The sequence below is a fragment of the Mercenaria mercenaria genome, chromosome 19 (genome assembly GCF_021730395.1).
Source record: "Mercenaria mercenaria strain notata chromosome 19, MADL_Memer_1, whole genome shotgun sequence".
NCBI lineage: Eukaryota > Metazoa > Mollusca > Bivalvia > Venerida > Veneridae > Mercenaria > Mercenaria mercenaria.
The window spans coordinates 29,420,956-29,565,134 of record NC_069379.1 but is presented as its reverse complement, the minus strand read 5'-3'; the positions used below and the strand labels follow the sequence as shown (position 1 = coordinate 29,565,134).

Below are 144,179 nucleotides of genomic sequence, written 5' to 3'. Positions count from 1 at the left end.
TATAATGTTTAAATGCCATCATGTATAAACCTGCATAAACTATTTTCTGCACTTAAAAATCTATGTCCAACATATGTACACTTACTTACCGATAAATGCTAAAATTAATAGAAGTTGATATATTTCGTATCAATTAACGCTTGAATTTTGATTAATATGATATAGACAGACGAAATGCACACTGCAAATAAAAAATCTTCTTATCGTTTTAATACCACGAGAAAAAATGTTTTGTATTGAATAGGATATAGTGATTATTGGATTTCACTCGATTATTTACTCGATTGTTCGTGAGGGAAACTTAAATGTAGAATACCATTAACGACCCTAGCACCTCTTTAAGCATTATACTCAAACATCGAAATTTGACCTCAACTTTTTATGCGTACATTTGTATGTATACACTGATCATTATCTTTAATATTGTCATTGTCTATTCAAACCAAACAGACTACAATAATTGTAATATTTGACGATTAAAAATTCAATAGACGGTATAGCATTACGACATATGTTTTGTCCGCTTGGTGTTAACAGTGTCAATTTGACATTTTTACGTTAATGTTTATTTAATAAGGTAAAACTTAAATCATAATGATTATGGATATATATTATTTTTGTATAAATATCGAGACGTTATATTTTAAATATTTTTATACGTTTATGTTTTTTACTCACCGTTTACTAAAATGTATGATATGACATATATGACATGATTCACGAAAGAGGACTCAGCTTTTCTTTTTCATACATTTCCCCCAAATTCAAAACCAAAATAAAATGTTATTGAAGCGTTTATTGACCTATGAGTATGTCACTGTTTTTATAATTAACCCATTGCCTGATGGCGGCAGATGATTCTACTTTTGTGACCAGTGCAGAAGCCCAGTCTGAACATCCGTGCAGTCTAATCATGGTCTGCACTGTTCGCCATTCAGTCAGTATCTGTTTGGTAAGCACCCCTTGTAACAGGTAATGGTAGGCTACTGACCAAACTGAAAGTTCGTTATAGAAATTTAGCAGAATAAGGGTCTAAACTGATTTTTTTTATCTATTTTAAAAGTGAGTACATTTTAAGTTTGTACTGTAACTCCTCAATTCTTTCAAAATACAAAAATGTATAAGGTTCTTTTTAAATCTCTATTTGAACCTTTAACCTTTACAGTCCGACGATTTTTCTCTCTGTGAAAGAAACACTGATCGTAAAACAGTTTATAAATATGATATTCATCCTAAAAGGAAGACCATTTTCTGTAACAAAACGCTCGATTGACTTTGATTGTTTACATTCTTTGAGAACACATAGAAGAGGACTTTTGAACGTTCTTTTCTTAAATACTGGACAGGAGTTTTCAAATTTTTTCTCGGTGTAGGAAAACTCCATCTTACACTCGAGATGACACTCGTGCATAAGTAAATGCAATATCACGAACTGTATCTATACAGAAGAGCTTGGCAATATCTGGTATTTTATCAATTTAACAAATACAATAAATTGTAGTTTCTTTTTGTTCTTTAAATATTTTTTTCTCGATTTACGAATGAATGACAACTCGTTATGCTGCAGGTGATACAACAAAAACTAGTCTTTGTCGCGGCACGTCATCTTCCAAGACTTTGTCAAAAACACGTTTCTGTGAGAAAAAGAATGACTGTATACGGAACAAATTTATTTCATTTCATTTTAAATTCATTTCTAAATCTGACAGGCAAGAACAAATATTCTTTCCTTGGTTGTAGATGCAACAGAGACGTGTGGGAAATAAACAGTTACACTCGAACCTGATATTCTAATATGCACCTACGACAAAATGAAGGCATCTTATATCTTAACTCGACTATAAATATATTGTGTGCTCATTAAAATACATGTTCAGATGTAAAGAAAATGTGCGGTCGCTTTTTTCCATGTTTTAATTACCGAATGAACATATTTGTTTTCTAATCGGGACAAAGTAGAAACGGAAGTTTTACTATTCTGTTAATTTGTAGTTACCACCGAATCTTTAAACATATTTCCTGTCTGTACTACTTTTTGTCAGTGCAACTGTTTTGCTGCTTATTTTATTAGATGCTCTGAAACATATGAATATCATATTATTTACCTCGTTTCCAATTATCCCTTTGTAATTATGTAACAAATTATGTAATCCAAACAAACAGAAATTACTATTTAAAGCAATTTACATTTAAAGAAAATAAACCTGGTATGTATACCTCGTATATAGATATAGCTTTATCAGATAAGATTGTGTGATTTGATATTGTTATAAATGCGCATTTTGAAAACAAAGGGCCGTTTCTGAATATAATATCTATTATTATAGCAATAACAACAAAGAAATAAGTAACAAGTACAAATGTCATAAGTGACTACTCATTTTAGAAGTAAAAATAACTAAATGCTGATAAAAATAATGGTAAAAACGTTGATAAAAGAAGAACAGACTTTAAAAGGGGTAATTTATAATTATAATGAAACTGACTAGATATCTTTAACAGTATACAGTGTATATGGGAGAATTTTCTAAAACTGATTACGTTCTTGAACGTTTCATAGAAAAGACGTTGTGCAAGTTTGCATACATTCAACGCGTAAGTAACTTAATTGCGTTACAGATGCGCTAAATAAGCGGTCACAATATTCTCCCAACTAGCCAGAAAACGTTACATGTTTTGATAGACTAACACGGTTTATAACATGTGACATAGAAATATCTTTAATACTTTTATGAGCCACAGTGTCATGTTGACAACAAACAGTGTCAAAGAAAACGTAAACGTAGAATAGCAACTGCAAAAGAGCTAAAAGTGTATTGTATCTTCTTTAATTCGAACACCACCATGAAGGTCAGTCGCAGTAAAGTTTTATAGAGACAAAGTACTGGAAGCTGTTACTGTAATATACAAACATACTAAAAAATGAATGCGTGAATAGACTGGTTTGCCTGGTCTCTAGTTTATCCATGACAACGCGGCAGCTAATAATGATGTTTTTGAGTGAATATTAAATTGATCATCCCGCTGATACTTTGTGGATGTTTCATCTTTCTAAAAAAGATAATAGGTAAGGGTAGAATTCTCGGAAGTACAGAGCAACTAAAACATAGTCTCAGAACCACGCATTAGCAAACAGGCCAACAACAAACAGACGCTGTAAAAATGTTAAAGACGGGTTGCTTCAAACATCTAACAAGTATATATTACTTTATATGAAATATAGAAAGAGGGTGAGAAAATGGTAAAATGGTGGGGTGTTGGGGGAGGTGGGGGAATTTGAAGAGGAAAGAAGAACAAGGATGAATTCCAAAGGGAATGCTACAGTCCTTAATCACACTACAACGTAAGCGCAGGCACTCGTGTACCACAATCAAACACATAGCCATACCCAACTAAATAACATAGAAAACAATAGGGCACCGTCTTAGACTCAAAATCACACAAAACGCACTAAGGCTGAAAAGATTAATATGCTGACTAGTCACAAACATCTATAAAATAAAGCACTTGGAAGTTGTATTTTCCAGTTGCTTATGACAATACCAAGAGGAGACTACCCTGTATCGTTCCTCTATCGGATTTTCATCTTCGGAAGCCCGTGAAAGTAAAGATCGACTGGTTTGAACGGATAAACTAAGTTTGAAGTTTGTATTTGTACCATATGTCAGCACGCTTGTCATTATTTACAGATTGTCTCTCATAAATATCCACTCACGAATGTCTTTCCTTTATCATGTATCGTCATGTTCCTCATTTTGTGACATCGATTGCCTATTTCTATAATATGCTTATCATCCACCAGATAACATGTGTATGTTTTAACCAAAGCTTTTTATTTTATATCGAACATCAGCGTAGTTGTTGTGCCTGTTTTTGAAGGTGACCGTTTCGTCTTTAAAATTTAGAATAGACTCTGACGTCAGGTATCTCTCCTCTCGTGGGCTGCTCTCTTCTGTATTTGTTTCGTGGGGTTCGTGCATAGTTGATCTTTTGGCAGATAGGAATGTACATTTAGTATCGAAACGTATTAGTAAATAATAGTAATATTCTATTTAAATGAATAATATCTTAACATTTTAGTAAGTTTAATGGGCATTGAACGTTTTTATATACTTGCAATATACCTCATAATACAATACTTATCCCGAATGTGTACTTGCCTCAAATGGAAAGCTGCATTTAGAAAATTAATGTAATTTGCTTCAAACCAAGGGAAGGAAGAGTGGGTTTAGTCTTTAAAGTCCGAAATACACTAAAATATGCATATTATTATCATGTTGGTCGTATTTAAGTCAGCTACTTCTCATCTCCATGTTATTATGTTTTTTCTATGTTCCCAATGAGCCTCTAGACGAAAACCACTGTCTAGAGAAACAAAGTTTTTTAATGCCAGCCACATTATCCACTTTGACATACTTCCACCTCAGTATGCATTTAAGTGAAATATACCTTTAACTACCTCCTCGTCATGGTCTGATCTGAGCCAGAATGAGTTTCAACAGACAACATCAAGGGCATCGTTCAAATGCAATTCATCTGTATCGATAGCAATAAGTTTAATTTAAAACATATATAAACAGCAATGTATGTATTTTTGCTATATCAGGACTGGAAGGAATTCATCTAAGCGAAATGCACTTAGGGTTGAAATAAATCTTGAACTCAGTAATCTCAAAATACTAGGTATCTCTAAGAAGTCTACAGGGTCCGTTTAACTTTTCATTCATTTGACTGCGTTTAAGTTGAAGTACGTGAGATGTGATTTGTTGTGACTCAATATGACAGTGAATTTCAATGGGTCAAATTTCATTGTAATTATCTTTCAATGTAACAAACCTTAGCAATTTTCATGCCCACAACCGATACTGGCCTACATGATTGCTCAAGGTAATATGAAAAGCACTATATCATTTGATTTAAATATATATGCCATTAATATAAATAAAATTATATGAATATTGTGTTCCACCTGCATGGCTTGATAGACAACACGCAGATCTACGGATCGCGGAATTTTGAGCTCGATGTCCAGGTATGATCTCTGTCACAATTTGAGAAAATATCATTTGTCCTCCACCTCTGATTCATGATTGGGAGTTTAGCAATTTCTTGCGGAAAACAGGTTTGTACTAGTAAAGAATCCAGGAACATTGATAAGATATTAACAGTCCGCCGTAACTTAAATACAGCTGACAAACGACGTTAAACGTATGGTACAACATTTAAATGCAGATACGCACTTCTGAAAATCTTTTTACTTGCGCCCTTTAAGTATTGGTGGATTTGGTCAACACAGCAGTTTGTAAAAAAATATTTTAATCGGATAATGCCCCTTTTTATGTAGTTTCAAAAAATGTATAATTCATAAAAAGGCGTAACTAACTAACTCTTACCCCCTATTTATTCTGGGGCGTCGATTTGGCTTGATAAAAGATATGTAACACCGAAGTCTACGTAAATTTACGGGATAGGGAAGTACAAATCTAGTACATAGACCGATCCAGATAGCAATACAACGAGATATAGACTTTATTTACATGGTACTAGTTAAAGTACAGACTATTCTAATTTGAATGTTTTTCATTATCTAAAATAAACGATAAATAAAGTCTAACTTCTACGGCGGGTTGATACTGATCGTGAACACAGTGTTATAAAGTTTTAAAATACATAGAAAGTGGATACGGCTCAACATGTGAGATATAACAAATATTTTGCAAGGCCTTAAAATCTCTACGCGACTTTTAGACGGTAAATAATATATCTCTCAATGGCTTTATTTACAGTAAGGTTGTTATTTGGAACAAGTGACTTTTGACTTCATCTCAGTGTTGTTATATTTTCTGGTCCTTCGGGATCATTGATTTCAACTCATTTAGATTTGAAGATTGAACACTGCTTAAGCCGGTGCTAGGGGGCGTGGGCAGTGTTGCATTTTCAATTACTGCTCATGAACAGACTCAATCAAACCGAGTCTGCAATTTTCACTGTTTGTATTGTTTTCGGTGCTTCCGGGGGATCTACTTTCCAGATTTTATTTACTTCACAACAGCGGGTGTTAAGTGCTGTGTGGCGGCCGTAAAAAGTCGCCCCGACTTCATCTCAGTGTTGTTATATTTTCTGGTCCTTCGGGATCATTGATTTCAACTCATTTAGATTTGAAGATTGAATACTGCTTAAGCCGGTGCTAGGGGGCGTGGGCAGTGTTGCATTTTCAATTACTGCTGATGAACAGACTCAATCAAACCGAGTCTGCAATTTTCACTGTTTGTATTGTTTTCGGTGCTTCCGGGGGATCTACTTTCCAGATTTTATTTACTTCACAACAGCGGGTGTTAAGTGCTGTGTGGCGGCCGTAAAAAGTCGCCCCGACTTCATCTCAGTGTTGTTATATTTTCTGGTCCTTCGGGATCATTGATTTCAACTCATTTAGATTTGAAGATTGAATACTGCTTAAGCCGGTGCTAGGGGGCGTGGGCAGTGTTGCATTTTCAATTACTGCTCATGAACAGACTCAATCAAACCGAGTCTGCAATTTTCACTGTTTGTATTGTTTTCGGAGCTTCCGGGGGATCTACTTTCCAGATTTTATTTATCAAATGTTTTGACGTCCGTATCAAAATGGCGAATACATTTTCAGATCTGATTAGTTATGGATATGATCACAATGTACCCACCCAAAGAATTTTCGTAATATCATAATAACATTAGCATTATATTTTACATGACATTATAACAAGTATTACAATTATTTTGTTATACTAGCCCATTTTAGGATTTTCTTACTGACTACTTGCTTTTTAAAGTGTCTAAATTCTGCAACATTTTTAAAAAGACTACATGCATAAAAATAAGGCAATACAGATTAACCATGTCTTAATCTAAATAATACAAGTATATGTAGGTCAAAATATAATAATAATAAGTTCAGTGCACATGAACTCTACAACCGAAAAATCACAAGTTGTTTCAAACGTCTGAAGTAAATTCAGTTACAACTTTCAGGTTTGAGTTTAAAATCTTGCAACGCATTTAAGGGGATCGTATTAATTCGTCTTTATACTTCTTTTGTGTGGCAAATATTGAAGGCCTCGGTCGAACTAAACTTAGATTTTGGGTCATTCCTTGTTTCTTGATTTTGGACAAAGTTAAATTTCTGCATTAAAAGAAATTGCTGAAGCACTTAAGTGTTATTAGAGGAAGGCTTTTAATGTTTTACATTAGCCGTAACTAATAGATTTTTTTTCACTATAACCTCTGGCAGTTTTACAAGGTGGAATCAATCTTTCTGCAATTTAATTTTTTTTTTTTACTCTTATTTTCATAAATCAACTTCTGTTTTAAATCTTTTAACTTCAGTTAAATAAAAAAAAAACAATGTCTGTATATGTACAATGTTTTTCATAGGAAAAACTGGACCTCATGTTATTGAGATAATTAGTTGGAATTCGATTATCGAACACAAATATCTCCAAATACAGGTTTTCAAAATCTTTAATTTTTCCCTTGACAAATTTTCAGTAAAATACTTAAGATGCAACTCTTTTGCGACTCCACCTTTATATCTTTGATTACTTTGCTCAAAAATTAAAGGGAAATGTGGGACTATTTTTAGCACTTTGTTCACAATTCTTACCTTTGTTCCCCATAATTTTGTTTGGGAAACACCTGGCGGGTTTATAAATTATATTTACACAGTACTGTATTAGTGAGAATTTAAATACAAAAAATCAACGCTTACACTTCAAAGCTGTTCTTGGCACCGATAGTTTTAAAGGGCGGTCTCCATTTTGAAAATTTATTGTTTGTTTTGTCTTCCTGTTGTAGTTTTAAAGCTATGTTAAACTTTATGTTTTAAGTAAATGTCAACCATTTGCACATTCATACAAACATTGTGCAAAATATCATAGAGTGGGATAACACAATGCTTAAGAAACAGAGATGTTGTGTTTGACGAACGTATATATAAACTTTCACGTTTATTAAGTCGCCAATTAATCAGTTTTCTGGAAGAAAGAGACAGTCGTAAGCTCTTATGGTCTCAGCGGCGGTTAAGCTAAGACCTCTGGTAGGGTAAGAATTATCTTTTAGACTGCCGTACCAGCAGAATTCTAACCATAGCGTTTTCATGACTGAGTAAGACCATACATCATTATATGCGCCGCGCCATGAGAAAACCAACATAGAGGCTTTGCGACCAGCATGGATCAAGACCAGCCTGCGCATCCGCGTTTCTACTCAGGATCCATGCTGTTCGCTTTCAATGTCTATTGCAATAAGAGAAACTGTTAGTGAAACAGCATGTATCCTGACCGCAAAGCCACTACGTTGGTTTTCTATGGGCGGCTTATATTATGAAAGTAATATTTTTATTTTTCCAATGTACTTCTTTATTAGAAATTCTAAAACAAAAGAACGAAGCTAATGTTCCCCTTTTAATAAAATGTAAGCGGGGTAAAATTAATACTATATACGTACGTATCTTTAAAATATAACGGTAAGAACATATTTATATAGCATACGATCATGTATACAGTGGTATGTGAGAGAGGTTTTAACTAAGTTTTATATTTGAACAAAATACAAAGTCGAATGTACTTTTTCATAATTGGAGACATACATACTTCCATTGCAAATATGTAACAATAGTTATGATATGAAGGTACAAGTCTGCTAATGATTCGCAAAGGTCAGGGTTTTAGATGAAAAGTTATGTGAAGTATACTTTTTAAATAGAACATTTTCAGATCTAAGATAAACATATATTTGCTCATTAATTTAAAAGATGTTTACTTTCTGAACTGCACGAATATACAAAATTTCAAATAGGTTTAACCATGTAATATTTTTATCTAAAAATTTGATGGATCAGCTGCTCAACTTGATAGTTTGGTTGATCAATGTCCAGCTCTGCAAACTTTCATCAACTTTTGTTTAGCTTCTTGTGACGTGGAACAGAAACAGAAATATTACCGAAAGGTTTGTCGTAAGAAGGCACATTCTCACTAATTTGCGAAACTGTAGAAAGAAATCTCCTCCTTTCTCTATCATGTTATACAGCAGGTTCTAAGAGGCTCTTCGTTTAATATTTCGCATGGGGAAGTGAAGGTTAAACCATTACACCATAAGGACTTTATCTACAGGAGGTGTACGTACGAAGGGAGAAAACCAGCTGCAATCATCATAGAGTATAGCATGATGTCTATACCGTACAATTTCCTCAGCCAATCCCTTTAAGCAATATCCGCCATCCTCGAATGATTTCCAGTAGCTTGGCCCATTCTCGGTTACTTTAAACTCGACATTAAAAGTACCATCGGACAATCCTGAAGTCGTAAGTATATGGTAATTAAAGGTATGCTTAAACTGAATAAACTTAAACTCAGATCGACTATAAATGCAAGCGTTAGGTACAAGTTTATAGTGTCTTATCACTGATATATGCCCGCTCCTTACTAAAACCCTTTTTCCAGCACCCCACAAACTTTCGGTATTGTCAAGGCCCAGATTTCAAACACATATACGTTTTCATTCGTAAACGGGGTTTAGTGATATAACCTAGAGAAAGTAAAATCGAGTCCATATTACATTTGACAAAGCAGAATCGCCCTTATCTGTATATTGAATGTTTGAACATGAATGGAATAAACGTATTAATATGCATAAAATGCGGACATATTCCGTTTAATGAATTTCAACGAATCAAATACAACAAGAATGAATAAGATATAGGCCAAACAAGACAAAACAATTCCACAAACATAGGGATCGTGTTCATGCGGAGTCGAGTATTATATTTTTCAACAAAATGATATGTTCCATTGAATTTAAACCTCAGATACACAAAGTTAAAAATACAAATTAAAGTAATTAGGGACGCGTAAGTAACTTCGTGAAACTTTGGGAAATATGATAGTGGACAAGTTTTGGCAATCACAAATTACCGTTTGATTATGTTCCCTCCGTATGCGACTTTGTAATCAACCTGTTTAACCTAGAATAAGTGGTAGTTACATTAGTTTCCGAAGAATGCCGACAGATTTAAAGCTTTACACAAACACGTACTTATCGCAAAACATTTGAGACTGCGATTTCGAATCCTCTACCTTAAAATGACACCACGAAAAGCAGGTGGATGTGTACACTATAGTATTAGCATTTTCACACTTTTTCATTACTTGGAAAGGCAAGCATTACACGTAAAAGGAAAGAAATTACACAACAACTGCAACGGGAGAAGCAATAATAAACCGTCCGCAGGTAGACAACTGTGCATTTTCTTAACAAATACACTTTTTAAACTCGAACTGGACACATTATGGAACTGTTTTAGCTAATATATCTGCACTTTCATTATTTATGCCGCGTTCAACACTAAATTATTCTAAATGATTTTAAACAGTGATATCATGTTTGCAACTCGTATGTAAACAGGTGGTTTGAATGCCATCTTTTAAATGTTTTTTTTTAATCAATCAAATAGTGGTGTTACCTATCTGTAAGCAACATCTATAGGCCGCTTCAATAAGCCATGCTTGTTTGTCCTCAGACAGGAATGACGGCATACGCCTAGCTGTTGCTGAAATATATACACATCTTGAATATCCCAAAAAAAATAGATAAGTTTCCCTTATACAAAATGTACTTGCAATTTATTATATAATTAGTCCCGTTGGGTTCTTTGATGAAGATTGTCTGCATTAATTACTGTATATGATCAAAGGCAAACCATACACATTCAGGAAAAATAGTCACATATTTGATATACATGTATGTCCATTAAAAAGTGACATTTTTATTCGGCGGATTATTTTTTTCATCCAAATGATATTACCCGGAAATGGGAGTAGATATTTTTGACAGTATTTTGTTAGGTTAAAAAATGACATATCAGACTGTTCTTTAACGAATACATGTACACATAAAGCTTTTGTAGGACTACTTTTTGTCCTAGAACGCGAATTGATCATTTTCTGTTGTATATAGCGTCATTGACAACAAACAAATGTAACAAATGGGTGTGCGTTAAATCAAATATTTATTCACCAATGAAATAGGGTCGTCTGACCATACCACTGTCTGTGATAAAAGCAGCAATAAGCTTGCTGTCGTATATGATAATGTCAACTACATGCTCAGTTCCGTCGTAATACTCCATTGCCATCATCGAATTACCATGAGTGAGCCCGATTCCAGGAAAGTCCGTATCATTCTGAAGTGAACTCGTTATTTGACAGAATTTCTTTTTTAATTCAACGTTGTTTTCAACAACACAAGCCCCAATTGAACCCGCGCCTTTTATCTAGTTTCAACATTGCGGGAAAACCTAAAGCTTAGAGAAACAAACATGAATAGTTCAAGTAAAAACAAATAGAAAAAAGAAAATTAAAAATTGCAATACAAAGGAAGTACATACTCCTAACAATGCAAGAAAGTACATATTATTAGTACATTTTTTTGTAAGGTCACCTGAATTATCCATCCATTGCATTAAACACCCAAATTTCTCCTAGTTGACATTTGTTCAAATTTGTCTTAAGCAGCTTCCTGCCTTAAATTTCTGCTCATTTTTTAATTATATTTCTATAAACACATCATTAAAATGTAGTCAAAGATTTTTCTACAAACTATCATGTGTAAGACAAAGATCAATTATGTACGAGCTTGGATAAGCTGCGACTGTAAAGTCATAACTCGAAATGTTAGAAGAATATTAGTTTTGTACAAGTAACGAAAATGGGTTGAAATTCATTTTACCTTTCAGGCAAATTTATGGCAGTCCATTCGGGTTGTCAAATGTACGGCCTTTGTTGCATAAATGTCCGTCCGATGCCACTGAGATGAATCTGCGCCGCGCATGCCTAACTTTTAGGTTCTTGATTTCAAATTTGGCTGTCATCGATCCCCTGAAACTTGGACCTGAGAATACATATTTGTAAAGTGCGCAATAATTACGTGAATATATATTAACATAAAACAGGGAAACGTCAGGTAATTGTAGTATAAGACAAAGGAACATTGTTTTATTTGTTTCATTAATCTAAGTCGCAAGTGGATATTATACCCGAAAAGTAAATGTTTTAAAACAGGTATTTCGCAAAGATATACATGCCCGTTCATAAAATTCCTACACAGCTGAATTTCCCAGTCTCCTACGTCGGCAGAGTAATAATCACTTTAAAGGGCATTATCTATTTGCAAACTAAACATGATTTTCATGTAGGTTTTTCTTTAAATGTGTAATAACTTTTAAATATGCACTGATTATCATTAATTTTTGCGCTTTATTGAGCCATATATGCTATATCAGAAAAAACAATGACAAATTCATATAAAATGAAGTACGATATAACTACCTTTAACTCCTTATCCCAATAAAGTACATAGGTCAGTGAAATATATAAGTAAACAGAATGGTCTATTATAAAGAACGAAAACTACAAAGATTGTTTGTTTCCTCGACTTTTAGAAAAAAAAAACTCACAGATATCTTTCCGGCGATGGCATCGAATACTGTTTACAATAGCATTATTCATTGATAGATCTATCGTTTCAGATTTTGGTCAATTTTAAATGATTTATCAATACAACTCACCTTAAGTATTTCACACAACGAGCAGATATTTCTTATGCAGTGTTTATATACGCTGTTTAAATGAATAGAATTTAAACGATATAACGGGTGTGCTACTAAAATACATTTGATTGTAACTCTTAAAGAGTTGATCAAATATCTCTCATTAATGGCCACAGGATAATACATTTTCATGCGTCTACGTCACTTTGAAAAAATTGGAATCTGGTGAACATGAGTTATACATCTTTCATGAAACAAAACTATATTTGGTATTAATAGGGAATGAATAGTCCCGGAAATATTATTGAAAAAGTTTCGGATAAAACAACTCATAAGCTGATGGAAGATGAAATTAAGGAAACATGTATAACCACTCAAAGCTTATATTATTTTGATATTTTAAGTGTTCGAATCACGAGTTTCTTTTAGAAAAGCTATATATGGGGTAGCCATCAAATTGGTTTGTTGTAATTTAAGGATGACTTCCCCAAAAAGGCCTCAATTTCACCAAAAACCGTCATAAAACTTGATAAGGTAACTTGAAAAGTCAAAAAAGATAGAAATAAGGTGCATATTGACAAGTTATATAGCGACATTTCCTTTAGATTACCTCCCCTGATAATTTTGTTTTTTCATAAGTTATCTCCCCTGAAAACTAGAGAAAAAGTAATTTTCTCCTTTTAGATTTGTTTTTGATATTTGTATCAAAATCATATAATGCAGCTTCCTACCGCAAAATTTTCTCGAAACTCAAGCTCAGAGTCTCATAAAACAAAGAAATTACTTTTTTCCTATAGGCATCAATTTAACTCAATACCGATTACCTTCCCCAAAAACTGATAAAATTCGAAAAATCTCTCGGTGAAACGTTTTTTAATTTTTAATGTCTTTAAAGTGACCAATTTTCATTCAAATATTACCATCAAGTTACAGGGTAGAAATATGGCTATTACACCTGCATCCTTAATCTGCACTTGTTGCAGGTACACCGTTTATCCTGAAATAAGGATTAAGTTATATTTTGATTCCATTTAAAGTAAACATTCGTTGATATTAATTTCGGCTGGCTTTAAAAAATGGTAAAAAGTAATTACAAGAGTACTTTCCCGCAATTAAACAGATTTTGTACTCGCATTGTCATTACGGAGAGCTGTGACTTAATTTACTTTTTGAGCTTACCTTTTGTTCCCAACTTTTCATTAATCAGAGCTGCCAAAGGTACACATTCGTCCCAGAAAGAAAGACATCCATCCGCCTTGATTCCTTGGCCATGTATTAAATTGACGATTTTGGCCGCAAAGACGTTGTCGATTTTTATGATCAGAGAAATCGTAGTGGATAAAACGAAGGTACATGATCTTTGGCAATGTGCTGACTATTGCTTCCACAAGAAACCTGGTTATATTTCCAGAGATTTTTTATTTTGAATATATGATAATATGATACAAACTAACAGGAATTGCTTGCCCTCAGTATAGAAAAATTTTAAGAAGACCATTATTCGCACAGAATGATAAAACAAAGCAACACAGACTTCTAGTTGAATGTAGGTAATTTTCTGGAATTGTGTTTTTCCGCGTTTTACTTGCAGATTCGAGAAAAAAATAAAATTTTAAATTCCTTTATATTTAAGATGTTTTTATATATAGTTTGGAAACTTACTAATCATTGTGAATATGAAAAAAGTTCAAGAGTTTACATTGACTGGCATCAGTCATTCAGTTCTTTAAAAAAATCTTTGCATTTAAATATCTTTTCAGCCAATCTTTAAAAAAATGGGCCCAAAAAAGAAAAAAGAACAAATGAGTAAAATAAAAGTGCTTACTCAATGTCATACATAAATTTTTTCGTTAGCAACGAGTTTCTGGGGTTTAGGTATGGACAATGGGCCCTTAGTTAAATTCGAATGGGAGTTCAGTGGTCGTGAAATAACATGAGTGCAAATGTGATTTTTCACTGCCGCATTCTTTTATATTTTTCCCTTGTACAACATGACACATGCTAATGAAGCTCGAAAATTTTGTTAAAAACACCTTTTTTGAGCTTTGCGCTTTGAGAGAAAGGTACAAAACTGGAGTAAAATCCAAAAAAAAACATTATCGTTTTTTTTCACGAACATCAGATTCCAAATTCGTCTTTAAAATGCAAAATTTAACTTAAAAAAGCATAATGCAAAGACTTTAAACATAAATATTAAGTTAAGTTGAATATGATTTCGTTTCAAAACCTCAAACTTCACTATCATATCTATTAAACATTACTGTCAAACATATCTATTTATCATAGATATTATTTTCATTACAGAGGAACACTACCCTGTTTGTCTTGAACACTCGGGTGTGACGTAAATATCAAGTAATATATTTGATTTAAATACTTTTAAAAAATATTGCATAAAGTACAATACATCTTCTTTAAAGTAAAAAGCTATTTATCTATTTTTGGCAGCAAAAACATTTTAAAAAGTATTAGTTAGATACTTTATCTATATGGATATCTGTTCATGTCCATTTTAAAAATACTGTTTAGCAAATTATCATTTAAAAAGATATTTCTTATTGCTTTATTTGCATGACCATAAATCAAAGACAGGTAAACATTAAACAGGTTGGCCTCTCTCCCCACCCCCACATTCCTTCATACTGACCCCGCCCTCTCGCCCCCCCCCCATCTCCCAAGTGGAAAAGATTGAAAACAAAACAACCAGCAGCCATAAAAGTCATCTGAGCCTTTTAATGTATTGAAATAAAAATCAATGTTCTTTTTATACTTTTATCATACAGATAGTCTGATATGGCTATTAACTAATCTGACCTTTGTGAAAAACATTACAAACACATAAGCCACAGCAGCCGGATATTAAAACACACTTGTAATGCGATTTACGTTCCTGCCTTGACTCGTATACCGGTGGTGGGCTTGGTAAGGCTGAAACGAATGACCACTGGGTATATCTTAGGGCATAGCAGCCGAACTTACTAAGGCTTTCAGTATCGTGTGAGGTCCCATTTAAGTTGAGTCCCATGCGGATAAGCTTTTTGAAAGCTCTAAGTAATCACCCAGCACCATATCTCTTAATTTTCATATGCAGCGTATAGAAAACATTTGATCTGTAAATATACGATTTTACTCCGAATTGATACCGCCACCCTGCCCTAACCAGTGCACCGAATCGGCCATGCAACGCCTCAAAATGTAGATCAGAACATTGACTTCAAAGGTATACCTTCAATATCTCAGAGGGACAAACACAAAAGCCACAGCAGCCGTATATTGAAACACACTTGTAATGCAATTTTCGTTCCTGACTTGACCCGTATAACGGTGACGCGCTTTGTTAAGGCTTAAACGAATTGACCTCTGGCGTATATCTTAGGTCATAGAAGCCCGGCTTACTAAGGCTTTCAGCATCGTGTGAGGTCCTCATGTAAGTTGAGTCCTATGCGGATAAGCTTTGTGAAAGCTCTAAGTAATCACCCAGCACCATATCTCTTAATTTTCATATGAAGCGTATAGAAAACATTTGATCTGTAAATATACGATTTTACTCCGAATTGATACCGTCACTCTGCCCTAACCAGTGCACCGAATCGGCCATGTAACCCCTCAAAATGTAGATCTGAACCTTGTCTTCGAAGCTATACCTACAATATTTGAGAGGGACAAACACATAAGCCACAGCAGCCGGATATTAAAACACACTTGTAATGCGATTTTCGTTCCTGCCTTGACCCGTATAACGGTGATGCGCTTTGTTAAGGCTGAAACGAATTGACCTCTGGCGTATATCTTAGGTCATAGAAGCCCGGCTTACTAAGGCTTTCAGTATCGTGTGAGGTCCTCATTTAAGTTGAGTCGTATGCGGATAAGCTTTGTGAAAGCACTAAGTAATCAGCCAACACCATATCTCTTAATTTTCATATGCAGCTTATAGAAAACTTTAGCTCCGTAAATATACGATTTTACTCCGAATTGATACCGTCACCCTGCCCTAACCAGTTCACAATCGGCCATGTAAACTCCTCAAAATGTAGATTTAAACATTGCCTTCAAAGGTATATCTTTAATAATCTGAGAGAGACAAAACACATAAGCCACAGCAGCCGGATATTAAACACACTTGTAAAAGCGATTTTCGTTCCCGCCTTGACTCGTTAATACCGGTGATGCGCTTTGGAAACGCTGAAACGAATGACCACTGGCGATATCTTAGTTCATAGCAGCCCAACTTACTAAGGTTTTCAGTATCGTGTGAGGCCTTATTTACGTTGAGCCCCATGCGGATAAGCTTTGTGAAAGCTTTTAAGTAATCACCCAGCACTATATCTCTTAACTTTCATATGCAGCGTATAGAAAACATTTGCTCTGTAAATATATGATTTTACTCCGAATTGATACCGTCACCCTACCCCAACCACTGCACCGAATTAGCCATGTAACCCCTCAAAATGTAGATCAGAAAATTGACTTCAAAGCTGTACCTTCAATATCTTCGTTACCAAACTAAAGGAAGTGTATCCGAGAGAAAACAGATCCCTCATTTCATGATGGATTTGAATGTAAATAAATATTCTGAGCTTCTGAAAATAGCCAAATTTTATAGATCTGGTGTAAATGAAGAGAAATGGGTAAAACATTCTGGACAATCATGGTTTCTTGTGCAAATGACTGCCTGCGGATTTGTACAAAAAGTAGGCTGGACAGCTTCAATTTGTAGAATACACCATTCATTCTGACAGATGTGAGGAGAAAAGTAGCAGGTCAACAGGTAACTTCAAAGTGACTTTTGTGTTTCTCTCGGGTAGATTTCTAAAGAGAAGGAATTTGCATTTGTCTTCAGAACATTGTGTCATTGAAGCCTTGTATTAATCTTTGGGGCCATGACCGCACGTGGAATGTTCTGTTTCACACTAAATATGAATGTATGTAAGAAAGCCGAAATAATCTGTTAACTGGGCTCCTGATTCGCGTAATGACACCAAGCCCCTACGACTTCAACAAACAAACCAGTCTTATGGCCAGTCTTCGCGTGAGTGGATCGATGCTCTATCTACCATTTTTTAAACTTGGCGAAAATCGCTTTCAAAGTTTAACTCTCGTCTAGTTTCTTTATTTCTAGGCGACAATAATGATAAATATATCTACTTGTTCCTTGCGCTTAGTTCTGTTAGACTGTAAATGTTTTTAAATACATTTCGTTTTTACTTTTCTGCATTTATACATTTTTCACTTTGGAGATTATAGAGAAAATTCGACAAAAATTGAAAAAAATGTTAAAGGTGTATTGCTCTATCGGGAGATAGAGCACTGTGAATTTACAAAATTGGACATAGACCAAGATAATATTTATTACAATTGTATATTGAAAATAGTGCGAGAGCTCTTAAACAGTAATGACAGTCACTGTACTCATTTTGAAAATTAAAGGAGGATTAGATTTGGTTTTAGTATCATCAAAATGACACAATATCATAGGCCATATTGCAACTTTCAAGATTTTCTTAGAGGAGGAGGACCCTAGTTGCATTTTTTTTGTCATGCGCGGATACCTGGGTATATGACTTTCTTTGTGTCAACTGGATGGATTCCTCACATGAAAAAGCGAGGTTTCAAACAGTGGTGAAGGGCAGGTGTTCAAAATCAGAAGATTGGGACTGATTTGCCAATGGTTTTACCATGCTGTCTGTATTGTTCAAGGTTAACTGAACTGCTATGCTATAAACATAATTGGCTATTAAACTAAGCACATTGGTTCTACTTATTTGCAGATGGGTATTCGTAAACAATATCGCAGTATTGTGTTAAACAACAACAAAAAGATTTTGAAATTTAATTACTCAGTAACCACAATAATTATTGTCAGCAATGAACAAAGATCTAAAATATTTTTTAGTCGTAACTATTCTATTTGCCAAGTACAACTAGCTTTTCATTACGCCGAGTAAGATTTTCCGTGTTTTGTTATCAGTTGGCATTAAGTTTGACATAATACTAAGCATTATAACAATACCTAATGACATTGTCTTTGCAACTAAATATTCTCAGTAATAACTGTATTCTTTCATAAAACGACAGTTTTTATATTATGTTTAATTTTTGCATGTAACTGTACTTGTCAGTCATACCAGTTCTCTTTTACACAACACAATCAATGTTATATTCATGTTTCTTTTTAGCTATACGTATTAGGTGGATTGTACGGCGTCCATCGTCCGTCTTCCTGCGTCAACATTGTACTTAAAATTTTTCTCCTCTGAAACTACTGGTTACATTTATACCAAAACTTGGTCAGTAGAATTTTGGGATAGATCTCTATCAAGTTTGATCAAGTGGTTAATCTTGGTCCCATTAAGGTCAGCTACTGTCAGCTAGAGCAAAAAAAAATAGGAAAAACATTTAAGGAACTTCTCATGAACCGCTTGATGGATCTTTATCAAACAAAGTATGTAGCATCATTATAACATCCTCTCCCAAACTGGTTCAGATGGGGACGATTACCTGCCCTTCGTTACCCAACTAAAGGAAATGTATCCGAGAGAAGAGAGATCCCTCATTTCATGATGGATTTGATTGTAAATAGATATTCTGAGCTTCTGAAAATAGCCAAATTTTATAGATCTGGTGTAAATGAAGAGAAAGGGGTAAAACATTCTGGACAATCATGGTTTCTTGTGCAAATGACTGCCTGCGGATTTGTACAAAAAGTAGGCTGGACAGCTTCACTTTGTAGAATACACCATTCATTCTGACAGATGTGAGGAGAAAAGTAGCAGGTCAACAGGTCACTTCAAAGTGACTTTTGTGTTTCTCTCGGGTAGATTTCTAAAGAGAAGGAATTTGCATTTGTCTTCAGAACATTGTGTCATTGAAGCCTTGCATTAATATATTTGTATGTAACCCTATGGGAAATGAATGGTACTTTGGGGCCATCACCGCACGTGGAATGTACTCTTTCACACTAAATATCAATGTATGTAAGAAAGCCGCAACTATCTGTTAACTGGGCTCCTGATTCGCGTAATGACACCAAGCCCCTACGACTTCTACAAACAAACCAGTCTTATGGCCAGTGTGTCATTGTGAACCTAAAGTGACGACCTTGCCACCAGTATATTACATTTGGCATTTGAATACAGACAAGCAATAGTAAAACGAAACATTTAATCAATTTCGTTTATTCGCAGTTCAACATATATGAACTTTAGCTATGATAACATGTAGTAGTTCTATTAAATGTATAGGAAATATGATTTTGATACAAATATAGTCGTTTCAATGAATAGCTATGATAATGAGACAAGGTTTACTCTGAATTGGGGCATTTTATTGAGATTGGCTGTTTAACACTACCTTTGGAATATCGTTACATATTCTTTACTGTCTTTAAGGACTGGACAAATGCAATCTGAACCTGGCAAATATATTTCAAGTTAATTATCTCCATGAACTTTGGAATCATTCCAAATATGTTCTTGATATTAAATAACCATTGGCTGTCCCCAATGTCACGGATCACAGGATCCCTAATAAACGCCGTTTCACCAAATGAAAAGTACTTTGCAGAGTACTATTTACAGGATACAAGCTAATACAAATCTTTATTGTATGCTAACTAATGAAATACTGTACTGTGTTTCATCAGTGAGATATAATCCATATCACCCACTGCTTATCACGCACTATAAATGATACAGCTTTGCCAATATACTTGTGCATTGTGTATAAATTTTAAACAGGATGAAAATTGTAGTCGTTCTTTATAGTATAATTCCGGATTCACCTTTTCACGTTTTACCTTAAGAGAACTTCATAACATTTTTATGCAGCAAGAAATAAAACAAATTGGAACTTTATGTCGTGTGCGTCTTTCTAACGTCACAGCACGTCTGACATCATGTTCTTTTACCCCCATACTGTTTCCCGCGCTGAGATTAAATTTTGTTGCAAAATGCATATCTTATCGTAATTAAGCATAACATAGAAAGAAGGTTTGTTTGTTTTTCGTGAATATGGAATATATCTCATCTCAAAGTGAGAAAATTTTTACATTTTTACTCGCGCTACGCGTTCATCAAAATGTTCAAAACAAACAAATAACCCATATAAAATTATCTATAGAAGCAAATAAGACAGGTGGAATAAGATGTTAGACAAGTAAAGAAAAAGTGAATTGGTCAGTTTGAAAAACACCGTAAAACATAATTCGGTTTTAATTAACAGGCATTCAAGCAGTCAGTGTATCGGCATTTTTAATCTTGTTTTGGACAAATGTCCATAGTTTCGTTGCAGTGTCTGCACAATTATCCCGTTGTAACACATCTGATCTTATCGTTTCTAAAATATATCTTAACATCATATTGCCCTGGTCAAAGTGAGAGGTAACCAGGTAGTTTACGCGGATTTTGGTATCTTATCTTTCATAAAGTCAAAGCAAAACATGTCTGCTATTATATTGCTTTATTGCATTCATTTCTTGCGACTAAAGGGACTTTCATTAATTTCCATTCATATTTTAACAAACATAGGCCGAGAAGTTACATATGTAGCAAGATATAAAAAGAACTTTATTCATTTAAAAAAAATTGCGAAAAATATGTGCATATACGAGAGTATACGGTCCCGTATATGTCTAATATACGAATATCATATAAAAGGTATCTTTCCTGAAAGTATGATCAAAACCTACGCCTTAAACATACGTTTGGACCTTGACAATCCCTAACTTTGAATACTGACATAAACTGTTGAAACGTAAAGACTCTATAGTTCTCATTCAGTTTTATTAACGTTTCGGCCTTAAGGCCTTTATCAAAATGACAAATTCCGAGAATTACTCTACATCATGGCGTCTCATAATATAACCACATATGAAATACAAAACCGGAACTGACGTAACGTTATTAAACGTAACGTCAAATCCCGCTAAAAAGCGATACACATTTATGATGCCCAAGTGCTGTCTTCTGGCCTAATGAAGATATGAGTAAAAAGTAAAATACTTAATGTGCAGAAACACATCAAGCTAGTGAAGTCCCAATGCTATCATGGGAGACAAATTAAAATTATATCCTTATCAATACGTTGGTAGGACAATGAAAGTTTATATACCATAGATATATAACAAACAATAAGCTAAAACAAACAAAGATACTCAAAAAATTTTGCATTCAACCATTAGATCATTACTAAAATGAACAAAATTAAATTTAAAAACGAATAGTTTATCATCAAACGAAATAGAAACTATAAAATATAGGCAAATTTTATGTATAAAGGGAAGTAGATACTAAAAAGAAGTAAAAAAAAAATAAAAAAAATTCTATATTAGTAACGGAACCAGTAAAATATTACAATTATGTATTTGAAACTCACAAAAACGCGTTAAAGGCAGAAAAAAAGGACATAATATATGAAAGAAATATGTTGTAATATGTTGAAATATTATGCTGAAACGTATTTATGCTAAGTATGAATGAACGGATCCATGTGAGAAAAACATGAATGTCCAATTAAAGAATACGGGATTCCCGTATATGGAATGTTCCATATACGGGAATAATGTTTCCGTATACGCCCGTATATTAGGAGTATACGGAATGCGTACACTCCTGTATACGGAACCATTTTCCGCAATGAAAGAAGTCAAAATTTACACTTTAAAAGTTCCTTATTGTTAATTTCTTGATTATCAGTGTTATATTAATAAGGACTCTACTTCACCAATCATGTGCCACAGATTAATGCATATACAGGTAAATCTATCGATATATTCATTTTATCATGCTGAACTTTTGTTACCTCTATTCCATATTTTGCTGCATCCTGCCATATGTTCCTCAGTCTATAACTTCCACCTCCAACCACTATAATGCATTTTCCATTCATCAGGTTACGCTGAGACACCTCGTCAACATTTTCTGACGTAGTCTTATCCCCTTGTTCCACAATGCTGACGACTTCATAGCAAAACTCCTGGTTAGTGTCATTTTCTTCTCCAAATTTTTCCATGTCTGGTTTCGAATCCAGTATAGAATCCAACGTCTTATTTATTCCTACTCGTATGACTTTCTCTTCCGACATTCAAAATCAGTCCCGCTGGAACGACCTATTCGTGAACTGAGAAAGCATATGTATGTATACTATTATTCATAATAAAATATTTTAAGCAGAGTGATCAATTTCTCATTACGAAAATAAGATTTTTTATCTTTGAGTCTATTTTATTCAACTGTATCACAGAAGTTGGTTCATGTTTGTGTCTTTATACAATGTAGTACTTAAGATAGCATGCGCCTCAGTCGATGTTTAAAGGGTTCCGTTTCGACAACATTTTTCAAACGCAATTCATCATATTTCTTATTTAACGCGTATTTTACATTTTTGATATTTCTGTAACCTCTCTCTCAAAAACTAACATAATGATGAAAGCGTAATTTGCTATCGATTTGAGGAAAAAAACTTACGGAGTCCTCGTAATACCATGTTACGTTACCCCTACCTCTAAATTACAGGCTAATTTAATTTAGGTTTTCCACTCATATATCTCTTTTCAAATTTTAGTATCTTAAAGCCTCATTCATTAGAGTTTAAAAAAGGTTATGTTTTCATCTTTTCATTCAAGGTACAAATAAAGAAGCTTTCCGTTCTAGTACACTGCAAAAAAAATGAATTAATGCATAATTATACAGTTATATTTTGGGAAAATTAGACACATCAATTTATCACAAGAGTGAAAATATTCAATATAGCACAAATGAGTTCTGAACTTTATTCATATTCATGAAGAAGGTATTATATGTATTTTAGCTTTGCTTACGATGTGATGATATTCAATATACATGTATTATTAAGTTTCTAATGAATATTTAACTTTAAAATTTAAAAAAGAAAATGGTCCTTTTAGGGTATACATTTTGTACTTTATGCCTGTCTGTCTACAATTAGTAAAATACAGATAATGTGCTGAAATTAATTCTGTTTGACAAAAAATAAATTGTTTATTATTTGCCCTTCAAGATCACTGCAAACGGCTTGGTTATCTATATATTTATTTAACTATTGTTTCATATTATCTGCATTTTCTATGTGAAGAAAGCAAAATGGTCTTTTTAAGCTTTGTTGAGACGAGTATATTACGGATATAGCAATTAGTGGATGTTCCATAATATTATTTTGTTTACGATCAACAGTCAATTTTAAACAGCTTGAGGATCGAAATTCAAATTTTCAAAAAGAAAAAAATGAGCCGCTTTACTCCGGGTCTGAATGGAGCTGAATTCCGATATTCGAGCTTGCATAAGATCCTATTAAGCTAGCGAAGAAAGTGCCACGTCTAAAGACTTGATTATAAATGTGCAAACATAGTAATTTGATTTCACACCAAACTGTTTAAAACCTGTATTTATAGGTTATTAGCTTTGTATCGGGAAATATGCACGAGTTCTTCAGCGAAAATATTGCGCGACTTTAGGAGCGCAATATTCGTCCGCTGAAGAACGAGTGCATATTTCCCGATGCAAAGCTAATAACCTTTTTATTACATACTCATCTACACATGTAAATATAATGTAAGCACCATAAATTTATTCAATAGCCTGAATAGGATTGACAATACTGAACTAAATAGAAGAAAATAGTGCAACAGCACGCACTTAAATACGTCACGCACCCGATATGAAATTCAGGCGTCATTATATGGAAAAATATTGACGTTTCCGGTACCAGTGTAACTTAACGGGGAATAAAAACGAGTATGTAATAATTGATTATATTGATTATCAAATAAAGTGTAATAATAGCGAGCTTCTATCTGATCGTAAATTATACTTGCAAGGTGATTATATATATTTGTTGTCATAATGTGTTTGCTTCGAATACCGTTATAACGTTATAGTATTTAGGTCCCGATTGGTTGACCTATTTATTTCTGGTAAAGACGCGCAACAAATACCAGTACCTAGTTACAAATTGACAGGGACATATATAAGGTCAAGACAATGTCTTCAATGCCTAAATAAATTGTCTTCAATGCCTAAATAAATTATAAAATAAATGTGTCAATATATACTGTACTTGGTGTATTTGGTGACTTTATGCCATACTTTGCTTGTTTCTACAGTGTTTTTTGTGCTATGTTTTTAAAACTATGCTGAAAAAAGACCTAAATTTTCCACCTGTCATCTTGTCTAATAGCTGTATTATACCATCAATATCAGAATGATTTGCTCGAAGTTCAAGTTCAGTTGGGCGGTAAAAGTAGGTCACTAGGTTGTGGTAGATCTTTAATAAAATCTATCGTTGCAAACACTGTAAATGAGCCTTCATAATATTTGTTAAATCCATATGATCATCAATGTTAATATAACGATACATAGGCGAAGAACGGAGTAGACCGAGAATTGCCGAACAGTCTCGACAGTCAATTTACCTGTATATGCACTAAGTCTTGTACAAAAAGACGTCGTTACTATAAAATATCATATATCAACGTGTGGCCGTATCCTTATAAACTTCTGAGAAGTGCACCGGTAAATTGTTTGAAATTTTGACATCTCAAACGCTTATAAAAATATAAATATTGAAATCTTACATATATACACGTACTCATACAAAACCTAATATCTCTTATACACGAAACAAGGGGTTGCAAGTTTTAGCCGCCGGTCCTCCTAACAAAGTTACGACTCTTGAGTCGTCCATATAGATAATAGCAACACAGAATTAAAAATGAGATTTACCAGCTCTACTCTATTTGTGATATTTGCTGGGTTTCTTATGTTAGGAAACAATAAAGTAAAACTATATGGGATATGTGTCTATTATGTGTCTATGCATACAGATGTAACGTTCTTAACACACATCTCTGGATAGCCTAAAACTCTTTGCAAATGATAGTCTTTCAATCTAGCCAAGTTGCTAAATAAATAAACCTCTTCAGAGCAACAGCCTCCGTACAACAAACATACTCCGTTTCCCCGCGATGCTTCACGGAGGATGCCCTTTATTTGAAATCGGAATGTCCGACTACTCTCTTCCATGTAGAATTTGTAATAATGTTTAAAAAGTCAATAATGTTTATTCGAACATGATAACAAAAGGCCTTTCAAATATTCGGAAGTTTTAATAACTTAGGCAAATAATTTTTGGCGCGTTGTGCTATGTTGAAATGAATATTCCTCATTTATCCTTTTCATACATGTATGTGTCGGTTAGGTTCTGTATACCCCAGTATATTTTTCTGAAGACTGAAGACGGCTATTTTTATTTAATAATACTAAGAAAAATCAAACAGTACAGTTTGTCTAAAAAGGGGGTATGCAGTAAACATACTCAATTGCAGTACCTTGTGATTAGGGGCTAGTTGTAGCATTATATAATTTGTACGAAGATATTGATTCGGTGGCCCCGTTTCTTCAGTCGACAGAAAATAAATCATTCTTCATTTTATTAGGTTTGTTTTTGTTCGTGTCAAATTTTATCATTATATGGGTGTTACATGAAATAATATTGAGGGATGTTTTTTATTTAAAACTCAACGTCATATTTGTCGCCTTGATGTCACTTTAACTCCCTGAGGCCGATATCGTAACATATCTGCTGCGGCGAGATAAGAATTACCACCTAACGTCGAAGAACATTTTCTGATCTTATCACAATCTCACGCGCATGCAGTGAATTGAAATCGTGAAGGGAATCATGGGTGATTAAAATAAATTAAGATAAACTTACAAAATCTTCAAAGTTCATATTTTAACTTCGAAATATTCACAATTTTAACGAACCTTCTGCATTGAAAATATTTGAACGTTTCTGGTTCGCTTACTTTTTCACATGTAAAGGCATTGAATTCCAATGAATAGAAATACAATAAGAACATTTACATAATCATACTTAAAATTGACACCCGTTTTTGTGTGAATATCGATCATGGTTAATTTTGATGTATATATGTACACAAACGTTTTGTGACACACGCTGAGACGGTTAAGTTATATTTACATTTACCTTTATAAAATACAAAAACAACGTGACTACATAAACATATGTCACGTTGTTTTAGTATTTTATAAAATATGTTTTGTTGTGTTCATGTTGTTCAGTTTGTATTGTATTCGATATAAGTGTACGAATATTTCAGCCTTCTAAAGCTTAACTTTTTCCGACCATTCATTTAACTGATAATGGAATTTCAACGTTTGAATCATCATCGGACGGAACTAATATGTCAGAAGCTGCATGATAATGAATATTTTCTTTATTTTAAGAAAGATTTTTGGCAGACGACATTATTTTACTCCTTTGAAATACAGTATGAACGAAACACAGTGGATTTCGTCTTTACATGGCCGCATAATTGCAAACACTTATTTTAACAAGGGAACTAATTAGCACTAATTATAAGATCTAAGAAATAATACCCAGTATGCAAAAATAATTTTGCTTTTGCCAAGATTATCAAAAATTAACAAGTACATGTCACAATAAGCATGATCGCGGTGCCGCGACTCTACTCGTCAATCGCCGTCCTGGGGAGTCCTGATAACGCGCGTATAGTCGGATATCGACGCTACGGGGGTAGAAAATATTACGCCTATAGTCGCATTTCGGCCCCAGGGAGTTAACGTAAATAATTATCAACTTCAACTTTCAAATGACATTCACAAATTTTACACCACTTTAAAGACTTTTTGATATGGAAATCTGATGAATAATAAGCAAATCGATACATCAAAAATGCAAAATAGGCATTAAATGAGAAATATGCTTAATTTCATATAAAACAAAACGTCGAAGCCGAACCCTTTAACTTAAACTTAGGCGCATTCCACCTCAAGTCCTCTGTTTGAAATTGATATATACCTTTACAAACGTTATAAATGTCAGATTTTATATTTTCAATTGGACAGAGTCTGATGTTAGTAAGTTCTATAGCGGTCAAATTTAAAAATGTTCTGGCAAGTTGAAGTGAAGACTAAGACATGTACGAGCACCTAGGTGATATCACTCACATACCGTTCCCCTTCTTGATTCCATTTGCAGAAAAATCAAATGTCCAATTTTGCAATATACATAATATACGATATGTGGCACATAAAAGCAACACTTGTTATCAGATATATAATGAATTCAAAATCATCGCATCTTCAAATGAATTAAATGAAACTTAAGGTGCGGAAAATGTTTAGTAATAAACATGACATAAAAAGGTAATAAATATAATCTACCTGAATACATAAAGCGTGACAAGCAAGTGAAAACATGTTGAAAGACAAATTTTAAGGTCGTTGATTTCAAATCACTTACCCGTCACCGATGAGCACTCAAGCCACAAGCAGGGCGTTTGATTTTTCATGTGCGAAAGTCATCCGGCTTGCTTCGGTTCTTTCCAGTTGCTCGCCTGTGATGAAATAATGTACAGGACTGGCACTCTGGGACTTCCTCCACCATCAATAGCTGGAAAGTCATCATATGACCTATTATTACATACAAGGCTATACATTCCGTTAAGTTACAGTGGAACCTGAAAAGTGAATATTATTTCCATTTTGACGTTCCAGTTTAATATCGGGTGCGTGACGTCATTTGTGACGTCAGTTCAATGCATGTCGTCACGTTCAAAAGTTCTTTAGCGACGATATTTTCAGTTTTACACAAGCTTAAGAACAAATTTGTACCATTTATATAATAATTACAATTGTAATATGTGTATGTAATAAAAAGATTATTTGATTTGCATCGAGAAATATGCATTCGTTCAGTTTCGAGGAATAATATCGCGCTCTTAAACTCGCGCAATATTTCCGCTGCAGAACTCGTGCATATTTCTCAATACAAATCTAATATCTCTATGATATGACCTATGATTTTGTCGGTTTGACATTCAATTCATATGAGTATACTGAATACTTATGCAAATTTAAAGATCTGACACTTTATTAACGTAAATAAGGTAATTATCGTAAAAAATAGTTTGAGTTAAAATATGATCATTCCTATTGCATTCTGTGCTTTTGAACTTCTTAAATCTTGGGTCTCCTCTTCGGGCGAGACTACGATCGGAAGTTTGTTCGCAATGTAGTAGCTTCAGCACAGAATCAGATGACCGCAATAACTAAATGCAACGGTAAATGTGTTTGTTAGCATAAGGTCGTCTTCAATTTGTTTAAAATTGCTTATCTGCTATGCGTAAAATCCTTATCTTAATAAAAAAGCACAATTTTGTAAAATTGTTTTCTTCTACTTAATTATTTATTTTAAGGTTGGGTAAATACTTTTTTCTTGACATTTGAAATGAACGATGATGTAGTTCGAAAGTATGTTTTAATTCTGTTTTGATCAACTGACAGGTTTTATAGGAGGCTTGTTTCTTTGCATGCTATATTTGTAAATTACTACCTGGTTGGAAAATAACAACATTTTGATTGTACGAAAATGTGCTTGGTTGACATTATCCAGTTTTATTTCATTTAACGACTTTGTTTATGAAATACATTGATCATAAACTGCCATATGTTTCTAAGTCTATAACTTCCACACCCGATCACGATAATGCGCTTTCCATTCATGAGGGCAAGCTGAGACGCCTCGTCCGTGTTTTTAGACGTAGAAGTAATGCTGCCGACTTTATAGCGAAACTCACAGTTAGTGTCATTTGCTTCTTGTAAATTTTCCATTTCTGGTTTCGAATCCAATATATAGTCCAACGTCTTTGTAATAAATACTCGTAAGGCTTTCTCTTTCGACCCAATTTCTCGAAATTTGAGTTAAGTTTACCCTTCTTCACTTTACAAATTCAGTTCCACTGGAACGACCTACTCGTAAATACAGAAAGCATATGTATGCATACTTATAATCATAATAAAACATTTAAAGCAGATTGATCTTTTTTTTATTAAGAAAATGGTTATTCTATCTTTTCACAGAATGTGGTACATGTGTGTGTGTGTGTGTGTGTGTGTGTGTGTGTGTGTATTTTATATTTCTTAAGATAGAATGCGCCTCAGTCTATGTTCAAGAGGTTCCGTTTCGACATTTTGTTTAAAACAAAATTCATTATATTCCTAATTTAACGCGTACTTTACATTTTTGATATTTCTGTAGCCTCTCTCTCTGCAAGCCTTCAACAACGCCTATTGACGTCATTTTTAATGAACCGGGATTTCGCGTCCGTCAGACTGTTATTGTAAATCGTTCTTTTCAATGAAGAAGTATCGATTTGCTTATTACTCGTCGTATTTTCATATAGCAATGTCTTTAAGTTTGTGTATATCATTTTAAAGGTGACGTCAATATTTACTTTTAAGTGATGTCAGAGCGACAAATATGACGTTCCATTTAGAATAAAATGTTCCAATTAATCTTGTCTCATGTAAAACCCAAACGATAGCGTTTGCCAAAAAATAACATAATGATGAAAGACTAATTTGCTATCGATTTGACGAAAAAACTTACGAAGTCACCGAAATAAAAATATCGTAAAATCATGTTACGTGACCTCTACTTCTATATTACAAGCTAATTAAATTTAGGTTTTCCACTTCTACATCTCTTTTCCAATCTTAGTATCTTAGAGCCTCATTTATGAGTTTCGACAATGATGTGAAACGAGGAATGGTATCCGAGGAAGCGATTTTATCAAAAGAGGTTTTTTTATCTGTATTAATCGCCACTATTGTGCGAAATTATTTCAATGCAGAATGTTTGACATACCTCAATGCGACCACTGTGCTTAACATACGGATCAAATCATTTTTAAATAAGCTTTGAATACAGATTTTCTTTATAATAAAGATAATGTTTTCAATTATTATTCAAAATATATATAAAGAAGTTTTCCGTTCCAGTACACTGGTAAAAATTAATTTATTCTTATACAGTCAAATAAGACTAAATAAAGACCCATCAATTAGCTTAGGATCTTTAGGATCGTAATTTGGGAAAGCTATGAAGTTGAATTCCGATATTCGAGCTAGCATAAGATCCTAAGCTAGTTAGAACAAAGTGTTAAATGTGCACCCATAGTTATTTGATTTCATACAAAACTGTTTAACGCTTAACCTTACGAGAAAAAAAATCAAACAACTCCAAATCATAGAATGAAAGAATTGTTTTCTTAGGAAAGTTGAAACCCCATTGTGATTCCAGTTGGAGAAAGATCTGTGCAATTTTGCACTAAATATAATGTGCTATACATACCGTTCCCTGAGTTGATTCCAATTCACAAAATATGCGTTGCACTTGTTACGAAACACTAAAAGGTGAACTGTGTCTATTAACGTAACACAATGAACAACGTATAGAAAGAATTTGCACCGAAAATCCAGCTTTTGTTTAATTTTTAGCTAAAGATATTAATCAGAGTTCCCCGATTTGATGCACGTTCAAGCAACACTTGTTATCAGATATTTGCTAAAAATCTAAATCATCGCGTCTTTTAAATAAACGTTTCAAACGTATATAATGAGATAAAGGTGCGGAAAAATGTGTAGTAATAAAAGTGACATCAAATAAAAGTAATAGGCATAATTTACCTCAATAAATAAAGCGTGACAATCAAGTCAAAACATTTCGAAAGACAAATTTTAAGGTCGTTAATTTCAAATCACTTACCCGTCACCGATGAGAACTCAAGCCTCACTTGGTGTGTTTTTATGTGAGAAAGTCATCCGGCGTGTTCCGGTTCTTTCCAGTTGCCCGCCTATGATGAAATAATGTACATGGCTGGCACTTTGGGTAGTCCTTCACCATCAATAGTTGGAAAGTCACCATAAGATCTATAATTATGTCGGTTTGACGTTCAATCTATGACAATGACAATGACAAAGTTTTATTCGCTTTAAGGCCTCCGGCCCATGCAAAATATATATACATTTACAAATACGTGCACAAAGTTAGCATTTGTAAAGTCAATCAAATAGACATAATACATTTATATCAGGCAATATCTTTCAAGTACTGGTTAACAATATGTGGTTATAACTCCTGCCTACAAAGTTTTATTTTGTGATGGCATGGTATAAGAATACAGCAACTGTCTTGATAAATTCTACATTTTTAGATGACATAAGCATATTAAATTTGTTAACATTTGGTTGGAGATAATACTTTTGTGGTAAATATGAAACACGTAGATCTGAGTAACAGGTACATTTCAACAAAAGTGGCATTCATCTTCAATACTATTAGCATCACATACTTTACATAGTCTATTTTGTCTTGAAATATTTGCATACCTTCCTTTTTCAATTTCAAGATCATGACTACCCATTCTAAAACTGACATAAATATACCTGAACTTTCTAATATTTAAGACATCTAGATAAGGTTCGAAAACAAAATCACTTTTGTACAATTTATAACTTCTAAGTTTCGGGTTAACACTAACAGTTTCACACCACTCCTGTGTACTGACATCTCTAAGTCAGTTTTAGAACATATTCAAAAAAGAGTTTTCATGTTGTACATTTTGATCATGCCATGCATAACCAAACCCGAAGGTCTGGAACCATGTTTTAACAGAAGTAGCCCAATTTACACACACATATCTGTCATCATGTAACATCATGTTTTAACATTTTTTCTCAAGTCTTTCATCTGGCATTTTTAAAATTTTAAGCCAGTACTTTAAGGCCCTTTTATATGTTTTTTTATATACAATGGATATTTTCACCCAAGATTGCAGGATTTGATGCTTTTTTGTTTGGCACACATAAACCTTTTACATGCATAATACTGAACATGTTCAAGTTCTTCAAATTTGTCCTAGCCCCATACTTCTGATCCATACAATAACTGGGGACAAATTTTGCAGTCAAATATTTTATAGAAAATAGATTTAGGTAATTGACCATGTTTATACAATAAATGTAAAATTGATATCAAAACTCGTTTCCCTTTGACACACAATTCATGAACCATACTATTCATGGACATCTGCTTAGTAAACGTTAATCCAACATAACAAAATCTATTTACAAGTTCTAATTGTGTGTTATTATAAGACCATTTTACATTTCTGGCTAAAATTCCACCAGTTCTGAAAACAGCAATTCTTGTTTTATTTTCATTTACCTTTAACATATATTCATTACATAATCCTGATAGAACATTTAGTTGTTTCTGTAGACCATAAACAGTGTCAGACATTAGTGCTATATCGTCTGCAAACATTAACAGAAATAGTTGCATAGTATCAGGATGTAACTGAATACCCTTTACATCCTTCTCAGACAAACATCTTTCTAATTCGTCTATGAAAAAACAAATAAGAAAAATCAACAACAACACGTGTAGCGTTTGTTCATAGATAATTATTAACTTCCAACGTTTCGGCGTTAAGCCTTCCTCAGGGAAGAATAACAATAAAAACAACAGACGTGACGTCGTTAAACAACGTCGCGTAAAAAAGCGGTAAAATGTATACAAAGTTTAGATCTACATTATTTACAATGTTAAATAAATTAAAAATAACGTTTCTTTAAACGGATTTAACAAACATACCGAGTAAATTGTCGGATAGTGTTTATACAAAATTTCCTATACTTACGTATATAAAAAACAGAAATAGGAAAAAACAACGATATACTCGGCATTACATATCTATATATGTAGATCAATACAATTAGTTGATTGGTCAATTTAATATCAAATAAAACTTTAGAATTTAACCATCTGGATAGAGCGTTTCAATTTATGTATCCACACTGTTTCTTTGCAGAGACGATCAATGTCATTTCTTACAACTCAATAGGCATAAAAAAAGTCCTTTAAGCAATGATCTCGTAAATTGAAATGTGATGCAACCATTGAGGAAAAGTAGGGTCAGTAAAACTATTAATATCAAATCGGTGACTGTTCATGCGTTTTGATACAGGTTGCTTAGTTTGTCCCACATACTGTTTGTCACTTTTTGCAAGTAATCAATAAATTACACAGTTACTTTTACAGTTTACGTTATGGTGTAAACTGTTATGCTTGACCAGTCATTTGACTGGTAAATTCTAAACCTGTTTCGATATTGGTACAATGCGAACATCGGCTACCATTACATCTCTGTGAGAGATAAAGTTTATCACTTTGCTTATTGAACTCTGAACTTATCAAATAGTCTTGTAAATTTTTCGGACGTCTATAGGCAACAACAGGTTTACAGTTCTCATAAATGGATTTAGTTGTAAAGCTTTTTGATAGGTTCAAAATACTCCAGTATTTATTAATAGTGTTACCTATTAATAAGTGTCAGTTTGTGTACACGTGCGTGCGTGTGTGCGCGAGTGTTTCTATTTGTTGCAGGCCTATTGGGCGGTCTTTGTCTCTGGCTGTGTTTGCTGTGCTATTTGATTCCATGAAATTTACACCTACCTTTTACATTTTCCTATATGACGATTATTAAAAAAAGCACAAATCAGTCACGCACGTGTACACAAACTGACAGCGAGGAGAAAACGAACGGAAGTGTGTATATTGGTTATCCCTTGGTTAAAGTTTTCTATAGAAGAAATTACGCATAGAAATGTCTCACAAGAACAAAAATGCCCTGGTGGCAAACTTATGTAGAAACATTCAACAATGCAAGTGAAGCAAGTGTATTAATGTCATGGAAAATATGCAGGAAAACCCTGAAATGTTTAGAAAGTTTAAAATAAGATGATCAATTAAGGTAAACTTGCAATATTTTACAAGTTCGTGTTTGTGTCTCAAAAGAACTATCCAGCTTTTAACAGGGTTTAATGTTGGGAGGAAGACCCCAGGTGCCTCCTTTGGACATAATTTTAGTCATGAACTGGTACTTGAATAAAGCCATGTTTGTTCACAAACCCAGCTTGATGGCTTACTCGTATTAGAAATAGTTATACAAAGATACGCGAGCGGACAATTACTACGTTTACGTTTAGTTTACGTAAACATGCAGTTAACAGTACTATATGCAACAGGTTTAAAACAAGACAAAATCATGATTAGCTAAACAAAGTATAAATATTTATAACTAGTTCAAAAAGTCTAGCCAATGATTTATATTTAATATACATGTATACTAATTGGATGTTTTAGATTTAGAGCATCGCTTCAGGGGTATCATTTTGCGGTAGAGATTCTATTGTGCATATCATGTGAGGAAGCCATCCAGCTGGCTTACGGAAGGTCGGTGGTTCTATGGCCGCCCGTGATGAAACAATGCACAGAGGGGCACCTGAGATCTTCCTCAACCATCGAAGCATGACCTAAATTTGTGTCGGTTCGTCGTCATACCCAACAAATCTATTGTGCATGCAAGTTTCTACGGCATCGACCAGACGCTCGTTTCTACAAACATACTAACATAATACTATGTATGTCCATTACACCTCGATGTATTGGGCATGTCGGAAAATTTGTTAGCACAAAACAGAACACCCGTCTTACTCTGCTGTTCAAATTTCAAATGACATGTGTTTTATTGGTAAATCATGAGAGCAGCAGAACAAAAATTATCAGCCGATGTTGAGAAAGAAAGAAAGAAAAAGGTTACGCTAAATATAACATTCTTGGCGTGATATTGAAATTTGTCTTTATGGTTGCAATTAAATCTGTCAATCTATATCCAAATCTAGATACCAAATTACCATTTGGCAATTTACGCAGTTTGAATTTACGTTTGCAAATATTAGATGTTGTTTACAGTAACTAGGAAAGAAGTTGCGTTTCGCGTGAGAAAACTTAAAATATTTGCAATGTGTGGGTAGATACATTTATTAAAAACCTGTCAAAATTCGAATGCAGAAGGCATGCATTAAATTAAACAAATTTCATAAACGATAACAACAAAGAAAAACTAGTAAATCCTTAATTTGTGCGTTAACGTTCCATTCATTGCCTAATAAGTATGCGATCTTTACATTGAAGAGGATATTAAATAATAAATGATGATAATAACATCTTTGCGCACGGTTCGAATATGCGATTTGTTCACATGTGTAGCAGTTGGGATTAGGTAAGAGTTTATATGCAGTTACACAAACAGACTTATTGTTAGGCCCATTTGGCAATACACAATATGTCTGTGTGGGCAGTTGTACAATAAAATATATCATAGAATGACACAATGCTTCAGTGACGCAAATATTTTGAAACATAACTACATATCTACTGTTACTGTTGATTTAAAGTTGTTTTGTCCTGGAGTGTATTGTATAGAACTTTTCAACATATTAAGTCTGGCATAATTCATTTTGTTGTTTATCGCTGTATCAAAGTAATTCAAGGAAAAATCTGCGAAATTGATATTAAACATATTAAAACCTTAGATAAAATTAGAAATGAATACTAGTACGGGCCAAGTATCGTGCCAGAGCGATCGAGCTATTGAATCACACACTTTCCAAGGTAAAGTTACATAGGGCTGTATACCAAAAATGGTTATATTCCTCAAAGTATCTGGGGCTGCTCCAGTTGCAATTTTAGACATTGTCACGATCCCTGCCAGTAAGCGTAAGCGGTGTGATAAACTATGAATTTAAATGATTATCTTATATATGTAATATGTTATATGTAGTACAAATGTGAAAAACAAAATATATTAACGCTGGAAGATAGCAAAAGAACGCATTTCTTGCCGAACATCTGTCAACATTTTCAAGGGGAGGCCCGAAAACCCAATCCGCCGGGAGATGGAGACCCCCTCCCCCACCTACCACACATTCGCAGCATTTCTGCTTGGTTCGTAGCTGTTCATATGGCGTACAGTTCAAAATAGTCTAGGTACGCCCCTGGATGCGCAGCCTTATCATGATCTGCACTGCTCGCAAAAGCAGATTCAGTCGTGCGCATTATGATAAGGGTTGAGATAGTGAATCCGTTAAAATAGATTTCCGTGAAATTACTTAATCTGGTATGATAATTCCGATTTCGCAGGTTATCACTAAAGATGATGCAATTATAAAGTTTTCTGTATCAGACGGGGAATGCCGAAAATGACATACGAGAAATAAATAATCACACTGAAGTTGCCGATTGTCAATACGGGTTCGCAATCTCCTGAAAGCATGCGCAGTGAAATAGGTTATTGTTCGACTTTGTGTCCGTTTCGAGAAATTTGATGATATTGTTTTGCACATGCAAGGGCATAAATTTGAAATGTCATTTACCTAAATTATGTACAAATCGTTAAATGTTTTGAGTTGAAATTTCCATCGCTTTCATTACTTTTTTATCAACGTTCTTTTTCGGTCGTTTACGTGACATTTTCAGCAACACTTGTGATATTATTTTTCATTACACTACATCAAACGGAATAAATTTGATACATTATTAGCGTAAATAAAGTATTTATTGTAAAAAAAAATATTTTGTGTTGAAATATAAATATTTCCATTGCATTCATCGCTTTTTTTACTTCTTGTGTCGTGGTTCTTCTCATCGCGCGAGACTACGATCGGAAAGTTGTTCACAACTAACTATTGTAAATGTAGTAGCTTCAGCACAGAACCAGATGACCACAATAATTAAATGCAACGGTAAATGTGTTTGTTAGCGTAAGGTTGACCTTAGTTTGACAATGTTTAGAATTGCTTATCTGCTATGCGTAAAATGCTCTAGAATAATACTTATCTATTAGTAAATAAAAAAGTACAAATTGGTATATTTGTTGTCTTCTATTGTGTATTGTAAGGTTGGCTAAATACTTTTCCATGACATTTGAAATGAAATATCATGCCGTTCCAAACTTTTTTTTTTATTTTTGCTGTGATTAATTTTATAAGAGGCTCGCTTCTTTGTTTGCTTTATTGTACGAAAAAGTGCTTGGTTGACACTTTCTAGTTTTATTTCATTTAACGACTTTAGTTTATGAGATACATCGATCATAAAATGTCGATGAGTAATAGTGAACATTTGGAACTACCCGACTGAATAATTGTGTTGGTTTTGGATGACGTGAAAACTTTTAAACATTATTGCATGTAATTATATTTCATGGAACAATTGTTACATTATCTTAGATAATGTATACACTATATTTGATCTTTTTTTCTTTCTTCTACTATTGTTTTATCAAGTGTTTTTATAAAGATATATTTTAAAAGCTTTTTAATAACAGTATTTTGTCTAATTTAACCTATGCTTAGACCAATATGCTGTTGATAAGTTTTCACAATTTCAAACAAAAAATCAAATTATGCTATCATATATAAATTTGCCCATTTTACGACTTGAACCCATCTTTTGAAATTCTGATAAGTCGAAATATCTTTGTAAAGACTCCGTTGATGTAAGAAATGTACTATCAGTAATTTGTAAAATTTTTGGAAAATAGCAAATGGCGGGTTAGATTTTTGGTTCAGAATAGATTTATTACTCAGTAGCTCAGACATTTATAAGAGCCTGCCAATGCGAAACGCAGATGGATATGTCAGAATAAAGACGACAAATATGAACAATTATGCATCAGTACCAGGCGCACATTAGACGTCAGAAATGACACCAAGCAACAGAACTGGCTTTAATTTTATTTAATAGTACTTTACATTATTTTTGCTTCACGCTGAGTATTAAAAGCACAAATGTTATCCTACACACCCTCTTAATTCTATCAACGGAGCTTTCAATAAACCTCAGTGGTAAATTTGTTCTATGTTATCAGTGATGCTTATGTAAAAACGTGACACATGCGTAGGTTCATGTTCAGAACAAGGAACCTAAAGAAGTCAGTTTATCAGAATGGAACAGGTGTAGAATTATAGACAAAATTGACATTCATATTACTGAAAATGTGTCTTTGATATAAGACATACAATTCATATACTGTGAAATCGTTAATATTCGTGGGGAACTAATTATCGTGGACTTCGTTGTTGAGTCAATCCACGAAATTTAATCCCAACGAACAAGTAAAATTTCCATTCATTTTATGTTTAAAAGTTGAAATCCACAAATTTATATCCCTACGAAATTGCCATTTAGACTAAAAACCACGAAAGTTCATGTCCACGAAATTAAATGATTTTACAGTATCAGCAAAATAGTATGTTTCGGAAACCAATAGGTCGTTTAATTCTTTCAGTTTGTGACAGTTCATATTCGACAACACAATCTCACTGATATCTACTTAATTCTGTTGTTGTGTTTACCAGTATTTCTATACATAATTTGTGAGTTTTCGTTTTATATCTTCGCCATAATAAGTAAGCCTTTTCTTTTCGCGCAAATGTTTAATATCACCTGTGAGATGTTCTGCGTCAGGTTTTCAAGTTTAAATATGCAGTCGGTTATTGCCAACATTTCCGTTTTTATTAAATGCGCCATAACGTTTGGATTAAAAGCATCCAATTTATTTACTATATTGCATACCTCATCCGTTTTATCTACAAACATCGGACCGCTAGGATCAAGAATATGGAATGCACTCCATGATCAACAATAAGCGGAATATAAGTATAAAAGTAAAGTGATATGTTTGCAATAAATATAGACTTTGCATTTAGATTAGAGCAAAGCATAATCAAATGTCAGAAATCTTTGATAACATGAATACTTTAATAGCACTCAGATATTTATCGTAATTTATTTAATCGTAATTTATTGTAATTTATCGATTAAGAATATACTAATGAATAACAATGTTAAGCTTTAGTATTTGGTATTTTTAATGTTTATTACCTTTAAATTTTTAAATTTTAATATTTTATAATATAAAGTTTTATTTACCTCGTACGAAATGTCCAGTTGAATATTAAATCTGCTCAAATGTACAAATTGTATGAAACAAAATTTGTATTTGTTACGCTCCAGGTCTTAAACAGAAATAATGAGGAAGTGAAAATAACTCGTCGTTATGTATTGAAATGGAACATTGTAACTATACACATACTTTTGTCTAATTTCGTAACTTGATACTAATTAAACAAAAAGATCCTTGCACTAAAATTTTATTCTTACAGAGCTCTCTCTCTCTCTCTCTCTCTCTCTCTCTCTCTCTCTCTCTCTCTACAAAAAAAGGAATAAAACATTGTTTCCTTTTTCAGACTTTTTAAAATTATCTACGTTTTGCTTATTATAATATTAATAACAAAATTGAAGGCGTTTATAACACAAATACTAAATAATGCTTCTAAATTCCATGTTAATCATTAATACAATATGGCTAGACACTGCTTTTGTTTTTCCACAGGTTTACATTATATACAATTACTCTATATTACCCCCAAACCATGGTTTTGCAATAAATCAATATATCAGCCACCAAACATTTTTGTTTTATATAGGCGTATTTAATCCATTTGTTTTTTCATTTTTCTTCTAATGAATTCAGTATAGAACTACCATCTAGCACAAATCTTTCCAAATTGACAATAACATTTTAAAGCATATAGTAAAACACTTGTAAAATATTTAAAATTTCACATAAAACATTGTATTGCTTGATTTTTGACAACATTTTAAACCTTTATATCAAATTACAACAGATAGATAGATAGACAGATAATTCTTTTATTACAGTGACATTTGTACAACATGATAAATACAACAGTAAAATATAACTATTTTACAGTACAACAGGCCCAATGTGCCTATAAGTCACTATTTTATAAATCAAATTAATTTCGACATGGAAAAAAATAATCTGTAGATGGCTGGTTCCAACATTGGAAAAGTTTTTGACTAAAATGTTAGCTAACAATATTCATATTCATCTGAATGTAAACGATTTTCTAAGGTCGAATGCACATGAAAGGAACTTAGCCGTTTTCCGTGGACAGTCAACTAATAATGTTTTTATCAAATCAACATCTGAAAAAGAGTTTCGCTCTAAGTCTGAGATAATCCTATGAAATGTTCGTTGCCTTAAATCATTGTATAAGTCACACCTTAAGAGGAAATGTTTTTCATCTTCAGTCTCATTTTGTACAGTATTTGCATAATCTATTATTAAGGTCTTCGCCAACAAAACGGCCAGTTTCCACTCTAAGAGCTAGAACTCCGCAACGGAACTGTACCATGACTGAGAGTTCTCTTCTGGATAAATTAAGTTTAACATAAGTTTCTGTTTCGTAATTATGTTTGAACAATATATAGGTTCTCAGTTTCGGCGAATAATTCAGTTTTTGCGGCCACTCGTCAGCATAAAAACTAAATAATCTTCGTTTTGCCTCGGAAATATCAACTTGGGATTTATTTTCAAAACTTTCAGTAAAACTGATATGTTCGAAAACTTGCCGAATTTCTGAGTACAAGTTACTATTCATATCAACATTGTCATAATCAAAACTAAAAACCTTTTTGGAATTCTTGTCTCATCAGCTGCAAGTAGTCTATTCCATAGTTTCAGCATATTTAGCCAACGTCTCTGTGTAGAAGGTAACCAGCCTATATCTCCGTTAATTACTAGAATCACTGTCCAAATTAGAAACGGAAAATCTTTTTTTCTGTTTTGGTCCAAAATGTATTTCAGCGGTCAAAATAAAGGCATGTGCGTAACAAAATATGACATTTTGTGTAGTCTGTACGAATTTGATCACCGAAATGTTCACTTAAACTATTCAAGCACCAGCATGTAGGATTTCATCGGGAATTCCCGACCAAATATTTCGATTCGATGTTTTGCATTTTTCAGTCGTTATTCATACGGAAATGTTCACTTAAACTATTCAAGTACCAGCATGTAGGATTTCATCGGGAATTCCCGACCAAATATTTCGATTCCATGTTTTCCATTTTCAAACGTTATTCATAATTGTGGTGTAGTGAACAGCAACCATGTACTCTGAATTTCAGGAGAAGAAATTAAGTTGCTTGATTTTTAAACAAACAAAGAACGACAAAGTAGGGTGTTACTGTGAGCTTTATTATTGCCTTAAACTAACTACAACCCAAACTAGTATTACTTATATAACTAATATGCGTAGCGCACCAATATACATATGATGTGAATTCATTAACTATATAATTATTAACCAAATAATTATAGCATAACCAAACCCATGAAACACTACACATATGGTAATTATTTAAGTAATAATTCATAACAAAGCATGGGGAAAGTATATGAACAAAATTACTTCAATTAACATAACATTATAAAATACACGTGACCCTCCGATAATAGAATATAATATACATGTGATGATCAATACAAAGTATCGTTTAATTCACAGAAAAGATGTACAAAAGAGAATAGGTAAGGATAGATTTATCGGAAACCCAGAACACCAGAATCACAGCCTCGGTGCGTAGGCCAACAAAAGAGAAGCTATAACGAAAAATTAAACCTAACAGAAAATGCCAATTAAGGGAGGATAAGGAAGATTTTTTTTACGATCAAATTCCAAGCGCTAACTCGTAAAACATAAACTGGTCTAAAAGGTCAGAAAATCTCAAGGCTCCCTAGAAAAGTCACGTGACAGCCAAGAAGGCGCTGCAAAGGGGTGCCGCTGTCTGATTGTCTAAAGGAAATTAAGGAACTTAATTCTATGAAAAATTCTATGCACATGATCCTGAATGCACCATGCATAACCAAAAGAAACAGAAAAGGCATTTTGCTGAATTTGGCGGCCTAACAGCTTGAATATAGAAGCCGGCATGGCGGCATTGCATAATCGCGCATGTATTGTAAAATAATGATTTAGAATATACGATAAATATACAAAACAGAAATATCCTTTTCGCAACCTTAACGTACTAAAACGTATTAGCGTATGATGGCCCCTTCACAGTTCCGTAGAAACAACATTTATTACACGAAACTTTTTTGAAAATATTTTTGAAATGTCTAGGTCTGCAGCTCTCAAATACGGTTATATTTTACATCTGAGGCATATACTGACACTCTCAGACAACATCAAAAATGACATTTTGAGCGATTTGATGAAGTTCCAAAAGTATCAATACACGGACACCTGTGGGATTTCTGTTTATCCAGAGCTCAAATATTTTTTCATAGATTAAAAGCTGACATGCTGCACTAAAGCCCAGGTTATGTCAATTCGTAATAAAGTGCTGAAAATTGACTTCTCAATAGCAAAAAGAAAAAAAAAAAAACACACACACACACAAAAGAGAAATTCACGCGCTGACTATCTACGAATCGAAATGTGGCTTTCGTTTTCAAGTTTAGCATTTCTACTTTCATTTTATTTACTTCCGGAAATAGCTGAAGGTCCAGTTATGTCATTTTCTTTGTTGTCAAAAACACACATATACCTGGCGAGATTGCATAAATATGTACTGGCCAGCCTAAGGATATAGCTTATTGTGGCTTGTACAATGTACATCACCCGCAATGCATACATAGCATATTTACAAGTGCCAGCTATCACATAATCAATGACTATGCATTTCAATAGGTAACTCAATAACAGTAAACAGTTGAGGTTGAACAGTATAAAACTATTAAGTAATAGAATTCAGAATAGAGTTTATCTTACACAGTGTATTTTACAGTATAATGCTAATCTATCAAGTTCCATCTTTTTTTCAAATAGTATTAAATCCAAGAATTTAAACAAACTTGGTCTAGTAAAGTAGTAAAGTGTATGACTATTTACTTCTTAATAGTATCACAAATCCATTAAATAATAAACGGTTTAGGTCTTTCCCAAACTGATACATTGACTAAGGATTAAAACTCTAAAACTCAGCAAATACAAAACCAAGCACACGAAACACTGTGTTCTGTGTCAGTGTAAGGTATAAAAAGAAACAAATAGTAAATAGATCAACGGGGCACTTCAAATTAACTCGCAACTGTCATATAAAATGCCGAACGAGCGCTAATGCAGGTTTTTAATATGAAACATGCACGCTTCACATTCGAATCAACTACCGAATAATAAATTCACAAACATTATTTATCAATTAGATTTTAAAGCAAAACTTTGTAAATCATAGTTTCCAAACTACCAAAGAAATTAACTTGCCGGGAAAAGCTAGTCAGATCACAAAAACTGGAATAAAGAATGAACCTCATAAGCAGACGGTTTAGACATTAAAGCCTATTATTTGCCAGGAATATGTAGTTTTAACGCTGAATATATTAAATAAAAAGGTGTACTTTTATTTAAACAATTTAAACTTAATCAAATGTTTGTGTGTTCAAGATATAACTAGTATAAATCTTTGCAATGTGTACATGTGGTGTGTACAGTCAAGCCTTTGTTAAAGACCGGCTTTGAATAGAGACCACCTGGCTCTAAGAACACGTTTTAGCTGTCCTAAGGGTGTTTTTTAAAGACAGGTTTGGCTTATATAAACACACTGGCTGGAAACCTCTGTTTTCCTGTTTCGTGATAAATTTTGCCGATATTTGATGCTCTGTATCTTGTATCAAAAGCTTACTTATTGCCAATTGCTTTTCATTAAAAGCAGACCGACAGAAAGGTATTTAATATTTTGTCGAGGTAAACACTAGTTTTTTGTCATACCATTGAAACATATATACATTAAGATGTTGTTATTTGATTTGATACAAACAACGTAAAAATTAAGCATGTTGTGGTGTAACAGTTACTAAGGTTTACCCTAACTGAGTACCAGAATGATACTAAAGCTCTGCCTCAAAGTGTGCTGTATTTAAGGAAAACTGTCTATCGGATGACTAAAATGTTTTTCTCGGAGCACACACGCAAATGACCATTAGAAAATAAACATGTCATAATTCCTATTTAGTCAGCTTGTCAAACAATTAGTAACTGAACAAAAACAACAATCATGACGTGGACAGAGGGTAGTTAACCTGGGCGAGATATCATGACCTGTCCCTTTCTCATATGACCAAGTGCTGAAATTATATTAAGTAGCATTCCGAAATTCTTCTGTGTGTGACTTATAACTTGACCATGTTGACCGGAAAACGAGATGAATAATGCTTATCTAATAAGTAAAATGAATTCTTAAAGTCATTATACGACAATGTTTGAATACAATTATTATTCTTTCATGAAACATAAATTGTTATCAAGACGAGTTTTGTACATTTTACAACTATACACGGTAGTTTGTTTGTTCGTTTGGGTTTAAACGCCGCTTTTCAACAGTATTTCAGTCATATAACGGGGGACACACAGAACTGTTATTAAGATGCGTAGATCTAAAGTTTAACACTATTTACAATAACAGTGTTCTCAGTATGAATGCATTATAAATAATTTCTGATAATTTTCTAATAATAACCTGTCTACATGTACCACTAGTTCAGTAAATTATGACACATTTGGCCTTCGTTAATGATATGATTTAAACCGTTTTTTTATAGTTCAATGGACATACGAAAAATATATTTGTTTTAAGTGAGTTGGTTTAAGCTGCCAGACAACATAGTATTGTTTTATGGTAGGTTAATGCAGGATCACTATGCTATTTAAGCGCGTCCGTGTCAAAAGTGTAAAAACACAGTGCTTTACGCGTACGGAATACTGTTATAATATATTTATGTAATTGGGTTTGATCTTTTCAGTAGGAATGTCGGAGATTTAATGTAAGACAAAAACTATGGGGTACTACGAATACTAAAAAAGCTTTAACTAATTGGTGCAGCGCGCCAAAACATTCATGCTAATTCAACATATGTAAAATTACTAAACACATAATCTCAAATATCTAAAAGGACGAAATACATTGACATATGTTCATTAAGTAAGAACATAACATTTTTTGGTAAGAAAACATGCGAAAATGTAAAAATTACACATCGATATAAAATACATATGTCCCTCCAGAAATAATAATATACATGTAATCAACAATATAAAAGTACCGTTCAATCACTAGAGTATTTAACAATCTAATTGCAAGGCCTGTTGCATACAGTTAACAATTTTGATAATAGGAAAACAAGTAAAATATATACACGAGAAAATAGTTAATTTAATTAGTAAGACAACGGTTCGTGCTTTAAACTGTATTACATAACGATACTAATACGCGCGTTAGCTGTTCAATATCCTGTTATATGTTTTAATACAAATAGAACAATCTAAAGGTAAATCAGAGATTAGATTTCTAATGTTCTATTTAAATGAGTTCTGAAACAGAAATATTACGTGGAAATGGTATTTTGAATACATTTAGTTTTAGAAATAGCTACAACATTTGCAGAATGATTTACTTTCGTTCCTTTCAAATGTAGACATTTATAATTAATAAGGCAAATTACTATATAAATGGTGCAAGAGATTTTGTATTCAGTTTCTGTTATATAGAAGTTTACAATACAGCATCTAAAACAACACAATAATATCAATCCAATGAATCAGATATGAACAAAACGCAAAATTGCATACATGCCACAATTACGGATCATAATATATGTTCATGATGGTCCATAAATTAAAACAAACAGTGTTTTACTTAGAGTAAAGTAAGCTGTTACACGTTTGATCGTATAGTCCCTTTCCGTCGCCGCCAATAAATTTGTGTCTCTGTTGATTTTCTCACAAAAATTAGGTATCATATAACTTAAGTCAATTTCAAGTTCATCTTTCTTGTTAAGCTTTCGCAATGCAAACTTTATATTGAAACCGCATCCAACTGGCCTTTTTGAAAATTCCATTTACCATTATCAGCAAGAATTCAAATACACACCCTTTTCTTTGTCCATTCAATCACAGCAACCTGGAAAACATTTATCAAAAACATCATGTGCACGCTGAATGATTCATATATAGAATTCAATATACATGTATCTTCTTATACAGGATACAGTCAAAATTAATTTCAGGGTGACCAACCCACGTGACTTTTGGATATCGAACACGAGAGAAAACGTCTCGATTCAGGTAATATTTTTGCCTATATTTTCCTTATTACTTGACGGATTTTTATAAGATAAACAGCGTCGAAGACACCAAAATTTGTGCTTTCTTCCGCACAAAGCCTCTGTCGTCAGTTTTCTGTACTTTCCTCAAACACTTCGCCCAACTGCTTTTTCGTGGAAAAACTGTGTAGATAACGTACACACTGTTATTCCAAAACGATCAGTTTTTTCAAGATTAACAAACTTCAGTAGAAATCTATAGCAGAAATATTATAGCGCATGATTTAATTTAACCGTATATAATAAAACCTACAAGATTGGATGAAACACTAGTTGTTTAATGAGAAATCTTGCGAATTGGATATCGTACACACATGTTTTATGTATGGATATCGTTCACACTGTACAGCATCTATAATAACGTCTGTGCGTTGACATTTGATTATTTGCATTTAACAACAATGTGAAAAACATTAACCTTACAGTTTCAGTTCAGTGTCATTTCCCATATTAAAGCTGAATATTGATTTAATGAAAAAAATTAAGAAAATGCTAGAAATTTGTTCAAATTTCAATTTCCTATCTCTTTGATAACTTTCTTCTTCCAGCACGATGACTCGAAAGAAGCCTCATCTAAGAAAGAGAAAAAAAAAGTTCAGAGAAAGAAATGGAGTCAACTTCTTCCAAAAGTGTTGGACAGTCTTGCTGAGGAAGGATTAGACGAGATGCTTTTAGAATTATTTCGAAAGATTTCCATTATCAAATACAATGTATAGCGTTTTTGCTCTGGATTTCATAGCTGTGAAAGTACCAGTATTATGCGTTACTCGGAGGATAAAAAAAGTTCTGGAAATTCGGATATAGAACATTTGGAGGCAGATTCATTCATTTTATGTCTGAGTACAAAAGCTCTGAACAAATTGTGAGTGAGAAAGCTCAAAAAAGGACTCTGTGCTCCTAGCGAGGCGGATATTAATTTCACTGTACCTAGTTTGGACAATGTCCGAAAATTTAATCCTTATAGTATGCTTGAAGACGACGATTTCTTTCCCAATAAAACCAGGTGTATTTCTCGACGCAATTAATCTTTGTCTGAAGCAATGGAAGGAAAATATTGCTGTTTAACATTCGATGGCCAAAAGCTGCATCAAGGATTAACGAAATTAAATAACCAAGTGTATGTAATTAGTTATGTGAGCTCAGATTGGTACAGGAGTGTGAAAATGTATATTTGGTAGATACAATAAGAATAGTTTATACATCACAATGCAAAACCTTTATATCATACAATGTACATACATGTATATGTTTATGCACTGATTCCCATTAAAAAGACAAGACAGTGTATTCAATATTTTGATTTGTTTATTCCATTAATATGTTTTATTGGTATTATCAAAGTGACGAAATACAATCACAGCAATAAATCACAGTACAGTTAAGTAAAAATCACAGTTCATCAAACTAAAGCTAACCCAAAATATGATTCGTACCCATTTTCGGACAAAAGTTTGACTGTTTAAAACTTGCTTAAATACAGTAAAATTCAGTGTAGTCATCAAAGATATTGTCTTAAATGTAAGTAAGTAAAACATTGGAGATAATTCACAAAAATGAAGATAATTCAAAGAAGTGAAGGACGTATTGCCCAGCAATACGAAACAGCAATACGAAATCTCCTACTGGAAGGTAACTACTTATCTCAACTATAGCATAACCTTTATCAATGATATACTAGAACATGCAATATTGTACTATATACATGATATGTTAAAGCAGACATCGTTTGGATTAAACTTTGCATATATAAAAAGATACAGTTGTTTATTGCTTATAACATCTACAAATATGAAAAAGCTTTTAATTTCAACTTAATCAAATTCCATGCAAATATGAGAAAATGAAACTTAGAAAAGCAACATATTTAACGGAAGTACTTCTGAAAAAAAGAATTTCAAAGAAAAAAAAACCGCACCAACAATATTTGAATTCGGCCCATATGACACATGCGATTCTGTTAAAAATATTTTCAAGACTGGATAGGGAAAGATCAGTTTTGAATTTGACCTTCAAGTGTGACCTTGACCTTTGAGATAGGGTTTGGGTGTTCTTCATTACAAGTTGTCCTATTATTGTAAACATGTGTGCTACGTAATATTAAAGTCCCTCAATGGATGACAGAGAAATGGACCCGACAGGGGAAAAACCCTATTGACCTTTGACCTCAAAGTGTGACTTTGACATTTGAACTAGGGACCTGGCTTTGCGCATGACAAATTGTCTGATTATCGAAGTAATACTGTAATTCCTTAATGGATGACAGAGGTCTGGACCGGATACTAAACAGACCCTGTTCATGCAATGTTTACTTTTGACTACCAATTGTGACCTTGACCTATAAGCTAGGGGTAGGAACGTTATGCTTGACGAATTGTCTCATTATCGGATACGAAACAAACTCTGTTCATGCAATATTTAAACGTATGACCTACGTGACACATTGTCTCATTATGAAAAACTTTTTGCCAAATTGTATTAAATGACAGACCGGACCGGACAATATATTGAGGACGGACGGAATTACAGAATGACATACAGACGGAAAAGCGCAATCCTACAGTCCCCGAAAATGGTTTTCGACCAGTAGAGGGCTAAAATGCTCGGGATAGATATAGTTTGGAAATCTAGTAACATTTGAAAAATATATTACTTTGCTATTTTGCAAACTGATATCAACAATAATCAGTCAATGTCAAGTTTTTAATATATTATAATGATGGCAGTTAAAACGTTATCTGCCTTCTAACCGATTCACGGAAACTTGTATTACGGAATACAATAATCAAATATAAATGTTAAAACATCACTTGTGTTTTTTCTTTATGTGTCGACTGAGACTGCTGCTTACGATACCTGCAAGTCAGGTTGTACCTACTACATCTATGTACCCTCAACTCGTTGTGCTTTGATATATGGTCTTCAAGTTTACTGTTATCCTTCTCGGTAAAACCACATATGTCACATCTTGTCACAAAAGCTTTTCCACAATCTATACACAAATGTGATTTAACCTCTCCGTCAACATTGCATTCATGTCTCTTCAGGTTTGCTTTCAAAAAAGGCGATTACCCACATTATATGTAAGGCGCACTGTTATTGTGTCTCTTTTCGTGCTGTTGTAGTGCTTCAGCACTCTTTAGGGATTTCCCAAGTCGAACAGATATAACATTTTTCGCACTCATTTCTGAAAAAGATGCAGATTCATAAATTGTATATTAATGTTGGCCAGATGTTTTTTTTTTTTTTTTTGTTTGTTTTTGCTTTTTTTTTCAGGAAAGCACACAAAGTTCAGAAAAAGTGTTTAGATATCCGCCTTGTGTGATTCTTAACTTTGGAAATTTATACCTTAAAGACCATTTTATCACTATACACAATCATGCTGAGTAGGAAATACTTTTTGAAATGTTCAATGCATCTTGTTTGGAAGTACATTTCTACTTACATGGTCAGTTTCGTACAGAATATATTTCTCACACTTACACTGTCATTATGATTATGATTACTTTGTATGTAGATATATTCATTTAGGAAGTAAGGGTGTTGAACGTGTTACAAAATATGCTCTTTACAAACAAATTGCAAAATGAAAGGAACAATAGAACTGCCAACATTACGAAAACACGGCTATATTTCAATATTGATGTTCACTACTTGGAGTACGTAGAATAAATATGTTAATCACACGAGTAGCCTGAACCCATGAAAATACATAATTCTGAATAAAAAGCTTGATATTTTATACAAATATGACAACAGACGGTCGAAGTACATGTAAAATAAGACCCACATTCTTGTTCAAAAGAGAACAAACAATATTTATAATAATTGCATCTTCAATTTATTACTTTTGTTGTACCTTTTTTTATGAATAGAAAAGATATGTGAGGCATTATTACCTAAAATAGAATTCACCGAAACAGTGATATTAAAGTTTTTTACTTGAACATAAAACTTAGAAAAATCAATGTAATTCTTACATTATCCTGGTTAGTTCATGAAATCAGTGTGAACGATATCATACACAATATATGTGTGTACGATATCCAGTTCGCAAGATTTCTCATTAAACAACTAGTGTTTCATCCAATCTTGTAGGTTTTATTATATACGGTTAAATTAAATCATGCGCTATAATATTTCTGCTATAGATTTCTACTGAAGTTTGTTGATCTTGAAAAAACTGATCGTTTTGGAAGAAAGTGTGTACGTTATCTACACAGTTTTTCCACGAAAAAGCAGTTGGGCGAAGTGTTTGAGAAAAGAACAGAGAACTGACGGCAGAGGCTTTGTGCGGAAGAAAGCACTCATTTTGGTGTCTTCGACGCTGTTTATCTTATAAAAATCCGTCAAGTAATAAGGAAAATATAGGCAAAAATATTACCTAAATCGAGAAGTTTTCTCGCGTGTTCGATATCCAAAAGTCACGTGGGTTGGCCACCCTGAATTTCTGCTATTACTAAAACATATTTTTTTCTTCATTGTAAAATATGTGAAATATAGGACTTAGTTAGCTGTAGGTACCACAAATACTCCATCAGGAGCACAGTGTGATAAATTAACTTGTCATTTAATATACTGTAAAACAGTCATACTACATTTTTATTTTTATATCACCGCTTTGTTACAGAGGTAAATATTCCTCATTATATATTTTACATATCGGCGACTGAATTTCGTTCACTGAATATCGGGTTGGTAACGTCATTTGAATGTATAACATTATGTTTTTTTTATTAACGTCAGTTCTGTCAATTTTATTTCAGACTTTGAACAAATAAATAACTATCTTACAATATTAATATATATAGATACATATGTAATATAAGCTAATTATTAGCTTTGCATCGGGACATATCCACTTGTTATTTAGTTGCAAAACATATGAGCTTCGCTATTAGAAAACCAACATAACTTTATAGTATTAATCAGTGCAGATCTGCTACTGACAATATATTTAAAAACATTACACATTTTATTTGATATTCTTGCATAAAAACTACTTTTTTGTCACTGGATCCGTACATGCATTAACGGGAGAAAACTCGTGTGCAAACAAGGCAATTTACGGGCTGTTAATACATGATTTTTATTTTTGAAATGCTTTGCCAGGGACGTATGTATGTATATCTGCGCAGACTGATATTTGGCATCTGTATCTTGTTTCTTCCATTATAACCTCTTCTTGTAGCATTATAGATGCAATGTAATCCATAGTATGTTGAGCTGTATCAGTTTCCAACCCCAAACGTACTGCTCCCATCAATTTACGCACTAGCTTCTCTTAGAGTTTACTTCCTTTATAAATTATTGTAAATAACTTTGAATAAATAAGTATCGCGTGTAACTTGTGCTATTGCCCGTTTTAGGCATTATATTAATGATTTTCGTTAGTAATAGTCGGTTTGTTTTACCTGATTTTTCACAGAATTCATATAATAAACCTTAAAAGCTAGTCACTAGCTTCGTACTCGTCCATACTCTAAGTGTATTCGTACTAAAAATAATTCGAATGTAAACTTGTTATTTTTAAAATTATGTTCCTGTTAAACAAAGGTTTAAGCTATATGTATAATGTAACGTTTGTAATAACTAATCACGCTTTTGGTAGTGTTGTTTTTATGTTTACCCCAGTTATGGATATTTAAAACATGTTTACCATTTCCAAATACAACCGAATGGTAACTAAAATTGTACCGGAATCGTGAAGTCATCACATATGAAAACAATCCATTTAGTCGTCGTGTAATGTTTTTTATGAAAGAATAGCAACAATGCACGTTTGTTTTGAGTATTAACGCCTGCAGAAGACGTTTGCTCAAGGTTACAAACATATCCCACGGGCTTCTGCAGGCGTTAATACACAAAAAACGTGTATTATCTCTACAAAAAAAAAACAGCTTATCATAACTATCGTGTTTACCTCAGCTGTGATTTCTTTATTACTACTGGTCTGTTTCTTTCTTTTCAGCTCATTTTCACCACCAGTAACCTGTAAAACCATCATAGTTTTAATATCAGTCATACCTATGCCAATGCGTGATGATACTAATATGTACATTTCATAATATTTTATACAGATTATCAACAGGCTTACGACAAAGATTAAAAGCGCAACCACCTAAATTGTTGTAATAAATCAAACGTCTTACAAACGTGTCATCTTTTGCAAAATAGCTCGTTTTAGATTAGGATTTTAGTCATTATTAAAAAAAGAAAACAAAGATAGTAAACACAGTATATCTTATAAAACTAAAAACTAAAATAACTTGTAAACTTTCTTTCAGCGCAAAGTTTAAATAAATAAATAAAGTGTTTATTTGTTCTGTTCTGTTTCACCAAATGCAACACTAGTGAATGTTATTTGATCATACAAAGCTTTGTAAAACAAAGCTTCTTTAATTTTCATCCTTATAATAAAATATCTATAGTTAAATATCGGAAAAGAAATCCACTCTTAAATACCTGATATTTTAACTCTAAGACCTGACAAGATAATTTGATATAAATGAGGAAATTATTAGGACCAGAAGAGTAAAAAGTATCAAAACTTTCGACTGCCGCAAAGTGGGAGATCATTGATATGCGATTGTTTTATTGCTTGTCAATTATCAATCCCTTATCCTGAGTTATTATGCTCTATAACGCTACAGGGGTCAGGAATTTTGAAGCTCTAATATTTAACAAGTAGGGATTTGCCAAATTATTTTCTTCCTAGGAGTCTGGGCATCTTCAATATTATGTACGAAGTCGAACTTTTCTAAGGTCAATTATTTACTGCTGACAGTTACTGTTGTAAAGATTAATGTATCTTATATAATCGGATTTCTATTCATCATAGCTTGGCTTTTACAATTTAAGTTACTTGTTGAAATGTAGACTGCAAGATACAAAAGTTTTTCGTTACTTCTTTAATTTAAAGTTATTGATAGAGTTGGTGTGAACCGATGCACACCGAGGAAAAACCGAATAGCTCTGTTTTGGATCGAATCAATGGATGACTGGGATTTGATCAAATTACAATATGTCTCATTGAATCTTACCGGATTGCCTTCACAGTTTTCAGCCTCTCGAAAGCCGCCTTTCAATTACACTTACAATATAACACATTTGATTAACAGCAGCTAAGCTGTTGTATTTGGTTGTGTGTTTGTTCTTGATTTATTGGTTTGGCGCTATTTTGAACAAGAATTTTGTTAATTATGAAAAAAACGGAAAAATTCAGTTACCAGATTAACTTTTATCATATCTTGTTTCTGTTGTAGTAATCAATTGTTTTCGGAAACAGCTGACTGCTTCCCAAAATGGATCAGAAGTTGAGGAAATGGGGAGGATATTTTATTCGCATGACAACCGGAGAATTTGATAATAAGAAATGATCTCTAACTAAAGAAATGGTTAGCGGAATAGTTGTTTTTGACGAATTCAAGAGTATGTGTGTAGCCAGCTAATAAGAGTAATTAATCCATTACTGTGTGTACAAGTGGCATGCATATTTCATTAAATTGATGTTATACGTTTATATACTAGTATGTTTGGAAATAAACTTTTCAAATGTGTGATAAAATGTTCGCAATTCTTAAACTACTAATTTTTCTATATATATGCTGCTCTGCATTAACAACTAAGGACATCTTTCAAAATCAAAAAGACCCGTTTGTCCAAATCACTCAATGCTTCCACATACTTCGAACTTCCAAACTCAAAATTTTCTTCTATCCGAGAAGGTGCATGTTTTCACACAAAGTTTATTTCTATGTTATTTAAAATAATCATTCACTTAAAGCAGTTTACCTGTAAAAAAGGGGTATTTAAGTATCTCCGTTTGCGGTTCTTTTGCGGAAAACAATTCTGCTACGTTCGAAGATGCCATTCTTTTCATAATGATAGTAGTAATTATGCTGAAATTGCAGTCAGTGCGGGTCCGTTAAGGCGGTATGCACTGCTAACTAAATTATTGTGTTGATCTAAATAATGTTACCATACACCCGACAATACGCATCAACAAACAAATCAGTTAGCAGTGCATATCAAATATATCGACTTCTAATACTTTAAGCATTTATTGGTATGTTAGTTTAAACAAGTTGGGTATATACTGTTTAAATTCCATCATGTATAAACCTGCATTAACTATTTTCTGTATTTAAAAATATAAACCCAACATATGTACACTTACATACCAATAAATGCTAAAATTAATAAAAGTCGATATATTTCAGCTCAAATAGCGCTTGAATTTTTTAAATATGATTAAGGCTGACAAAATGCACACTGCAAAAAAAAACAATCTTCTTGTCGTTTAAATAACACGAGAAAAATATTTTGTATTGAATAGAATATAGTGATTATTGGATTTCGTTCGATTATTTACTCGATTGTTCGCGAGAGAAACTTAAATATAGAATACCATTAACGATCCTAGCACCTCTTTAAGCATATCTCCATTATACTCAATCATTGAAATCTGACCTCAACTGTTTATGCGTACATTTTTATTTATACACTGATCATTATCTTTAATATTGCGCTTGTCTTTTCAAACCAAATAGACTACAATAATAGTAATATTTGATGATTTAAAATTACATAGACGGTATAGCATTACGACACATATTTTGTCCGCTTGGTATTAACAGTGTCAACTTGACATTTTTACGTTAATATTTATTTAATAAGGTAAGAATTAAATCATAATAATTATGGATATATATTACTTTTGTATAAATATCGAGACGTTATATTTTAAACATTTTTATACTTTCATGTTTTTTACTCACCGTCTACTAAACTGTATGATATGACATACATGAAATGATTCACGAAAGAGGACTCAGCTTTCCTTTTTCATACATTTTCCTCAAATACAAAACCAAAATAAAATCTTATAGAAGCGTTTATTGACTAAGGAGTGTGTCACTAATTTTATAATTAACCTATTGCCTGATGTCGGCAAGTGATTCTACCTTTGTTACCAGTGCAGAAAAAAATCAGCCTGAACATCCGTGCAGTCTAATCATGGTCTGCACTGTTCGCCATCCAGTCAGTATCTGTTTGATAAGCACACCTTCTAACAGGTAATGGTAGGCTACTGACCAAACTGAAAGTTCATTATAGAAATTTAGCAGAATAAGGGTCTAAACTGATCTTTTTTATCTATTTCAGAAGTAAGTACATTTTAAGTTTATACTGCAACTCCTCAATTTCTTTAAAATATAAAAATGTATAAGGTTCTTTTTAAATCTCTATTTGAACCTCTAACCTTTACAGTCCGACGATGTTTCTCTCTGTGAAAGAAACACTAATCGTAAAACAGTTTATAAATATGATATTGATCCTAAAAGGAAGACCATTTTCTGTAACAAAACGCTCGATTGACCTTGAATGTTTACATTCTTTTAGAACACATAGAAGATGACGTTTGAACGTTCTTTTCTTAAATACTGGACAGGAGTTTTCAAGTTTTTTCTCGGTGTAGGAAAACTCCATCTTACACTCGAGATGACACTCGTGCATAAGTAAATGAAATATCACGAACTATCTATACAGAAGAGCTTGGCAATATTTGCTATTTTATCAATTTAATAAATACAATAAATTGTAGTTTCTTTTTATTCTTTAAAGATTTTTTTCTCGATTTACGAAAGAATGACAGCTAGTTATGCTGCAGATGATAAAACAAAAACTAGTCTTTGTCGCGGCACGTCATCTTCCAAGACTATGTCAAAAACACGTTTCTGTGAGAAAAAGAATGACTGTATACGGAACAAATTTATTTCATTTCATTTTAAATTCATTTCTCAATCTGACAGGCAAGAACAAATATTCTATCCTTGGTTGTAGATGCAACAGAAAATTAAACAGGGAGATAAACAGTTACACTCGAACCTGATATTTTAATATGCACCTACGACAAAATGAAGGAATCTTATATCTTAACTCGACTATAAAAATATTTTGTGCTCATTAAAAAACATGTTCAGATGTAAAGAGAATGTGCGGTCGCTTTTTTCCATGTTTTAATTACCGAACGAACATATTTGTTTTCTAATCGGAAAAAAGTAGAAACGGAAGTTTTACTATTTTGCTAATTTGTAGCTACCACCGAATCTTTAAATATATTTCCTGTCTGAACTAGTTTTTGTCTGTGCAACCGTTTTGCTGCTTATTTTATTAGATGCTCTGAAACATATGAATATCATATTATTAACCTCGTTTCTAATTATCCATTTGTAATATGTAACAAATTATGTAAATCTAAACAAACAGACCTTACTATTTAAAGCTAATTACTTTTAAAGAGAAAAAGCTGGTATGTATACCTCGTATATAGATATAGCTTTATCAGATAAGATTGTGTGATTTGGTATTGTTATAAATACGCATTTTAAAAACAAAGGACCGTTGCTGAATATAATATCTATTATTATAGCAATAATAACAAAGATATAAGTACAAGTACAAATGTAATAAGTAACTAGTCATTTTAGTAGTAAAAATAACTAAATGCTGATGATAATAATGGTAAAAACGTTTATAAAATAAGAACAAACTTTAAAGGGGGTAATTTATAACTATAATGAAACTGACTAGATATCTTTAACAGTAGACAATGTATATGAGAGAATTTTCTAAAACTGATTACGTTCTTGAACGTTTCTTAGGATAGACGTTGTGCAAGTTTGCATACATTCAATGCATAAGTGACTTAATTGTGTTACAGATGCACTAAATAAGCGGTCACAATATTCTCACAACTAGCCAGAAAACGTTACATGTTTTGATAGACTAACACGGTTTATAACATGTGACATGGAAATATCTTTAATACTTTTATGAGCCACAGTGTCATATTGACAAGAAACAGTGTCAAAGAGAACGTAAACGTAGAAAAGCAATTGAAAAAGAGCTAAAAGTGTATTGTATCTTTTCTAACTCGAACTCCTACACCACCATGAAGGTCAGTCGCAGTAAAGTTTATAGAGACAAAGTACTGAAAGCTGTTACTGTAATACACAAAAATACAAAAAAAATTGTGTGAAAAGACTGGTTTTCCTGGTCTCTAGTTTATCCATGACAACGCGGCAGCTAATAATGATGTTTTTGAGTGAATATTAAATTGATCATCCCGCTGATTCACCAGATATAAGACTTTGTGAATGTTTCATCTTTCTAAAAAAGGTTATAGGTAAGGGCAGAATTCTCGGAAGTACAGAGCATCTAAAACATAGTATCAGAGCCACGCATTAGCAAACTGGCCAACAACAAACAGACGCTGTAAAAATGTTAAAGACTGGTTGCTTCAAACATCTAACAAGTATTTATATTACTTTATATGGAATATAGAAAGAGGGTGAGGAAATGGTAAAGTTGTGGGGTGTTGGGGGAGATCGGGGAATTTGAAGAGGAAAGAAGAACAAAGATGAATTACAAAGGGAATGCTACATTCCTTAATAACTGTCACACTACAACGTAAGCGAAGACACTCGTGTACCACAATCAAACACACAACCATACCCAACTAAATTACATAGAAAACAGCAGGGCACCGTCTTAGACTCAAAATCACACAAACGCACTAAGGCTGAAAAGATTAATATGCTGACTTGTCACAAACATCTATCAAATAAAGCACTTGGAAGTATTTTCCAGTGCTTAAGACAATACCAAGAGGAGACTACTGTATCGTTCATCTATCGGATTTTCGTCTGCAGAAGACCATGAAAGTCAAGGGCGACTGGTTTGAATGGATAAAGTAAATTTGAAGTTTGTATTTGTATCATATTCCAGCACGGTTGTCATTATTTTCAGATTGTATCTCATAAAAATCCACTCATGAATGTCTTTCCTTTAACATGTATCGTCATGTTCCTCATTTTGTGACATCGATTGTCGATTTCTATAATATGCTTATCATCCACCAGATTACATGTCTGTGTTTTAACCAAGGCTTTCCATTCTATATCGAACATCAGAGTAGTTGTTGTGCCTGTTTTTGAAGGTGACCGTTTCTTCTTAAAAATGTAGTATAGACTCTGACGTCAGGTATCTCTCTTTTCGTGGGCTGCTCTCTTCTGTATCTGTTTCGTGGGGTTCGTGCATAGTTGATCTTTTGGCAGATAAGAATGTATATTTAGTATCGAAACGTATTAGTAAATAATAGTAATATTCTATTTAAATGAATAATATCTTAACATTTTAGTAAGTTTAATGGGCATTGAACGTTTTTATATACAGTCGAGTCCACTTAATACGAACTCGCTTGATACGAATTTTCGGATTAAACGAATAAAGTCCGAATTCCCCGGCCGAGTCCTTCTATTTTCTTTGTAAAATTATTTCGGTAATAGCGAACTCGCTTCATACGAATAATCGGTAGATACGAACACATTTTGGAAGTCCCAATAAGCTTAAATATTATACTTTTCCATCTTTTGATACGAATTAATATTAGAAGCCGGGGCCGTTATAAAATGTGTTGAAAATAATAATATGGTCAACCTTGTGCCGCGTGGTAATTAGACAAAAGAGTAGTTCACACTTATTCACAAACAAACACTCGGTCCTTTGTGTATCATTTCAATATAAAACAATTTAATCAATTGACAGGTTAAGATTTAAAGAGATGTAAATAATTCTAAACACATTATTGACGTTCTAGTGTCGATACAGGTAGGCTGTGTCTTACAAAATATACAAACTTTTATCCCTTTTAGAATGATTGTTATATAGTACAAGCTTCAGTGTTGGCGGTGGATATAATTTGGCGCTCTGGACCTTGACCGCACATTAAAATTTAAATTAATAAGTTTTACATGTTTAAGTATGACGTTTGTTGAGTAATTTCAATGTTATTTGAGTAAATTAACTTAATCAGTTTAAAACTATTAACTCCTTTCATATATCGGAATCTATTAACCGATGATACCGGTGATAATGCCCAATTTGCTCGGACAAATTATCTGGTCATACATTCATTAATACGAATTTCGTTTTATACGAACATATTTCTTAGGTCCGGATGAGTTCGTATAAAGCGAGTTTGACTGTACTTGCAATATACCACATAATACAATACTTATCCCGAATGTGTACCTGCCTCAAATGGAAAGCTGCATTTAGAAATGTAATTTCCTTCAAACCAAGGGAAGGAAGAGTGGGTTTAGTCTTTAAAGTCCAAAAGACACTAAAATATGCATATTATTATCATGTCGGTCGTATTTAAGTCAGCTACTTCTCATCTCCATGCTATTATGTTTTTTCTATGTTCTCAATGTGCCTCTAGACGGAAACCACTATCGAGAGAAACAAAGTTTTTTAATGCCAGCCACATTATCCACTTTGACATACTTCCACCTCAGTATGCATTTAAGTAAAATATACCTTTAACTGCATACCCTTTTCTCTCCGAGCTTCAAAGAAAATGGACTCATACTTATTCTCCTACACACTAAAACGCGTCATGGTCTGATCTGAGCCAGAATGAGTTTCAACAGACAACAACAAGGGCATCGTTCTAATGTCATTCAGTCATAAGTTTAATTTAAAAAAGATATACAGCAATGTATGTATTTTGCTATATCAGGACTGGAAGGAATTCATCTAAGCGAAATGCACTTAGGGTTGAAATAAGTTATCTTAAACTCAGTAATCTCAAAATACTAGGCATCTCTAAGAAGTCTACAGGGTCCGTTTCACTTTTCATTCATTATAAATTTTGACTGCGTTTAAGTTGAATTACGTGAGATGTGATTTGTTGTGACTCAATATGACAATGAATTTCAATGGGTCAAATTTCATTGTAATTACCTTTCAATGTAACAAAGCTTAACAATTTTCATGCCCACAACCGATACTGGCCTACATGACTGCTCAAGGTAATATGAAAAGCAGTTACTGTATATCATTTGATTTAAATATATATGCCATTAATATACGAATATTGTGTTCCACCTGCATGGCTTGATAGACAACACGCAGATCTACGGATCGCGGAATTTTGAGCTCGATATCCAGGTATGATCTCTGTCACAATTTGAGAAAATATCATTTGTCCTCCACCTCTGATTCATGATTGGGAGTTTAGCAATTTCTTGCGGAAAACAGGTTTGTACTAGTAAAGAATCAAGGAACATTGATAAGATATTAACAGTCCGCCGTAACTTAAATACAGCTGACAAACGACGTTAAACGTATGGTACAACATTTACATGCACTTCTGAAAATCTTTTTACTTGCGCCCTTTAAGTATTGGTGGATTTGGTCAACACGGCAGTTTGTAAAAAAAATATTTTAATAGGATAATGCCCCTTTTTATGTAGTTTCAAAAAATGTATAATTCATAAAAAGGCGTAACTAACTAACTCTTACGCCCTTCTTATTCTGGGGCGTCGATTTGGCTTTATAAAAGATATGTAACACCGGAGTCTACGTAAATTTACGGGATAGGGAAGTACAAATCTAGTACATAGACCGATCCAGATAGCAATACAACGAGATACAGACTTTATTTACATGGTACTAGTTAAAGTACAGACTATTCTAATTTGAATGTTTTTCATTATCTAAAAAAACGATAAATAAAGTCTAACTTTTATGGCAGGTTGATACTGATCGTGAACACATTGTTATAAAGTTCCAAAATACATAGAAAGTGGATACGTCTCAACATGTGAGATATAACAAATATTTTGCAAGGCCTTAAAAACTCTACGCGACTTTTAGAAGGTAAATAAAATATCTCTATATGGCTTTATTTACAGTAAGGTTGTTATTTGGAACAGGTGACTTTATCAAATGTTTTGACGTCCATATCAAAATGGCGAATACATTTTCAAATCTGATTAGTTGGGGATATCATCACAATGTACCAACCCAAATAATTTTCATAATATCATAATAACATTAACATTAATTTATATTTTACATGACATTATAACAAGTATTACAATTGTTTAGTTATGCTAGCCCATTTTAGGATTTTCTTACTGACTACTTGCTTTTTAAAGTGTCTAAATTCTGCAACATTTTTAAAAAGACTACATGCATAAAAATAAGGCAATACAGATTAACCATGTCTTACGAGTATATGTAGGTCAAAATATAATAATAATAATTTCAGTGCACATGAACTCTACAGCCGAAAAATCACAAGTTGTTTCAAACTGTCTGAATTAAATTCAGTTACAACTTCTCAAGGTTTGAGATAAAATCTTGCAACGCATTTAAGGGGATCGTATTACAGTTCGTCTTTATACTTCTTTTGTGTGGCAAATATTGAAGCGCCTCGGTCGAACTAAACTTAGATTTTAGGTCATTCCTTGTTCTTGATTTTGGACAAAGTTAAATTTATGTCATGGTTGCATTTAAAAAAAAATTGCTGAAGCACTTAAGTGTTATTAGAGGAAGGCTTTTAATGTTTTACATTAGCCGTAACTAATAGATATTTTTTCACTATAACCTCTGGCAGTTTTACAAGATGGAATCAATTTTTTCTGCAATATAAAATTTTATTTTTGACTCTTATTTTCATAAATCAACTTCTGTATCATATCTGTTAACTTCAGTTATATAAAAATAAATCAATGTCTGTAGTATGTACAATGTATTTCGTAGGAAAAACTGGACCTCATGTTATTGAGATAACTTAGTTGAAATTCGATATATCGAACACGAATATCTCCAAATACAGGTTATCAAAATCCTTAATATTTCCCTTTGACAAATTTTCAGTAAAATTACTTAAGATGCAACACGTTGCGACTCCACCTTTATATCTTTGATTACTTTGCTAAAAAATTAAAGGGAAATGTAGACTATTTCTTAGAACTTTGTTCACAATTCTTACCTTTGTTACCATAATTTGTGTTTGCGAAACACCTGGCAACTTATATTTACACAGTACTGTATTAGTGAGAATTTAAGTACAAAAATTTAACGCTTACACTTCAAAGCTGTTCTTGGCACCGATAGTTTTAAGGCGGTCTCCATTTTGAAACATTTATTTGTTTGTTTTGTCCTTCCTGTTGTAGTGTTAAGCTATGTTAAACTTTATGTTTTAAGTAAATGTCAACCATTTGCACATTCATACAAACATTGTGCATAATATCATAGAGTGGGATAATACAATGCTTAAGAAACAGCAGATGTTGTGTTTGACGAACGTATATATAAACTTTCACGTTTATTAAGTCGCCACTTAATCAGTTTTCTGGAAAGAAAGAGCACAGTCATAAGCACTTATGGTCTCAGCGGCGATTAAGCCTAAGACCTCTTGGTAGGGTAAGACATTATCTCTTAGACTGCCGTACCAGCAGAATTCTAACCATAGCGTTTTCATGACTGAGTAAGACCATACATCATTATATGCGCCGCGCCATGAGTAAACCAACTTAGAGGCTTTGCGACCAGCATGGATCAAGACCAGCCTGCGCATCCGCGCTTCTGCTCAGGATCCATGCTGTTCGCTTTCAATGTCTATTGCAATAAGAGAAACTGTTAGCGAAACAGCATGTATCCTGACCGCAAAGCCACTACGTTGGTTTTCTCATGGCGCGGCTCATATTATGATAGTAACTATTTTTAATTTTTCCAATGTACTTCTTTATTAGAAATTCTAAAAACAAAGAACGAAGCTAATGTTACCCTTTAATAAAATGTAAGCGGGGTATATATTATTACTAATATACGTACGTATCTTTAAAATATAACGGTAAGAACATATTTATATAGCATACGTATCATGTATACAGTGTATGTGAGAGAGGTTTTTAACTAAGTCTTATATTTGAACAAAATACAAAGTCTATTTCATAATTGGAGACATACATACTTTCTTGCAAATATGTAACAATAGTTATGATATGAAGGTACAAGTCTGCTATATGATTCGCAAAGGTCATGGTTAGATGAAACGTTATGTGAAGTATACTTTTAAATAGAACATATTTCAGATACTAAGATAAACATATATTTGCTCATGAATTTAAAAGACTGTTTACTTTCTGAACTGCACGAATATACAAAAGTCTAAATAGGTTAATGATGTATATTTTTATCTAAAAATGATGGATCAGCTGCTCCACTTGATAGTTTGGTTGATCAATGTCCAGCTCTCTGCAAACTTTCATCAACTTTTGTTTAGCTTCTTGTGACGTGGAACCAGAAACAGCAATATTACCGAAAGGTTTGTCGTAAGAAGGCACATTCTCACTAATTTTGCGAAACTGTAGAAAGAAAATCTCCTCTTTCTCTATCATGTTATACAGCAGGTTTCTAAGAGGCTCTTCATTTAATATTTTCGCATGCAGTGAAGGTATAACCATTACACCAATAAGGACTTTATCTACAGGAGGTGTACGTACGAAGGGAGAAATACCAGCTGCAATCATCATAGAGTATAGCATGATGTCTATACCGTACAATTTCCTCAACCAATCCCGTAAGCAATATCCGCCCATCCTCGAATTGATTTCCAGTAGCTTCGGCCCATTCTCGGTTACTTTAAACTCGACATTAAAAGTACCATCGGACAATCCTGAAGTCGTAAGTATATGGTAATTAAAGGTGTGCTTAAATTGAAGTTAACTTAAACTCACATTGACTATAAAATGCAAGCGTTAGGTACAAGTTTATACGTGTCTTATCACTGATATATGCCCGCTCCTTACTAGAACATTTGTCCAGCACTCACAAACGTTCGGTATTGTCAAGGTCCAGATTTCAAACACTATATACGTATTCATTCGTAAACGAGGTAGTGATATAACCTAGAGAAGTAAAATCGAGTCCACTACTTACATTTGCAAAGCAGACATCGCCCTTATCTGTATATTGAATGTTTGAAACATGAATGGAATAAAACGTATTAATATGCATAAATGCGGACATATTCCGCTTAATGAATGTCAACGGATCAAATACAACAAGAATGAATAAGATATAAGCCGAAAAAAAAAAATAGACAAACATCCACAAACATAGGGATCGTGTTCATGCGGGAGTCGAGTATTATATTTTTCAACAAAATGATATGTTCCATTGAATTTCACCTCAGATACACAAAGTTTAAAAATACAAATTCAAGGTAATTACGACGCGTAAGTAACTTCGTGAAACGTTGAAATAAGATAGTGGACAAGTTTTGGCAATCACAAATTACCGTTTGATTATGTTCCCTCCGTATGCGACTTTGTAATCAACCTGTTTAACCTAGAATAAGTGGTAGCTACATTAGTTTCCAAAGAATGCCGACAGATTTACAGCTTTACACAAACACGTACTTATCGCAAACCGTTTGAGACTGCCATTTTGAGTCCTCTACCTTAAAATGACACCACGAAAAGCAGGTGGAGGTGTACGCTATTGTATAAGCATTTTCACACTTTTTCATTATTTGGAAAGGCAACCATTACACTTAAACGAAGAAATTACCACACAACTACAACAGAGAAGCAATAATAAACCGTCCAGCAGTGCAGACAACTGTGCATTTTCTATAACAAATACACAATTTACTCGAACTGGACTACATTATGGAACTGTTTTAGCATAATATATTCTGCAGTTTCATTATTTATGCCGCGTTCAACACTAAATTATTCTAAATGATTTTAAACATTGATATCATGTTTGCAACTCGTATGTAAACAGGTGGTTTGAATGCCATCTTTTAAATGTTTTTTTTAATCAATCAAATAGTGGTGTTACCTAGGCCGCTTCAATAAGCCATGCTTGTTTGTCCTCAGACAGGAATGACGGCATACGCCTAGCTGTTGCTGAAATATATACACATCTTGAATATGCCAAAAAATAGATAAGATTCCTTATACTTGCAACTATTATATAATTAGTCCCGTTAAACTCATTTGATGAGGATTGTCTGCATTAATTACTGTATATGATCAAAGGAACACCCATATACATTCAGGAAAATAATAGTCACATATTTGATATACATGTATATCCATTAAAAAGTGACATTTTTATTCGGTGGATTATTTTTTTCAACCAAATGATATACCCGGGAATGGGAGTAAATATTTTTGACAGTATTTTGTTAGGTTAAAAAATGACATATCAGACCGTTCTTTAACGAATACATGTACATATAAAGCTTTTGTAGGATTACTTTTTGTCCTAGAACGCGAATGGGTCATTTTCTGTTGTATATAGCGTCATTGACAACAAACAAATGTAACAAATGAGTGTGCGTTAAATCAAATAGGTATTCACCAATGAAATAGGGTCGTCTGACCATACCACTGTCTGTGATAAAAGCAGCAATAAGCTTGCTGTCGTATATGATAACGTCAACTATATGCTCAGTTCCGCCGTAAAACTCCATTGTCATCATCGAATTACCATGAGTGAGCCCGATTCCGGGAAAGTCCGTATCATTCTGAAGTGAACTCGTTATTTGACAGAATTTCTTTTTTAATTCAACGTCGTTTTCAACAACACAAGCACCAATTGAACCCGCGCCGTTATCTAGTTTCAACATTGCAGGAAACCTAAAGCTTAGAGAAACAAACACTGAATAGTTCAAGTAAAAACAAATAGAAAATAGAAAATTAAAAATTGCAATACAAAGGAAGTACATACTCCTAACAATGCAAGAAAGTATATATTATAGATACATTTTTTTTGTAAGGTCACCTGAATTATCCATCCACTTGCATTAAACAGCCAATTTCTCTAGTTGACATTTTGTTCTAATTGTCTTAAGCAGCTTCCTGCCTTAAACTTCTGCTCATGTTTTTAATTATACTTTCTATTACACATCATTAAAATGTAGTCAAAGATTTTTCTACAACTATCATTGTGTAAGACAAAGATCAATTTATAGTACGAGCTTCGGATAAGCTGCGACTGTAAAAGTCATAACTCTGAAATGTTAGAAGAATATTAGTATGTACAAGTAACGAAAATCGTGAAAATTCATTTTACCCATCAGGCAATTTATCGCAGTCCATTTCTGTCGTCAAATGTACGGCCTTTGTTGCATAAATGTCCGTCCGATGCCACTGAGATGAATCTGCGCCGCGCATGCCCAAAACATTTAGAGTTCTTGATTTCGAATTGGCTGTCATCGATGCCCTGAAGCTTGGACCTGAGAATACATATTTGTAAATGTGCGCAATAATTACGTGAATATATATTAACATCAACATGTACGTCAGGTAATTGTACGTATAAGACAAAGGAACATTGTTTTATTTGTTTCATTAATCTAAGTCGCAAGTGGATATTATACCCGAAAAGTAAATGTTATTGAACAGGTATTTCGCTAGATATACATGCCCGTTTCATAAGTTTCCTACACAGCTGAATTTCCCAGTCTCCTACGTCGGCAGAGTAATAATCACTTTGAAGGGCATTATCTATTTGCAAACTAAACATGATTTTCATGTAGGTTTGTATTTAAATGAGTAATAACTTTTAAATATGCACTGATTATCATAAATTTTTGTGCTTTATTGAGCCATATATGCTATATCAGAAAAACAATGACAAATTCATTTAACATGAAGCACAATATAACTACCTTTAACTCCTTATCCCAATAAAGTACATAGGTCAGTGAAATATATAAGTAAACAGAATGGTCTATTATAAAGGACGAAAACATGTTTCCTCGACATATAACTGTCAGGAAAGGACTTCCGCTAGTCTAACATACGAATGAAACTGTAGAATAAATTAAACCCTTAATTTTAGCATTAAAACCATATCGGATTGAAACAAATATATTTGAATGACTTAATTGTTAAAAAATACATCCTAATGACCATCTTTCCAGACTTCCCGTTTTTTTTTGTGTGTTGTTGTTTTCTTTTGGGAAAAATACGCGTAGATATCTTTCCGGCGATGGCATCGAATACTCTTTACAATAGCATTATTCATTGATAGATCTATCGTTTCAGATTTTGGTCAATTTTAGATGATTTATCAATACAAATCACCTTAAGTATTTTACACAACAAGCAGATATTTCTTATGCAGTGTTTATATACGCTGTTTAAATGAATAGAATTTAAACGATATAAGGGTGTGCTACTAAAAATACATTTGATTGTAACTCTTAAAGAGTGGATCAAATATGTCTCATTAATGGCCACAGGATAATACATTTTCATGCGTCTACGTCACTCTTGAAAATATGGAATCTGGTGTACATGAGTTTTACTATCTTACACTGAAACAAAACTATATTTTGTATCTAATAGGGACATGAACAGTCCTGAAAATATTATTGAAATGTTTCGGATAAGCAACATCATAAGTATGATGGAGGATGAAATTAAGGAAACATGTATAACCACTCAAAGCTTATATTATTTTGATATTTTAAGTGTTCGAATAACGAGTTTTTTTTTTAGAAAAACTATATATGGAATAGCCATCAAATTGATTTGTTGTAATTTAAGGATGACTTCCCGAAAAAGGCCTCAATTTCACCAAAACCGTACATACAACTTGATTATGTAAGCTTTGAAAATGTCAAACGATAGAAATAAGGTGCATATTGACAAGTTATATAGCGACATTTCCTTTAGATTACCTCCCCTGATAATTTTGGTTTTTCATGAGTAATCTCCCCTGAAAACTGGAGAAAAAGTAATTTTCTCCTTTTAGATTTCTTTTTGATATTTGTATCAAAATCATATAATGCAGCTTTCTACCGCAAAATTTTCTCGAAACTCAAGCTCAGATTCTCATAATCAGAGAAATTACATATTTCCTATAGACATCCATGTTAACTTCAATACCGATTATCTCCCCCAAAACTGATAAAATTCGAAAAATCTCTCGGTGAAACGTTTTTAATTTTGAATGTCTTTAAAGTGACCATTTTTCATTTAAATATTACCATCAAGTTACAGGATATGAAATATGGCTATTACACCATGCTATCCTTAATCTGCACTTGTTTGCAGGTACACCGTCTATCCTGAAATAATGGATAAGTTATAGTGTGATTCCATTTAAAGTAAACATTCGTTGATATTAATTTCGGCCTGGCTTTAAAACAAATGGTAAAAAGTAATTACAAGAGCTACTTTCAGCATATTAAACAGATTTTGTACTCGCATTGTCATTACGGAGAGCTGTGACTTAATTTACTTTTTGAGCATACCTTTTGTTCCCAATTTTTCATTAATCAGAGCTGCCAAAGGTACACATTCGTCCCAGAAAGAAAGACATCCATCCGCCTTGATTCCTTGGCCATGTATTAAATTGACGATTTCGGCCGCATGCACGTTGTCGATTTTATGATCAGAGAAATCGTAGTGGATAAAACGAGGTACATGATCTTTGGCAATGTGCTGACTATCTGCTTCCACAAGAATTACCTAGTTATATTTCCAGAGTATTTTGTATTTTGAATATATTGATAATATGATACAAACTAACAGGAATTGCTTGCCATCAGTATAGAAATTATAAGAAGACCATTTATTCGCACAGAATGAATAAAACAAAGCAACACAGACTTCTAGTTGAATTAAGGTAATTTTCTGGAATTGCGTTTTTCCGCGTTTTACTTGCAGATTCGAGAAATAAATAAAATTATAAATTCCTGAGATTTTGATGTTGATATATAGTTTGGAAACTTTACTAATCATCTGTGAATATGAAAATAGTTCAAGAGTTTACATTGACTAGCATCAGCCATTCCATTCTTTAAATAAATCTTTGCATTTAAATACTCTTTACAGCCATTCTTAATAAAATGACCCAAACAGAAGAGAACAAATGAGTAAAAATAAAAGTGCTTACTCAATGTCATACATAACATTTTTTCGTTAGCAACGAGTTTTCTGGGTGAGGTATGGACAATGTGCCATTAGTTAAAATTTGAATTGCAGTTCAGTGGTCGTGAAAATAACATGAGTGCAATTGTGATTTTTCACTGCCGCATTATTTTATATTTCAGTTAGTACAACATGACAATTGCTAATGAAGCTCGAAAATTTTGGCAAAAACACATTTTGTGAGCTTTGCGCTTTGAGAAAAAAAAGGTACAAAACTAGAGTAAACACCAAATATAACATTATCGTTGTTTTTCATTGAACATCAGATTTCCAAATTCGTCTCTTAAAATGCGAATTTAACTTAAAATGCATAATGCAAAGACGTTAAACATAAATATTTATGTTAAGGTGAATATGATTTTGTTTCAAAACCTCAAACTTCACTATCATATCTATTAAACATTACTGTCAAACATATCTATTTATCATACTAGATATTATTTTCATTACAGAAGAACACTACCCTGTTTTTCTTGAACACTCGCGTGTAACGTAAATTTCAAGTAAATTAATATATTTGATTTAAATACTTTGAAAACTATTGCATAAAGTACAATACATCTTATTTGAAGTAAAAAGCTATCTATTTTTGGCAAGCAGACATTTTAAAAAGTATTAGTTAGATAATTTATCTATATGGATATCTGTTCATGTCTATTTTAAAAATAATGTTTTAGCAAATTATCATTAAAATGATATATCTAATTGCTTATTTTGCATCACACATAACTCAAAGGCAGGTAAACATTAAAAAGATTAAACAACTCTCTCCCCACCACTACATTCCTTCACACTGACCCCGCCCCCCCCCCCCCCCCCCCCCCCCCCCCCCACCCCACACCCCATCTCCCAAGTGGTAAAGATTGAAAACCAAACAATTAGCTACCATAAAAGTGATCTAAGCCTTTTAATGTATTAAAATAAAAATCAATGTTCTTTTTATACTTTTATAATACAGATAGTCTGATATGGCTATGAACTAATCTGACCTTTGTGAAAACATTACAAACACATAAGCCACTGCAGCCGGATATTAAAACACAATTGTATTGCGATTTTCGTTCCTGCCTTGACTTGTATAACGGTGATGCGCTTTGTTAAGGCTGAAACGAATTGACCACTGGCGTATATCTTAGGTCATAGAAGCCCGGCTTACTAAGGCTTTCAGTATCGTGTGAGGTCTTCATTTAAGTTGACTCCTATGCGGACAAGCTTTGTGAAAGCTCTAAGTAATCACCCAGCACAATATCTCTTAATTTTCATATGCAGCGTATAGAAAACATTTGATCTGTAAATATACGATTTTACTCCGAATTGATACCGTCACCCTGCCCTAACCAGTGCACCGAAACGGCCATGCAACGCCTCAAAATGTAGATCTGAACATTGACTTCAAAGGTATACCTACAATACCTCAGAGGGACAAACACAAAAGCCACAGAAGCCGTATATTAAAACACACTTGTATTGCAATATTCGTTCCTGCCTTGACTCGTATAACGGTGATGCGCTTTGTTAAGGTTGAAACGAATTGACCACTGGCGTATATCTTAGGTCATAACAGCCCGACTTACTAAGGCTTTCAGTATCGTGTGAGGTCCTCATTTACGTTGAGTCCTATGCGGATAAGCTTTCTGAAAGCTCTAAGTAATCACACAGCACCATATCTCTTAATTTTCATATGCAGCGTATAGAAAACATTTGCTCTGTAAATAAATGATTTTACTCCGAATTAAAACCGCCACCCTGCCCTAACCAGTGCACTGAATCGGCCATGTAACCCCTCAAAATGTAGATCAGAACATTGACTTGAAAGATAATCCTCCAATTTTTGAGATAGACAAAAACATAACCCACAGCAGTCAGATATTAAAACACACTTGTAATGCGATTTTCGTTCCTGCCTTGACTCGTATACCGGTGGTGCGCTTTGGTAAGGCTGAAACGAATTGACCACTGGCGTATATCTTAGGTCATAGCAGCCCGACTTACTAAGGCTTTCAGTATCGTGTGAGGCCTTCATTTACGTTGAGCCCTATGCGGATAAGCTTTGTGAAAGCTCTAAGTAATCACCCAGCACCATATCTCTTAACTTTCATATGCAGCGTATAGAAAACATTTGCTCTGTAAATATATGATTTTACTCCGAATTGATACCGTCACCCTGCCCTAACCAGTGCACCGAATTGGCCATGTAACCCCTCAAAATGTAGATCAGAACATTGACTTCAAAGGTATACCTTCAATATCTGAGAGGGACAAACACATAAGCCACAGCAGCCTGATATTAAAACACACTTGTAATGCGATTTTCGTTCCTGCCTTGACTCGTATACCGGTGGTGCGCTTTGGTAAGGCTGAAACGAATTGACCACTAGCGTACAACTTAGGTAATAGCAGCCTGACTTACTAAGGCATTCTGTATAGGGTGTGGTCTTCATTTACGTTAAGTCCTATGCGGATAGGCTTTGTGAAAGCTCTAAGTAATCACACAGCACCATATCTCTTAATTTTCAAATGCAGCGTATAGAAAACATTTGCTCAGTAAATATATGACTTTACTCCAAATTGAAACCGTCACCCTGCCCTAACCAGTGCACCGAATCGGCCATGTAACCCCTCAAAATGTAGATCAGAACATTGACTTCAAAGATATAACTTCAGTATCTGAGAGGGACCAACCCATAAGCTACAGCAGTCGGATATAAAAGCACACTTGTAATGCGATTTACGTTCCTGCCTTGACTAGTATACCGGCGGTGCGATTTGGTAACGCTGAAACTAATTGACTACCGGCATATATCTAAGGTCATAGCAGCCCAACTTACTAACGCTTTTAGTATCGTGTGAGGTCCTCATTTACGTTGAGTCCTATGCGGATAAGCTTTGTGAAAGCTTTAAGTAATCAACCAACATCATATCTCTTAATTTTCATATCCAGCGTATAGAAAACATTTGCTCTGTAAATATACAATTTTACTCCGAATTGATACCGTCACCCTGCCCTAACCAGTGCACCGAATCGGCAATGTAGATCAGAACATTGACTTCAAAGGTATACCTTCAATATTTGAGAGGGACAAACACATAAGCCACAGCAGCCGGATATTAAAACTCACTTGTAATACGATTTTCGTAAGCCACAGCAGCCGGATATTAAAACACACTTGTAATGCGATTTTCGTTCCTACCTTGACTCGTATACCGATGGTGCGCTTTGGTAAGGCTGAAACGAATTGACCACTGGCGTATATTTTAGGTCATAGCAGCCCGACTTACTAGGGCTTTCAGTATCGTGTGAGGTCCTCATTTCCTTCAAGTCCTATTTGGTTATGTTTTGTGAAAGCTCTAAGTAATCACCCAGCACCATATCTCTTAATTTTCATATGTAGCATATAGAAAACATTTGCTCTGTAAATATATGATTATACTCCGAATTGATACCGTCACCCTGCCCTAACCAGTGCACCGAATCGGCCATGCAGCCGCACAAAATGTAGATCAGAACATGGACGTCAAAGGTATACCTTCAATATCTGAGAGGGACAAACAGATAAGCCACAGCAGCCGGATATTAAAAGACACTTGTAATACGATTTTCGTAAGCCACAGCACCCGGATATTAAAACACACTTGTAATGCGATTTTCGTTTCTACCTTGACTCGTATACCGATGGTGCGCTTTGGTAAGGCTGAAACGAATTGACCACTGGCGTATATCTTAGCCAATAGCAGCCCGGCTTACTAAGGCTTCCACTATCGTGTGAGGTCCTCATTTACGTTGAGTCCTATGCGGATAATCTTTGTGAAAGCTCACGAAAACATAAGCCACAGGGTATATTTGTACCTATGGGAAATTACCTGCCCTTCGTTACCCAACTAAAGGAAGTGTATCCGAGAGAAAAGAGATCCCTCATTTCATGATGGATTTGATTGTAAATAGATATTCTGAGCTTCTGAAAATAGCCAAATTTTATAGATCTGGTGAAAATGAAGAGAAAGGGGTAAAACATTCTGGACAATCATGGTTTCTTGTGCAAATGACTGCCTCCGGATTTGTACAAAAAGTAGGCTGGACCGCTTCACTCTGTAGAAATGCAATACACTATTCATTCTGACAGATGTGAGGAAAAAAGTAGCAGGTCAACAGGTCACTTCAAAGTAACATTTGTGTTTCTCTCGGGGATATTTCTAAAGAGAAGGAATTTGCATTTGTCTTCAGAACATTGCGTCATTGAAGCCTTGCATCAATATATTTGTATGTAACCCTATGGGAAATTGATGGTACTTTGGGGCCATGGCCGCACGTGGAATGTACTGTCACACACTAAATATGAATGTATGAAAGAATTCCGGAACAATCTGTTAACTGGCCTCCTGATTCGCGTAAGGACACCAAGCCACTACGACTTCTACAAACAAACCAGTTTGAAGGTCAGTGTGTCATTGTGAACCTAAAGTGACGACCTTGCCACCAGTATATCACATTTGGCACTTGAATACAGACAAGATATAGTAAAACGCCAACAAAATGTAATAAAAACGAATTAAATGTCACTTGGACAGATGTCCAAGAATCTTTTGTCCTATTGAGGGATGCTTGAATATCTAAGCATCTAACTTCCAAATACGTATTGATCAGGGTATATTGATCTTTCGAACAATAGTTCTACATATGAGTCAAATTATGGAAAGTAAACAAAAGACCCCGTGTTAATATTCTACGCTTATACGTAACGAACATCATATCGTACTAGTTATATAAGATTTATAAGTGTTTTTGGGTATATTACCCATACATACAAGTCATAGCATCGTTAAATGCAAGATTTATAAGTGATATATTTTTTTCCCTGAACTAAAATGTTGAGTCACAGAAAGAGGTAACATTGTGCATTTACCAGCCCTTCGTTACCCTAACTAAAGGAAGTGTATCCGGGAGAAACGAGACCCTCATTTCATGATGGATTTGATTGTAAATAGATATTCTGCGCTTCTGAAAGTAGCCAAATTTTATATCTTTTGTAAATGAAGACAAAGGCGTAAAAATTCTGGACAATCATTGTTTCTTGAGCAAATGACTGCCTGAGGATGTGTACAAAAAGTAGGCTGGACCGCTTCACTTTGTAGAATACACTATTCGTTCCGACACATGTGAGGAGAAATGTAGCAGGTCAACAAGTCACATTAAAATGACTTTTTTGTTTCTCTCGGGTTTGCTTTCTAAAGAGAAGGAATTTGCATTTGTCTTCAGAACATTGTGTTATTGAAGCCTTGCATTAATATATTTGTACCTTTGGGAAATTAATGGTAATTTTGGGCCATTGCCGCTCGTGGAATGTTCTGTTTAACACTAAATATTAATGTATGTAAGAAAGTTGAAACAATTGCTTAACTGCGCTCCTGATTCGCGTAATGACACCAAACCCCTACGACTTCAAGAAACAAACCAGTCTTATTTCCAGTGTGTCAACGTAAACCTTAAGTGACGATCTTGCCACCAGTATATTACATTTGGCATTTGAATACAGATTGGCAATAGTAAAACGCAAACAAAATATAATAAAAAAAGATTAAATGTCATTTTGACAGATGTCTAGGAATCTTTTGTCCTATTGAGGGATGCTTGAATATCTAAGCATCTAACTTCCAAATACGTATTGATCAGGGTATATAGATCTTTCGAACAATAGTTATACATATGAGTGAAATTATGAAAGGTAAACCAAAAACCCCGTGTTAATATTCTACGCTTATACGTAACTAACATCATATCGTAGTGGTATATTACCCATATATACAAGTCATAGCATCGTTTAATGCAAGATTTATAAGTGATTTATGAAGTGTATCCGAGAAAAAAGAGATCCCCCATTTCATGATGGATTTGATTGTAAATAGATATTCTGAGCTTCTGAAAGTAGCCAAATTTTATAAATCCGATGTAAATGAAGAGAAAGTGGTAAAACATTCTGGACAATCATGGTTTCTTGTGCAAATGACTGCCTGCGGATTTGTACAAAAAGTAGGATGGGCCTCTTCACTTTGTAGAAATGCAATACACTATTCATTCTGACAGATGTTAGGAGAAAAGTAGCAGGTCAACAGGTCACTGCAAAGTGACTTTTTTGTTTCTCTCTGATTGATTTCTAAACAGAATGAATTTGCATTTGTCTTCAGTACATTGTGCCATTGAAGCCTTGCATTAAAATATTTGTATGTAACCCTATGGGAAATTAATGGTATTTTGGGAACGTGGAATGTACTGTTTCACACTAAATATCAATGTATGGAAGAAAGCCGGAACAATTTGTTAACTGGGCTCCTGATTCGCGTAATGACACCAAGCCCCTACGACTTCTACAAATAAACCAGTCTTACGGCCAGTGTGTCATTGTGAACGTAAAGTGACGATCTTGCCACTAGTATATTACATTTGGCATTTAAATACAGACAAGCAATAGTAAAACGCCAACAAAATGTAATAAATACGAATTAAATGTCACTTGGACAGATGTCCAAGAATCTTTTGTCCTATTGAGGGATGCTTGAATATCTAAGCATCTAACTTCCAAATACGTATTGATCAGGGTATATAGATCTTTCGAACAATAGTTCTACATATGAGTGAAATTATGGAAAGTAAACCAAAGACCCCGTGTTAATATTCTACGATTATACGTAACGAACATCATATCGTACTGGTTATATAAGATTTATAAGTGTTTTTGGGTTGCTTTTTCCTGAACAAAAATGTTGTGTCGCAGAATGAGGTAACAAGGTACAGTTACCTGCCCTTCGTTACCCAACTAAAGGAAGTGTATTCGAGAGAAACGAGATCCCTCATTTCATGATGGATTTGATTGTAAATAGATATTCTGAGCTTCTGAAAGTAGTCAAATATTATAGATCTGATGTAAATGAAGTTAAATGGGTAAAAATTCTGGACAATCATGGTTTCTTGTGCAAATGACTGCCTGCGGATTTGTACAAAAAGTAGGCTGGACCGCTTCACTTTGTAGAATACACTATTCATTCTGACAGATGTGAGGAGAAAAGTAGCAGGTCCACAGGTCACATCAAAGTGACTTTTGTGTTTCTCTCGGGTAGATTTCTAAAGAGAAGGAATTTGCATTTGTCTTCAGAACATTGTGTCATTGAAGCCTTGTATTAATATATTTGTACCTATGGGAAATTAATGGTACTTTGGGGCCATGACCGCACGTGGAATGTTCTGTTTCACACTAAATATGAATGTTTGTAAGAAAGCCGAAATAATCTGTAAACTCTATCTACAATTTTTTAAACGTGGCGAAAATCGCTTTCAAAGTTTAACTCTCGTCTAGTTTCTTATTTTCTAGGCGAAAATAATGATAAATATATCTACTTGTTCCTTGCGCTAATTTCTGTTAAACTGTAAATGCTTTTAAATACATTTCGTTTTTACTTTTCTGCATTTATACATTTTTCACTTTGGAGATAGAGAAAATTTGACAAAAATAGAAAAAAAAGTTAAAGGTGTATTGCTCTATCGGGAGATAGAGCACTCTGAATTTACAAAATTGGACATAGAGCAAGATAATATTTATTACAATTGTATATTGAAAATAGTGCGAGAGCTCTTAAACAGTAATGACAGTGACTGTACTCATTTTGAAATTAAAGGAGGATTGGATTTGGTTTTAGTATCATCAAACTGACACAATATCATAGGCCATAGGATTTTCTTTGAGGAGGAGGACCCTAGTTGCATTATTTTTGGCATGCGCGGATACCTGGGTATATGACTTTCTTCGTGTCAACTGGATGGCTTTCTCACATGAAAAAGCGAGGTTTCAAACATTGGTGAGGGGCAGGTGTTCAAAGTCAGAAGATTTGGACTGATTTGCCAATGGTTTTACCATGCTGTCTGTATTGTTCAAGGTTAACTGAACTGCTACGCTATAAACATAATTGGCTATTAAACTAGGCACATTGGTTCTACTTTTTTGCAGATGGGTATTCGTAAACAATATCGTAGTATCTTGTTAAACAACAACAAAAAGATTTTGAAATTTAATTACTCAGTAACCACAATAATTATTGTCAGCAATGAACAAAGATCTAAAATATTTTTAGTCGTAACTTTTCTATTTGCCAAATACAACTAGCTTTTCATTACGCTGAGTAAGATTTTCCGTGTTTAGTTATCAGTTGGCATTAAGTTTGACATAATACTAAGCATTATAACAATACCTAATGGCATTGTCTTTGCAACTAAATATTCTCAGTAATAACTGTTTTTTTTTCACAAAACGACAGTTTTTATATTATGTTTAATTTTTGCATGTAACTGTACTTGTCAGTCATACCAGTTCTCTTTTACACAACACAATCAATGTTATATTCATGTTTCTTTCTAGCTATAAGTATAGGTGGATTGTACGGCGTCCATCGTCCGTCTTCCTGCGTCAACATTGTACTCAAATTTTTTCTCCTCCGAAACTACTGGTTACATTTATACAAAAACTTGGTCAGTAGAATTTTGGGATAGATCTCTATCAAGTTTGATCAAGTGGTTAATCTTGGTCCCATTAAGGTCAGCTACTGTCAGCTAGAGCAAAAAAAAAATAGGAAAAACATTTAAGGAACTTCTCATGAACCGCTTGATGGATCTTTATCAAACAAAGTCTGTAGCATCATTTAAACATCCTCTCCTAAACTGGTTCAGATGGGGACGATTGGCCCCTCTGTGGGGTTACCAGAGCTAAAATTAGAAATTCCCTTAAATGATTTTTTCTCATGAACCACTCAATGGATCTTCTTCAAACTTGATTTGTAGCATCATTATAAGAAACTTCACCAAAATTGTTCTGTCAGGGGCACTTGGTCCCTTTCAGGGGCTGTTAGAGTTCAAAATAGAAATACCTTTAAACGACTACTCATGAACCATTTGATGGATATTCACCAAACTTTGTCTGGAGACCAGTATAAGGTCCTTTCTCAAATTTGTTTGATTAAGGGCACTTTGCCACTCTTAGGGGCAACTAGAGCTACAAATAGAAATACTGTCTGGTCATGAATCACTGGACGGATCTTCATCAGAGAGAGCCGGTGGCATCATTAGAGGGCTCTCTCTCAATTTTATTCAAACGGAGACTGTTTGCTCATTCTAGGGCTAAAATCAAAAATACCTTTAATGACTACTTCTAATGAACCACTCAATTGACTGTCATCATTCTCGGTCCGTAACATCATTATATTGCCCCCTCCATTTTTTTTAAATTGTGGGTTGTGGTGGGGGAGCGCATAGCCCTCTAAGGGGCCACTAGACCTAAAGCTACAAATGCCTTTAAATGACTACTTCTCAACCGCTTGATGGATCTTCATCAAACTTTTATTAGGTCCTTTAACCAATTTATTCAATTAGTGTGGCCTCTTTTAGAGATACAAGATAGAGATACCTTTTATTAAATTCCTCTCTAACTCCTGAATGGGTCTTCATAAAACCTTGTCCAGAGCATCATTATAAGGTCTTTTACCATGTTATGTCTTATATCAAATCTATTCAAATAGGGACACTTTGTCCCTTTTAGGGGCCACTAGAGTTGAAAAAGAAATAACTTTAGATGATTTCTTTCGATGGTTATGTGCTTTGGTGCGTGACAGCAAAATGATAATAAAAAAAAAATGAACAGGTTAAAGGATTTTCACCAAACCTAGTTAGAAGCGAAGCCAGATGGTTAAGGCTTTCTTCAGTTGAAGAACTTAGGCCCATTTAGGCCTCTTGTTAACTTTTCACATAATTCTGATTATTAAATTAAGGCTCAAAGATATTATATCGCAAATAATATGTCCCGGTCATACCTTTCATACTAATCTTATTGTATTCCATTTAGTTTCTGCATGTCGTTCTCAAATATGGTGGCATACATTTCAACTTAATACTGAGTATCATAACAAGAATTCATAGCATTTATTTTGCAACTAAACATTTGCAGTCACAGCACACATGCTTCATATTTAGTACAGTTACATCATGTGATACTTTAATAGTTTTGTGGCATTGATTTTGATTCACACCAACCATTTGTAATAAGTATTGACTACTTACAATTCTAAGAAACATATATATCTATTCTCTCTCACAAACACAATCGTTTTTTTATATTCCTCACAGTTTCTTCATATACGTACTTTCATTTAGTGAGTTGAATTTCAGCATTGCATTCCTTGTTTGATATTTGTCCTTGTTTTTAAGTATTTAATTTTCTCTGTTGTCAAGGGTTGCAAGTTTAACGATAGGATTTTTGCGTCTGTAAGTAGGGACATTGTACTGCCAGTTCTTGTAGTCTAACGAATACTGCATTCAGCAAAATTTGCATAGCTAAAAAAGTGATCAACAAGAAAATCAGTTGGCGCCTTACTGTAACTTTGTAAAGTAAAATATGTTCTGTTTTGGGTGTTATTCCTACTGCTCTTAATAGACAATAACTTACTATCACAAATTTGCTTCTCGGAAACATGCTTGCAAATACCGTTGTTATATTCAGTGGTATTTCTAAAGATACAGCTTCTGAATGACGAAAATAGTTTCTATCCGAAATACACATCAATACAGGTCTGTTGCAAATCTTGCACGTATTTTCTTACCTATAGCTTAATTGACAATGCTATGTGTTTGTATACGTAATAAAATGATATAATAACGTGTATAAGCAATCTCACCTATGCATGTCGTGTAGAAAGGCATTCTAAGTATATTTCAAACATGCTACAACTATGCCTATCCGCCATATTTTGTTGTGATCACATGCGTGTAACTGTGCATTCTATTGGTTAAAATTGAGTTAGAGCAATTCTGAATTAAGTTGAATGGAGATAGAGCACTCCTTTACAAAGTCTAATGAAGATCACATGATGCTAGTTTATGTGTATGATTGGTCAGAATAATTGTAAACATTACAGTGCTTTAAGTCCTGGAGATAGCGTACTTTAATCGTTACTGTTACATTCAAACAGAGGACATGGAGCAAAGTATTACGAAGGATCTTTCTCTATGACGTCAAATGTTACGTTTTCTTGCTCCAGAACGATAGAGCTCGGTGAGACAAACAAAAATAATGTAAAAATCTCATTTTTTTCAAAAAATGGAGATAGAGCACTATAAGAATCAGGCGACGCAGTGTGTCATTGTGAACCTAAAGTGACGACATTGCCACCAGTATATTACATTTGGCATTTGAATACAGCCAAGCAATAGTAAAACGCCAACAAAATGTAATAAAAACGAATTAAATGTCACTTGGACAGATGTCCAAGAATTTTTTGTCCTATTGAATATCTAAGCGTATAACTTCCAAATTCGTATTGATCAGGGTACAGTCCCTGGCTCGCGGATTTTTCGAAGTCCGCGCTTCCCCGCGATTGGACCCTAGCGCGGACAATTTTCTGAGCCGCGGGGATGCGCGTTTTTTTCATGCATCTCCGCAATACATTTAACAGCGTCCGCCGCGACCAAATGCAATAAAATCGATTGCGGTGTCCCGCGATGATGGTCGCGGTGCATCGCGATGAAGTGCCTGTGGTTCGCGGTGAATTGCGATGAATCGCCGCGATTTACAGGTAAATGCAGTGGCTTGTTATTATGTATACAGTTAATTTAAAATTTCAACACTATGATGGGATAAGAAATGAAGAAATTAAACAATGTTTTATATTTTTGAATCATTTATTTCTTATTACTTTTCTATTTCAGGTGTTATTTCCATTAACTCATATAATTTAATAAATGCAAGGATTATATTTTTAAAACATAAGGGTTATGAAATTTAATATCATTATGTCTTGGAACTTGTATAATACATGTATATATACATGTACTACTGTATAATTTGTTAATTCATTTAGACAAGATGAAAATAAATAGTATCTTGTATTTTGAAAGCATTTATATCTTCTAACTATTCTATTTCAAGTATAATTTCCATTAAATTCTATAATTTCATAAATGCACAAAAGACTGTCATTGCTTTTAAAATTCCGGCGTTATGTTATTTCATTGAACTCGTATACTATAATTAGCTAATTCATTTTAACCAGATGATTTTGGTTTTGAATAAAACACTATTTATGTTGAAGTAATTGATGTTGATGGCTGAGTTGTGAAAATACATCACACATCGAAAATTCGATTTCATTCATCAACGTATTGTGGTCGATAATTGCCCCAAGTTCAATGATGCCCATTTGTTTTAATTCCGAGATATGAATTTAATTATAGTTGATTACTTATTTGAGTGTTTCATGCCATATTCTAAATTTTCCACTGATCAGTTCGTTAACCGATAAAAATGTTACGAGTCAAGCATTAAGTACACGTGAAAATTAAAGACTTGAAAACAGTCATTGTTCAACATAGCTGTGATATTGTGTTTAACTTAAAAGTTATAGAATTACGCTGGAATTAAAAAGTAACCTATAATGGCACTTCGTCAACGGACGAATTAAATTTCACATTTTCTTGTAAAATACTTGTGTGACGACAAGAAACAGATCAGGAATTAAAGGACTTATTAGAACTAACGATGAGGTAATTGAAGATTTCACTTCGTTATCTTATATCTTACTATTTCCGGGAGTTTTGCATAATATGAGCCGCGCCTTGAGAAAACCTACAAAGTAGCTTTGCGACCAGCGTGGATCCTGACCAGCCTGCGCATCCGCGCGCTCTGATCAGGATATGTGTTGTTCGCTAACTGTTTCTCTTACTGCAGTAGGTTATGAAAGCGAACAGCTTGGATCATGTCTAGACTGCGCGGTCACAAAACCACTATGTTGATTTTCTCATGGCGCGGCTCAATTATATAGTGAATATTTTTCAGATATTATCAGATTACAAGTTTAAAAATCATATATTTACAGCTTTGTGTAATATTTTAGTGATCAAGTCTGCTACATGTAAATAAGGCGTCGAAGGTGTTAATCTTGAAATTAAAAAAATGTCGAAAATGATTTTATAATGTTTTTAAAGTGTCTGCATTTAAAACGGAATTGACTTTCCACCCGATAATGTTCATGAAACATTTGCAATAATAATGATTGATTTGATAAAAACTAGAAATATATATCATGATAACAGATAAATTTTCCATGGATGCAAAATAAATATCATAAAAATAATTTTAAGTCAGTGCTTTAAACTCCAACTGAAATACGTATGTTTTCATTATATAAACTAACTTTTTATGAAATTAGAAAATTTAAAGCGATCCATCTATCCATTTTATTGGCCCCGAATTGCCACTAAATAAGGAGCGTTAAAACAACACAGAGATATACAACACTGATAAGCTATAGATGCGCTTTGAATATAATTATAATGCCATTTTACTTTTTCGCATCATTGTTTTGTTATATTTATTTTGGAAACAGTTTGGTTAAATTTGTTACGTTAAGCAAGAAAAAGACTGCCACTGCTCATGAACTAAAGTGTATGCACTACTCCTTTATTTACTAACTTTAAAACATTTAAAATATATTAAAATTTTAAAAACACATTGATAACAACAATGTATTTACGTCCGATCTATACCTTCCATTCACAGGTTTATTTTTAGATTACACGCCACGTCTATATGTCATATCGATAAATATGTTACTCCATGTATTTTACTATTCGTATTATGATTAACAATTTCGCTTTACTGTATGTTTTTATATTGACGACATTTTTTTATTATTAAAGATTTTTTAATTCTGTTTTTTGCCTTTTCTAGCTGAAAGTCCAAATTTAATATCCGCATTGATTTCAATTTATTTACTTTTAAGACATAATAGCTATTTACGACCGCGCGGTATGAAATTTTACCGGTAATTTTACTGAAAATCGGCCGTTTTTATGTAATTTTGTTTCGTTTAATGTTTATATCTTAATGAAAATGCCTGACAATCTAGCTGTATCTATCTTTTAACGATGTGAAGCAAATCTATTGGACAATAAAAGCTCTACACGCATTTCCTGTGTACGGGACACTTCAATTTCACGGTATAATTCTTAGCTAAAATTTAACCTGTTTACCTGTTACCTGCTTTCGGTTGCCTGTCGTCGTCTGCTTGTTTACTGTACTTCCTCACTACTGGATTTTGCTATGGTGACTTCTTTCTTATACCTATTACCCTGTTCTGTATGTTGTTTATGCCACCATAGGTCCCTAACATCTATCTACAAATGCTGGCCTAACTTTACTTTAAATAATATTTACTGCCTGTGATTCCTACTGAATTTCTTATTAAAGTTTTATTACCTTTGTTTCTATTCTATGTAAAACATGAATTCGAAATAATTGTGTAAAATTTGGTTAAAACTGTTAACCCTAGCTAAAATTGGATAAAATAAGAGTCGGCATTTGCCGAAAACGAAAACACAAAGACCTTTATTTCCGATTTTTATTGTGCCTAAAGATTTAATAAAATTTTATTATAAAATTATATTTAAAACTAATTTGGTAAAAACAGGTGACCATCCTTGCCGAAATGTAAAGTGATTTACTTAGAAAGTGCTTAAACAACGATTTCTTTATATATTTTATATAATATTCTATAAAAAAAATGCCTCATATAATGTCTGTTGATAATACAGATCACATTGTGCAATTGCTTCTTTACAAAAATAGAAAAGTTTCAAGTGTCAAGTATGTGTATCATACAGTATTTGACTATGCTTAAAATATTGATGACAATAAACAGTATGAAAAGTGACACTTCCTGCAAGTGTGAAACGGGTCAATTTTTTGTTTCTCCAACCTCGGTACTCCACAATGACATGAGACAGTTTTTGTGAAATGCTATATATTACTTATATTTCTGTTTTATTTTGCGAATGAATATAAACATTTATACTTTACAGGAAATCATAAATTTTCAACTTAAAACTACAAAATTGCGACGCTAAGCCCTACGTGTAAATTTTGAAATTTATTATAAAGGTAAGATAGGAATAAATTTTAATTTGTTAAATACTGTAGATAAATTATTAAACTAACGGAATGATTACATATCAACATTAATTTTATTTATTTGTTCTTAAACCCTATTATTTGTCCATTTTAACAGAAAAAAAACTAATGCAATTATACATGTACATGTAACAACAGTAGAGAGTTTATGTGTATTTAACCTAGAAAATTTACCTGGATTTCGCGGTGATTGCCGGTGGTTCACCGCGATCCATCGCAATTCACCGCGACCCGCTGAGATTATTCCTCGTGACTCGCCGCGGACATTTAGTGATACTTTTATTGCGGTGTATTATATAATCATCGCGATTTTTCGCTCTTGTCAACAGCCGTTCAATGTGAAAAAATCATCGCAATTTTCCACTCAAGGCAAATATTTATGCCGGTGGTAACGCGGAAAAAGCAAAATCAGCGAGCCAGGGACTGTATATAGATCTTCCGAACAATAGTGCTACATATGAGAGAAATTATGGAAAGTAAACCAAAGACCCCGTGTTAATATTCTATGCGAAACGAACATCATATCGTAGTGGTATATTACCCATATATACAAGTCATGGCATCGTTAAATGCAAGATTTATAAGTGATTTTGGGTTTTTTTTTTCCTCAACAAAAATGTCGAGTCACAGAATGAGGTTACCTGCCCTTCATTACCCAACTAAAGGAAGTGTATCCGAGTGAAAAAAGATCCCTCATTTCATGATGGATTTGATTGTAAATACTAGATATTCTGAGCTACCGTAAAAAGCCAAATTTTATAGATCTGGAGTAAATGAAGAGAAAGGGGTAAAACATTCTGGACAATCATGGTTTCTTGTGCAAATGACTGCATGCGGAATAAACCATTCATTCCGACAGACGTGAGGAGAAAAGTAGCAGGTCAAAAGGTAACTTCAAAGTGACTTTTTTGTTTCTCTCGGGGAGACTTCTAAAGAGAAGGAATTTGCATTTGTCAGCAGAACATTGTGTCATTGAAGCCTTGCATTAATATATTTGTATGTAACCCTATGGGAAATTAATGGTACTTTGGGGCCATCACCGCACGTGGAATGTACTCTTTCACACTAAATATCAATGTATGTAAGAAAGCCGCAACTATCTGTTAACTGGGCTCCTGATTCGCGTAATGACACCAAGCCCCTACGACTTCTACAAACAAACCAGTCTTATGGCCAGTGTGTCATTGTGAACCTAAAGTGACGACCTTGCCACCAGTATATTACATTTGGCATTTGAATACAGACAAGCAATAGTAAAACGCCAACAAAATGTAATAAAAACGAATTAAATGTCACTTGGACAGATGTCCAAGAATCTTTTGTCCTATTGAGGGATGCTTGAATATCTAAGCGTCTAACTTCCAAATACGTATTGATCAGGGTATATAGATCTTTCGAACAATAGTTCTACATATGAGTGAAATTATGGAAAGTAAACCAAAGACCCCGTGTTAATATTCTACGCTTATACGTAACGAACATCATATCGTAGTGGTATATTACCCATATATACAAGTCATAGCATCGTTAAATGCAAGATTTATAAGTGATTTTTTTTTCCTCAACAAAAATGTTGAGTCACAGAATGAGGTAACATGGTACAGTTACCTGCCCTTCGTTACCCAACTAAAGGAAGTGTATCCGAGAGAAAAGAGATCCCTCATTTCATGATGGATTTGATTGTAAATAGATATTCTGACCTTCTGTAAATAGCCAAATTTTATAGATCTGGTGTAAATGAAGAGAAAGGGGTAAAACATTCTGGACAATCATGGTTTCTTGTGCAAATGACTGCCTGCGGATTTGTACAAAAAGTAGGCTGGACAGCTTCACTTTGTAGAATACACCATTCATTCTGACAGATGTGAGGAGAAAAGTAGCAGGTCAACAGGTAACTTCAAAGTGACTTTTTTGTTTCTCTCGGGGAGATTTCTAAAGAGAAGGAACTTGCATTTGTCTTCAGAACATTGTGTCATTGAAGCCTTGCATTAATATATTTGTTTGTAACCCTATGGGAAATGAATGGTACTTTGGCGCCATCACCGCATGAATAATGTACTCTTTCACACTAAATATCAATATATGTAAGAAAGCCGCAACTATCTGTTAAGTGGGCTCCTGATTCGCGTAATGACACCAAGCCCCTACGACTTTTACAAACAAACCAGTCTTATGGCCAGTATGTCATTGTGAACCTAAAGTGACGACCTTGTCGACAGTGTATTACATTTGGCATTTGAATACAGCCAAGCAATAGTAAAACGCCAACAAAATGTAATAAAAACGAATTAAATGTCACTTGGACAGATGTCCAAGAATCTTTTGTCCTATTGAGGGATGCTTGAATATCTAAGCGACTAATTTCCAAATAAGTATTGATCAGGGTATATAGATCTTTCGAACAATAGTTATACATATGAGTGAAATTATGGAAAGTAAACCAAAGACCCCGTGTTAATATTCTATGCGTAACGAACATCATATCGTAGTGGTATATTACCCATATATACAAGTCATAGCATCGTTAAATGCAAGATTTATAAGTGATTTTTTTTTCCTGAACTAAAATGTTGAGTCACAGAATGAGGTAACATTGTACAGTTACCTGCCCTTCGTTACCCAACTAAAGGAAGTGTATCCGAGAGAAAAGAGATTCCTCATTTCATGACTTATTTGATTGTAAATACAGTGAAACACCGCTCGCTCGAGCATCGATGACTCGAGCACCCGGGCTCGCTCGAGCAATTCATGTGGTCCCGGCCGATTTCCTTCTATTTTCTATGTGAAATTACCATGGATGGGTCGAGCATCGATAACTCGATCGCTCGAGCATGACATCTGGTCCCTGTGTATTAATTTACTCTTTGTTGCTTATGGCAAACTCGAGCAAAGGTGTCAACATTTTCACACCTTCGGCGGTCAGAATGTATCGGTTAATTTAAAATTTTCGCACGCCGTGAGAATTTCCCGACTATCTTTAATGTTTGTTTATCGGTATATTTGATCTGATAATGAGATTAATTATTGATGAAAGGTGGAAGAAAAATTTTATTGATCAAAATTGTTATTAATTATTATTTTTTTCTGCGGGATCGAAAAGGGATAATTATGAGTCTTCTTTTTTTAATAAACGGGTTGTTTGCATGCAAATAAACCCTTTTTCAAAAAATTGGGGACTATAATTATAAAGATCTTAATTTGGAAAAGAAAATTGGGGAATTCGATTTCAGTTTTAAAAATAAAAAAATGTCTTAGCTTTTTTCTTCATGGCATTACGATCTATAAATTAAATAACGTTTGAAATTACGTTTTTTGAAAATGTCGCGGGGTTGTGTTTATTATTACCCCTTCCCCTTTTTCCTCTGAAAAATGGTCTCGAGAAAATTTGGGTTTAAACCAACTTAAATTTTTTAGTATGCTGGTCAATGTTTGGGTCGTCGAAACCATGGTTTAACTCGGCATTTTGCTCACCCCCCTTGCGCCCCTCGAGCGGCGGTGTTTCCCGGGTGATTTTCTGGCTTCTGAAGTACCCAAAATTTTTTTGACTGGTTTTTTAAATAAAAGGGGAAAGGGGTAAAAATTCGGGGAAAATTTGGGTTTCTTGGGAAATGATGTGGGATGTGTACAAAAAGTGGGCTGGGCCCGCTTCACTTTGTAGAATACATTATTCATTCGGGACAGATGTGGGAAAAAAAAAGTAGCAGGTCAACAGGTCATTTTTAAAAAGTGATTTTTTTGGTTTCTCTGGGGTGATTTTATAGAGAAGGAATTTGCATTTGTCTTCAAAAATTTGGTGTCTTTGAACCCTTTGGAAATTAGTTTATTTGTTTGAAAACCCTATGGGAAATAAAATGGTACTAGGGGCCCCCATCCCCGCAGTGGAATGTACTTTTTTTCACACTAAATATAAATATATGTAAAAAACCCGAACTATCTTTTTAAGGGGGGCCCCTGATTGCGTAATGACACCAACCCCTACGGTTTTAAAAACAAACCAGTCTTATGGCCATTTATGTCTTTGTAAAACCAAAAGTAAAACCTTGTCGACAGTGTATTACTTTTGGCTTTTTGAATACACCCAAGAAATAGTCAAACCCCAAACAAAATTTTTTTTAAAAACGAAAAAAAATTGTCATTTGGGGCAGATGTCAAGAATCTTTTGTCCTTTTGGGGGTTTGTTTAAAATATCAAAGCGTTTAATTTCCAAAAAAGTATTGTTCAGGGTATTAGATCTTTCGAACAATAGTTATACATATGAGTGAAATTATGGAAAAGAAAAACCAAAGACCCCTTTGTTAATATTCAAAGCTTTTACGTAAAAAAAATTTCCTATCGTAGTGGTATTTTTTCCCATATATACAAGTCCTCCCTCTTTAAAAATGAAAGATTTATAAGTGATTTTTTTTCCCTGAATTTAAAAACGCTTAGTCCCCAAAATTGGGGTTTAACATTTTTCCTTTACCTCCCCTTCGTTACCCAAAAAAAGGGGAAATGTACCCGAGAGAAAAGGATCCCTCATTTCATGTTTGGATTTGATTTTTAAAAGAATTTGACCTTCTTTTTAAATTACCCCCAAATTTTATGGGATCTGGTGAAAATGAAGAAAAAGGGGGTTTAAAAAGTTTGGACAATCATTGTTTCTTGTTGCAAATGGTCCCTGCGGTTTTTTTAAAAAAATTTGGGGGAAATCGTTACATTTGTAAAAATACACTTTTCATTCTGACGATGGGGGGGAAAAAAGTAGCGGGGCCAAGGAAACATCAATGGGGGTTTTGTGTTTTTTCTCGGTAGATTTCTAAAGAAAAGGGGAATTTTGTATTTGTCTTCAGCCATTGTTTTATTGAACCCTTGTTTAAATTTTATTGGGTACATATGGGAAATTTAAGGTTATTTTGGGGGCCCAGGGCCCGCAGGTGGAATGTTTGTTTCACAAAAAAATACAATGTTTGCAAGAAAGCCGGAACAATCTTTTTAACGGGGGTCCTGATTCGAAAAAAAACACAAACCCCTCCCACTTAAACAAACAAACAGTCTTGGGGCCCAGTGTGCCCTTTGTTCCCCTTTAAAGGGGGACGATTCCCACCAGTTTTTCCCTTTGGCATTTGGTACAGACAAGATTTTATTAGAACCCCAAACAAAATGTAATAAAAAGGGAATTTAAATGTCATTTTTGGACAGATGTCCAAAAAATTTCTTTTTTTCCTATTGAGGGATGCTTGAATATCTAAGTTTTAAAATTTCCCAAATAAGTATTGTCAGGGTATATAGATTTTTCGAAAAATTTTTATACATATGAGGGGAAAATTATAAAAAGGGAAAACCAAAGCCCCCTTTGTTAATTTTTCAATGGAAAACGAACTTTCATATCTTTGTGGTATTTTAAACCTATAATAAAAGCCCAAAAGCTCTTTTTAAATGCATGTTTTAAAAAGTGTTTTTTTTTTTCCTAAACAAAAATGTTGATTTCACAGAATGAGGAAAAACGGGCCCACAGTTACCTGCCCTTCGTTCCCAAAAAAGGAAAATTGTATCCGAGAAAAAAGGACCCCTCATTTCATGATGGTTGATTGAAAAATAGATATTCTGAGCTTGGGAAAAAGGCCCAAAATTTTTATTGATTGATGTAAATGAAGGGGGAAGGGGAAAAAAATTTTTCTGGACCAATTTTGGTTTCTTGTCCCAAATGACCCCTGCGGATTTGTAAAAAGTAGGCTGGCCCGCTCCCTTTGAAAGAATCCCACTATTTTTTCGACAGTTTGTGAGGGGGAAAATTTGAGGTCCAAAAGGGCCACTCAATGTGGCTTTTGGGTTTCTTCGGAAGATTTCAAAAGAAAAAGGAAATTTTTTTTTTGGTCTTCTTTAACTTGTGTTTTGAAGCCTTGATAAATTTATTAGTACTTGGGGAATTTAATTTTACTTTGGGGCATAAACGCAGGGGGGAATGTTTGTTTCCCCACAAAATTCAATGAATGCAAGAACCCGGACAAACTTTTAAATTGGGTTTCCTGATTCGCTTTAAAAAAACCAAGCCCCTACCACTTCAAAAAAAACTAGTTTGTGGGGGTTCCCATTTTTAAACCAAAAGGGGGCCCCGCCCCAAATTATATTTATTTGGTTTTAAAAAAGAAAACAAATTTCCAAAAAAAAAAATAAAAAACAAATTTAAAAATGTCCTTGGAAGAGGTCCAAAAATTTCTTTTGTCCTATTGGGGGATGCTTTTACCCTAAGGGGGTCTAATTTCCCAAAAATAAAGGGAAAATTTTTTGAAAAAATTTTAAAATAGATCTTTGGAAAAAAAAATTTTTAAATACTTTTGGTGAAATTATGGGGAAATTAACCAAAACCCCGTTTTAAAACTATTTTATGGTTTTTTTTAACGGAACAAAAAGGGGAAAAATGGTAAATTACCCCCCTTTTAAAAATAAAAAGTTTCCAAGGGGGCCTTTTTCGGGTTTAAATTTGTTTTGATTTGAAAATGAAATTTTTTTTTTTAAAAAAAAATTTTTAAAATCACGGAAATGAAAAAATTTTGTAAAAAATTCCCTTTCCCTTTTTTAAAACCCAATTTTTAAAGGAAAGGGGGTTTAATCCAGGAAAAAGGAATTTTTTTTCCCCTCAATTTAAAAAGAGGGGAATTTGTTTTGGTCTTAAAAATTTTTACTTGACCCTTTGTTAAATAGGCCCAATTTTTTAAATGGATTTGGTTTGGGGTAAATTTAATAAATAAATTTTTAAAAAACCAACTTTTGGTTTTTGTTGCAAATGACCCCCCCCTGGGGATTTTACAAAAAAGGGGTTTTTGGCCAGTTTCATTTTTAAAAAAACAAAAAAAAAAAACCCCAAAATTCATTCCCCGACAGTTTTTTGGAGGGAAAGAAAAAGAAAAAGGTAATAAAAAACTTTTCAAAGTGAAAATTTTTTGTTTTCTCGGGAATTTAAACCTAAAAAAAAGGGAAACTTTAATTTTTTCAAAAAAGAACTTTGGGGAAAAATTTTAAAATGCCCCTTGTTAATTTTTTGTTTGTAAAACCCAAAAAATGGGGAAATGAAATGGGTTTTTTTCCGAAAAAATTTAGCAAAAATGAGAAAAATTGAAATTCCCCTTCACCAAAAAAAATTATGAAAAAAAGGCCCATCTTCTGTTTAATTTTTGGGGTTTCCGGTTTTTTCGGGGGAATGAAAAGGGGCCCTTACGGAAAACTTTTTACAAAAAGGGGGCAGTCTTTGGGAAAAACATTATTCTTTTGGTTAAAAAACCTAAAGGGTCCCCGGTTTTTTTTGCCCGGGTTTTTTTTATTTTAAATATTTTTTTTTTGAATTTTGGGAAAGAATTTTGGGTTTAAAGAAAAAAGAAATTTAAAAAGTTTTTTAAATGTATTTTTTTTGGGGAAGTTTTTTGTAATTTTTTTTTTTGTTATTGAGGGGATTTTTTAAATATTTAAGGAAATTTTTTTTAAATAAGAAGATAGGGTAATTTTTTTGAAATTTTTGTTATTAATTTTTATTTTGAAATTTTATGGGAAAAGTAAAAAAAAATTTTTGTAATATTTTATGGTTTTTAAAGAAATTTTATTTTTTTTTTTTTAAGGGGTTAGTAAATTTTAAAGTTTAGTTTTTTTTTTTTAAATTTTTTTTTTGAAGTTTTTAAAAGTTTTTTTCTTTTTTTTGTTTTAAAAAAATTTTTAAAAAAGGGAAATTTATTTTAATTTTTTTTTTTTAATTTTTTATTTTTGTTTTTTTTTTTTTAAAATTAAAGGGAAATGGTTTTTTTGGAGGGGGAAAAAAAAGATTTTTATTAGTTTTTAAATTTTTGATTTTAAATAGATTGGGCTTTTGAAAAGTTAGAAATTTTTTTTGTTGGTTTTTTTTTTGAAGAGAAAAGGGGTAAAATTTTTTTTCAGGAAAATCATTTTTTTTGGGGGAAATTTTTTTGGCCCTTTTTTTTTGGGGTTTTTTTGGTTTTTAAAAAAGTTTTTTTTTTTGGAAAAACCGTTTCATTTTTTTAGAATTTTAATTTAAATTTAATTTTGAAGTTTTTTTTTGGGAGAAAATTTTGGGAGGTAAAGGGTTTTTTTTTTTTAAATTTGATTTTTTTTTTTTGGGGTTTTTTTGTTTTCAATAGAGAAGGAATTTGATTTGTCTTCAGAACATTGTGTCTTTGGGAAGCCTTGCATTAGTATTTTGTATAAAACCCTAGGGGAAAATGAATGGTAAAATGGGGCCATCCCCCGCACGGGGAAAAATTTTATTTTTCACCCCAAAATTATCAATAAAATTTTAAAAAAGCGAACTATCTTTTAAAGGGTGGGCTCCGGGTTTTCCCCGTAATGAACCAAGCCCCTACGATTTTTTCAAACAAACCCAGTCTTATGGCCGGGTATTTTCTTTTGTGAACCAAAAAGTGACGCCTTGTCGGCAGTGTTTTAAATTTTTGGTTTTGAATTAGCCAAGAATAGCCCAAACCCCAAACCCAAAATAAAAATTTTTAAAAAGGGAATTTAAAAGGGTCATTTTGGACAGATGTCAAAATCTTTTGCCCTATTGAGGGTGCTTGAATTTTAGCGACTAATTTCCAAAAAGTATTAAATGGGGGTTTATTTTAGATTTTTTGAAAAATTATTTTAAAACATATGAGAAAAATTTTAGGGAAAGAAACCCAAACCCCCCCTGTTAATATTCTATGCTTTTTCGAAAAAGAACATCTTTCCGGGGGGGTTTTTTCCCCCAAAATTTATAAAAGTCCTAGCATCTTTTAAATGAAAGATTTTTAAGTGTTTTTTTTTTCCTGAAACCAAAAAAGCTTAGTACAGAATGGGGGGAAAAAAAATTTGTACGGGTTCCCTGCCTTCGTTCCCCAAACTAAAAAAATTTGTATCCGAGGGGAAATTGACCCCCTTCTTTTCTTGAGGGTTTTTTTGGGTTGATTGGGATATTCTGAGCTTCAGAAAAATTTTGGCCAATTTTTTTTGTTTTTTTTTAAAATTGAAGAAAAGGGGGGTTAAATATTCGGGGAAAATTCATGGTTCTTGTGCAAATGGGCCTGGGGATTTGTACCAAAAAGTAGGCGGGCCCACCCTTCCTTTGTAAAAATACCCCATTCATTCTGACAGATTGGGGGAAAATTTAAAGGGTAACAGGTTTTTCCCAAAGTGACTTTTATGTTTCTCTGGGGTTTAGATTTTTTTATAGAGAAGGAAATTTTTCTTTTTGGTCTTCGAACCAATTGTGTTTTTGAACCCGGGGGATTAATATTTTGTTGGAACTTTTTTGGGGAAAAAGGAAGGGTTTAAATTTTGGGGGCCCCATCACCCACGTGGTTTTGTACTCTTTCCCCACTAAAATTCAATGTATGCAAGTGGGCCGCAACTATCTAAAAAAGGGGTTTCCGGGTTTTCGGGGTAAGGGACCCCAAAACCCCCTACGACTTCTCCAAAAAAAACCAGTCTTATGGCCAGTGTGTCATTGTAAACCCTAAAGTGACGACCTTCCGGGGGTTTATATTACATTTGGCATTTGAATACAGCAACAATGGGTTAAAAACCGCCAAAAGGGGGAAATTTAAAACAAATTTTTAATGTCATTTGGGACAGAGGGCCCAAAAACTTTTGCCCTTTACTGAATGATGCTTGAAAATCAAACCCTTTAAAACTTCAAATAGTATTGATCTTTAAAAAAAATTCCTTGAAAACTAATACCCAATATTTAGCCCCCAATAACAACGTAAAGTATTTTTCAACATTAACATTAGGTCAGTGGAGTTGGGTTTTCCCCTTTGTAAAACGAAACCTTTTTTTTTCCTTTTAATTGCTTCATTTAAACTTTTTATAAAAAGAAAAATTTATCAAAATCGTACTTCCCTCGGGTCTTCATTTTTCCTTTAAACCCCCCTAAAAAATTTTTCCAAAGGCCCCGAGTTTTCTCAATTTTTTCCCGCCACAAATTTTTTAAAAATTTAGGGCTGCCCGGTATTTGCAGTACGCTTTACTATACAAAAGGGTGCATTAGCACATGGGGGGAACATCCCCGGGAAAGACTTTTAAGATCCGATAAAAACTTTTTTAAAAAATCGTTTATCGTAAATTTGGGGTAAAAAAATTTTATTTTTTCAACTTTTTACTTATTTTAAAAAAATTCTTAAATTGGGATAAAACAGTGGGGTTTAAATTTCTATGATTTATCTTTTGCTGATTTCATAAATTTTTTTAGTGATATAAATTTTTTTTTTTCAGTCTAGGGGGGTTTTGGTCAAACTATATTATGTCAGTAAAAATTGCAGGAAATTGTTCTTGCAAAAAGGAAAAAAAAGGGTAAAAGATTTATTTTTGAAAGATTTTTTGTTTTTTTCACTAAAAATTTAATTGAATACAAAAGGGCGTTTGTCTGAAAAATTTTTTGGAAAGAAGTTGGGGGAAAATTTTTTTTTTTTTTCTTTTAAAGGTTACCGTTTTTTTTGGGTGTATTTTTTGGGATTCTTTCTTTTGTAAATGTTTTGCAAAATTGAAATTTTTGAGATCCCTTTTTAAATTTGGGGGCCTTTTGGGGAAAAATATGATTTCTTTTGATTTTTTAAAAATCCCCATCTCATATTTTTCTGGTTTTTTTCTGTTTAAAGTTTTTACTTCAGAAAGCAATTCCCTTTTAAAATACCTGTTTTTAAAACGTCAAGTTCTTTTACATCTCGGGGGCTTTGGGGACATCATGTAAAAAAACGCTTTTCAGCAAAAATTTAAAATTTATTTAAACCCAATTTCGTTTTTTTGCAGTTCTTTTATATATGAATTTTTAGTTTTGGGATAACATTTTAGTAGATCTTTTTAAATGTTGGGAAAAAATTTTTTTTGAACAAATTTAGTTTTTTAAAATAAATTACCCTTGGGAAAAATAAAGCCCTGGTTTATTTCTAAATTTGGGGTTTTTTGTTGGATTGGGGGTTTAAAAACACTCCCTTTTGGAAATTTTTTACATTTTTATTTATGTTTTTAAAGGGACTGGGACAAATGCAAATCTAAAACCTGGAAAATTATATTTCAAGTTAATTATCTCCATAAAATTTTGGAATTTTCCCAAAAATATGTTCTTGGTAAAAATAACCATTGGTTGCCCCCAATTGTAAACGGACCCACAGGTTTCCCTAATAAACCCCGTTTCCCCAAAGGGAAAAGAAATTTTTTGGCAGGTACTTTTTTAAGGATACAAGCTAAAAACAAATCTTTTTTGTATGCAAATAAGGGGGAAAATACTGTACTGTTTTTTAATCAGTGAGAAAAATTTCCATATCCCCCCATGTTATCACGCACAAAATAAATGTTTACAGCTTTGCCCATTTTTACTTGTGCTTGGGGTAAAAAATTTTTTTAAAACAGGATGAAAAATTTTGTCTTTCTTTATATTTATATTTCGGGAAATTTAAAATTTTTTTTTACTTTATGGGGAATTTTCTTAACGTTTTTAAATGCAGAAAAGAATTAAAAAAAATTTGGGAAAACTTTATGTCGTGTGTTCTTTTAACGTCAAAACAGTCGACATCTTTGTTCGTTTACGCGCGTCCTGTTTTTTTTTTTTTTTGTGAATAGGGAAAATTTTACCCTCCCCTCCAAAGTGCGAAAAATTCACTTTTTTTTTACGGGGGCTCATAAAAAATATAAAAAATTTTCTCCCTTCTCGTGGACTAAAAAAATATTTTTAGAAAAAAGGGGGACGGGTTTGGAAAAAGATGTTAGCAAGCAAAGATAAAGTAAATTGGTCAGTTTGAGAAAAAACTTAATACAAAATTTTTGGGTTTTTTAATTTTAAGTTTTTAAAGCAGTCATTTGGTATCGGCTTTTTTTTTAACCCTTTTTTTGGACAAAGGGCCAATAGTTTCGTTGCATTTGTCTTGCCCCAAATTTTTTCCTTTTTGAAAAACCCCTTTCACATTTTGAGATTTCAGGGGGCCCAACTGAAACTTAAGTATCTGATTTTTTGGGTTTTTCCCCAAAAAAAAAACTTTAAAATCCTTTAGGGCTAGTAAAAATGAGGGAAAACCAGGTAGTTTTCACGGATTTTGCTTTTCTTATCTTTCAAAAGTCTGAGCAAACCCTGTCTGCTTTTTATATTGTTTTTTTTTCTTTTCTTTCCTTACAAACAAAAGGGATTTTCCCTTTAATTTTAAAAATTCATTTTTTAACAAACGAGGTCGAAAAGTTAAAATCTTTTACAAAAAAAAAAACCCTTATTCTTTTTTAAAAAAAAGTAAATGTTTCCCTTTTACAAGTTCCTTATTTTTAAAATTTCGTGATTTTCAGTGTTATTTTTAATAAGGACTTACTTAAAACAATCATGTAAAACCACAGATTAAGGGGAATTTACGGGTTTAAATTATCGATATATTCATTTTTTTCAGGGTTTAATTTTGGGTTACCTTTTTCCATATTTTGCTGATCCCCCTATGTTTCTCAGTCTTTTAACTTCCCCTCCAACCCCCTTAAAATGCTTTTTCCCTTTTCATAAAGGTTAGCCTGGGCCACCCGCCCCTATTTTTGACGTAGTTTTAATCCTCTTTTTTTCCACAATGCTGCCTCCCTTTTATAGAAAAACCCCGGGGTTTTATTTGTAAATTTTCTTCTAAAAAAATTTTGTCCATGTCTTTTTTTCGAATCCAGTATAAAATCCAAGGTTTTATTTATTCCTACTGTGGGGATTTTCTTTCCGACAGATTTTCTTCAGATTTAAATTTAAATTTGGGCCCCTTGTTCACATTAAAAACCCGGGCCCCGCTGGGAACGACTTATTTTTTTGGAATTGGGGAAAAAGAAAAATAGGTAAGGGTTAGAATTTTTTCCCGGGAAAACACGAACACCAAAAAAAACCGCCCCAGGCCCCAACATTTTTCATAGGAGGCCCACAACAAAAAAAAGCTGTCATTGAAAAAAATTTCAAACGGGTTTTTTCAAAACATTCAAATCATATTAATTTATGCTAAATATTGATGGAGGGAAAAAATGGAAAAGGGGGAAATTTTGGGTCGGGGGAAGGAAAACCCCCAAAAAGGGGAAAATTGAACAAAAAACGAATATTACGGGAAAAGCCCTGTTTTTAAAAACAGGCCCCATACAAAAGTTACCCCAAAAGCACAGGGCCCCTTAATACCAAAAATTAAAAAAAAATTCGATAACAGAAAACATTGAAAAAAAAGAAATAAGCAACACAAAAAGAAAAAAGTTTGGGTCCCTATAGGGCTACAATATTTTCAAACCCCCCCCCACAAATGGGAAAAGCAATCAAGTTTCCGGGCTTAGGTTTTTGACTGCCAAAAAAGGGGGGAGGGCCCCGACAAATTTTACGGGGAAAAACAAAGGGAAAAAGGGGGAGGGCATAGGGGGGGTGGGCGGGGGGAAAAAACGTAAAAAAACAAGGGGGAAAAAAATACGAAAGACAATACAAGAAAACAAAACAAAAATTTTTTGAAAATAGGGAACCCCTTTTAAAAGGTCAGTTAAACCATATAAAAAGGGGGAAAAATGGGGGGGTTTTAAACCGTTTGAGCTTTCCCAAACCCCCCAATTAACCCTTTTTCAAAAAGTTTTAAAAAACAAATTTTAAAAAAAAATTCCCCGCTGGGGAAAGGCTCAAAAATTTTTGTTCAAAAAATATGTAAATTTTAACAAACGGGAAAAAAGGTAATATTTGGGGTTTTTTCCCCCAAGGAAAAGGGAAAAAACTTTCTGGAACGGGGAAAAAGAAACAGGAAACCATCTTTTAAGGGCACGGCCTAAGGAAATGAAAACTAAATTTTAAATCCCTTTTGTTATTTGTAAAGTTGGATTTAAGGGGAAAAAAAAAGCATCATGGGGTTAACTTTTTTTTGAATCGCACCCTCAAAAAGGAAAGGTAGCAATTTAAATGGTAGAAAGGGGGCAAAACCTAAAGATGCAAAAGTGCTTTCGATTTTGGCCCTGTATCCTTTTTTAATAAATTTTTAAAATAGTTTTAAAATTTTGTTTAAAAAAAGGGGTTTTTTAATTTTTCGAATTTTATAAACTACCCCAATTTGTCTTTTCCGGGGTGTGTAAGTCCAAAATTTTTAAAAAGGGGTTTTAAGAGGGGAAACATATGTTTTTTTACATTATTTTTCTAATAAAATATTTGAAGCAGAGTGATCAATGTTTCATTACGGAAAAAGGTTTTTTATCTTTTAGTCTTTTTTTTTCAATTGTATCACAAGGTTGGTACATGTTTGGGGTTTTATTTAAAATTTTAAAATAGAAAAGCGCCTAAACGATGTTCAAAGGGTTCCCTTTCGATAATTTTTTTAAAAAAAGCATTTTGTCAAATTTTTTGTTTAAGCGAATTTTTTTTATTTGTGATATTTTTGTAACCCCTTTTCTCAAAAACTAACATAATGTTTTTAAAAGCGTTTAATTTTCTTTTGATTTAAGGAAAAAAAAAAATTTCGGAGTCCTCGTAAAACCCTGTTACGTTAAACCCTACCCCTTAAAATTTCAAGCCCAATTTAACTTTGGTTTTCCCCCTTATATTTTTTCAAATTTTTAGTAAACTTAAAGCCCATTCATAGAGTTTCGACCCGAGGAAAAAAAAATTTTTTTTTTTATCAAAAAGGTCTTTTTAAAAATGTAAATTTAAAAGCCATTTATGCGAAAAATTTTTCCCAAAGCAGAATATAAAACTTTCCTCAAACGACAACTCACTGGCGAGACCCGGGAAAAAAAATGCCAATGTAATGTTTACCCCCCCTAGGTTTTTCTATAAAAACCATTGTCATGAAAGGGAAAAAATTTCTAACCGTTTTAGTCGCGCATTTCCCTTCCTTAAAAAACGTAAATTCGGGGAAATTTTTGTACTATGGATATAAACAAGTGGTTTTAAATTTTTTTTCCTTTTTTGTTCCCATTTTTCAATATTTTTCTTAAAACAAACAAAGTGTAGTTTTAGTTTTTTTTTTTAAACGTTACAAAAAAAAAAAATTTTTGGAAACCCTTCCCCGGCGGGTTGTTCTAGATTACAAAAAACCCTTTTTATTGGCAGTTGTGGAAAAATTTTTATGTAACTGTCATTTTAAACTTAAATTTTTTCTTCCCGTTTTGTGGGAAAAAGCAGCTAAAGTGCAAAAAAGAATTAAAAAAAATAGAAAGAGTTTACCAATGTTTGATTTAAATTTAAAAAAAAAATATACAAAATTGAATTTCAGGTTTCATTTCGAGTTTTAGTGTAAAAATTGTGATTTTTTTAATTTTGTATGTGTTTTTTTTCGCCCAAAAATGTGCATATGTCGTTTAACGTTGACGAAAGATAAAAAAAAGTGATAAAAATTTAGCCCAAAATTGAAAATTGAGGGCAAAGGGGGAAGGTGCCGTTAGAAGATAAAATTTTCGTTGTTCAATTTTCTAGGTTTCCCCTTACCGAAAAGCGCGTTTAAATTGAGAAAAGTCCCATAAAAACGGGTTTGTATATTTTCCCCTTCATTGGAAAAGGTTCGAAAGAATTTCCCAGGGGTAGGGGATAACATGTACTGAGGCATTTTCTTTTGGGGCTTTGGGACCAGTGCGACAACCCGTGCATAACAAAAGGATATGTTTATTTATTAAGTTAGTTTGAAATAGATTTTCTTTTATAATAAAGGTTATGTTTTTTTATCTTTTTTTTTTGAAGGGACCAATAAAGAAGTTTTTTGTTTAGTAACTGTTCCCCATTAATTTCTAATTATACATCATTGGGAAAATTAAACCCCTCCCAATTTTTTTACAAGAGTGAAAATTTTTCTATAGCACCCAAAAGAGTCCCGAACTTTAATTTATTTTTCATGGAAAAGGTATTATAGGATTTAGCTTTGTTTTCGATGTGATGATTTCAATATAAATTTTTTTCTAATGAAATTTAACTTTTAAAAAAAAAAATTTGGGCCTTTTTTGGGTAACATTTTGAAAATTTTTGTCTGTCTGGCTACAATTTTATACGTAGGGAAATACGGATAATTTTTCGGGAAAATTTGTTCGTTTGATAAAAAAAAAAAAAGTAGTTTTTAGTTGCCCCCTTTAAAATCATGAAACGGGTTGGTAAACTATTTATTTATTTAATATTGTTTCATATTATCTTTATTTTCTATGTAAAAAAAAAAAGGTTTTTTTAAGTTTTTTTCTTTGACGAATTTTTTACGGAATTTCCCAAATTTTTTGGCGCCCCTAATATTATTTTTTTTTACGATCAAAAGTAAATTTTATACAGCGGGGAAAAACGAAATTCAAAATTTTTTAAAAAGGAAAAAATTCCCAGCCCCCTTCGGGCTCCGGGTCTGAAAAGGAGTGAATTCCCATATTTTGAGCGGATAAGATCCTATTAAGGGTAGTTAGAAAAAGAGGGCCCCGCTAATGACTTGAATTTTAAAAGTGCAAAAGGTTATTTGATTTCCACAAAACTGTATTTCATTATATTTTTTATCAAAAAAAGTGTAAAAATAGCGAGCTTCTATTCCGATCGTAAATTATATTTGCAAAGGGGATTATATAGATTTTGTTTTTCATAATTTGTTTGCTTGAATTTTCGTTATAAGTTATAGTATTTAGGTTCCCTTTTGGTTTGGGACCAATTTTTTTTCTGTTAAAAACGGCACAAAATAATAGTATAGTTACAAAATTTGGGAGGGACTTTTAAGACAATGTCTTTAAAAGGCCCAAATAAATTTAAAATATTTTAGGGGAATTTTTGTACTGGAATGGTGTGTTTAAAGTGAGTTTATGCCATACTTTGCTTGTTTCAAGTGCTTTTTGGGGCTATGTTTTTTAAAAAATATGCTGCAAAAATTGACTTAATAAGTTTGCGGGGGCCCTTTTTGGAAAAAACAGTTTTTTTCATGGGGGGCCCAAAATTTTCCCCCTGTCTCTTGTTAAAAGCTGTATTATACCTCAATATCAGAATGATTTTTCTCGAAATTAAAGTTCATTTGGGCGGAAAAAAATGGTCACTGGTTGGGTGTCCCTTTTTTTAAAAATTTTTCGTTGAAAAATGTAAATGAGGGCCCTTTATTAAAAATTTTTTTAAAATCCATAAGAACTCAATGTTTAAAATAACCCATAAAAGGGGGAAGAACGGAGTTTTAATAATTGCCCAACAGTTCGAAAATCAAATTTTTTCCCGTATATGCAAGAAGTCTTGTACAAAAAGACGTGTTACTATAAAAAAAATTTAAAGATCAAAGGTGGGGGGCCCTATCCTTATAAATTCAGAGAAGTGAACCCTAAAATTGTTTGAAATTTTTACATCTTAAAACGTTATAAAAAAATAATAATTTTAAAACTTTTTTTAACGTTTCTCATACAAAATAAAATTTTTTATACACGAAACAAGGGGTTGCAAGTTTGAGCCCCCGGTCATTTCCCAACAAAGTTACGACTCTTGAGTGTATTTTAGGTAATTTGCAAACCCGAATTAAAAATTTAGATTTAACCCGCTCTAATCCCTTTGTGTTTTTTGTAGGTTTCTTATGTTGGAAAAAAAAAGTCAAACTATATGGGATTTGTGTCTGTTATTTTGTCTATGATACAGATGTAAAAATTCTTGACAACATCCTTTGGGTAGCCCAAAATCTTTGCAAAATGATAGTTTTTTAAACTAGCCCAAATTGCTAAAAAAATTAACCTCTTGTAGAACAACTGTACAACAAAATACTCCCTTTTCCCCCGGTGCTTCACGGGGATGCCCCTTTTTTTGAAATCGGGAATGTCGACTTTCTCTCTTCCATGTAAAAATTGTTTTAATGTTTTAAAAAATCAATAATGTTTATTCGAAATTTATAAAAAAAAGGTCTTTAAATATTCGGAAGTTTTAATAACTTAGGGGAAAAAAAATTTTTGGGCGCGTTGTGCTAGGTTTAAATGGAAAATTTTCCTCATTTACCCCTTTTTTTATGTGCCGATGTCGATTTTGGTTCTGTATACCCCCGTATTATTTTCTGAAGATGAAGACGGGGATTTTTATTTAATTATTCTAAGAAAATCAAAAAAGTACCGTTTGTCTAAAAAAGGGGGGTTTTTACGTTTAAAAAAAATAAATTGCAGTAAACCCGTGTTTTTGGGGGGTAAAGGGTAGCGTTATATAATTTGGGCGAAGATATGAAATTTGGTGGGCCCCGGGGGCTTCAGTCCCACGAAAATAAATTTTCCCCAAATTTGTTAGGTTTGTTTTTTTTGTGTAAATTTTTAAACATTATTGGGGGTTTCATGAAACAATATTGAGGGATTTTTTTTTTTAAAACTAACGTCATATTTGTGCCCCTTTTGTCACTTTAACGTAAATAATTTTTCGACTTCAAAATTTTTAAATGACATTTTAAAATTTTTCCAAACCCCTTTAAAAACTTTTTGATATGGAAATCTGATGAAAAATAAGCAAATCCCATCATGTTGAAAGGATAGATCAATTAAAGAAAACTTGGTGATGACGGTTCTCAAAAACATAAAGTCAATTTGGGGTTTTTTTGGGAAAACTTTTGGGGGAAAAGGTTTTCAGAAAAAATCAAAAATGCAAAACAGGCATTAAATAGAAAATGCTTAATTTCATATGAAACAAAAAATTTTAAAACAGAACCCTTTTAAATTAACGTAGGCGCATTCCACCTCAAAAATCCCCTGTTTTTAAATTGATATATACCCTTTTCAAACGTTAAAAAATGTCAGATTTATTTTTCAATTGGACAGAATCTGTTTTTAGTATGTTCTATTGCGGTTTAAAAATTTTTTAAAGTTTTTGGGAAGTTTTAAAATGAAGACCAAAGGGCCTTTGAGCGCTAGGTGATATCACTCACATTTCCCTTCCCCCTTTTTTTTTTCCCTTTGGGAAAAATTAATTGAAAATTTTTTCCAATTTTTCATAAAAATCCTTTACAAACCGTTCCCAAAAATGGTCCTATGTAAAAAAAGTTGGCGAATTTTTCCCAAATTTACCAAAAAAAAGGTCAACTTTTCATGAAAGCTTAGAGATTTAAATTGTCTATTAAAGTAAAAAAAAAGAACAAAAAATAGAAAAAAATTTGCATCGAAAAACCCCCTTTGGGTTTTTAAATTTTAAAAATTTTTTGCCAAAAAAACTTTATTAAGGGGGCCCCCATATGATGCCTTAAAAGAAACACTTTTTATCGGATATTTAAAAGGGAAAACAAAATCATCGCATTTCAAAGATTTTAAAAGAAAAATTAAAGGGGGGAAAATTTTTTGTAATAAAAAATGACTAAAAAGAAAAATATAATCTACCGAATACATAAAGGTGACAAAAAAGTGAAAAAAAAAATTAAAGACAAAAATTTTGGGGCGTTGATTTCAAAAAAATTACCCCCAAAGGAAAAGAGGGACTCAAAAACCTCAAGCGGGGGTTTTATTTTTCATGTGCGAAAGGCATCCCGGGTTGCTTTGGTTCTTTTTCCCGTAGGGCCCCCCTGTGGTGATATAATGTCAGGATGGCACCTTTGGGGCTTCCTCCAAAATCAATAGCTGGGGAAAATTTCATATGGGCCAAATTTTTAAAACTCAGTTTAAAAATTCCGTTAAGTTAAAGGGGAAATGAAAAGTGGAAAATTTATTCCCTTTTGACTTTCCAGTTTAAATCGGGTGGGGTTTCCGTCATTTGTGACGTCAGTTCAAAGCATGTCGTACGTTCAAAAATTCTTTAGCGGGGATATTTTTTAGTTTTTTCCGGCTTTTAAAAAACCAAAAATTTTTATATTTATATATAAAATTTCAATTGTAAGGTGTACGTAATAAAAAGATTTTTATCAGAAATATGTTTCCTTTAAACCTTTTCCTGCTAAATTTTTTGTAAAGGGAATTATCCCTCTTTATATTGATTTATTTTAGGTCGATTTTGAAGGGAGTTCTACAACTTATATTAAACACTCTCGACCCCCCCTTTTTGATGGAGGGCCTCGCCCCGAGGGTTTTTAGAGAAGAGGCCAGTTTCCCCTTTTAAAAGGGCGCCCAAACAAGGGAGTTGGGGACCTTTTCCCCGGGCTTTGGTAGCGCGGTCGAGATCGAAAACCCCGAACCCCTGCATCCCAAGGGGGGACGCTCTACCCCTAGGCTTTCGAGGCGGTTTTCGATTTTCAGTTTGGGGAAATACCATTAATTTGATTCCCAAGGGGGTTTTTACCACAAGTTAAGATGAAAAAGGGGGGAAAAAAGTGCAGATTGGCAGGCTGATTTATGATATTTCATGGTCGCAAAAATGGGCTCAGTCGTGCCCCTTAAGATAAGGGATTAGACAGTGAAAAAGTTTTTTAAAAGATAAAAAATTTCCGGGGCAATTACGTAATTTGTTGTACTTCCCATTTCATAGGGTTTTCATAAAGGGTATACAATTATGTATTTTTTTTGTATCAAAAGGGGGAAAGCCGAAAATGACATAAAGAAAAAATTAAAAAATCACAAAGAAGTTTCCCATTGTCAATTTCGAATTTTGTAAAAATTCCCGAAAGCGGACAGTGAAATTTGGTTATTGTTCGAAATTTGTGTCCGTTTCGAGAAATTTTGTGATATTGTTTTGCATCAAAACCCCAAAAAAGGGAAAAAAATTGAAAAAGCATTTGGGCCCAAATTATGTTCAAATCGTAAAAGTTTTGAGTTTTAAAAATTTCCATCGTTTCATTGCTTTTTTGTACCCTTTTTTATCAAAAATGATTAAAAGTTATATTTCGGGGTTTATGTGACACTTTTAGCAACCCTGTGAAAATTTTTTTTTGCATTAAAATACATCAAAGGGAAAGATTGACACTTTTTAGGAAATAAAGGGATTTATCGTAAAAATAGTTTTTTAGTTGAAATTTTAATCATTCCCATTGCACTGTGCTTTTTTAAAAACTTAAAATCTTGGTTTCCTCTTTTAGGCGAGACTACGATCGGGCGTTTGTTCGCAACTTACTTTTTAAATTTTAGTAGTTCAGCAAGAATCAGATGACCGCAATAAATAAATGCAACGGTAAAAGTGGGTTTTTTAGGTTTAAGGGGCGTCTTCGTTTGTTTTAAAATTTTTATTCCCTTTTTGCGTTTTAAAAACCCTTTTTTTAATAAAAAACCAAAATTGGGATAATTGTTGTCTTCAAATTAATAAAAAATTTTAAGGTTGGGGGAAATACTTTTTTCTTGACCCTTGAAAAGAAGTAATGTCGTTGGAAAATTTTGTTTTAATTTCTGTTTTTATCAATTGACAGGGGTTTTTTAAAGAGACTTGTTTCTTTGCATGCTATAAATTTTTAAAATTTTACCCCGGTTTGGAAAAAAAACAACAAATTTTATTGTACGAAAAGGGGCTTGGTTGACATTATCCCGTTTTATTTCATTTAACGGGCTTTGTTTTTTGAAAAACATTGATTAAACTGTCGATGAATGTAGTCAACTTTGAAATACTCGGCTAAACATTGTGAAGGTTTTTGATGACGTGGTAAACTTTGTAAACATACATGCATTTTGGTTATGTTATCAATTTAGTTATGTGTTGGGTTTAACTTGCACCGACATAATATAGGTCGATGGCGTCTTCCAGCCTTCAGGTGGAGGTAAACCCTGTGCCCCTACGTGCATGTTTCTATACGATCGGGCACATGTTCAGAACCACTGACCTTTCCGTAAGCCAGCTGATGGCTTTCCTCACAAGAAGGAATTCAACGCCCTGAGTAAGGCTCAACCCACATCGTTTGAAGGACAAGTGATTGAAGTCCAGCGATCTTAACCAATCGGCCACGAAGCACCGTTTTCTTTTCAAGAACATTTTGCATTATTTTTATTCTAAACATTCATCATTCATTATTTACATCGATTAGATATGGTACAAATGTATCTATTTCTTTTGTTGAAACGTTTTTTATCCATCAACAAATTATGATGGATATCTCTGAATTTAGATAATGTATAGTCTAAAAAAAAAAAATAAAAAAAAATAATACCGGGAAATAACTCAGAGATTTTAGTTAATTTGGACTCGAGCGTTCCTTTTTTAATTTGATCTTCGTTTTTTTTCTATTTTCTATTACGTTTTCCGTAAGGGTTTTTAATAAAGATATTTGTTTTTAAAATTAATAGATACCATACGGCTTTTTAATCCAGTATTTAGTCTATTTTCGAGGAACTTTATAACAGCCGCAACAACTATTCGTTTAACATTAATTACCTTGAATTGTATTTTCTGCTTCAGAATCTATAACAGCGTTTTAATGTGCACTCGATCTTTTATTTTCTATTGGTACTTATGATAACAAAAAAAAAAAAAAAAAGAATGGTTTATCTTTTCGTTCATGACGTAAACAGGTTTATTAAGTACTTCTCCAATCCTTAAATGTGGATCACAAAGCTTAGAATTCGTCAATTATTTATTTTTTGGTCTGAAACTTGGCAATGTCCCTTTACTTTTTCAAGATGTTAGACTGTCATGTTTCTGCCATTTTCTTTCAATATCTGGTGCCGCGATCACTAGCGTGGGGGGGGGGGGGGGGCACAGGCTTCTTTTTTGCTGTTTTCCTTTCTCATATTCTTGTATTCATCTTTACACTATAGGAGGCACAGTTAGTCTATGCTCAATTAACGTTTACGCCTTATTTGCAACAATGTACCTTTTTAGAGTCTCTATTACACTTAATCATTGTTGTCATTTTATGGAAGCCAATTTTTATTGGTTTCTTGATATTACACATACCTAACAATCAATCTCCGTTATATGTCCTAAATAAGATTGTGGTTATTTAGAATTATCAATATTAGAAATAGGTGGCACATTGAACAGTTGGCGTGTCTGTTGATCAGATTTTACTTATTATGTATGTACTCATTTGTGACGTACTTTTAATGTTGGTCGTCGTGTTCTCCAAGTGTCATTATTTGTAATTTGTTCCATGTTATTGAACATTGTTTTGCTGCACCTAGATATAAGTACTCTTGTTTTCGCAGATTTTTATTGCCGAATATTCCATTGGCAAAATAGTATGATGGAATATACACCAGTAATGCATTCTGCTATACGGCAAATTGTGACATATTTGTAATTCAAATGCTTTCATGTATGTTAATGTTAGGTAGTTGTATGTCTGATGCTTAGTGACAACTTGAATTACGTAATACCGAGATGATAACTAAATGAACAAATTTCCTCATTTCAATTAGCTCCATCTCATTTTGCCAGCAGAAAGATGTTTCCTTCAATGTCAGTTTTAAATGATTACAATTTGGGGTCCCTAAATCAAGTCTCTTGTCACAATGCACTATGTCAAAATACATTTCGGGAATAATTTAACAATAGTTCATAAATAAAGGTATTTCAATCCAGGAGTTGAGGTTTCGAGTCCCACTAGGGTCACGACCATGATCTCTCATATGACACAAGTACCGACTTTTCCAGGAAGCGGACTCGATAGTTGTTCCAATAAGCTTGAAGCTTTCATAACAATCGAGCTAAAACAAATTAATTTAAACTAAATGAAGGTATAAGTTTCCTATAAATATCAAAATTTTGACAAAGGCTTTTTTTCAAATACTAAGAAAACATGCAAACCTGCTCATGTAAAAGATGTTCATAAAATGTTTGTTTCCTAATATGTCAGAAATTATGACAGTCTAAAATATCTCTTCATTTAAAAATGATGGATTAACTGTCCCACATGACAGTCTGGTTGATCAAGAACTCTGCACATCCCATCAACTTCAATTTTACTTCTTGTGACGTGGAACCAAAGACAGCAATATTACCGAAAGGTTTGTCGTAATGAGGTACATTCTCACTTAGTTAGTGGGATAGTAGAAAGAAAATCTCCTCTTCCTCTATCATATTATACAGCAGGTTTCTAAAAGGCTTTTCTTGTAATATTCTAGCATTTAGTGAAGGTATGACCATAACACCAATAAGTATTTTTATCTATAGAGTGGACGATGTAGTAGGGGGGGGGGGAAAAACACCTGCCAATCACCAGAGAGTATACCGAAAATGCGGTCAACCAGTCTCGTAAGCAATATCCGCCCAATCACACGAATTGATTTACAGTAGCTTCGGTCCATTCTCACTACTATAAACTCCGAAACTAAATGTACCAATCAATCTGGGACAATCCCATAAGTCGTAAATAAAGCAAAAATAAATTATGGTGAAATAAGGTATACTTAAATTTGTTCTACATTGAAGTTAATTTAAACTCACATCGACTATAAAATGCAAGCATTAGGTATGAGATTATGCGTTTCCTGTTACTGACAAATGTCCGCTTCAGACTTGAACGTTCGATATTGTCAAAGTCCAGATTTCAAAGTCCATATACGTATTCGTTCGTAAACGAGGTACTGAAACAACCTAGAGAAATAAAATCGAATCAAATGAGGAGACATCGTGTTCATTTTCATATTATACCCTGAAATCGCGATTTTGAAAAAAAGCTGGTCTCGAAAATAAGCCGTCCAGTTTTTGTATCAGTAATAGTATCAATGACTTTGTTAGGACACATTTTCGCTGATTTTTAAACCCTGGACAAATTAAAACTTTAAAAACAATAAAATTCCTCTCTCAAACACTTATTGTCACTTCAGTTTTTCTTATTAACATGACCGGTCTTTATAACTCAATGCAGTGTTTATCACGTATTGTGAAGTTTATCCGTTTGCCGATTAAATCCATAGTTGGCCAGACAAACTTTTTTCATGGGTTATTCATTTGTTAGCATAGATTTAATTTTGTCTTGTATTAAACAAATTGAGAATTTGTTGAATGAACTTGAATTGAAACTTAGAAATTGCAACAAATGTAACTAACTGATATGTCAGAAGTAATAAGTATTTAACGACGTCGATGTTTTTTATTAAAAGCTTAATATATAAAATCCATATCTTCTGTATTGGGGACTCGAAAATACGTCTTTTAAACTTTACTGAATATGTGTATCAAAAGTTCGCCGACTCAAAAAAGCCGTCTCGATAATAACACACCAAAAACAAGGAAGAATATCCAACAGGGAAAGCCACCTCATAATCGCTGCCTTCACACGACACACACGAACAACTGCTCAACACCACACAACAAAAATGAACACAAAAGGATCAAAAAAAAATAAATACAGGAACATAGTTGGAGCACTCGCCTTGGAACGGTCAGTGGCAAAACCACCACTGGGGAGTTTAACGGTTTATCGTGCACCTAACCTCACTCTTACCCCCACTATGTTCAAAGTACACAAGACAGTGTAAATAAATGTAATCTCAGACAGGTGAAACCCTAACATACGTAAAGGCAACAGAAGGTTGTAATGTAAAACACAAAGATGCCCGAGTAGATATTATAAAAATTTTAATCCTCAGAACCTAAACGCATGTACTCAATGCCGTTTTTGCAGATACAGAGCAACAAAGGAAACATTCCTTAAGGGTCCCGACAAACAGGCCCCAAAGACGGAAAGCAAAATAGCTCATCCTGGTGGATTGAGAAGAACTACTAATCATAGAGTCCTCCACCTGATCCGTCCAACACAATCAAGAAAGAAAGCGTAGCGTCTAACTGTAAAAGGGTTTGAACACCAAACATGCGGTGTGTCCTCTAAACAGTATAGGGTAATAACCTCTTGTCATAAAACTTTTAATTACTACTAAATACAATTGGAAAATGCCATGACCCAAAATCTTACGAAGTTTGTAAACCACATCCCCATAAAAAGTGGATTTTGCTATACGTTCTCGCAGAATGATTTAATTTGCTATTGTATTTTAAAATCAAATCTATTACGATAGTATTTGGGTTATGTGGGACGTAATTATAATATAGATACCCTTAGCCGTAACGAAAAATTAAAATAGCCGCGGCCATTTTCGGGATTTCAGGTTATGTTGAGAAGATTAATTAATAAAAAGTATTAAATATGTATAAATGTGATCCAATATTCCACTTAAATGAATGACAAGCGGATCAAAACGCAACAAGAATAGGTAAAAAAAAGTCAAATCTGCACAAAAAATAGGGATGTGTTTTCAGGGGGGAGATCGTAATATCATATTTTTTTGCTACAAAATGATATGTTGAAATTTGATTTCAGCCCAATTTATTGTATAGTTTGAAATGTTCGGCCTGAAGTGAACACAACTACAGTCTTGCGAAACATACAGTATGCAGATATACTCAAAAGAATGAATATACATATCTAAGATATTTACTACGCATAAGTTACTTGGAGAATCATTTTAAAAAAGGAATTGAGAACAAGTAATGCCATCAAAAATTACCGTAATTATATTAGTTTCCTCTGGAATCCGTCTTTGTTCATCTACCTGTGTGAAAAGAATTCGTGGAGCTACATAATTTTCCCATAGAATCCGAAAGGCTATACACAAACACATATACTATACCGACGGCCATTTCAACATGCATACAATTGTGCCTTTCAACAAACACCACAAAAAAATTTGAAATGAATAGCACTATGGAGTCTCGTCAGATGGTAATGAAATGTGCAACACAGCTTCACATCCCTAAAACCGGTGTTAAGAAGCAGAAATCTATAATTGCCCTTGAACCCAAAGGACCGGGAAATATAACAGAAATGGACAACACTGAACATAAGAATTCATGTCAATAAGCATAATCTATATATCCGGATGATCATATTGAAAGCCGCGGCCGATCTAGTTTTAATCCCTATAAAGTCTAAAATAAGTCATTTAGAATTATATAACCAACAAAGCGAAATTATACAGAATCGCTTTTGATTTAACCTCAGGTTTTGAAATATGAACTGGTAAACACATTTCACAGATCTCCTAGGACCGGCCTGAGCAAACAATCTGTTATAAAAATAGTGGTGATTACTAATTTTAACAATACGGAGTCTAATTGTGGAGACTATTTACAATCGCAACGTTGCTTAAAAGGTCGATGTCCATAAAAGTCCAGCAACATCATACGAAGGCGATTGTTTTTTTTGTTAGTTTTTTCTTTTTTTGGGGGGGAACCCAAAAAGGCAGCTTAGTTTCTCATAGGCACTAGATTACTTATTCGCTACTTGATCTCTTATAATTTCTGTCCCTATTGGAAGTTTATAACGTGCATGCTTATTTTTTTTGAATAAAATGCGTCTTTATAGCACGATGAACTTGCTTTGTAATTAGCTGCCTAAAAGTTATGGACAACCATGGAGGAATTACTCAAAATCTCATACAGTGCTACAACTGTTAGTAAGAAGAATATCTGGCAAACCGCGGAATATGAGAAGCTTCGCGTGCATCACGACGTAACTTGAAATTTCACACGAGCTTTGAGCTTCCCGATTTGAGTGTAATGACCATACCAAAATGAAAATCTAGGTTTGCTACAATAATAGTGTCCCCACATCTGGCATTAATCATTCCTCCTTTAAAACAAAAACAAAAATCGTTTTAGCCAACCATTATCTGGCGATGGTCTACAAGAGCCACTACAGCCACATGACGATAAGTGACAGTTTCCAAATAATTTTCAGACTTGTAACGACTGAACGCAATAAATCGCAGTGAGTAAATCATATGATCTCTACTGATCTATACAGAAAGATTTGCATAATGTATAGATGAAGCAATTCTCATCACATGTCTTGTCCTTTCGGGCATATGCGGAAATGAAGACTGTCATTTGTACTTCTTACTTACAGTCTCAGCAATGTTACTTAGATCAAAACATTTAAAAACTATTAACAAAAAGTGACTTGATTTCATCCTAATCGTGGATTGAGGCTATTTACACGAAGGAAGTTATCACGTCCTATCACAACTTACCCAGACGCACTTTCACTTTAAAAAAGAAAGACGAAAATTTTGGTGCAAATTTTGTTATTTTTTTTTCCACATTAAACTACTGCATCTGTAAGAGATTAACTTCGAGGTCGCGCGACAGTTTCGAAATCCATTATGGCGTCTTTTTCAAGAGGGCCACCGTTTTATGGTGAAAATAACTAATTGCCATTAATACTGACGTTCAGTTGAGATCAATTTTAAGTTAGTCAAATAACATAATTAGGGGTGTTGAAAGACAGTTTGTCTCTCCTGCGACTTACGAACTGACGTTGACGAAGGCGTAGCTTTTCGGCGGACGGTGATGACGACGGCGGCGTGCGTCCAACGTTAATTTTTGTATTCAATCCTTTAATTTCAAAAACTACTCTTGTGCGCTGTACCAGGCCAAGTTCCGTAACTCTGACATGAATTTTAATAAAATTTTCTCCCTTTTTGTCTTAAGAATTTCATACGTTAAGAAACTTCGTTTAAGTATTGTTCTCAAAATTGTAAGTAAGTTTAATGGTTGAAACTGTCACACCCTTCGCGCTTCATGATTATTAAGGCACTGTACAAAGCCAAGTTCCATATCTCTGACATGAATGTATTTATCCCCCCACCATATTAGAAATTGAACGTAAGTTTTTGTGTCCTCCACTTGGAATGTATTCCAATTGTGCCCCGTTATGCCGACACCCTTTGCTTGAGTGGAACTTGTGGTCGAGCATTTATATAACGCAGACATTTTTAAAATTAAAGTGTAATATAAGCAATCCAGTGTAGACACATCGTTGTGATAACAGAAGACCTGTTTTGTGTCATAGGTGAATACAATGCAGATCCTACTGTTACGTGTTTCCCCTGAGGCAATGTCTCAAGACTTTATATTTTGGCCAAATAGTTTGTGATATTTTGCAGCTGTATAAATCTGTAACGGGAGTCAAAAACGATTGCATTAACACCTAGAACAATAATGTTTTACATGCACATTTGTCAGGTTTACACAACTATTTGCAATCTGGCCTGGTGGTTGTTTTGACCATGCATCTGCCAAACGTCACATTGTTTTTCTCCCATTCCACTCAGCAGTGGGGGACGGCCATGGCGAAAAATGCCTGTCTCCATATGCATCACCAAATGCGGTATTGTTTCAGTTATCTGCCCAGCAATAATGGGCGTAAAAATGTTACTAATATGTGCTATAATACCTTAATATTTTATATCTAAAGTCCCCGCTTAGCTCAATTAGGAGAAACGCAGATCTCTGATCTCTGGTCGTGGAGTTTGATCCCCGGCTGTTTGTGCATATGTTCTCAGTGGACAAGTTGACAGAGGTAATTGTCTGTTATCATTCGACCTCTACCCCAGTCATGTGGAAAGTGGAAAGTTATTGCGGAGAACAGGTGTTTATTTGTACAGAATCAAGGAACACTGGTTAGGTGTATCTGCCCACGTTTCTAACCAAAATACTTTTTGGAAAAACGGTGTTAAAACCAAAATATAATATACGGTTCATGTATATATGTGGGTAAGACAAGTGTATAACGTAAATCTTAGTTTAGAACAAAGTGCATGGATATATTGATTTATTTCATAACTTGATAAATACAATTATATGTCAGGAATACATCAATTTTTAACAATAGTTCATAAATGAAGGTACAGGTCTGCTATAAATGCATCTAATTTGCAAACGGCTTTATTATACAAAGAGGTTTTTTTTACCAGAATACAATTTATGTGCACTTTACTTTAAAATATGATAATGTTCAGATACTATAAACAAAAGCCTAACATATATAATATCATTACATCTAAAAATGTTGGATAAACTGCTCCACTTGATAGTCTGGTTGATCGATGTCCAGCACTCTACAGACTTCCATCAATTTTCGTTTTGCCTCTTGTGACGTGGAACCAGAGACACCAATATTACCGAAAGGTTTGTCGTAAAGCAAATTCGGACCTAGTTTGCGACGGTAGAAAGAAAATTTCCTCTTTCTCTATCATTTCATACAAAAGGTTTCTAAGAGCTCTTCATTTTATTATTTCCGTATGCAGTGAAGGTAATGACCATTACACCAATAAGTATTTCATCTAGAGGAGGTGTGCGTATGTAGGGAGAAATGCCAGCTGCAATCATCATAGCCGCATAGCATGATATCTATACGTAACTATTCCTCACCAAGCCCGGGTACATATGGCCGCCCATCCTCGAATTGATTCCAGGAGCTTCGGTCCAGTCTCGGTCAATCTAACTCGACATTAAAATGTACCTTCGACATGCCTAAAGTCGGAATAAAAGCTAATATATGGTGAAATAAGGATGCGTTGCGGGCGTAGGTGGTATACAGAAATCACTTGACTCTAATAAGACAAGCAGTATGTTCTAGTTGGTGAACGTTTCGTGTTTACTGTATAATTTTTTATGTCCCGCATTTACAATACCGAAGTGTGTGAAGAATGAAAATAGCTTTATAGACCAGAGCGACATCTATGAAGGAATGAATAAAATAAAATTTAAGCCAAAAACAAGACTAAATTACAATTTCAGTGTTGGGGGTCATGCAGGAGTTCGAATTTTTTTCATTAGTATTAAAGATTACCTGGTACACATATAATGACGTAATGTCCAAAATCATACAAGGAACAAAGACAAACGGCTGTCAGTGAAGAACAACCGTACATTCTAGCAACAAATCCAAAGCGTAATCGAACTGATGATATAAATATCAGTCCCTCTAAAACAAACAGCTACGGTATATTGTTTATGCAGAGTATATCATATGTTGCAAACCGTCTGGTAACTCAAGTAGTTTATTGGTATGTTTTTTTTCTCATGTCATAAACAAAAGCGCTTACGCAATGCGAGCAATAAAATCAACAGAAGTATGGCTTTTTGTCCCGAGTGGTAAATAGTGACCTTAGAAGTGAGCCATCCGAAACAATGCACTATGCACATCGTGCCTGATGTGTGAACTTTTGTTGCCAAGCTTCCTTTGAATATCCATCAAGCATAGTACAAGATACGGCGGACCAAGAAACAGTTGTCATATGAACCAAAGTTTTTCTACCTTGACCTTAAAACGAGTTTTAATCATGCGTTTTGTACGTCCTTGATTTGTGAACATTTGTGTTAAAGTCTTCGAAAATCTTTCAAGGGTTTAAGAGTCACAGAGCGGACACGAAATTCTAAATGACAGACAGAAAGACTGACAGACGGACACAAACGTCACAGCATAATTTTTCGTTCCGGGTAATAAATAAGTGAGATTACCAATCTGTAAACTACATCTGTAGCCGCTCATAAGTCGTGCTTGTTTGTCCTCAGAAAGGAATGACGGCTACGCTTAGCTGTTTGCTTGCAATATATACACATTTTAAATATGCAAACATAAATAGAGAGTTATTTAATATATATCTTTTTTATAATTTGGTCCGTAAACTGCTTGATAAGTCGAGTACGGTCTTCATTCAAAGTTTTAAAATACTCATTTTTGATTGAATGATACACATTTGATATATCTTATTAAAATCACTATAAACATGTATACAGTACAGTGTTCGATTCACTAAACCCAAGAAACTAATAAAGAACAAATTGCAATTATTTTAGCGTGCAGATCAAACTCACTACATTTGCTGTCTTCCGACAATGATATTATTATATGATATAATTCCACAAATACAAATTCAGAAAACATTTCATCAGTCAGCTGTTTGATATATATTCATTAGAGACATATTATTTTGCGAATGAATGATTGGGTTGAACTATAATGTAAATGATTTGCGCAGGAATTGAAGTGATCTGCTTTGTGTTTAGACAACCTTACATGTATTTTAGGTTAAAATGGCAGATCAATCCGTTCTTTAATGAATACATAATAAAGAATTCGCTGGGTATTTTTTTTCGAGGAACGCGTGTTGGTCATTATATGTCCCGTATAGCGTCTTTAAGTACCCACCAAACAAGTGTAATATAAATGAGCCCGCGCCATGTGAAAATTCAACACGAGCTGCTATGTGACAGCATGTATTATTCATGCTGTTTGCATAATGTTTCTCGAATTGCAATAGGCTTGAAAGCGAGACAGCATGATCCCGACCATACTGAGCGGATGCGCAAGCTGGTCTTGACCCATGCTGGTCGCAAAGCCACTATGTTAGTTTTCTCACGGTGCGGCTCCAATGATTGTTTGTTAAAGCAGAGAAGTATTCACCAATGAAATTTGTTGAACTAAATAATATGCCCGGGTATTGGAGTAGATATTTTTGGCATACAGATTTTTGGCAATATTTTGTTAGGTTAAAAAATGACAGATCAGACCGTTCTTTAATGAATACATATTAAGTTGTCCCTGGATCAATTTTTGTCCTAGAACACGTGTGGGTCATTCTTTGTTCCATATAACGTCATTACAGACCAAACATGTGTAACAAATAATTGTGCGCGTAAACAAAGAAGTATTACCAATAAAAATAGGGTCCGTCTAGACTTATAAACCACCGTCTGTGATTAAAAGCAGAATAAGCTTTGCCTATCATATATGTTACATCAACATATGCTCAGTTCCAGCCGAAAACTCCATTTTCATCAATTGAATAGCCATGAGTAGTCCCAATTCCGGAAAGTCCGAATCATTCCGAGTGAGCTGGTTTCTGACCGAAGTTCTCTTTAAAATTCAATTCTGTTTTCAACAACACAAGCACAATTGAACCGCCGCGGTTTATCTTTTTCACATTGCACGGAAACCTTAGTAAAGCTTAGAGAAACAAACAACAACAGTTCTTAGATAATACCTAAATTAAATAACCGTATAGCAATACCAAGGAAATTACATAATCATAACAATTGAAAAAAGATATTTTTAACTACAAATCGTCTTGATTAATCACCTGTATCATGTATCCACTTACATATGGCAAGCCAATTTCTCTAGTTGACATCGTGTTCTAATTAAACATTATCCGCTACATGCCTTTAAGTCAATACTAGTTATTCAAACCCGTCTATACATGTCACTTAAATATAGTCAAAAGATTGTCGCAAATTATCATTTGGGCGAAAGAAAAAGAATCAAGTTTTGATAAACTGCGACTGTAATAGTCAGAACTTTAATAGGAATGAAGAGTTTGTAAAGAAAGAAAGCAAGCGTAAAATGATCATTTTAAACCCCATCAGGCAATTTGCTCGCAGCTCCATTTCTGTCGTCAAATGTACGACCTTTGTTGAAATAACATATGAGGTCCGAGGGCCTATGAGATGGCATCTGTGCCGCGCAATAGCCTCAAAACATTTAGAGTTCTAGTTTTCGAATTAGCTGTCCATCATTGCCATCGAAGTCTTGGACCTGTAATAATAAAAGTTGTGCTCCTTAATTTGCGTAACAATAAACAACATCAACATGCACTTTCAGATAATTATACGAAGAAGGAAATAGGAACATTGTATATCTTTTCAGTAATGGAAGTCGCAAGTGGATAGATACCTCGAAAAGTAATATTTGTTGAACAGGTATTTTCGCTAGATGTACTAGGCCCTGCTTCATGATGTGGCTACACAGCTGAATTCCCAGCTCTTCCCCGCCTACATCGGCAAAGTAAGGATCACGTTGAAGGTTATTAATAATATATACAAATATGCGCTTATTGCTATATCAGAAAAGAATGACAAATTGATATAACATGATGTAGCAATTTTAACTACCTTTGCATAGATCCAATACACGCATCGCAGTAAAGTACATAGGGGCAGTTCCTCGAAATAATAGGCTATGAAGAAAGGATTGTTCAGGTAATACGAATGAATCTGCAGAACAAGTAAACCCCTGAATTTTGGTATTAAAAACCATATCGGATTGCCAAAAAAATGTATTCATATGACTTCTTATTATTAAAAGATACTTAATGTATTTTTATTACACACTCTTTACAGAACTTTAAACAATTTGACTAAATATCGTCATTCAAGGCCACAAAATAAGATATTTTCTTGCTGAATAATTATGGCAATCTGGGGCCGTATTCATCCACATCTAAGTATATGATGATTTTTGACTTTAAGTTATAAGATTTTTAACGTAAGTTGTTGGTGGTGATTTCAACTGAAGTCTAAGTAAAAACTTAAGTCTAGTCATTAAACACTGAAAACTTAAGATACTAAGAAATTACTTAGGTCAGAAAATAAAATAGCGTGTGAGTACGATTAAAGTGTGTTTTCAGATAAAAGCTCTTTAAACATAATTGTGCATGTTGTATCTGTCTGAAATTGATGTTGTTTTTTCATGTTTTCGTCCACAATAAAAAACAATAATTATTATTAATGTTTTATGAATAAAAAAATATACTTAAGTAACTAAATTTCTAATCCTAAGTAAATACTTAAGTAAATAATCAATTTCTGATACGTATACTTAAGGATGCGTTATGAATACGACCCCTGGTGTACATAAATGTCACTATCTTACACTTATCTTGAACATATTGTGAAAGTATATAAGAAGAAGAGTATATATATAAACAACCTTCTAAGCATACAGTGATTCCATTTCAAGGACACTTTGGATACTAATGTCGGATCGGCTTTATAGAAACAAAGGGTAAAAATAATTACATTAGCTACCATTGTTGGAAGGTGTGACTTGATTTATTTTCGGGCATACCTTTAATTCCCAGCTTTTCATTAATCAGTGCTGCCAAAGGAACACATTCGTCCCAGAAAGAAAGACATCCATATTCCGCCTTGATTCTGTGGCCTTGTATAAATTGAGGATTACGGCCGCATGCACGTCGTCGAAATTATGATCAGTAGAAATCCGTATTGATAAAATGAGGTACATATCTTGGCAATGTTGGCTGACGATCTGCTTACCACAAGAATTACTAGTTATTTCCCAGAGATATTTTTTGTTATTTTGAATATAATGATAATAGGACACGAAACTATCAGAATTGCTTGCCTTCATTATAAGATAATATAAGGAAGACCGTTGATTTGCACGAGGAAACGATAAAACAAAGCAACACAGACCTTGTAATATCTTAATTAGGGTATTGTGTCTGGTGTTTTCGGGTTTTAACCTATATGATTCGAGAAATAAATAACAATTATAAATTTATGTATATTTTGATGTTGATTATGTCTTTTCGGAACTTTACTTACCATGCTGAGAATATGAAAAAAAGTTATGTCTATGCATGGACTTGGAATGCTATCATTCCATTCTATAAATAAATCTTTGCCAAACATACTTTTAAACAGTACCTTCGGAATACTGTTACAACAGTCTTTACTGGCTTTAAAAAGACTGAAACAAATGCAATCTGAACCTGAACAATATTTCACGTTAATTATTCAATTGAATTGGGAATACTGATTTCCAAAATGAGTTCTAGATACTAAATAATGGCTTGTCTCCTGTGTCACTCAAATGTAAAGTGCTTAGCAGATTACAATTTACAGATAACAAGCATATACATTTTTTTTATATTATGTGCAACTGATACAGACTGACTGGTGTTTTATTGAATAATTCCATATAACTCACTTCTATCAGTCAATATAAATGATACCGCGATTTTTCCCGATCTAGCCTTGCGCAATTTGTGTATAAATTTTAAAATTATTTGATTTGAACAGGATGAAAGTTGTAGTCGCACTTTGTTACTTATAGTATGTTTCTAATTCAAATTTGTTTTCTTCATGATAATTTCAAACGTTATGTTGCATGTGTCAGGATAACTGGTTATATGACCCAGGGAAAGTGCCTACGCCTTTAGTATCTTTAAACAATGGTTTGGGTCCACAATCGCTAAGGTACTATTGTCTATAAACTAGTTTACAAACGATGAAGAATGTCCTTTGTAAAACGTTTAGCTGGTGAGACCAAATATCTCATATACAAATTTTCCGTCTGGCTACCGTTGCCTAAATGATTCGTGTACCAATGAGTCGTAAATGATTTCTATTTAAGGCTAAATACTTTTTCAGAATCAAGGCAAATATCAATAAACTTACTAAAATAATCTTCCCTATACCGTAGAACTCAAACCCTATAAGGGCTGAGGCTCTATACTTGACTGTGCTTTTTGTTGAAGTTCCCGTCAGACAAATGTCCTTGGAATCAACAACAATACGGGTCCTACTAGCATAGATGCTCGGGCCTCGTTTTCTCTCTAACTTTTATGATTACCCTGACGTCCTGGATGCTCAGGCGGCCACATATGATGCATCATATTAGCATTCAACTTACCATGTATGTGTAATCTCTGATGCCTTGGCTATACTTCCTTCGCCAATAACGCTGAACCGTCGTATATCTCAGTAGGTTACCAGATTCTAGGTCTCTGTCTCCGCTTTCCGATGCTCAGCCTATATTTGCTATCGTTATAGCATTCAGTTACCTTTAAGGTAAACTCCTATGCGCTGGCCCTATAACTCGAACCTAATTGCAACTCTATTTAGTCTAATGAACCTAACTTCCAAAGTCTTCTTTTTAATAATTTTTATCCGCCCTGACATGGTAACTGCAATAGTCGGCCTTATCAAATGACTGGGTAAAATTATTAGTTGAATCCCGATGCGTCTTCTTCAACAGCTGGATACCGATTGACCTCTCTGCCATCCATGTACCTATTTATACCTTAGCTGACGTGCTATTTTTAGACCTTGTTTTTGATTGGTCCAAATTTAGATATAACGTTTCACGAGTACTAACTCTATCTAATATCTGGTTCCTTTAACTTTTTTATATGACATAATGCGTGAAGCTGGGATCCAGCTATCTACATAATAAACCCACATCAGCCACAAATGACCCAAATCCTATTATTAACAGTAATTATAGCAATGATAGCATGAAAGGAGAGTCATGCACTATCTGTGCTTATGTGTAACATTATGAATATATCAAACATACAAATTATTATGACAGCAAGACATAAAATAAAATGGAATTTTATGGCGTGTGCGTCTTTCTAAACGTCCGGAACACAGTATGCGTCCCCCCCCCCCCCCCCATGTTTCGTTTACGCATGTCCTTTCCAGCACTAAGATTCAAATTTGTTTACAATGCATTGCTCACTTCTCGTGAGAATAATGCCATATTCTCTGCAAACAAACAATTGCCACTCTAGAAAATTATAGAAAGAAGCATAAATAGACAGTGGAATTAAAATGCAAGAACAATGAAGAAATAGTGAAATGATCAGTCTGAGAAACATCATTAACATAGATCCGGTTTTAATTGACAGATATTCAAGCATCTTTGTGGTCATGCATTTTTTATCTTGGTTGGGACAATTGTGCATAGCTTCGTAGCAGTGTCATATGGCAACATTCCCGTTGTAACACGTCACAGTTTTCGACTTCTGAATAACCTAATGACAGTTTATCTGATATTGTCGTTTCACTAAATACCTTAACATCAATATTGTCCCAAGTCAAAGGCATGTGGTTACGCGGTAGTTCACGAGGGAATTTGGTAACATTATCTTCTTAAAGTCTGAACATAAACCGTGTCCTGCTATCATATTTGCGGGGGATTAGTTCATTCATTCTGGCGCCCACCTAATGGTCTTCAAAATTATTTGTATTGATATACTAATAAATCCTAGATATTTATTTATAACAGTTTATCAAAAACGAACTTTAAATCATTTTTTTTTAAATCTAATGTTGGCAGCCTTACATGTTCCTTATGTGAAATTTTCGTTATTATCAGTGCAATACTAGATACGGACTTTACTTCACGTAATTATGAGACCGAGAATACAAACGGATTAAACTGGTAAATATTCATTTCATCATCATGCTTAAACGTATCTTACCTCTATTCCATATTTTGCTGCATCCTGCCATATGTTCCTCAGTCTATAACATCCACCCCCGATCACGATAATGCGCTTTCCATTGATTGAGGTTTAGCGTGAGACGCCTCGTCTATGTTTTTTCAAGTCGTGACATAATAATGCGTGCCGACTTTATAGCGAAACTCCCAGTTAGTGTCATTTGCTTCTTGTAAATTTTCCATTTCTGAATCCAATATATAGTCCAACTTTTTTGCAATACCTACTCGTATGGATTTCTCTTTCGACACAATTTCTCGAAATTTGAGTTAAGTTTACCCTTGTTCACTTTACAAATTCAGTTCTACTGGAACGACCTATTCGTAAATAGAGAAAGATGGTAGCATACTTACATGCAATAATAATACATTTAATCAGAGTGTCAATTTTTTATTAATAATGATTAATTCTATCTTTTGTCTGTTTTTAAAATTCTAAACTATATCGACAGAAGTGGTGCATTGTGTCCCCTGGATTTTAATAATTCTTAAGATAGAATGCGCCCTCAGTCTATATTCAAGAGGTTTCCGTTGCGGACATTATGTTAAAACAGAAAGTCCAATTATCCATAGTTCGTAATTTAGACGCGTACTTTACATTTATGATATTTCTGTAGCTCTCGCTCGCTGCAAGCCTCAACAGAACGCCTACTGAACGACAATTTGTTGAGAAAACCGGGATTTTTCGCGTCCGTGCAGAATGTTTTCTGCGTAATCGGTCTTTTCAGCAGTATAGGCGTCCGTTTGGCATCAAGACGTGCGCATGGCGAGAGAATGGACTGCATGCGAGGCTGCTCATTTTGAATCTACTTTTTAGAATGCCATCATCTGTTCTAGTTAAGTATGAACTTCAAAATGTTATAAATTAGAAACGATTGTAATTGCTTCAGCAGTAACATATACTAAAATTGGAACGATACAGGAGAAGATTAGCTGGCCCCTGGCAAGGATGGACAAGCGCAAATGCGTGAAGCGTTCCATATTTTTAAGTCGCTATTTTCATCAGAAGTTATTGACGTAGAAAATTTCGGCGTGCAGCGGACTGAAATTAATATCACATGAAAAACAACAAAAATAAATTGAAAAAGTTAGCACATGCTTTAGGAATCAGAGTAAATGAAGGACGAAATATAAAGAGTAGAATTAGGGCTTTTAACGTCTTAAAGCCTCACACGAGAGGAGGACTTATTGCCAATTGGTACCACAATTTTGGTAGCTGATTAAAAGAGATTTTGTTCGTAGTCAGTTAGAGAATGTTGTTAGAAAATTTGTGTTAAGTGGATTTACAATACAAAGGGGATAATAGCTGTATATTATATAAAAATGGAGAAAAAGAAAATCTCAAAAACTGGGGTCGGCTAACTTTGCTCAATGTTGATAACAACATAATTTCAAAAATCATAGCCGAAAGGCTGAAACCGCTTAATACTGATCAAAAAGGTTTTATTAAAAGGGAGAAATTTAAATGAAGCAAACAGTTTAATCAAGACTTGATAGATTTTTAAGACCTCGAAAAAATCAAGAACGGTATAATTAGTTTTTCTAGACAAACAAAAGCCTTTGACAGAGTAGAATGGGAGTGGGTCGATATATGTTAAGAAAAATAGGGTTTCGGAACGTAAATATGGAAAATGGATTCAAAATGTTTCTTTTAGGCTTCAAAAGCAGCTATACAAACAAATGGGTTATAACGGAATACTTCTCAATATCAAGTCTATAAAACAAGGCTGTCCCGTGGCACCGTTATCTTTATATCTGCAGGCAGAACCTATGGCATGCCGGTGTCAGAGCAGATACAAACATAAAAGGGCATTAAACTCCCATCTCATAAATCAATTGAAAATTTAGAAATCAAACTTAAGGCAATATGTAGAACGACCACGCAATTTCTTTTCTGGCAAAACAAAATCAAACTTGTCTACCGCATCTATTTTCAAAATCTAAAGGTTTACGAAAAAGCTTGCAGGCGCCAAATTTAAAACAAAAAAAAAAAAAAAAAAACAACCAGTACTTTTTATTGGTAAATTAACGAACAGTACTCCGAAATAACTCAACAGAGCACACACACACACACTCAACAGGAGGGGCGGAGAAATTAACATTAAGAACATTGGGCTTGTTGAAATGCCACGGGCTACAAATATTGATGGCTATTGAAGATATGGATGAATAAAAAAAAAATAAACAAAGAATAGAAAACCTGTGTGCTACAAAGTATGGAAATCAAGGAGATTTAACTGTGGGGGGGGGGGGGGGGGGGGGGGGGTTAATTTAAAATAAAAAATTGAATGGTAAAAATTCTTATTTTTAAAAGACTTTGTTGTAGGGATACGCGTTATTAAGTTTCTGAAATAGAAATTAATTAAGGTGGAATTACCAATGAAAAAAAGTAAATTTGTAGACTTGAAAATGAATAATGAGATAATTTTTATGGAATATTTGATATAATCTTAGAGCGAGAAAAAGTACTATTTTAGTTAACTAAACCAGAAGACGGAGGGCTTAGTAGTGAATATACTACCCAAAATATTCTTTGCAGGGTCTATACTTAAAATGTTTTATAAAATATTACATTCTGATCCAGCCCGCCCGCTTAGCTCAGTAGTAGGTAAGAGCGGTTGGTCTAACGGATCGCGGGGTCGCGAGTTCGATCCTCGGGAGGGAGGGAGTTAGTTGGGGGTTCGGGTTATCTACATGGTAGAGGGGTTGGGGGGTGTATTAGTGGGTTATGGGGGAGTATGATGGGGAAAGATAAAGTGTTGGAATGGGTAAATTGAATGTATGGAGTGAACAGGTTTGTACTTACAAATTCCAGAACACACTGGATAGTACTGCCCGCGTTACATGACTGAAATACGTTGAATAAAACGGCGTTTAAAACCCAAAAACAAACAAACAAATAAACTTTCTGAATCCCCAAACTGACGAATGCATATTGCAAAATACTATTACAATTTTATGATAAGAATGTTTTCACAACATTTTTGTCTCGGCAAATGCTCCACAGTAGAAATTATGTCTGCATCAAAGAAAATTAGTAACTACTATAAAGTAGCATAAAGCAATTGTTCTAGATTTAGAAACGGCTACAGTCCAGAAACAACAAGGACATAGGAAGTATGTAAAATTTTTGGCAATAATGAAATAAAACATCGCCGCGACCCTTTTAAATTTCGGGAATCCTTTTTAAAGAGTCAGACTATTCTTTTCGATAGTCAGGGTTAAGTGAGAACAAATCTGGGATTTTTCAAGAAAGTACTTTTATTTTCCATCTGAAAACTTGTTACAATTATTGAAAAATAAGCGACAACTGGATCTCCGAAAGGAACATTATTAAATCGAGCATTCCAAAAAAAGATATTGCAGCACTTAAAAGCGACGGATTTCAGAGGTGAATTAAATTATCATTTAATCTACGAACTCATTTAAAGATATTTCACGAAATTATATAACGCCGGAAAATTCTAAAACTAAACAAATGTCCGCGATTTTGAATAGGAAAAAGTTAAAAAGTCAAGTCCGAACATAAATGGACAACGCCTAAATAGTCACCTTCCACCACCCTTGGAAAAAAAATCTTGATTCAAATTCACGTTCTTACTCTTCAAAAAAGGCGAAACAGTTCAAGTGGAATTTAATACATAGGGCTATTTTTTTTTATACGGAATACCGACTAAAGCTTAAATGAAATTATCAGATGGGAAAATTATCATACCATGTAAACAACAATCCAGAAACTTTAATACATTTGAGGATGTGGGGAAATGTGATTTTGCCAAAGATAAGGAATGTTTTGACAGAGAAATTTCAAGACCTTTCTTTAAAGCTTAATTCTCACATTTTACCTAAAACTTGCTGACATATCGGCTTATATGAACAGCCCCCTTTAATATGTAGATCTTAAATAACTTTAATATTTTTGAATCAAAATGGGCTATTGAAGTAATCGAAATAGGTATGAACCACAATAATACAAACAACTTCTTAAGACGTTTTAACAGAAATTTTAAAGTCAGCAAATAACAATCAAATTTTAATACAGGTATTGAAAATTGAAGGCTTAAATTTTAGAAATGTTATTGAATGTTTTATTGAAACTCTGTAGTGACGGAATTGTTTAAAGGCTAAGGGGACGTAACTACAGATAAGATTTTGATTCAAGAAAGCAATCTTCCCGCATCTCAACCTTGTCACCTTTCGCTTTCGACAAGTCACTGATATCATATAGCGAATGGGTTGTTTTGTTTTGTGTGGGTTTTTTTATTATTATTTTGTTTTAAAATATATTATAGCATACATGTACTAGTTCTATGTCTACGGTACATTAATAAGTTCATTGTGAATATAAATGCGTACTACTTGTTAAAAATTGTATTATACAGATTCTAATTATTTCATTAAAATAACTCATTGAAAAATGTAAGGCTTATAGGCGGATTCTCCCCGACCCATATTATGCCAATGACGGGGAACTAAATGGTGTTACCCATATGGGGCCTGGAAAAAAAACAAAAAAAAAACGATCGTTATAAATCTATTTTATTACTATTATACTGAAAAGGACTCTATATACTATGAATAGAAAATGTCTCCCCGAAGTATATGAAGTATATTGTATACCTATCTAGGGCGTGGTCGCACACATTGAGGGTCAGGGGCTCAGCCCTAGACGGGGAGATAACATGAAAACAAAATATTACAAGAAAATCAAATAGAATATGAATTATATTTAACCATATAAATTCATCTCAGACCTAAATGAACAAATTTAATTAAAACAGGTTATATTAAAAAGCAAAGAACATTACTAATCTAAAACGAAATATTTATCACATTAAAACTAAAACATTAAACATTGTTTAAGATAAATACATGTTTAAAAAAAGCAAGATTTACTGAATATCACTTTTTTGTCGACGATACGTACCCCTCGGCGTCCGCTAAGTAAATGACCATGTATCTGTTTTAACAAGAGGTCATCCAATGAACTCATATTCTAATTTTAGAATGAACTTTCGACGTCGGTGCAACTATCATTAGGTACTGTATGCACAAAGCGATGGTCATTAATCAAACAAGTCTTTGATGGTTGAGCTTTAGTATTCATGCGTAAATCTGTACCGGATGAAAAAGTCATTAAATTTCCATTCGGCAGTCAGGCGTGATAGTGCACTTTCTGCCTCTCTGAGTCCATGTGGTAAACTCATTATCTTTTCCGGAATAGCGCTGAAGCGTGATAGTTCACTTTCTGCCTCTCTGAGTCCATGTGGAAAACACATTAGGTTTCCTGGCTTGGAATTCAGGCGTGACAAAGTACTCGATGCCTATCGGAGCAAGTTTAGAAAACTCGTTATCTTTCACCGACTTGGAACTCGAGTCTAAGTGCCTCTTTCATACCATCAATAATATGATGTTAAAGAACATTTTGATAGTTTTCTAAAAAAATTGCCAACATTTTCAATGACCTTCTAGAGTTTTAGAACCGGTAAGATACTTTTTGAGAAGGTTGCTAAAAATCATCAAAAATAAGACGTTATAGTGTCCATTTTTACATTCTGGGTATCCGACATTTTTGAAAAGCATATAGGGTGCACTTTACCATAACCTAGGTGCCAACCAGAAGTGAAGTCATTAAATTTCAAAGTCATCGTACAGGCTCGGGACCGGTACCGTAAGAAAGATCTTTTCAGGTAGGTTCGGAAAACTTGTACTTTTATGGGTCTATCTCTATCCGTTTTCCAGATATTGAGGTTAAAACCGTAATCATTCATCCGGAAACACCCGGCTTCACGCCTTTATCATTAAAGATAGTATAGGCTTATTGGGTATCTAACCGAAGGTCTCGACGAGTACTATAAGTTGGTACATTCAAACCGGAAATGAAATTCATATTTTCTGCGCGTTCCTAGACTCAAACCTGATCAAGTGAGGTATCGTTAGAAAGGTCTCGTCAGGAAGTTTCAGAAAATGTATACTCTGATAATCGTATTTCCAAAAAGGACCGAAAAATAAGCCAAAATCACTCAAGCGTTAAATGCCGGCTTACTTCTTCATAATTGAACTAAAGTTAGCCATGTAACCAAAAGTCTCGATAAGTACTATCAGACAATAAACTTAAACCGGTAGTCAAATCACTCATGCAAGAAATACGTCAAAGTAAGCTTACCTGATCCTTACACTTAAATATCCAGAATTGCAGTGAATGAATTTACAGGGAGAAATATAGTAAATAGAGCCAAAGCAACGTTCTGAATAGTCAGTATAGCTTATAGCAATGCTCTGACTGGTGAGTGATAAACGCATTCTCATTTGTCACTCAGGGATCACACGCACAAGTCATATATAAATCGCATAATTCAAAAGTCAATTAAACTATGACTGAAGATGTTAAGAGCTACTGTATATACCAAAAACACCTCCTCCTTCTACTCCCTTTTTTCCACCTCCACCTCCATCTCCTCCTCCACCTTCTCCTCCTCCACAATCTCCTCCTCCTCCACCTCCTCCTCTCCCTCCACTCATCATCCTCCTTCACTACCTCCTCCTCCATCTCCTCCTTCTCCTCCACTCCTCCTCTCCTCCTGCACCACCTCCACTCCTCCTCCTCTTCCTCATTTACCTCCTCCTCCTCTCCTCTTCCTTCTAATGGACTTAAAATCGAGCACCCCAGAACAACACCGTTTACGTGATAACCTTTTCGATTAAAAAATGAATAACTATGAACTCAAGGAAATGTTTAAAGAGTACCCTGTGACAATATGTGCTGCGGATCAACTTCAGATACGTAGGGGACAATACGTCATTTCAAATACAGACACGAGCCGGGGATCAGGAAAACATTGGGTGGCCTCTTATTTTCCTAAGAGAGGACCCGACGAATTTTTCGATTCACTAGGTAATAGACCAGAGCACTACAAAGTTCATTTTGAGCAAGTGTTAAAGAAGCGTTATTGGATGAACTTCAGTCAAATATAAGATACAGATTTAAACATATGCGGGCTATATTGCGTTTATTACATTATGAACCGATGTTCTGGACGAAAAATGAAGGACATTTAAAAAACGGGTTGACGTGCATTGCAAGAAGTTGAATGATGACTTTATTTTGTCTTATTTTAGTTGATACATGTAGACTGTATTAGTGATACAAGCTTTGGCAATGAAAGATTGAAAGAACAATATGTCTTTGTTATTTATAACCTATACATTTGAATTTGAGTTGGCAGAAATATATGATAAAGCGTTGGTAGCCGTGGTGGTGTACACAAATAAAACAACATATTTGTTTATTGTATTTTATTTATTCAACATCGTTTTCACAAAGTGATATCATACTTCTCAATAAGCGTCTCTCGCAATTCTAAATGAAGGTTTGCATCAATGATATCTACAAATTTTGTAAGTAAAATTAAATCATGTTTATTATTATTCCCTTAGACTGGAAACCAATCGTATTGAAAGATTTGGCCACCTCCTCGTATCACATCGTTGACATAAGGCGCTATTTCCTCATTCTCAGGTATATACGTCATCCAGTCACTTTCACTGATTGCCTTAATATTCAAATTCATCTTATGAAACCGAATCATATCAATCAAAGTGTCTTTAAAAGATGTAAAAGTGCTCTTTTGCTTTAACCACTGTTTTATGCATCCTTGGGGAAAAAAATTGTGCTATTATTTTGCCAAGAGCCATTTTATACGGCCCATAGTCCAGCATGTAATATAACGGTATGTAGGGTCTTTCTACACAGTCGGAAAATATTTTTCTACAGAGATCCAATGGTAGCACATCCATCATTTATACTATTTAAAACTGCCTCTTTAGCCTGTCTTTAATAAAAAAATTCGTGTAATTGATCAACACAATTCAGCAACAAGTTCAAGTCAAACACTTTAAAATGCTCTTATCTACCAATTTCTGTTTGCATGATGTTACAGGGGCAATAGGAATTTGGTTGCAAGCTATGTTCGCACCACTTGAGTTCTATTTTCGGATGATATTTGCTCATGTATTGTCGGAGCATATATATCCATGTAGAGTAATTCATTTCGAACTCTATTCTTGTTTTTGTTATGTCCCTGTACTAATATATAATGCGCACTCCATATCCACCAAATAATGACCATCAGGCAAACTATCCCACATGTCTCTATATGGATCATCAGTGTGAATGATGGAGAAGTCTACATTTAAATTCGTCCTGTTTCTTATATAGGCTGTAAATATTTCTACAAAAGTGTCTGTGGAAATCCCAAGATGCACTTTACTGAAATGTGCTACATAAATCCGTACTTTGTGATGTACTGGACACACTTCCTTTAGATCAGCAGCGAAGGAATTCATCATATCCTCGAATACTCCCGAGTTACTTTCCATGATTTCAGTTCTGAGGTCAGAATGATTTTGTCTGATGTAACAATGGTCATTCCTATTAATTTTGATTGCCCGGTTAAAAATAGATATTCCAGTTTGGAACAGCTTTGAACCAAACAAATCACTGACAAGTTTTAACAAGTAAGCTAGCCTTTCTTTGAGAATTAAATCTATACAACCAATCAGAATGCGTCATATCACTAGCCAATCAGAGCCTTGGTATAAGCTATACTGACTAATCAGAACATTGCTTTGGCCCTATTTATTATATTTCTCCCTGTAAATTTATTCCCTGCCATTTTGGATATTAAAATGTAAGGATCAGGTAAACTGACTTTGACGTATTTCTCCCATGAGTGATTTGACTTCCGGTTTAAGTTTATTGCCTGACAGTACTTATCGAGACCATTGGTTACATGCCTTGATTTAGTTCAATTATGAAGGAGTAAGCCGGCATTTAATGCTTGAGTGATTTTTGCTCATTTTTCGGTCCCTTTTGGAAATACGATTATCAAAATATATTTTCCGAAACTTCTTGCCGAGTCTTGGAACGCGCTGAAAATATGAATTTTACGCATGATTGATTTCACTTCCTGTTTGAGTGTACAAACTTATAGTACTCGTCGAGACCTTCGGTTAGATACCAAACATGCCTACGTTATCTTTAATAATAAAGGCGTGAAGCCGGGTGTTTCCGGATGAATGATTTCGGTTTTAACCTCAATATCTGGAAAACGGATAGAGATAGACCCATAAGAGTATATATTTTCCGAAGCTACTTAAAAAGATCTTTCTAACGGTACCGGTCCCGAGCCTGTACGATGACTTTGAAATTTAATGACTTCATTTCCGGTTGGCACCTAGGTTATGGCAAATTGCACCCTTATAGGCTTTTCAAAAATGTCACATACCCAAAATGTAAAAATGGACCCTATAACGTCTTAGTTTTGATGGTTTTAGCAACCTTCTCAAAAAGTACCTTACCGGTTCTAAAACTCTAGATGGTCATTGAAAATGTTGGCAAATTTTTTAGAAAACAATCAAAATGTTCTTTAACATCATATTATTGATGGTATGAAAGAGGCACTAACACCCGAGTTCCAAGCCGGTGAAATTTAAAGATAACGAGTTTTCCATACTTGCTCCGATAGGCATCGAGTACTTTGTCACGCCTGAATTCCATGTCAGGAAACTTAATGAGTTTTCCACATGGACTCAGAGAGGCAGAAAGTGCACTTTCACGCTTCACAGCTATTCCGGAAAAGATAATGAGTTTGCCGCATGGACTCAGAGAGGCAGAAAGTGCACTTTCACGCCTGACTGCCGAATGGAAATTTAATGACTTTTTCATCCGGTACAAATTTACGCATGAATACCAAAGCTCAACCATCAAAGACTTGTTTGATTAATGACCATCGCTATGAGTATACAGTACCTAATAATAGTTGCACCGACGTCGAAAGTTCATTCTAAAATTAGACTATGAGTTCATTTGAATGACCTCTTGTTAAAACAGATACATGGGCATTTACTTAGCGGACGCCGAGGGGTACGCATCGTCGACAAAAAAAGTAATCTTCAGTAAATCTTGCTTTTTAAACATGTATTTCTCTTAAACAATGTTTAATGTTTTAGTTTTAATGTGATAAATATTTCGTTTTAGATTAGTAATGTTCTTTGCTTTCTAATATAATCTGTTTTAATTAAAAACATGTATTTGTTCATTTAGGTCTGAGATGAATTTATATGATTAAATATAATTCATATACTATTTGATTTTCTTGTAATATTTTGTTTTCATGTTATCTCCCCGTCTAGGGCTGAGCACCTGACCCTCAATTTGCGCGACCACGCCCTAGATAGGTATACGAGTCAGCTCCGTATACTTCGGGGAGACATTTTCTTTTCATAGTACATAAAGTCCTTTTCAGTATTTCTTCAGTCATTCTTAAAATAAAAAGATGATGGCATTCTAAAAATAGAATTCAAAATGGCCGCCGCGCCTGACGTCATTCTCACACATGCGCAGTCTTGATGCCAAACCGGCGCCTATGCTACTCTTTTCAATTAAAAAGTATCGCTTTGCTTTTTTTTTTTTTTCTTTTCTGGAACCACGTTTAAGACCCGTTTGTTTGTCACAATATATATCTACATTACATTTTAATAATATCTTGTACTATTTTAAACATATACCTATAGTAGATGTTGGCCATTTTAAGGAACGTACTGGTTATAAATAACAATAATATGTTAATAGGCGAGAGAAGAAAAAAAAAAGAAAGGAAAAAAGAAGTAAGAAGACTACCCTTGTATTTAGATTTTGTTGTTTAAAGTAAAGGGAGGAAACATTTCCAGTCCAGGGGAATCGTTATGTTCAGAGTATTCAGTAACATCATATAAGAGTTTTATATTTTCTCCTATATATCTACCTTTAGTAAAGCCAGTCTGGCTATTCAATCAATTTATCTAAAATCATTTTTATTCTATTTGCGATTACTTTGGTTACGATTTTTTAGTCTTCATTTAATAAACTTATTAGTCTCCAGTTTGGAAGGAAAGATCATAACTCTTTATTTGGTTTTGGTAACAAAGTTATTAAACTCTGTGCCTGAAGCTGGCTAAGGAAACCTTTTTCAAAAGAATAACTAAAGGAATTTATCATGTCCATTTTTATTTCGTTCCAAAATATCTTATAAAATTCTATATTTATTCCATCAGACCCTGGGCTTTTACCATTTTTCATATCTTTTATTGCTATCTTACATTCTTCCTCAGTAATTTCCCCTTCACATAACTGGCTTTCATTTTCTTCTAATTTTGGTATTTTAGTTTCATCGTAAAAGTTATACACTGATTCTGTTTGATCCTTTTCCTTATAGAGACTTTCTTAATACCATTTTTGTTCTTTCAAAATTTCATTTTGGTTTGTTATTATCATGCCATTTATATTAAGGTGTTTTATAATTTTACTTTCTGCGCTTTTTGTTTCTAAATTTTTGAGATACTTGATATTTCGTTCCAAGTTATCTATTTTATAACTTTTAATTCTTGTAATGATGCCGTTAATTTTGTTATCATAATACTCTTCCAGCTCTGTTTTCTTTAGATTCAGTTTTCTGGATGTTTCTTCATTAAAGTTTTCTTTTAATTTACTTTCTAATCTTTTGATCTCTTTTAAAAGATTATTTTCTAATTCCTTCTCCTTTTACGTTTCATATATTGAGTATTTAATTGTTTCATTTCTAATTGTACTTTTTATAATTTCCTAGCGAGTTTGCGGGTTTGAGTCTTTATTTATGTCTCGTATTTTTTTTATTGAGTTCGAAATATTTTCTTTATACTCAGCGTCTAACAGGATGCTGTTATTTAATTTAAAAACACCTGGTCCCCTCTCTACTGGATCGAAATCTGTTTCAATAAATACGATGGAGTGGTCCAATCTAAAACTTGTTTTGATGTCTGACTTTTTCATTAAGTTCAATATATCATTTGAAATAAATATATAGTCCAGTCTACATGCAATATTCGGTTTTACAGTTGAACGCCAAGTAAGCCAAGTTGTCTGGATTTAGAATTCTGTACGAATCTACGAGATCAAATATTTCTATAATAGATTTAAAAGTTACCAATTATTAAACTTTGGTATCTGACTTGTCTTTTATAAAGGTTTCGAGTTTTTGAAACCCATGATATATTGGTCTGACTTGTCTTTTATAAAGGTTTCGAGTTTTTGAAACAACGATATATCGTCTTTATTTGGACCATAGATATTTATAATTATAACATCTCTGTTTTGATTTTTTACTTGAACAGCAAGTAATCGGCCGATTTCTATTTCAAAAGTTTTTATGACATCTACATTTAAACCCTCTTTAAAATAATATTGCCACCCCTTCTTGACTGGAGCTATTTCCACTACATATGATATCACCCTTTCCCCAATCTGTTTTCCATATATCTTTAAAGGATTCATGATAATGTACTTTTTGCAGTAAACAAATATCTGCTTTCTTCGACTTAATCCATTGAGAAACCTTAATTATTTCGTTTATTTTTGTCTGAGATTCCATTCACGTTATATGTATAAATTGTAGTACTAACCATATTTTATGTCCTGAAATAAGATATAAAAAAACCAAGGTAGTCATAAAATTCTAAACATGAAAAACACAATGGTAACATAACAAAGAAAATGCTTCTTGAATACGAAAAGGTAGAAAATATACTGGTCAAATATGTAGATGCTTTCTGAGCTTTATTATACAAATAACATATTGTCTTGTTCAATAGGCTGACAAAATATTCCCTTATATTGGTGTAGAAGAGCAAAAACCCAATACAAAAGAATAACAGGTTAAGACAACATGATACATGCGCTGACACTTTTACAACCGCCCGTCATTTCTACCTTCTATCGAAAACTAAATAAAAGAAGGGGGAAATTGAGCATTTAATATATAGATTTCTATTTGATTTAATCATTTGCATTTGTATCTCGTTAGAAAAAAAAGCCTTTGTACTTTTTTCAGTAATATAAATATATCTGAATATTGCTTACACACGAAGTATTGAATATAACCTGCGCTATGTTACATTTTTATGACATTTATACAAAACTATATATGAGCCGCGCCATGGAAAACCAACATAGTGGTTTGCGACAGCATGGATCCAGACAGCCTGCGCATCCGCGCATTGGTCAGATCCATGCTGTTCGCTTTTAAACTACTGCAATTAGAGAAACTGTTAGCGAACAGCATGGATCCTGACCAGACTGCGCGGATGCGCAGGCTGGTCTGGATCCATGCTGGTCGCAAACCCACTATGTTGGTTTTCCCATGGCACGGCTCATATTTTCATACAAAAAGTACAAAAAAATGCAATCATTGAACCACTTTATAAAGTTAATAATCGATTTTCCAAAAAAAAATTCTAAAACAAAAAACAAAATGATATGTAGCTTCTATCAGTCGGTCAGCGATTTATAAACATGTGTGATAATTCATTATTGATAACATTTTCTTAATTCATTTCTCTGGCAAATATGTACACAATCTGCAAGAAAACATTAGTAACGTGTTTAATTTCATCTTAGATATCTACCTTAAAAACAGAAAAATGAATCACTACTGCTTTTAGCAGACTGATTATTAATGTGGCGGGAAACAACTAGGCCTCAAGTAGTACACATCATGAGTTAATATATATATAATTTTGTTTCCAAAAATCGACCTCCAGAGCGATAACATTCCTTTACCAATATTATGTTTTAATAATCTAATTCATATTTAATTTTGTATAAATGAACAAAATATATTAATATCTAGTACAATAAATCTGATTGAAAAAAATAACGAAATTGTTATTTTGTCAAATAAAGTGGCGTAATTGGTCGCTACACTATGTTATTTTAATACGTATATTACATACATTGAACTTTCCACAAAATGTTGAAACGAAACTACACTTTCATATCGGTGTTGAAGCGTGTCTGTCATGAAGCGTAATTGTTATGCAAACTGAAATGACATTTATATACAATTGTCATATCTAATACCGACAAGTAAAATAAAAATAACCTTAACACCAATAATATTTTGAAAACAGTAGCACATATATTGTTTATCAAGATGTAGATAATATCTAAATTAATTTCACAGATTATATCCTGAAAATACCTGATAAATAGTATTTTATCATGATAAAGGGGAGTAATCACTATATTTTCACAATTACATAATCTATGTTCATTGATGAAATACGTACGAACTACAACGAAAGCATTTGGCGCCAAAAATGTAAAAAAATGTCAAATCACTTCAGATCTAAGTCTATTTCTTATTTAACCATCAAGGTAAAACATTATCTAAGTTGTTGCAGGTGGTAGTAATAATTTTCTGGTCTGAGGTTTTGTTCACCTAGGCTACGGACTTCGCAGAGTTGTCCCCTCCTTTCCGGCCAGGGGATTGACAACCAGTGATCAAATTCTGGGTATTTGATCTGCCGTGTGATGGTGTTTTTGGGGTTTTGCGGATTCGTCGATTTGAATGTTGCATATATTTTCCCTTCAACTGTCCATGCACTTTCTGCTCTGTTTGGTACCTTTAAGCGTAATGACATTAGCACTTGCTGGCTTTTGTGGGTTAGGTCTTGGTTAAGGAAAATGCCTGTTCCTTTCAAAAATTTTGCCTTTTTCATTAAGTCTTCTTTTACCTCCCTTCTTACTAGTTTCACATTGATTGGCCGATTCTGGTTGGGTTTGTATTTACCGACTCGATGCGCAATATCAATTTCTGCCTCCGGGACCTCAATCTTTTATTTGTCCTTGCACATTTCTCAAAACATGTTAGTAGTTTCGGCGGAAGATTCGCGCATCTTATCAGATTTTATGCCAACTACTCTCAAATTGTTTCTTCGGCTGTATTGTTCTTGTTCGTTTGCGTTTTCATGTAACATTTCGATTCTTTTTGAGCAATTGATTTTGTTTATTTAGTTTTTCTTTTGTTCTTTCTGTTGAACACTGAAGCTCCGATTTATTTTCTGACATTTGGGAGAATATCTTTGATGTGGAAACCAATTTGCTATGAAGTTCATTTTCTAATATTTCAATGCGTTTAACAACAGATCAAACAATTGATCTTTCATTTCTTCTACCGTTTCTTTAATTAGTTCTCTTATAAAAGAGCGGTCATCTTTGTCAATACTTTGTTTTGTTTTTCATCGATTTTATCTAGTTTGTTCTCAAGATTTATTTCCATACTTTTTTCTGGAGAGGACATGGTTTTTTGCTTTTTATAATTTTTCTTTTTTTTTCTGTTTTAATTTGCTTTCACTATGATTATCACACTGATTTGTTTCTTTATTTTCTGCAGTTTCTAAAGTGTCATTTATGCACCTGTCAATATTTTGCCCACCCGGGTTATATACAGAACTTTTGACAGAAGAACATTTCCGACAGGCGGGAATTTGATAAACAATATTGTCTACGGGTCCCGGGAATTAGATTTGGCCGCCCTTTACATCCCGGGACTCGGGAATATCGACACCGTATTACCAAAAGGAGAGTAACCTCGTCTGAAGACCGAAAGAGGCGGTGAAATGGCAGTGGCTAGAGAACCGGAATCGGTTCCCTAGACAGCGAACTTATTCGTCCGGAACCGGTTCTCTAACCAAAATAGCGTGCATAGGCTAGGGTACCGGAATTTTATTTCTATGCATAATGCTAAATGGTAAATGTCATGCGTATTGTTATCTTTATTAACTGTACCGTGCCCTTGCATTTATTTGCGTTTACTGTCCGCCATATTGGAATGATAAAAACTAGTACGAATAAATGCGTGAAAACTCGCTTTCCCGTTTTTAAATATCATTTGCTTTCAACATGTACTACGTTAAAATCATTTCAATATAAAATAATATTGATTTGCATTTTTGTCAATACATGTTTATAGATATACAAACTAATTAAATTGCCATTAAAACTTCATGCGGATTCTTTGATCAGTTTGTAACACCCCGGCATTTCACGTTCAAAGATATGTGATCAATATACTAATTAACAGAAATTACTTAATTTTTTTTAAATGTTTCTTTTATTGTTTTAATTTTACATTTCAAGTTTATTTCGGCTAGCTCCAATGCTTATGATTTCCGCATTCATTCGAACTAGTTTATTTTATCATTCCAATATGGCGGACAGTATGCGGCGAGTACACTTCTGGAGACATGGTAAACATAGAAATGAAAGGGCATTGCTTGCTGAAAATTGAAATGTTAAATTCATTAAGATAATAACATGCATAATACTTACCAAAACAAACAAAGTGAATTTCGGCAGCTCTATGCATAGAAGTAAAATTCCAGTTCCCTAGCCTATGCACGGTACTTTGGCTAGAGAACCGGTTCCGGGTCTCTAGCCACTGCCAACTATTCGTGTTGTATTTTTAAAATGCAGACGATGGAGGATTTTTCGAAATTTTCTTTGGAAAAATTCGTGAGATGGGACGAAACCATTGCCCCAGAATTAGGAAAAATATTCAAAGGTATACAGTGATTGTATTCTCCTTTTTTTTCGCATATATCCAGACTGTACTAATAATGCATAGAGTCCAAAGGGTTTTCAGGTTTGTCATCTGTTTTCTCGATTAAAAGCCCTTTTTTAGTTTTGGTAGTCGTCGCACAACCAAATCCTTCCATAAGAAAACCTTGTATGGCCCAATCGTCATTTAAAAAACAGATTCGACTTTGAAATGATGTTTTGAGCTTCTAAAAGCAAATTCATTCGGAACCCAGTTGAGTACCATATAGGTGAAGCCTAAGGGTCAAAATGGCTCAAAAACTCAGAATCAGACGAAGGTAACAGATAACAAATATATTTTTTTGGAGACCATGTTGATTCATTTTTTCTTCTACTTCTATCGGATATTCCAAGACTGCATGTATAATAATAATAATAATAATGGTACTGATGATAAAGTCGGTCAGAAAATGATTTTTTTTACCTATAACGTTTTAATTACTGCAAATATTTAACATTGGTTGGGATCAAAATAAAGCTTAACCTTTGCTGAAAAATTGAGATAGGTTGAATTTATTCTTAGTTACCAAACTCACTCCATGTGCGTCTCTGAAAGGGGTATGTAAAATGGGGACTGTACAAACGTTGACTGGTGATAATTTCGTCACTTACACTATTGAGCATAATATCGAATTGAAATTTCCTAATAAATGCTGCAAAGTCATTGCGGATCAAGTAATAAAAAGTGACCGATGTCCGGCCTGCATATGTCGACAATGCACATGCGCAAATGAACCATATTCTTCCCCAGTAATTCTGGATACAGATTTTCTAAACAAATAAATGTTACCCATTTTATTCATACAGACTATTTACCTATTTTGTTTTTGTTTTCACCAGTTGGTGTTGTAGGTGGTTGCTATTAGATGTTGTGTTCGATTTTATAAATAATCAATTGTAATAGAATAAATTGAAGGCACAGGTGCCCGTCCAGTCTTGGTGCCCATATGGGTGCCAGCCCCTAAAAAAATATTAAAAACACTGTTTTAAGCCTAAAGCGAAAACAAAATGAAATTTTTCCCCCTATATAGTACTCTTACATGGAAAAGGTGTTTACAAGTGTTGCCGTAACGCTGTGGAGGTTACTAGAACACGGAGTCACCGAAATAAATATATCGTAAAATCATATTACGTGACCCCTGCTTCTATATTACAAGCTAATTAAATTTAGGTTTTCCACTTATACATCTCTTTTCCAATCTTAGTATCTTAAAGCCTCATTTATGAGTTTCGACAACGATATGAAACGAGGAGATGGTACCCGAGGAAGCGATTTTATCAAAAGAGGTTTTTTTATCTGTATTAATCGCCACGTATGTGCGAAATTATTTCAATGCAGAATGTCTAACAAACCTCAATGCGACAACAATGCTTAACATACAGATCAAATCATTTTTTAAATAAGCGTTGAATACAGGTTTTCTTTATAATAAAGATAATGTTTTCAACTGTTATGCAAAATACATATAAAGAAGTTTTCCGTTCCAGTACACTGGTAAAAATTAATTTATGCTTAATATATACAGTCAAATAAGACCCATCAATTTATCGCACGATCTTTAGGATCGTAATTTGGGAAAGCTATGAAGTTGAATTCCGATATTCGAGCTGGCATAAGATCCTAAGCTAGTTAGAAGAAAGTGTTAAATGTGCACCCATAGTTATTTGATTTCATACAAAACTGTTTAACTCTTAGCCTTACGTTACGAGAAAAAAAAAAAACAAACAACTCCAAATCATAGAATGAAAGAATTGTTTTCTTAGGAAAGTTGAAACCCCATTGTGATTCCAGTTGGAGAAAGAGCTGTGCAATTTTGCTATAAATATAATGTGCTATACATACCGTTCTCCGAGTTGACTCCTACGGAAAAAGATTGGCGCAATATTCCAATTCACAAAATAAGTGTTGCACTTGTTACGAAACACTAAGAGGTTAACTGTGCCTGTTAACGTAACAAAACGAACAAAGTATAGAAAGAAATTGCACCGAAAATCCAGCTCTTGTTTAATTTTTAGCTAAAGATATTAATCAGAGTTCCCCGATTTGATGCACGTTTAAGCAACACTTGTTATCAGATATATGCCCAAACTCTAAATCATCGCGTCTTTTTAACAAACGTTTCAAACGTATATAATGAAACTTAAAGGTGCGGAAAAATGTATAGTAATAAAAGTGACATCAAATAAAAGTAATAAGTATAATCTACCTCAATAATTAAAGCGTGACAAGCAAGTCAAAACATTTCGAAAGACAAATTTTAATGTCGTTGATTTCAAATCACTTACCCGTCACCGATGAGTACTCAAGCCTCACTCGGGGTGTTTTTATGTGAGAAAGTCAGCCGGCGTGTTCCGGTTCTTTCCAGTTGTATGCCCGTGATGAAATAATGTACAGGACTGGCACTTTGGGTAGTCCCCCACCATCAATAGCTGGAAAGTCACCATATGATCTATAATTATGTCGGTTTGACGTTCAATCTATATGAGTGTACTGAATACTAATCGGGGTTTATGCAAATCTACCAAGCTATTTTGTATCAGAACGTAATGTTTCCTTTAACCCTTACCCTATTTAATTCCACTGATGAACTTGTCCATCCAATCTGACTAAAGTACTTGATCTTCTAAACGAAGATCTGAGAATGACCCATTCACAATGGTCTTCTGTATATTTTGGATTTCCAATACTGCTATTTTTATTTTCGAAAATCTATTTTTATTTGAACCAATCAGACGACTTGTTCGAATATCAAAGAGTAAGAAAAATGTGCAGTCAATCAAGGGCTCGAACCCGGGACCACAGCAAGTGGCCTACCGACTGAGCTAACCGGCTATCTGACATATTACGACATAAGATTTGTAAATACCAAAAATCAAGGCTAACTATAGACATGCAAAATGTTGTAAGTTATGCTATGATTGGCTAGCGAAAGGGTTGTCAGAACGAGGCTATCAATAGCTCGTTCTCAGATCCTAAGCGTAGCGTAATAGGAGATGTACTTTAGTCAGATTGTTGTCCATCTTTCCATTTGGACAGTACCATTAACTGTTAAAAGGGGTGCTTACCAAAAAGATAGTTACAGAATGGCGAACAGTGCTGATCATGATCAGACTGCACAGATGTGCAGGCGGATCATTATCTGCACTGCTCGCAAAAGCAGACTCAGTCGTGCGCATTATGATAAGGGCTGGGATAGTGAATCCGTTAAAACAGATTTCCGTGCAATTACTTAATCTGGTATGATACTTTCGATTTTACAGGTTATCACTAAAGCTCATACAATTATAAAGTTTTCTGTATCAGACGGGGAATGCCGAAAATGACATATGAAAAATAAGTAATCACACTGAAGTTTCCGATTGTCAATATCCTGGATGCATGCGCAGTGAAACAGGTTATTGTTCGACTTTGTGTCGGTTTATATTGTTTTGCATCATACCACAAGCAAGGGAATAAATTTGAAATGTCATTTGCCTAAATTATTGTAAAATGTTTTGAGTTGAAATTTCCATCGCTTTCATTGCTTTTTTATACTTTTTATCAACGTTATATTTCGGTCGTTTATGTGACATTTTCAGCAACACCTGTGATATTATTTTTCATTACACTAAACCAAACGGAATAAATTTTATACATTATTAGCGTAAATTAGGTATTCATCGTAAACAATGTGCTGAAATATAAATATTCCTATTGCATTCATCGCAACAATTTAATTGTAGAAGCTTCAGCTTAGAACCAGATGACTGCAATAATTAAATGGTTGACTTTGACTTCAGTTTGTTTAAAATTTCTTTTCTGCTATGCACAAAATGCTCTAGAATAATATTTATCTTAATAAAAACATACAAATGGGTATAATTGTTGTCATCTATTTAATTATGTACTTTAAGGTTGGGTAAATACTTTTTTCTTGACATTTGAAATGAACGATGATGCCGTTCCAAACTATGTTTTAATTTCTGTTGTGATCAACTGACAGGTTGTATAAGAGGCTTATTTCTTTGTATGCTATATTTGTAATTGCTACCTGGTTGGACGGTAAAAATATTTTGATTGTACGAAAATTTGCTTGGTTGACATTATCTAGTTTTATTTCATTCAACGACCTTAGTTATGAAATACATTGATCATAAAATGTCGACGAATGCTAGTCAACATTTGAAACTACTCGACTGAAACATTTTGTTGGTTTTTGAAGACGTGAAAACTTTTAAACATTAATGCATGTTATTATCCTTCATGGAACAATTGTTACATTATCTTATATATATTTAGATAATGTATACACTATATTTGATCCTTTTTCCTGTCTTCTATTATTGTTTTATCATGTGTTTTTATAAAGATATATTTTAAAAGCTTTTTAATAACAGTATTTTGTCTATGTTTCGATAACTTTATTAACAACGTAACAATTTACATTAACACTATTAAATCGACTGCGTTTTATTGCTTCAGCGCTCAAGCGTACACTCGCTATTTACGTTTATTACGTGTACATGCTATTAAATACTTCTCCAATCCAATCCACAAATTCAGATCAAACAGCCTTAAAATCGTCGTAATTTATTTAGTCTGAAACTTACACTGGGTTCCTCTGCTTTGTTTCTAAATTTAAGACTGTTAATGTTTCTGCAATGTCCTTTCACTTTATGTTTCAGCTTGTTTTATTTAAGTTTTTTTTATTTTCTCATCTTCCTACATATCATCTTTACACTGTGGAGCACACAGTTAGTCTATGAACAACTGACATTTACGCAATATGTGTTACGTACAGTAACCTAAATGCACGTTTAAGGGTCTCTCATTGATCAGTAGATTTCGTGATATTATCACATGTACCTACTTTCAGTCTTATTTTTGTGTTCTTCTATCAAATTCTGAAACATTGAATAATTTTGAAAATTTATACTGACGATAACATATCATATGAAGTGTGTAACGTCGTTCGTAAAGTCATGTTAATGTAAGTCGTTTCAAAGGTTCATTAATTGTAATGTGTTTCATGTGATAAAAATTGTTATAATGCATTGTGACAAGAGACTTACTATAGGGACCACATAGCGGTAATCAAAGCAATTGTCTCGCATTCAATTGATTGTAAAAAATGTAAGAAATACATGTATCATATCAAGCATTATTGTACTGATTTTAAGTTTCATATAACAATTGGTTTAAATTACGTTCTAACAGAACTTTCTGTTGGATATATTATTACCCACGCGTTCTATAATAAATTGATAATAATGACATAGGCTTAAAGTACCATGAGATATGCGGTCGCTGTAGCAAGTCATTGTAAATGCGCTTGTCATAATGCGTTATGCATTGTGCTATATTACAACCTTCTTGGTGTTTGCTTGTATGCGCCAAATTGTAATCGTTTGAAAATGGTATTGAAGTGAACATCTTTCGGCAGATAAGGTGAAGTGAAAGTAATTGAAATAAGAGAATTTATGCATTTAATTAATCACAACAAACTATTCAATATTAAATTCGCCAATTACGCTCATAAACCAAGCAGAAAAGTGACCAGAGAGTTATCATTTTGGTATTACGCATTTTAGTTGTCACTAAGCATCAGGTATATTACAACCTAACATTAACATTTAAAGCATATGAATTACAAATATGACACAATGACTGTATAGCAGAATGTATGTACTGGCGGATATCCCAGTCCATAATGCTGTGCGTCGCTAAATGGAATATCGGTGTGGTTGGGGCAATTTAAATCTGCGAAAACAAGAGTGCTTATATCTAGGTTCAGAAGAGTCAAAATACGTTATGCTTAATGCTATATTGCAGTGTTCTTGGTGCTTATTTGTATATTCCCAATTGTAATCGTATGAATCTGAAATTGAAGAAGAAATGTTTCTGTAGTCAAGCCGAAGGCCTGAGTGATAAATTACGACGCATCTGAACGGAAAGGAAGGGATACTAATCTGGAATCCTTTTTAGG

General features: G+C 33.7%; 2 protein-coding genes, 2 long non-coding RNA genes and 1 other non-coding gene across 10 annotated transcripts; 1 reads left to right on the top strand and 4 right to left on the bottom strand.

The window, feature by feature from the left end:
• Positions 1–9,117: 9,117 nt before the first annotated feature.
• LOC128551013 (carnosine synthase 1-like) lies at positions 9,118–11,283 on the bottom strand. The gene is made up of 3 exons (XM_053531260.1): positions 11,047–11,283; positions 10,493–10,579; positions 9,118–9,326 (listed from the first exon to the last, which is right to left on the bottom strand). The coding sequence occupies exons 1-3, from the start codon at positions 11,165–11,167 to the stop codon at positions 9,118–9,120; spliced, it is 417 nt and encodes a 138-aa protein (XP_053387235.1). The 5' UTR covers positions 11,168–11,283.
• Positions 11,284–22,338: 11,055 nt separating this feature from the next.
• Positions 22,339–39,412, bottom strand: LOC128551131 (uncharacterized). Of its 6 annotated transcripts, XR_008368636.1 has the most exons (5): positions 39,257–39,407; positions 31,187–31,378; positions 30,773–30,827; positions 27,881–29,388; positions 22,341–22,693 (listed from the first exon to the last, which is right to left on the bottom strand). It is a non-coding gene; the product is annotated as an uncharacterized LOC128551131 (long non-coding RNA). The 6 variants fall into 6 exon arrangements; XR_008368640.1 differs by having other exon boundaries at positions 22,339–22,693; positions 27,881–28,030; positions 29,217–31,378; positions 39,257–39,410; XR_008368638.1 differs by having other exon boundaries at positions 22,339–22,693; positions 30,773–31,378; positions 39,257–39,408.
• Positions 39,413–62,985: 23,573 nt separating this feature from the next.
• On the bottom strand, positions 62,986–121,836 carry LOC123541962 (carnosine synthase 1-like; the record flags this gene model as incomplete). The annotated part of the gene is made up of 6 exons (XM_053531259.1): positions 62,986–63,925; positions 65,070–65,131; positions 65,589–65,872; positions 66,303–66,465; positions 68,494–68,710; positions 121,744–121,836. Coding segments are annotated over 6 exons (1,332 nt in total), but the record flags the coding sequence as incomplete, so codon positions are not given.
• A 59-nt stretch (positions 121,837–121,895) lies between these two features.
• LOC128551181 (uncharacterized) lies at positions 121,896–140,639 on the bottom strand. The gene is made up of 3 exons (XR_008368672.1): positions 140,500–140,639; positions 140,057–140,156; positions 121,896–122,078 (listed from the first exon to the last, which is right to left on the bottom strand). It is a non-coding gene; the product is annotated as an uncharacterized LOC128551181 (long non-coding RNA).
• Positions 122,641–122,747, top strand: LOC123543197 (U6 spliceosomal RNA). The gene has a single exon (XR_006684906.2). It is a non-coding gene; the product is annotated as a U6 spliceosomal RNA (small nuclear RNA).
• Positions 140,640–144,179: the final 3,540 nt, after the last annotated feature.

What these genes read in the sequence shown, in the direction of transcription:
- LOC128551013 (XM_053531260.1), bottom strand. Translation starts at nt 11,167, where the DNA reads ATGATGGCAATGGAGTATTACGACGGAACTGAGCATGTAGTTGACATT. An exon ending in CAGACGACCCTATTTCATTG is followed by an intron (nt 10,580 to 11,046) that starts GTGAATAAATAT and finishes TATATATTTCAG; the next exon opens with CAACAGCTAGGCGTATGCCG. An exon ending in TAGATGTTGCTTACAGATAG is followed by an intron (nt 9,327 to 10,492) that starts GTAACACCACTA and finishes TTACGACTTCAG; the next exon opens with GATTGTCCGATGGTACTTTT.